This window comes from Scyliorhinus torazame, chromosome 16, assembly GCF_047496885.1.
Source record: "Scyliorhinus torazame isolate Kashiwa2021f chromosome 16, sScyTor2.1, whole genome shotgun sequence".
Classification (NCBI taxonomy): Eukaryota; Metazoa; Chordata; class Chondrichthyes; order Carcharhiniformes; family Scyliorhinidae; genus Scyliorhinus; species Scyliorhinus torazame.
Window position 1 is genome coordinate 79117364 of NC_092722.1, and position 144179 is coordinate 79261542.

The 144179-nt window shown below is 52.7% G+C and overlaps 1 protein-coding gene across 1 annotated transcript; it reads right to left on the minus strand.

Annotated features, from left to right (window-relative positions):
• Positions 1–36859: 36859 nt before the first annotated feature.
• On the minus strand, positions 36860–91711 carry LOC140392266 (uncharacterized). The gene is made up of 5 exons (XM_072477582.1): positions 91461–91711; positions 69783–73072; positions 49747–49801; positions 49590–49648; positions 36860–37137 (listed from the first exon to the last, which is right to left on the minus strand). Exons 1-5 carry the CDS (start codon positions 91490–91492, stop codon positions 36860–36862), a joined length of 3714 nt encoding a protein of 1237 aa, XP_072333683.1. The 5' UTR covers positions 91493–91711.
• Positions 91712–144179: the final 52468 nt, after the last annotated feature.

The window sequence follows — 144179 nt, forward strand, 5'->3', positions numbered from 1 at the left end:
ACTCACACTGTCACTCACTCACACTGTCACTCACTCACTCACACTGTCACTCACTCACACTGTCACTCACTCACTCACACTGTCACTCACTCACACTGTCTCTCACTCACTCACACTGTCACCCACTCACACTGTCACTCACTCACACTGTCACTCACTCACTCACACTGTCACTCACTCACACTGTCACTCACTCACTCACACTGCCTTCACTCACTCACACTGTCACTCACTCACACTGTCTCTCACTCACTCACACTGCCTCTCACTCACTCACACTGTCACCCACTCACACTGTCACTCACTCACACTGTCTCTCACTCACTCACACTGTCTCTCACTCACTCACACTGTCACTCACTCACTCACACTGTCACTCACTCACACTGTCACTCACTCACACTGTCTCTCACTCACTCACACTGTCACTCACTCACACTGTCACTCACTCACTCACACCGTCACTCACTCACACTGTCTCTCACTCACTCACACTGTCTCTCACTCACTCACACTGTCTCTCACTCACACCGTCACTCACTCACACACACTGTCACTCACTCACTCACACTGTCACTCACTCACACACACTGTCACTCACTCACTCACACCGTCACTCACTCACTCACACTGTCACTCACTCACACTGTCACTCACTCACACTGTCTCTCACTCACACTGTCTCTCACTCACTCACACTGTCTCTCACTCACTCACACTGTCTCTCACTCACACCGTCACTCACTCACACACACTGTCACTCACTCACTCACACCGTCACTCACTCACTCACACTGTCACTCACTCACACTGTCACTCACTCACACTGCCTCTCACTCACACTGCCTCTCACTCACTCACACTGTCTCTCACTCACTCACACTGTCTCTCACTCACTCACACTGTCACTCACTCACACTGTCACTCACTCACACTGCCTCTCACTCACACTGCCTCTCACTCACTCACACTGTCTCTCACTCACTCACACTGTCTCTCACTCACTCACACTGTCACTCACTCACACTGCCTCTCACTCACACTGTCTCTCACTCACTCACACTGTCACCCACTCACACTGTCACTCACACACACTGTCACTCACTCACTCACACTGCCTTCACTCACTCACACTGTCACTCACTCACACTGTCTCTCACTCACTCACACTGTCTCTCACTCACTCACACTGTCTCTCACTCACACCGTCACTCACTCACACACACTGTCACTCACTCACTCACACTGTCACTCACTCACACACACTGTCACTCACTCACTCACACTGTCACTCACTCACTCACACTGTCACTCACTCACACTGTCTCTCACTCACTCACACTGTCACTCACTCACACTGTCACTCACTCACACTGTCTCTCACTCACACTGCCTCGCACTCACTCACACCCTCCCTCACGCACTCACACTGTCACTCACTCACTCACACCGTCACTCACTCACTCACACTGTCTCTCACTCAATCACACTGTCACTCACTCACATTGTCACTCACTCACTCACACTGTCTCTCACTCACTCACACTGTCTCTCACTCGCTCACACTGTCACTCACTCACTCACACTGTCACTCACTCACTCACACTGTCACTCACTCACTCACACTGTCACTCACTCACTCACACTGTCACTCACTCACTCACACTGTCACTCACTCACACTGTCACTCACTCACTCACACTGTCACTCACTCACACTGTCACTCACACTGTCACTCACTCACGCTGTCACTCACTCACACTGTCACTCACTCACGCTGTCACTCACTCACTCACAGTCACTCACTCACTCACACTGTCACTCACTCACACTGTCACTCACTCACTCACACTGTCACTCACTCACTCACACTGTCACTCACTCACTCACACTGTCACTCACTCACACTGTCACTCACTCACTCACACTGTCACTCACTCACTCACACTGTCACTGCCTCTCACTCACACTGTCACTCACTCACTCACACTGTCACTCACTCACTCACATTGTCACTCACTCACTCACACTGTCACTCACTCACTCACACTGCCTCTCACTCACTCACACTGTCACTCACTCACTCACACTGTCTCTCACTCACACTGTCACTCACTCACACTGTCACTCACTCACTCACACTGCCTCTCACTCACTCACACTGTCACTCACTCACTCACACTGTCACTCACTCACACTGTCACTCACTCACACTGTCACTCACTCACTCACACTGTCACTCACTCACTCACACTGTCACTCACTCACTCACACTGTCTCTCACTCACTCACACTGTCACTCACTCACTCACACTGTCACTGCCTCTCACTCACACTGTCACTCACTCACTCACACTGTCACTCACTCACTCACACTGTCACTCACTCACTCACACTGTCTCTCACTCACTCACACTGTCACTCACTCACTCACACTGTCACTCACTCACACTGTCCCTCACTCACTCACACTGCCTCTCACTCACTCACACTGTCACTCACTCACACTGTCACTCACTGACTCACACTGTCACTCACTCACTCACACTGTCACTCACTCACTCACACTGTCACTCACTCACTCACACTGTCACTCACTCACACTGTCACTCACTCACTCACACTGTCTCTCACTCACTCACACTGTCACTCACTCACTCACACTGTCACTCACTCACTCACACTGTCTCTCACTCACTCACACTGTCCCTCACTCACTCACACTGTCACTCACTCACACTGTCACTCACTCACTCACACTGTCACTCACTCACTCACACTGTCACTCACTCACTCACACTGTCACTCACTCACTCACACTGTCACTCACTCACTCACACTGTCACTCACTCACACTGTCACTCACTCACTCACACTGTCTCTCACTCACTCACACTGTCACTCACTCACTCACACTGTCACTCACTCACTCACACTGTCACTCACTCACACTGTCACTCACTCACATTGTCACTCACTCACACTGTCACTCACTCACACTGTCACTCACTGACTCACACTGTCCCTCACTCACTCACACTGTCACTCACTCACTCACACTGTCACTCACTCACACTGTCACCCACTCACTCACACTGTCACTCACTCACTCACACTGTCACTCACTCACACTGTCACTCACTGACTCACACTGTCACTCACTCACTCACACTGTCACTCACTCACTCACACTGTCACTCACTCACACTGTCACTCACTCACTCACACTGTCACTCACTCACTCACACTGTCACACACTCACTCACACTGTCACTCACTCACACTGTCACTCACTCACTCACACTGTCACTCACTCACTCACACTGTCACACACTCACTCACACTGTCACTCACTCACACTGTCACTCACTGACTCACACTGTCACTCACTCACTCACACTGTCACTCACTCACTCACACTGTCACTCACTCACACTGTCACTCACTCACTCACACTGTCACACACTCACTCACACTGTCACTCACTCACTCACACTGTCACTCACTCACACTGTCACTCACTCACTCACACTGTCACTCACTCACTCACACTGTCACTCACTCACTCACACTGTCACTCACTCACACTGTCACTCACTCACTCACACTGTCACTCACTCACTCACACTGTCACTCAATCACACTGTCACTCACTCACTCACACTGTCACTCACTCACACTGTCACTCACTCACTCACACTGTCACTCACTCACTCACACTGTCACTCACTCACTCACACTGTCACTCACTCACACTGTCACTCACTCACTCACACTGTCACTCACTCACTCACACTGTCACTCACACTGTCACTCACTCACTCACACTGTCACTCACTCACTCACACTGTCACTCACTCACTCACACTGTCACTCACTCACTCTCACTGTCACTCACTCACACTGTCGCTCACTCACTCACACTGTCACTCACTCACTCACACTGTCACTCACTCACACTGTCACTCACTCACTCACACTGTCACTCACTCACTCACACTGTCACTCACTCACTCACACTGTCACTCACTCACTCACACTGTCACTCACTCACTCTCACTGTCACTCACTCACACTGTCGCTCACTCACTCACACTGTCACTCACTCACTCACACTGTCACTCACTCACACTGTCACTCACTCACTCACACTGTCTCTCACTCACTCACACTGTCACTCACTCACTCACACTGTCACTCACTCACTCACACTGACACTCACTCACTCACACTGTCACTCACTCACACTGTCGCTCACTCACTCACACTGTCACTCACTCACGCTGTCTCTCACTCACTCACACTGTCACTCACTCACTCACACTGTCACTCACTCACTCACACTGTCACTCACTCACACTGTCTCTCACTCACTCACACTGTCACTCACTCACTTACACTGTCACTCACTCACACTGTCACTCACTCACACTGTCACTCACTCACTCACACTGTCACTCACTCACGCACACTGTCACTCACTCACACAGTCACTCACTCACACTGTCACTCACTCACTCACACAGTCACTCACTCACTCACACTGTCACTCACTCACACTGTCTCTCACTCACTCACACTATCACTCACTCACACTGCCTCTCACTCACTCACACTGTCACTCACTCACACTGTCACTGACTCACACTGTCACTCACTGACTCACACCGTCACTCACTCACTCACACTGTCACTCACTCACACTGTCTCTCACTCACACTGTCACTCACTCACACTGTCACTCACTCACACTGTCACTCACTCACACTGCCTCTCACTCACTCACACTGTCACTCACTCACACTGTCACTGACTCACACTGTCACTCACTGACTCACACCGTCACTCACTCACTCACACTGTCACTCACTCACACCGTCACTCACTCACACTGTCACTGACTCACACTGTCACTCACTGACTCACACCGTCACTCACTCACTCACACTGTCACTGACTCACACTGCCTCTCACTCACTCACACAAACCCTCCCTCACTCACACTGTCACTCACTGACTCACACCGTCACTCACTCACTCACACTGTCACTCACTCACACTGTCCCTCACTCACACTGTCACTCACTCACGCACACTGTCACTCACACTGTCACTCACTCACTCACACTGTCACTCACTCACTCACACTGTCTCTAACTCACACTGCCTCTCACTCACTCACACTGTCACTCACTCACACTGTCACTCACTCACACTGTCTCTCACTCACACTGCCTCGCACTCACTCACACTGTCACTCACTCACACTGTCACTCACTGACTCACACCGTCACTCACTCACTCACACTGTCACTCACTCACACTGTCACTCACTCACACTGTCTCTCACTCACACTGTCTCTCACTCACTCACACTGTCACTCACTCACACTGTCACACACACACTGTCTCTCACTCACTCACACTGTCTCTCACTCACTCACACTGCCTCTCACTCACTCACAATGTCACTCACTGACTCACACTGTCACTCACTCACTCACACCCTCCCTCACTCACACTGTCACTCACTTACTCACACCGTCACTCACTCACTCACACTGTCACTCACTCACTCACACCGTCACTCACTCACTCACACTGTCACTCACTCACACTGTCACTCACTCACACTGTATCTCACTCACACTGTCTCTCACTCACTCACACTGCCTCTCACTCACTCACACTGTCACTCACTCACACTGTCTCTCACTCACTCACACTGTCACTCACTCACTCACACTGTCTCTCACTCACTCACACTGTCACTCACTCACTCAGACTGTCACTCACTCACTCACACTGTCACACACACACTGTCACTCACTCACTCACACTGTCACTCACTCACACTGTCTCTCACTCACTCAGACTGTCACTCACTCACTCACACTGTCACTCACTCACTCACACTGTCACTCACTCACACTGCCTCTCACTCACTCACACTGTCACTCACTCACACTGTCTCTCACTCACTCACACTGCCTCTCTCTTACTCACACTGTCACTCACTCACTCACACTGTCACTCACTCACACTGTCTCTCACTCACTCACACTGTCACTCACTCACTCACACTGTCACTCACTCACACTGCCTCTCTCTTACTCACACTGTCACTCACTCACTCACACTGTCTCTCACTCACACTGTCACTCACTCACACTGTCTCTCACTCACTCACACTGTCACTCACTCACTCACACTGCCTCTCACTCACTCACACAGTCACACACTCATTCACACTGTCACTCACTCACTCACACTGTCTCTCACTCACTCACACTGTCACTCACTCACTCACACTGTCTCTCACTCACTCACACTGTCACTCACTCACACTGTCTCTCACTCACTCACACTGTCACTCACTCACTCACACTGTCACTCACTCACACTGTCACTCACTCACTCACACTGTCACTCACTCACACTGTCACTCACTCACTCACACTGTCACTCACTCACTTACACTGTCACTCACTCACACTGTCACTCACTCACTCACACTGTCACTCACTCACACTGTCTCTCACTCACTCACACTGCCTCTCTCTTACTCACACTGTCACTCACTCACTCACACTGTCACTCACTCACACTGTCTCTCACTCACTCACACTGTCACTCACTCACTCACACTGTCACTCACTCACACTGCCTCTCTCTTACTCACACTGCCTCTCACTCACTCACACAGTCACACACTCATTCACACTGCCTCTCACTCACTCACACAGTCACACACTCATTCACACTGTCACTCACTCACTCACACTGTCTCTCACTCACTCACACCGTTACTCACTCACTCACACTGTCACTCACTCACACTGTCACTCACTCACTCACACTGTCACTCACTCACACTGTCACTCACTCACTCACACTGTCACTCACTCACTTACACTGTCACTCACTCACTCACACTGTCACTCACTCACACTGTCACTCACTCACACTTTCACTCACTCACACTGTCACTCACTCACTCACACTGTCACTCACTCACTCACACTGTCACTCACTCACACTGTCACTCACTCACTCACACTGTCACTCACTCACACTGTCACTCACTCACACTTTCACTCACTCACACTGTCACTCACTCACTCACACTGTCACTCACTCACACTGTCTCTCACTCACTCACACTGTCACTCACTCACTCTGTCACTCACTCACTCACACTGTCACTCACTCACACTTTCACTCACTCACACTGTCACTCACTCACTCACACTGTCACTCACTCACACTGTCACTCACTCACACTGTCTCTCACTCACTCACACTGTCACTCACTCACACTGTCTCTCACTCACACTGTCACTCACTCACTCTGTCACTCACTCACTCACACTGTCACTCACTCACTCACACTGTCACACACTCACACTGTCACTCACACTGTCACTCACTCACACTGTCACTCACTCACTCACTCTGTCACTCACTCACTCACACTGTCACTCACTCACTCACACTGTCACACACTCACACTGTCACTCACACTGTCACTCACTCACACTGTCACTCACTCACTCACACTGTCACTCACTCACTCACACTGTCACTCACTCACTCACACTGTCACTCACTCACACTGTCACTCACTCACTCACACTGTCACTCACTCACTCACACTGTCACCCACTCACACTGTCAGTCACTCACACAGTCACTCACTCACTCACACTGTCACTCACTCACACCCTCCCTCACTCACACTGTCACTCACTCACTCACACTGTCACTCACTCACTCACACTGTCACTCACTCACTCACACCGTCACTCACTCACTCACACCGTCACTCACTCACTCACAATGTCACTCACTCACTCACACTGTCACTCACTCACACTGTCACTCACTCACACTGTCACTCACTCACACTGTCACTCACTCACTCACACTGCCTCTCACTCACTCACACTGTCCCTCACTCACTCACACCGTCACTCACTCACTCACACTGTCACTCACTCACACTGTCACTCACTCACACTGTCACTCACTCACACTGTCACTCACTCACTCACACTGCCTCTCACTCACTCACACTGCCTCTCACTCACTCACACTGTCTCTCACTCACACTGTCACTCACTCACTCACACTGTCACTCACTCACACTGTCACTCACTCACTCACACTGTCACTCACTCACACTGTCACTCACTCACTCACACTGTCTCTCACTCACTCACACTGTCACTCACTCACTCACACTGTCACTCACTCACTCACACTGCCTCTCACTCACTCACACTGTCACTCACTCACTCACACCGTCACTCACTCACTCACACTGTCACACACTCACACTCACTCACACTGCCTCTCACTCACTCACACTGTCTCTCACTCACACCGTCACTCACTCACTCACACTGTCACTCACTCACTCACACTGTCACTCACTCACACTGTCACTCACTCACTCACACTGTCACTCACTCACTCACACTGTCACTCACTCACACTGTCACTCACTCACTCACACTGTCACACTCTCACTCACACTGTCACTCACTCACTCACACTGTCTCTCACTCACTCACACTGCCTCTCACTCACTCACACTGTCACTCACTCACTCACACTGTCACTCACTCACACTGTCACTCACTCACTCACACTGCCTCTCACTCACTCACACTGTCACTCACTCACTCACACTGTCTCTCACTCACTCACACTGTCACTCACTCACACTGTCACTCACTCACTCACACTGTCACTCACTCACTCACACTGTCCCTCACTCACTCACTCACACTGTCACTCACTCACACTGTCACTCACTCACTCACACTGTCACTCACTCACTCACACTGTCCCTCACTCACTCACTCACACTGTCACTCACTCACACTGTCACTCACTCACTCACACCCTCCCTCACTCACTCACACTGTCACTCACTCACTCACACTGTCACTCACTCACTCACACCCTCCCTCACTCACTCACACTGTCACTCACTCACACTGTCACTCACTCACACTGTCACTCACTCACTCACACTGTCACTCACTCACTCACACCCTCCCTCACTCACTCACACTGTCACTCACTCACACTGTCACTCACTCACACTGTCACTCACTCACTGTCACTCACTCACTCACACTGTCACTCACTCACTCACACCCTCCCTCACTCACTTACACTGTCACTCACTCACACTGTCACTCACTCTCACTGTCACTCACTCACGCTGTCACTCACTCACTCACACTGTCTCTCACTCACACTGTCACTCACTCACACTGTCACACTCTCACTCACACTGTCACTCACTCACTCACACCGTCACTCACTCACACTGTCACTCACTCACACTGTCACTCACTCACACTGTCACTCACTCACTCACTCACACTGTCACACACTCACACTCACTCACACTGCCTCTCACTCACTCACACTGTCTCTCACTCACTCACACTGTCACTCACTCACTCACACCGTCTCTCACTCACTCACAGTCACTCACTCACTCACACTGTCACTCACTCACACTGTCACTCACTCACTCACACTGTCACTCACTCACTCACACTGTCACTCACTCACACTGTCACTCACTCACTCACACCGTCACTCACTCACTCACACTGTCACTCACTCACTCACACCGTCTCTCACTCACTCACAGTCACTCACTCACTCACACTGTCACTCACTCACACTGTCACTCACTCACTCACACTGTCACTCACTCACTCACACTGTCACTCACTCACTCACACTGTCACACTCTCACTCACACTGTCACTCACTCACTCACACTGTCACTCACTCACACTGTCTCTCACTCACTCACACTGCCTCTCACTCACTCACACTGTCACTCACTCACTCACACTGTCACTCACTCACTCACACCGTCACTCACTCACTCACAGTCACTCACTCACTCACACTGTCACTCACTCTCACTGTCACTCACTCACTCACACTGTCACTCACTCACTCACACTGTCACTCACTCACACTGTCACTCACTCACTCACACTGTCACTCACTCACTCACACCCTCCCTCACTCACTCACACTGTCACTCACTCACTCACACTTTCACTCACTCACTCACACCCTCCCTCACTCACTCACACTGTCACTCACTCACACTGTCACTCACTCACACTGTCACTCACTCACTCACACTGTCACTCACTCACTCACACCCTCCCTCACTCACTCACACTGTCACTCACTCACACTGTCACTCACTCACTCACACAGTCACTCACTCACTCACACTGTCACTCACTCACACTGTCTCTCACTCACTCACACTATCACTCACTCACACTGCCTCTCACTCACTCACACTGTCACTCACTCACACTGTCACTGACTCACACTGTCACTCACTGACTCACACCGTCACTCACTCACTCACACTGTCACTCACTCACACTGTCTCTCACTCACACTGTCACTCACTCACTCACACTGTCACTCACTCACACTGTCACTCACTCACACTGCCTCTCACTCACTCACACTGTCACTCACTCACACTGTCACTGACTCACACTGTCACTCACTGACTCACACCGTCACTCACTCACTCACACTGTCACTCACTCACACCGTCACTCACTCACACTGTCACTGACTCACACTGTCACTCACTGACTCACACCGTCACTCACTCACTCACACTGTCACTGACTCACACTGCCTCTCACTCACTCACACAAACCCTCCCTCACTCACACTGTCACTCACTGACTCACACCGTCACTCACTCACTCACACTGTCACTCACTCACACTGTCCCTCACTCACACTGTCACTCACTCACGCACACTGTCACTCACACTGTCACTCACTCACTCACACTGTCACTCACTCACTCACACTGTCTCTCACTCACACTGCCTCTCACTCACTCACACTGTCACTCACTCACACTGTCACTCACTCACACTGTCTCTCACTCACACTGCCTCGCACTCACTCACACTGTCACTCACTCACACTGTCACTCACTGACTCACACCGTCACTCACTCACTCACACTGTCACTCACTCACACTGTCACTCACTCACACTGTCTCTCACTCACACTGCCTCGCACTCACTCACACTGTCACTCACTCACACTGTCACTCACTGACTCACACCGTCACTCACTCACTCACACTGTCACTCACTCACACTGTCACTCACTCACACTGTCTCTCACTCACACTGTCTCTCACTCACTCACACTGCCTCTCACTCACTCACAATGTCACTCACTGACTCACACTGTCACTCACTCACTCACACCCTCCCTCACTCACACTGTCACTCACTTACTCACACCGTCACTCACTCACTCACACTGTCACTCACTCACTCACACCGTCACTCACTCACTCACACTGTCACTCACTCACACTGTCACTCACTCACACTGTATCTCACTCACACTGTCTCTCACTCACTCACACTGCCTCTCACTCACTCACACTGTCACTCACTCACACTGTCTCTCACTCACTCACACTGTCACTCACTCACTCACACTGTCTCTCACTCACTCACACTGTCACTCACTCACTCAGACTGTCACTCACTCACTCACACTGTCACACACACACTGTCACTCACTCACTCACACTGTCACTCACTCACACTGTCTCTCACTCACTCAGACTGTCACTCACTCACTCACACTGTCACACACACACTGTCACTCACTCACTCACACTGTCACTCACTCACACTGTCTCTCACTCACTCACACTGTCACTCACTCACTCAGACTGTCACTCACTCACTCACACTGTCACACACACACTGTCACTCACTCACTCACACTGTCACTCACTCACACTGTCTCTCACTCACTCAGACTGTCACTCACTCACTCACACTGCCTCTCACTCACTCACACTGTCACTCACTCACACTGTCTCTCACTCACTCACACTGCCTCTCTCTTACTCACACTGTCACTCACTCACTCACACTGTCACTCACTCACACTGTCTCTCACTCACTCACACTGTCACTCACTCACTCACACTGTCACTCACTCACACTGCCTCTCTCTTACTCACACTGCCTCTCACTCACTCACACAGTCACACACTCATTCACACTGTCACTCACTCACTCACACTGTCTCTCACTCACTCACACTGTCACTCACTCACTCACACTGTCTCTCACTCACTCACACTGTCTCTCACTCACTCACACTGTCACTCACTCACACTGTCACTCACTCACACTGTATCTCACTCACACTGTCTCTCACTCACTCACACTGCCTCTCACTCACTCACACTGTCACTCACTCACACTGTCTCTCACTCACTCACACTGTCACTCACTCACTCACACTGTCTCTCACTCACTCACACTGTCACTCACTCACTCAGACTGTCACTCACTCACACTGTCACTCACTCACACTGTATCTCACTCACACTGTCTCTCACTCACTCACACTGCCTCTCACTCACTCACACTGTCACTCACTCACACTGTCTCTCACTCACTCACACTGTCACTCACTCACTCACACTGTCTCTCACTCACTCACACTGTCACTCACTCACTCAGACTGTCACTCACTCACTCACACTGTCACACACACACTGTCACTCACTCACTCACACTGTCACTCACTCACACTGTCTCTCACTCACTCAGACTGTCACTCACTCACTCACACTGTCACACACACACTGTCACTCACTCACTCACACTGTCACTCACTCACACTGTCTCTCACTCACTCACACTGTCACTCACTCACTCAGACTGTCACTCACTCACTCACACTGTCACACACACACTGTCACTCACTCACTCACACTGTCACTCACTCACACTGTCTCTCACTCACTCAGACTGTCACTCACTCACTCACACTGCCTCTCACTCACTCACACTGTCACTCACTCACACTGTCTCTCACTCACTCACACTGCCTCTCTCTTACTCACACTGTCACTCACTCACTCACACTGTCACTCACTCACACTGTCTCTCACTCACTCACACTGTCACTCACTCACTCACACTGTCACTCACTCACACTGCCTCTCTCTTACTCACACTGCCTCTCACTCACTCACACAGTCACACACTCATTCACACTGTCACTCACTCACTCACACTGTCTCTCACTCACTCACACTGTCACTCACTCACTCACACTGTCTCTCACTCACTCACACTGTCACTCACTCACACTGTCTCTCACTCACTCACACTGTCACTCACTCACTCACACTGTCACTCACTCACACTGTCACTCACTCACTCACACTGTCACTCACTCACACTGTCACTCACTCACTCACACTGTCACTCACTCACTTACACTGTCACTCACTCACACTGTCACTCACTCACTCACACTGTCACTCACTCACACTGTCTCTCACTCACTCACACTGCCTCTCTCTTACTCACACTGTCACTCACTCACTCACACTGTCACTCACTCACACTGTCTCTCACTCACTCACACTGTCACTCACTCACTCACACTGTCACTCACTCACACTGCCTCTCTCTTACTCACACTGCCTCTCACTCACTCACACAGTCACACACTCATTCACACTGCCTCTCACTCACTCACACAGTCACACACTCATTCACACTGTCACTCACTCACTCACACTGTCTCTCACTCACTCACACCGTTACTCACTCACTCACACTGTCACTCACTCACACTGTCACTCACTCACTCACACTGTCACTCACTCACACTGTCACTCACTCACTCACACTGTCACTCACTCACTTACACTGTCACTCACTCACTCACACTGTCACTCACTCACACTGTCACTCACTCACACTTTCACTCACTCACACTGTCACTCACTCACTCACACTGTCACTCACTCACTCACACTGTCACTCACTCACACTGTCACTCACTCACTCACACTGTCACTCACTCACACTGTCACTCACTCACACTTTCACTCACTCACACTGTCACTCACTCACTCACACTGTCACTCACTCACACTGTCTCTCACTCACTCACACTGTCACTCACTCACTCTGTCACTCACTCACTCACACTGTCACTCACTCACACTTTCACTCACTCACACTGTCACTCACTCACTCACACTGTCACTCACTCACACTGTCACTCACTCACACTGTCTCTCACTCACTCACACTGTCACTCACTCACACTGTCTCTCACTCACACTGTCACTCACTCACTCTGTCACTCACTCACTCACACTGTCACTCACTCACTCACACTGTCACACACTCACACTGTCACTCACACTGTCACTCACTCACACTGTCACTCACTCACTCACTCTGTCACTCACTCACTCACACTGTCACTCACTCACTCACACTGTCACACACTCACACTGTCACTCACACTGTCACTCACTCACACTGTCACTCACTCACTCACACTGTCACTCACTCACTCACACTGTCACTCACTCACTCACACTGTCACTCACTCACACTGTCACTCACTCACTCACACTGTCACTCACTCACTCACACTGTCACCCACTCACACTGTCAGTCACTCACACAGTCACTCACTCACTCACACTGTCACTCACTCACACCCTCCCTCACTCACACTGTCACTCACTCACTCACACTGTCACTCACTCACTCACACTGTCACTCACTCACTCACACCGTCACTCACTCACTCACACCGTCACTCACTCACTCACAATGTCACTCACTCACTCACACTGTCACTCACTCACACTGTCACTCACTCACACTGTCACTCACTCACACTGTCACTCACTCACTCACACTGCCTCTCACTCACTCACACTGTCCCTCACTCACTCACACCGTCACTCACTCACTCACACTGTCACTCACTCACACTGTCACTCACTCACACTGTCACTCACTCACACTGTCACTCACTCACTCACACTGCCTCTCACTCACTCACACTGCCTCTCACTCACTCACACTGTCTCTCACTCACACTGTCACTCACTCACTCACACTGTCACTCACTCACACTGTCACTCACTCACTCACACTGTCACTCACTCACACTGTCACTCACTCACTCACACTGTCTCTCACTCACTCACACTGTCACTCACTCACTCACACTGTCACTCACTCACTCACACTGCCTCTCACTCACTCACACTGTCACTCACTCACTCACACCGTCACTCACTCACTCACACTGTCACACACTCACACTCACTCACACTGCCTCTCACTCACTCACACTGTCACTCACTCACACTGTCACTCACTCACTCACACCGTCACTCACTCACTCACACTGTCACTCACTCACTCACACTGTCACTCACTCACACTGTCACTCACTCACTCACACTGTCACTCACTCACTCACACTGTCACTCACTCACACTGTCACTCACTCACTCACACTGTCACACTCTCACTCACACTGTCACTCACTCACTCACACTGTCACTCACTCACACTGTCTCTCACTCACTCACACTGCCTCTCACTCACTCACACTGTCACTCACTCACTCACACTGTCACTCACTCACTCACACCGTCACTCACTCACTCACAGTCACTCACTCACTCACACTGTCACTCACTCTCACTGTCACTCACTCACTCACACTGTCACTCACTCACTCACACTGTCACTCACTCACACTGTCACTCACTCACTCACACTGTCACTCACTCACTCACACTGTCCCTCACTCACTCACTCACACTGTCACTCACTCACACTGTCACTCACTCACTCACACTGTCCCTCACTCACTCACTCACACTGTCACTCACTCACACTGTCACTCACTCACTCACACCCTCCCTCACTCACTCACACTGTCACTCACTCACTCACACTGTCACTCACTCACTCACACCCTCCCTCACTCACTCACACTGTCACTCACTCACACTGTCACTCACTCACACTGTCACTCACTCACTCACACTGTCACTCACTCACTCACACCCTCCCTCACTCACTCACACTGTCACTCACTCACACTGTCACTCACTCACACTGTCACTCACTCACTGTCACTCACTCACTCACACTGTCACTCACTCACTCACACCCTCCCTCACTCACTTACACTGTCACTCACTCACACTGTCACTCACTCTCACTGTCACTCACTCACGCTGTCACTCACTCACTCACACTGTCTCTCACTCACACTGTCACTCACTCACACTGTCACACTCTCACTCACACTGTCACTCACTCACTCACACCGTCACTCACTCACACTGTCACTCACTCACACTGTCACTCACTCACACTGTCACTCACTCACTCACTCACACTGTCACACACTCACACTCACTCACACTGCCTCTCACTCACTCACACTGTCTCTCACTCACTCACACTGTCACTCACTCACTCACACCGTCTCTCACTCACTCACAGTCACTCACTCACTCACACTGTCACTCACTCACACTGTCACTCACTCACTCACACTGTCACTCACTCACTCACACTGTCACTCACTCACACTGTCACTCACTCACTCACACCGTCACTCACTCACTCACACTGTCACTCACTCACTCACACCGTCTCTCACTCACTCACAGTCACTCACTCACTCACACTGTCACTCACTCACACTGTCACTCACTCACTCACACTGTCACTCACTCACTCACACTGTCACTCACTCACTCACACTGTCACACTCTCACTCACACTGTCACTCACTCACTCACACTGTCACTCACTCACACTGTCTCTCACTCACTCACACTGCCTCTCACTCACTCACACTGTCACTCACTCACTCACACTGTCACTCACTCACTCACACCGTCACTCACTCACTCACAGTCACTCACTCACTCACACTGTCACTCACTCTCACTGTCACTCACTCACTCACACTGTCACTCACTCACTCACACTGTCACTCACTCACACTGTCACTCACTCACTCACACTGTCACTCACTCACTCACACCCTCCCTCACTCACTCACACTGTCACTCACTCACTCACACTTTCACTCACTCACTCACACCCTCCCTCACTCACTCACACTGTCACTCACTCACACTGTCACTCACTCACACTGTCACTCACTCACTCACACTGTCACTCACTCACTCACACCCTCCCTCACTCACTCACACTGTCACTCACTCACACTGTCACTCACTCACACTGTCACTCACTCACTGTCACTCACTCACTCACACTGTCACTCACTCACTCACACCCTCCCTCACTCACTTACACTGTCACTCACTCACACTGTCACTCACTCTCACTGTCACTCACTCACGCTGTCACTCACTCACTCACACTGTCTCTCACTCACACTGTCACTCACTCACACTGTCACACTCTCACTCACACTGTCACTCACTCACTCACACCGTCACTCACTCACACTGTCACTCACTCACACTGTCACTCACTCACACTGTCACTCACTCACTCACTCACACTGTCACTCACTCACTCACACTGTCACTCACTCACTGACACTGTCACACACTCACGTTGTCAGTGAATCAGTGAGTGAGTGAATCAGTGAGTGAGTGAATCAGTGAGTGAGTGAATCAGTGAGTCAGTGAATCAGTGAGCGAGTGAATCAGTGAGGGAGTGAATCAGTGAGTGAGTGAATTCACTGACTCACTGTTTCACTCACTCACTGATTCACTCTCTCACTGATTCACTCACTCACTCACTCACTGATTCACTCACTCACTGATTGACTCTCTCACTGATTCACTCACTCACTGATTCACTCACTCACTGATTCACTCACTCACTGATTCACTGACTCACTGTTTCACTCACTCACTGATTCACTGACTCACTGATTCACTCGCTCACTGATTCACTCGCTCACTGATTCACTCACTCACTGATTCACTGACTCACTGTTTCACTCACTCACTGATTCACTGACTCACTGATTCACTCGCTCACTGATTCACTCTCTCACTGATTCACTGACTCCATGATTCACTCGCTCATTGATTCACTCTCTCACTGATTCACTCGCTCACTGATTCACTCACTCACTGATTCACTCACTCTCTCACTGATTCACTCACTCACTGATTCACTCACTCATTGATTCCCTGACTCACTGATTCACTCACTCACTGATTCACTCGCTCACTGATTCACTGACTCACTGATTCATTCGCTCTCTGATTCACTCACTCACTGATTCACTCACTCACTGATTCACTCACACACTGATTCACTCTCTCACTGATTCACTCACTCACTGATTCACTCACACACTGATTCACTCTCTCACTGATTCACTCACTCACTGATTCACTCTCTCACTGATTCACTCACTCACTGATTCACTCTCTCACTGATTCAAACACTCACTGATTCACTCGCTCACTGATTCACACGCTCACTGATTCACTCGCTCACTGATTCACTCAGTCCCTGATTCACTCGCTCACTGATTCACTCGCTCACTGATTCACTCACTCACTGATTCACTGACTCACTGATTCACTCGCTCAGTGATTCACTCACACACTGATTCACTCGCTCACTGATTCACTCTCTCACTGATTCCCTCACTCACTGATTCACTCGCTCACTGATTCACTCACTCTCTGATTCACTCACCCACTGATTCACTCACTCACTGATTCTCTCACTCACTGATTCACTCACTCACTGATTCACTCGCTCATTGATTCACTCACTCACTGATTCACTCGCTCACAGATTCACTCGCTCACTGATTCACTCCCTCACTGATTCACTCACTCACTCACTGACTCAGTGATTCACTCACTCACTGATTCACTTACTCACTGATTCACTCACTCACTGATTCACTCCCTCACTGATTCACTCACTCACTGATTCACTCACTCACTCACTGACTCACTGATTCACTCACTCACTGATTCACTCACTTACTGATTCACTCACTCACTGATTCACTCACTCACTGATTCACTGACTCACTGTTTCACTCACTCACTGATTCACTCTCTCACTGATTCACTCACTCACTCACTCACTGATTCACTCACTCACTGATTGACTCTCTCACTGATTCACTCACTCACTGATTCACTCACTCACTGATTCACTGACTCACTGTTTCACTCACTCACTGATTCACTGACTCACTGATTCACTCGCTCACTGATTCACTCGCTCACTGATTCACTGACTCACTGTTTCACTCACTCACTGATCCACTGACTCACTGATTCACTCGCTCACTGATTCACTCTCTCACTGATTCACTGACTCCATGATTCACTCGCCCATTGATTCACTCTCTCACTGATTCACTCGCTCACTGATTCACTCACTCACTGATTCACTCACTCTCTCACTGATTCACTCACTCACTGATTAACTCACTCATTGATTCCCTGACTCACTGATTCACTCACTCACTGATTCACTCGCTCACTGATTCACTGACTCACTGATTCACTCGCTCTCTGATTCACTCACTCACTGATTCACTCACTCACTGATTCACTCACACACTGATTCACTCTCTCACTGATTCACTCACTCACTGATTCACTCACACACTGATTCACTCTCTCACTGATTCACTCACTCACTGATTCACTCACTCACTGATTCACTCTCTCACTGATTCACTCACTCACTGATTCACTCGCTCACTGGTTCACACGCTCACTGATTCACTCGCTCACTGATTCACTCAGTCCCTGATTCACTCGCTCACTGATTCACTCGCTCACTGATTCACTCACTCACTGATTCACTGACTCACTGATTCACTCGCTCAGTGATTCACTCACACACTGATTCACTCGCTCACTGATTCACTCTCTCACTGATTCCCTCACTCACTGATTCACTCGCTCACTGATTCACTCACTCTCTGATTCACTCACCCACTGATTCACTCACTCACTGATTCACTCACTCACTAATTCACTCACTCATTGATTCACTCACTCACTGATTCACTCGCTCACAGATTCACTCGCTCACTGATTCACTCCCTCACTGATTCACTCACTCACTCACTGACTCAGTGATTCACTCACTCACTGATTCAGTTGCTCACTGATTCACTCACTCACTGATTCACTCACTCACTGATTCACTCACCCACTGATTCACTCACTCACTGATTCACTCTTCATTGATTCACTCGCTCACTGATTCACTCACTCACTGATTCACTCAATCACTGATTCACTCACTCACTGATTCACTCGCTCACTGATTCACTCACTCACTGATTCACTTGCTCATTGATTCACTCGCTCACTGATTCTCTCACTTACTGATTCACTCCCTCACTGATTCACTCACTCACTGATTCACTCACTCACTGATTCACTCACTCACTGATTCACTGACTCACTGATTCACTCGCTCATTGTTTCACTAACTCACTGATTCACTCACTCACTGATTCACTCTATCACTGATTCACTCGCTCACTGATTCACTCGCTCACTGATTCACTCTATCACTGATTCACTCGCTCATTGTTTCACTCACTCACTGATTCACTCTCTCACTGATTCACTCTCTCACTGATTCACTCTCTCACTGATTCACTCTCTCACTGATTCACTCGCTCATTGTTTCACTCTCTCACTAATTCACTCGCTCACTGATTCACTGACTCACTGATTCACTCACTCACTGATTCACTCACTCACTGATTCCCTGACTCACTGATTCACTCACTCACTGATTCACTCGCTCACTGATTCAGTGACTCACTGATTCACTCACTCACTGATTCACTCACTCACTGATTCACTCGCTCTCTGACTCACTGATTCACTCACTCACTGATTCACTCACTCACTGATTCACTCACTCACTGATTCACTCGCTCACTGATTCACTGACTCACTGATTCACTCACTCACTGATTCACTCCCTCACTGATTCACTCGCTCACTGATTCACTCACTCACTGATTCACTCTCTCACTGATTCACTCACTCACTGATTCACTCTCACACTGATTCACTCGCTCACTGATTCACTCACTCACTGATTCACTCTCTCACTCACTCACTGATTCACTCACTCACTGATTCCCTCTCTCACTGATTCCCTCTCTCACTGATTCACTCACTCACTGATTCCCTCGCTCACTGATTCACTCGCTCACTGATTCACTCACTCACTGATTCACTCACTCACTGATTCACACGCTCACTGATTCACTCTCTCACTGATTCACTCCCTCACTGATTCACTCACTCACTGACTCACACTCTCTCTGATTCGCTCACTCACTGATTCACTCGCTCACTGATTCACTGACTCACTGATTCACTGACTCACTGATTATCACTGATTCACTCGCTCACTGATTCCCTCACTCACTGATTCACTAGCTCACTGATTCACTCGCTCACTGATTCACTGACTCACTAATTCACTCGCTCACTGATTCACTCACACACTGATTCACTCGCTCACTGATTCACCCTCTCACTGATTCACTAGCTCACTGATTCACTCACTCACTGATTCACCTCCTCACTGATTCACTCAATCACTGATTCACTCACTCACTGATTCACTCGCTCACAGATTCCCTCGCTCACTGATTCACTCACTCACTGATTCACTCTCTCACTGATTCACTCTCTCACTGATTCACTCACTCACTGATTCACTCGCTCACTGATTCCCTCGCTCACTGATTCACTCACTCACTGATTCACACTCTCACTGATTCGCTCACTCACTGATTCACTCGCTCACTGATTCACTGACTCACTGATTCACTGAATCACTGATTATCACTGATTCACTCGCTCACTGATTCCCTCACTCACTGATTCACTAGCTCACTGATTCACTCGCTCACTGATTCACTGACTCACTAATTCACTCGCTCACTGATTCACTCACACACTGATTCACTCGCTCACTGATTCACCCTCTCACTGATTCACTAGCTCACTGATTCACTCACTCACAGATTCACCTCCTCACTGATTCACTCAATCACTGATTCACTCACTCACTGATTCACTCGCTCACTGATTCCCTCGCTCACTGATTCACTCACTCACTGATTCACTCTCTCACTGATTCACTCTCTCACTGATTCACTCACTCACTGATTCCCTCGCTCACTGATTCACTCACTCACTGATTCACTCGCTCACTGATTCACACGCTGACTGATTCCCTCGATCACTGATTCACTCACTCACTGATTCGCTCACTCACTGATTCACTCACTCACTGATTCACTCGCTCATTGATTCGCTCGCTCACAGATTCACTCGCTCACTCACTGATTCACTCACTCACTGATTCACTCACTCACTGATTCACTCACTCACTGATTCACACGCTCACTGATTCACTCACTCACTGATTCACTCACTCACTGATTCACTCTCTCACTGATTCACTCTCACTGATTCACTCTATCACTGATTCACTCGCTCACTGATTCCCTCACTAACTGATTCACTCTCTCACTGATTCGCTGACTCACTGATTCACTCACTCACTGATTCACTCACTCACTGATTCCCTGACTCACTGATTCACTCACTCACTGATTCACTCGCTCACTGATTCAGTGACTCACTGATTCACTCACTCACTGATTCACTCACTCACTGATTCACTCGCTCTCTGACTCACTGACTCACTGATTCACAAACTCACTGATTCACTCACTCACTGATTCACTCACTCACTGATTCACTCGCTCACTGATTCACTGACTCACTGATTCACTCACTCACTGATTCACTCCCTCACTGATTCACTCACTCACTGATTCACTCGCTCACTGATTCACTCACTCACTGATTCACTCTCTCACTGATTCACTCACTCACTGATTCACTCTCACACTGATTCACTCGCTCACTGATTCACTCACTCACTGATTCACTCTCTCACTCACTCACTGATTCACTCACTCACTGATTCCCTCTCTCACTGATTCCCTCTCTCACTGATTCACTCACTCACTGATTCCCTCGCTCACTGATTCACTCGCTCACTGATTCACTCACTCACTGATTCACTCACTCACTGATTCACTCACTCACTGATTCATACGCTCACTGATTCACTCTCTCACTGATTCACTCCCTCACTGATTCACTCACTCACTGATTCACACTCTCACTGATTCGCTCACTCACTGATTCACTTGCTCACTGATTCACTGACTCACTGATTCACTGACTCACTGATTATCACTGATTCACTCGCTCACTGATTCCCTCACTCACTGATTCACTAGCTCACTGATTCACTCGCTCACTGATTCACTGACTCACTAATTCACTCGCTCACTGATTCACTCACACACTGATTCACTCGCTCACTGATTCACCCTCTCACTGATTCACTAGCTCACTGATTCACTCACTCACTGATTCACTCCCTCACTGATTCACTCAATCACTGATTCACTCACTCACTGATTCACTCGCTCACTGATTCCCTCGCTCACTGATTCACTCACTCACTGATTCACTCTCTCACTGATTCACTCTCTCACTGATTCACTCACTCACTGATTCCCTCGCTCACTGATTCACTCACTCACTGATTCACTCGCTCACTGATTCACACGCTCACTGATTCCCTCGCTCACTGATTCACTCACTCACTGATTCGCTCACTCACTGATTCACTCACTCACTGATTCACTCGCTCATTGATTCGCTCGCTCACAGATTCACTCGCTCACTCACTGATTCACTCACTCACTGATTCACTCACTCACTGATTCACTCACTCACTGATTCACACGCTCACTGATTCACTCACTCACTGATTCACTCACACACTGATTCACTCACTCACTGATTCACTCACTCACTGATTCCCTCGCTCACTGATTCACTCACTCACTGATTCACTCGCTCACTGATTCACACGCTCACTGATTCCCTCGCTCACTGATGCACTCACTCACTCACTCACTCACTGATTCACTCACTCACTGATTCACTCGCTCATTGATTCACTCGCTCACAGATTCACTCGCTCACTCACTGATTCACTCACTCACTGATTCACTCACTGACTGATTCACTCACTCACTGATTCACACGCTCACTGATTCACTCACTCACTGATTCACTCTCTCATTGATTCACTCGCTCACAGATTCACTCGCTCACTCACTGATTCACTCGCTCACTGATTCACTCACACACTGATTCGCTCACTCACTGATTCGCTCGCTCACTGATTCACTCGCTCACTGATTCACTCACTCACTGATTCACTCGCTCACTGATTCGCTGACTCACTGATTCACTGACTCACTGATTCACTCGCTCACTGATTCACTCACCCACTGATTCACTCACACACTGATTCACTCGCTCACTGATTCACTCTCTCACTGATTCACTCACTCACTGATTCCCTCGCTCACTGATTCACTCACTCACTGATTCACTCGCTCACTGATTCACACGCTCACTGATTCCCTCGCTCACTGATTCACTCACTCACTGATTCACTCACTCATTCACTGATTCACTCACTCACTGATTCACTCTCTCACTGATTCACTCGCTCACTGATTCCCTGACTCACTGATTCGCTCGCTCACTGATTCACTGACTCACTGATTCACTCGCTCACTGATTCACTCACTCACTGATTCACTCACTCTCTGATTCACTCACCCACTAATTCACTCACTCACTGATTCCCTCGCTCATTGATTCACTCACTCACTGATTCACTCGCTCACTGATTCACTCACTCACTGATTCACTCTCTCACTGATTCACTCACTCACTGATTCACTCACTCACTGAATCACTCTCTCACTCACTCACTGATTCACTCACTCAATGATTCACTCACTCATTGATTCACTCCCTCACTGATTCACTCGCTCACTGATTACCTCGCTCACTGATTCACTCCCTCACTGATTCACACACTCATTGATTCACTCACTCACTGTTTCACTCACTCATTGATTCACTCACTCACTGATTCACTCGCTCACTGATTCACTCACTCACTGATTCACTCGCTCATTGATTCACTGACTCACTGATTCACTGACTCACTGGCTCACTGATTCTCTCACTCACTGATTCACTCGCTCACAGATTCACTCACTCACTGATTCACTCTCTCACTGATTCACTCACTCACTCACTGATTCACTCACTCACTGATTCACTCACTCACTCACTGATTCACTCGCTCACTCACTCGCTCACTGATTCACTCTCACTGACTCAGTCACTCGCTGATTCACTCGCTCACAGATTCACTCGCTCACAGATTCACTCTCTCACTGATTCACTCGCTCACTGATTCACTGACTCACTGATTCACTCGCTCACTGATTCACTGACTCACTGATTCACTCACTCACTGATTCACTCACTCACTCACTGATTCACTCACTCACTGATTCACTCTCTCACTGATTCACTCACTCACTGATTCACTCTCACACTGATTCACTCGCTCACTGATTCACTCACTCACTGATTCACTCTCTCACTCACTCACTGATTCACTCACTCACTGATTCCCTCTCTCACTGATTCCCTCTCTCACTGATTCACTCACTCACTGATTCCCTCGCTCACTGATTCACTCGCTCACTGATTCACTCACTCACTGATTCACTCACTCACTGATTCACTCACTCACTGATTCATACGCTCACTGATTCACTCTCTCACTGATTCACTCCCTCACTGATTCAATCACTCACTGATTCACACTCTCACTGATTCGCTCACTCACTGATTCACTCGCTCACTGATTCACTGACTCACTGATTCACTGACTCACTGATTATCACTGATTCACTCGCTCACTGATTCCCTCACTCACTGATTCACTAGCTCACTGATTCACTCGCTCACTGATTCACTGACTCACTAATTCACTCGCTCACTGATTCACTCACACACTGATTCACTCGCTCACTGATTCACCCTCTCACTGATTCACTAGCTCACTGATTCACTCACTCACTGATTCACTCCCTCACTGATTCACTCAATCACTGATTCACTCACTCACTGATTCACTCGCTCACTGATTCCCTCGCTCACTGATTCACTCACTCACTGATTCACTCTCTCACTGATTCACTCTCTCACTGATTCACTCACTCACTGATTCCCTCGCTCACTGATTCACTCACTCACTGATTCACTCGCTCACTGATTCACACGCTCACTGATTCCCTCGCTCACTGATTCACTCACTCACTGATTCGCTCACTCACTGATTCACTCACTCACTGATTCACTCGCTCATTGATTCGCTCGCTCACAGATTCACTCGCTCACTCACTGATTCACTCACTCACTGATTCACTCACTCACTGATTCACTCACTCACTGATTCACACGCTCACTGATTCACTCACTCACTGATTCACTCACACACTGATTCACTCACTCACTGATTCACTCACTCACTGATTCCCTCGCTCACTGATTCACTCACTCACTGATTCACTCGCTCACTGATTCACACGCTCACTGATTCCCTCGCTCACTGATGCACTCACTCACTCACTCACTCACTGATTCACTCACTCACTGATTCACTCGCTCATTGATTCACTCGCTCACAGATTCACTCGCTCACTCACTGATTCACTCACTCACTGATTCACTCACTGACTGATTCACTCACTCACTGATTCACACGCTCACTGATTCACTCACTCACTGATTCACTCTCTCATTGATTCACTCGCTCACAGATTCACTCGCTCACTCACTGATTCACTCGCTCACTGATTCACTCACACACTGATTCGCTCACTCACTGATTCGCTCGCTCACTGATTCACTCGCTCACTGATTCACTCACTCACTGATTCACTCGCTCACTGATTCGCTGACTCACTGATTCACTGACTCACTGATTCACTCGCTCACTGATTCACTCACCCACTGATTCACTCACACACTGATTCACTCGCTCACTGATTCACTCTCTCACTGATTCACTCACTCACTGATTCCCTCGCTCACTGATTCACTCACTCACTGATTCACTCGCTCACTGATTCACACGCTCACTGATTCCCTCGCTCACTGATTCACTCACTCACTGATTCACTCACTCATTCACTGATTCACTCACTCACTGATTCACTCTCTCACTGATTCACTCGCTCACTGATTCCCTGACTCACTGATTCGCTCGCTCACTGATTCACTGACTCACTGATTCACTCGCTCACTGATTCACTCACTCACTGATTCACTCACTCTCTGATTCACTCACCCACTAATTCACTCACTCACTGATTCCCTCGCTCATTGATTCACTCACTCACTGATTCACTCGCTCACTGATTCACTCACTCACTGATTCACTCTCTCACTGATTCACTCACTCACTGATTCACTCACTCACTGAATCACTCTCTCACTCACTCACTGATTCACTCACTCAATGATTCACTCACTCATTGATTCACTCCCTCACTGATTCACTCGCTCACTGATTACCTCGCTCACTGATTCACTCCCTCACTGATTCACACACTCATTGATTCACTCACTCACTGTTTCACTCACTCATTGATTCACTCACTCACTGATTCACTCGCTCACTGATTCACTCACTCACTGATTCACTCGCTCATTGATTCACTGACTCACTGATTCACTGACTCACTGGCTCACTGATTCTCTCACTCACTGATTCACTCGCTCACAGATTCACTCACTCACTGATTCACTCTCTCACTGATTCACTCACTCACTCACTGATTCACTCACTCACTGATTCACTCACTCACTCACTGATTCACTCGCTCACTCACTCGCTCACTGATTCACTCTCACTGACTCAGTCACTCGCTGATTCACTCGCTCACAGATTCACTCGCTCACAGATTCACTCTCTCACTGATTCACTCGCTCACTGATTCACTGACTCACTGATTCACTCGCTCACTGATTCACTGACTCACTGATTCACTCACTCACTGATTCACTCACTCACTCACTGATTCACTCACTCACTGATTCACTCACTCACTCACTGATTCACTCACTCACTGATTCACTCACTCACTCACTGATTCACTCACTGACTGATTCACTCTCTCACTGATTCACTCACTCACTTACTCACTGATTCACTCTCTCACTGATTCCCTCACTCACTGATTCACTCTCTCACTGATTCACTCTCTCACTGATTCACTCACTCACTGATTCACTGGCTCACTGATTCACTCACTCACTCACTGATTCACTCACTCACTGATTCACTCACTCACTGATTCACTCGCTCACTGATTCACTCACTCACTGCTTCACTCACTCACTCACTGACTCACTGATTCACTCACTCACTGATTCTCTCACTCACTGATTCACTCACTCACTCACTGACTCACTGTTTCACTCACTCACTGATTCACTCGCTCATTGATTCACTCACTCACTGATTCACACACTCACTGATTCACTCGCACACTGATTCACTCACCCACTGATTCCCTCACTCACTGATTCACTCTCTCATTGATTCACTCGCTCACTGATTCACTCACTCACTGATTCACTCCCTCACTGAGTCACTCGCTCACTGATTCACTCACTCACTGATTCACTCGCTCATTGAGTCACTCGCTCACTGATTCACTCACTCACTGATTCACTCGCTCATTGATTCACTCGCTCACTGATTCTCTCACTGACTGATTCTCTCACTCACTGATTCGCTCACTCACTGATTCACTCACTCACTGATTCACTCACTCACTGATTCACTCTCTCATTGATTCACTCGCTCACTGATTCACTCAATCACTGATTCACTCGCTCACTGATTCACTCGCTCACTGATTCACTCACTCACTGATTCACTCCCTCACTGAGTCACTCGCTCACTGATTCACTCACTCACTGATTCACTCGCTCATTGATTCACTCGCTCACTGATTCTCTCACTGACTGATTCTCTCACTCACTGATTCGCTCACTCACTGATTCACTCACTCACTGATTCACTCACTCACTGATTCACTCACTCACTGATTCACTCGCTCACTGATTCACTGACTCACTGATTCACTCGCTCATTGATTCACTCTCTCACTGATTCACTCACTCACTGATTCACTCACTAACTGATTCACTCTCTCACTGATTCACTGACTCACTGATTCACTCTCTCACAGATTCACTCACTCACTGATTCACACACTCACTGATTCACACAGTCACTGATTCGCTGACTCACTGATTCACTCACTCACTGATTCACTCGCTCACTGATTCAGTGACTCACTGATTCACTCACTCACTGATTCACTGACTCACTGATTCACTCACTCACTGATTCACTCACTCACTGATTCAAACACTCACTGATTCACTCGCTCATTGATTCACTCACTCACTGATTAACTCGCTCACTGATTCACTCGCTCACTGATTCACTCACTCACTGATTCACACGCTCACTGATTCACTCGCTCATTGATTCACTGACTCACTGATTCACTCACTCACTGATTCACTCCCTCACTGATTCACTCACTCACTGATTCACTCGCTCACTGATTCACTCACTCACTGATTAACTCGCTCACTGATTCACTCGCTCACTGATTCACTCATTCACTGATTCACTCGCTCATTGATTCACTGACTCACTGATTCACTCACTCACTGATTCACTCCCTCACTGATTCACTCACTATCTGATTCACTCTCTCACTGATTCACTCACTCACTGATTCACTCACTCACTGAATCACTCTCTCACTCACTCACTGATTCACTCACTCAATGATTCACTCACTCACTGATTCACTCGCTCACTGATTTCCTCGCTCACTGATTCACTCACTCACTGATTCACTCACTCACTGATTCACTCACTCACTGATTCACACTCTCACTGATTCACTCACTCACTGATTCACTCGCTCACTGATTCACTGACTCACTGATTCACTGACTCACTGATTATCACTGATTCACTTGCTCACTGATTCCCTCACTCACTGATTCACTAGCTCACTGATTCACTGACTCACTGATTCACTCCCTCACTGATTCACTCCCTCACTGATTCACTCGCTCACTGATTCACTCGCTCACTGATTCACACGCTCACTGACTCACTCTCTCACTGATTCACTCACTCACTGATTCCCTGACTCACTGGTTCGCTCGCTCAATGATTCGCTGACTCACTGATTCACTCGCTCACAGATTCACTCACTCACTGATTCACTCACTCTCTGATTCACTCGTCCACTGATTCACTCACCCACTGATTCACTCACTCACTGATTCACTCGCTCATTGATTCACTCTCTCACTGATTCGCTCGCTCATTGATTCACTCACTCACAGATTCACTCGCTCACTGATTCACTCACTCACTGATTCACTCACTCACTCACTGATTCACTCGCTCACTGATTCACTCTCTCACTGATTCACTCGCTCACTGATTCCCTGACTCACTGATTCGCTCGCTCACTGATTCACTCGCTCACTGATTCACTCACTCACTGATTCACTCACTCACAGATTCACTCGCTCACTGATTCACTCACTCACTGATTCACTCGCTCACTGATTCACTCACTCACTGATTCACTCGCTCACTGATTCACTGACTCACTGATTCACTCGCTCACTGATTCACTCACTCACTGATTCACTCACTCACTGATTCACTCACTCACAGATTCACTCGCTCATTGATTCACTCGCTCACAGATTCACTCGCTCACTGATTCACTCACTCTCTGATTCACTCACCCACTGATTCACTCACTCACTGATTCACTCGCTCATTGATTCACTCACTCACAGATTCACTCGCTCACTGATTCACTCACTCACTGATTCACTCACTCACTCACTGACTCACTGATTCACTCACTCACTGATTCACTCACTCACTCACTGACTCACTGATTCACTCGCTCATTGATTCACTCAACCACTGATTCACTCACCCACTGATTCCCTCACTCATTGATTCACTCGCTCACCTATTCACTCGCTCATTGATTCACTCGCTCACTGATTCACTCGCTCACTGATTCCCTCACTCACTGATTCACTCGCTCATTGATTCACTCACTCACTGATTCACTCCCTCACTGATTCACTCGCTCACTGATTCACTCACTCACTGATTCACTCGCTCATTGATTCACTCACTCACTGATACACTCACTGATTCACTCACTCACTGATTCACTCACTCACTGAATCACTCACTCACTGATTCACTCGCTCATTGATTCACTCACTCACTGATTCACTCGCTCACTGATTCAGTCGCTCACTGATTCACTCGCTCATTGGTTCACTCACTCACTGATTCACTCACTCACAGATTCACTCGCTCACTGATTCACTCACTCACTCACTGTCTCACTGATCACTCACTCACTGATTCACTCACTCACTGATTCACTCACTCACTCACTGACTCACTGATTCACTCACTCACTGATTCACTCACTGATTCACTCGCTCATTGATTCACTCACTCATTGATTCACTCACTCACTGATTCACTCACTCACTGCCTGACTCACTGATTCACTGACTCACTGATTCACTCTCTCTCTGATTCACTCGCTCACTGATTCCCTCACCCACTGATTCCCTCGCTCACTGATTCACTCGCTCACTGATTCACTCGCACACTGGTTCACTCGCTCATTGATTCACTCTCTCACTGATTCACTCGCTCACAGATTCACTCGCTCATTGATTCACTCGCTCACTGATTCACTCTCTCACTGATTCACTCGCTCACTGATTCACTGACTCACTGATTCACTGGCTCACTGATTCACTCCCTCACTGATTCACTCACTCATTGATTCACTCCCTCACTGATTCACTCACTCACTGATTCAGTGACTCACTGATTCACTCACTCACTGATTCACTCACTCACTGATTCACTCGCTCACTGATTCACTCGCTCATTGATTCACTGACTCACTGATTCACTCACTCACTGATTCACTCCCTCACTGATTCACTCACTCAGTGATTCACTCACTCACTGATTCACTCACTCACTGATTCACTCTCTCACTGATTCACTCACTCACTGATTCACTCACTCACTGAATCACTCTCTCACTCACTCACTGATTCACTCACTCAATGATTCACTCACTCACTAATTCACTCGCTCACTGATTCCCTCGCTCACTGATTCACTCACTCACTGATTCACACTCTCACTGATTCACTCACTCACTGATTCACTCGCTCACTGATTATCACTGATTCACTCGCTCACTGATTCCCTCACTCACTGATTCACTAGCTCACTGATTCACTGACTCACTGATTCACTCCCTCACTGATTCACTCGCTCACTGATTCACTCTCTCACTGATTCCCTGACTCACTGATTCGCTCGCTCACTGATTCACTGACTCACTGATTCACTCGCTCACAGATTCACTCACTCACTGATTCACTCACTCTCTGATTCACTCGCCCACTGATTCACTCACCCACTGATTCACTCACTCACTGATTCACTCGCTCATTGATTCACTCTCTCACTGATTCGCTCGCTCATTGATTCACTCACTCACAGATTCACTCGCTCACTGATTCACTCACTCACTGATTCACTCACTCACTCACTGATTCACTCACTCACTGATTCACTCTCTCACTGATTCACTCGCTCACTGATTCCCTGACTCACTGATTCGCTCGCTCACTGATTCACTGACTCACTGATTCACTCGCTCACTGATTCACTCACTCACTGATTCACTCTCTCACTGATTCACTCACTCACTGATTCACTCACTCACTGAATCACTCTCTCACTCACTCACTGATTCACTCACTCAATGATTCACTCACTCATTGATTCACTCCCTCACTGATTCACTCGCTCACTGATTAACTCGCTCACTGATTCACTCCCTCACTGATTCACACACTCATTGATTCACTCACTCACTGTTTCACTCACTCATTGATTCACTCACTCACTGATTCACTCGCTCACTGATTCACTCACTCACTGATTCACTCGCTCATTGATTCACTGACTCACTGATTCACTGACTCACTGGCTCACTGATTCACTCACTCACTGATTCACTCGCTCACAGATTCACTCACTCACTGATTCACTCTCTCACTGATTCACTCACTCACTCACTGATTCACTCACTCACTGATTCACTCACTCACTCACTGATTCACTCGCTCACTCACTCGCTCACTGATTCACTCTCACTGATTCAGTCACTCACTGATTCACTCGCTCACAGATTCACTCGCTCACAGATTCACTCTCTCACTGATTCACTCGCTCACTGATTCACTGACTCACTGATTCACTCGCTAACTGATTCACTCACTCACTGATTAACTCGCTCACTGATTCACTCACTCACTCACTGATTCACTCACTCACTGATTCACTCACTCACTCACTGATTCACTCACTCACTGATTCACTCACTCACTCACTGATTCACTCACTGACTGATTCACTCTCTCACTGATTCACTCACTCACTTACTCACTGATTCACTCTCTCACTGATTCCCTCACTCACTGATTCACTCTCTCACTGATTCACTCTCTCACTGATTCACTCACTCACTGATTCACTGGCTCACTGATTCACTCACTCACTCACTGATTCACTCACTCACTGATTCACTCACTCACTCACTAACTGATTCACTCTCTCACTGATTCACTCTCTCTCACTGATTCACTCTCTCACTAATTCACTCGCTCACTGATTAACTCTCTCTCACTGATTCACTCTCTCACTAATTCACTCGCTCACTGATTCACTCTCTCACTGATTCACTCACTCACTCACTCACTGAATCACTCACTGATTCACTCACTCACTGATTCACTCTCTCACTGATTCACTCACTCACTGATTCACTCTCTCACTGATTCACTCACTCACTCACTCACTGATTCACTCTCTCACTGATTCACTCTCTCTCACTGATTCACTCTCTCACTAATTCACTCGCTCACTGATTCACTCTCTCACTGATTCACTCACTCACTCACTCACTGATTCACTCACTCACTCACTGATTCACTCACTCACTGATTCACTCTCTCACTGATTCACTCACTCACTCACTGATTCACTCTCTCACTGATTCACTCTCTCTCACTGATTCACTCTCTCACTAATTCACTCGCTCACTGATTCACTCTCTCACTGATTCACTCACTCACTCACTCACTGATTCACTCACTCACTGTTTCACTCACTCACTGATTCACTCTCTCACTGATTCACTCACTCACTCACTCACTGATTCACTCTCTCTCACTGATTCACTCTCTCACTAATTCACTCCCTCACTGATTCACTCACTCACTGATTCACTCCCTCACTGATTCACTCACTCACTGATTCGCTCTCTCACTGATTCACTCACTCACTCTCTGATTCACTCACTCACTCACTGATTCACTCTCTCACTGATTCACTCACTCTCTCGCTGATTCACTCTCTCACTGATTCACTCACTCTCTCACTGATTCACTCTCTCACTGATTCACTCACTCACTCACTGATTCACTCACTCACTCACTGATTCACTCTCTCGCTGATTCACTCGCTCACTGATTCACTCACTCACTCACTGATTCACTCTCTCACTGATTCACTCACTCTCTCGCTGATTCACTCTCTCACTGATTCACTCACTCTCTCGCTGATTCACTCTCTCACTGATTCACTCACTCTCTCACTGATTCACTCTCTCACTGATTCACTGATTCCCTCACTCACTGATTCACTCTCTCACTGATTCACTCACTCACTGATTCACTCACTCACTCACTGATTCACTCACTCACTCACTGATTCACTCTCTCACTCTCTCACTGATTCACTGATTCCCTCACTCACTGATTCACTCTCTCACTGATTCACTCTCTCACTGATTCACTCTCTCACTGATTCACTGATTCCCTCACTCACTGATTCACTCTCTCACTGATTCACTCTCTCACTGATTCACTCACTCTCTCACTGATTCACTCTCTCACTGATTCACTCACTCACTTACTCACTGATTCACTCTCTCACTGATTCACTCACTCACTGATTCACTCGCTCACTGATTCACTCGCTCACTGATTCACTCACTCACTGATTCACTCGCTCACTGATTCACACGCTCACTGATTCACTCACTGACTGATTCACTCACTCACTGATTCACTCACTCACTGATTCACTCACTCACTGATTCACTCACTCACTGATTCACTCACTCACTGACTCACTCGCTCACTGATTCACTCACTCACTGATTCACTCACTCACTGATTCACTCACTCACTGACTGACTCGCTCACTGATTCACTCACTCACTGATTCACTCACTCACTGATTCACTCACTCACTGATTCACTCACTGACTGATTCACTCACTCACTGATTCACTCACTCACTGATTCACTCGCTCACTGATTCTCTCGCTCACTGATTCACTCGCTCACTGATTCACTCACTCACTCACTGATTCACTCACTCACTGATTCACTCACTCACTCATTCACTCACTCACTGATTCACTCACTCACTGATTCACTCACTCACTGATTCACTCACTGACTGATTCACTCACTCACTGATTCACTCGCTCACTGATTCCCTCGCTCACTGATTCACTCACTCACTGATTCACTCTCTCACTGATTCACTCACTGACTGATTCACTCACTCACTGATTCACTCACTCAGATTCACTCACTCACTGATTCACTCACTCACTGATTCTCTCGCTCACTGATTCACTCACTCTCTGATTCACTCACCCACTGATTCACTCCCTCACTGATTCCCTGACTCACTGATTCACTCGCTCACTGATTCACTCACCCACTGATTCACTCCCTCACTGATTCACTCACTCACTGATTCACTCACCCACTGATTCACTCACTCACTGATTCTCTCGCTCACTGATTCACTCGCTCACTGATTCACTCACCCACTGATTCACTCCCTCACTGATTCACTCACTCACTGATTCACTCGCTCATTGATTCACTCACTCACTGATTCCCTCGCTCACTGATTCACTCACTCACTGATTCACTCTCTCACTGATTCACTCACTGACTGATTCACTCACTCACTGATTCACTCACTCACTGATTCACTCACTCACTGATTCACTCACTCACTGATTCTCTCGCTCACTGATTCACTCGCTCACTGATTCACTCACCCACTGATTCACTCCCTCACTGATTCACTCACTCACTGATTCACTCACCCACTGATTCACTCACTCACTGATTCTCTCGCTCACTGATTCACTCGCTCACTGATTCACTCACCCACTGATTCACTGACTCACTGATTCACTCTCACACTGATTCACTCACTCACTGATTCACTCTCTCACTGATTCACTCTCTCTCACTGATTCACTCTCTCACTAATTCACTCGCTCACTGATTCACTCTCTCACTGATTTACTCACTCACTCACTCACTGATTCACTCACTGATTCACTCACTCACTGATTCACTCGCTCACTGATTCACTCACTCACTGATTCACTCACTCACTGATTCACTCACTCACTGATTCACTCACTGACTGATTCACTCACTCACTGATTCACTCACTCACTGATTCACTCGCTCACTGATTCTCTCGCTCACTGATTCACTCACTCACTCACTGATTCACTCACTCACTGATTCACTCACTCACTGATTCACTCACTCACTGATTCACTCACCCACTGATTCACTCACTCACTGATTCACTCGCTCACTGATTCACTCGCTCACTGATTCACTCGCTCACTCACTGACTCACTCACTCACTGATTCACTCACTCACTCGCTCACTCACTCACCTCTTGCAGCCTCAGCTGCTCCTGGGTCAGACGGTCAAGCTCGCTGTGGCGGCTTCTGACCTCTGGGATGTCCCTCCAGAGGCTGAATGGGACGAAGAGGGAGGCGCGCACCATGCTGGGAGCCCGGGGACATGCCGGATCCCTCGCGCGCCTCTGCACTAGCTCCGGGGTCCCCGGCGCCTCACTGCTCGTGGGCACTTCGAGTTTCTGCCGCAAGATCTCCCGGTCCAGCGCCACGTGGCTGTACTCCTGGTACAGCAGGCGGGCTAGAAGGGAGGAGAGATAGAGACGGTGAGTGTTGGTACAGCAGGCGGGGGGTGGGGGGTGGGGGTTGTGGGGGGTGAGCTGGTACAGCAGGTGGGGGGGGGGTGAGCTGGTACAGCAGGCGGGGGGTGGGGGGAGGAGAGTTGGCACAGCATGCAGGGGGTGGGGGGGAGAGCTGGCACAGCATGCAAGGGCTGGGGGGGGGGGGGGAGAGCTGGTACAGCAGGCGGGGGGGGGGGTGAGAGCTGGTACAGCAGGCAGGGGGGTTGAGAGCTGGTACAGCAGGCAGGAGGGGGGTGGGAGCTGGTACAGCAGGCAGGGGGGAGGGGGTGGGAGCTGGTACAGCAGGCGGGAGGGGGGTGAGAGCTGGTACAGCAGGCGGGAGGGGGGTGGGAGCTGGTACAGCAGGCGGGGGGAGGGGGTGGGAGCTGGTACAGCAGGCGGGAGGGGGGTGGGAGCTGGTACAGCAGGCAGGAGGGGGGTGGGGTGAGAGCTGGTACAGCAGGCGGGGGAGGGGGGTGAGAGCTGGTACAGCAGGCGGGAAGGGGGTGGGGTGAGAGCTGGTACAGCAGGCGGGAGGGGGGTGGGGTGAGAGGTGGTACAGCAGGCGGGTGGGGGATGGGAGCTGGTACAGCAGGCGGGAGGGGGGTGGGGTGAGAGCTGGTACAGCAGCCGGGGGGTGGGGGTGGGGGGGGGGGTGAGAGCTGGTACAGCAGGCGGGAGGGGGATGGGAGCTGGTACAGCAGGCGGGAGGGGGTGGGGTGAGAGCTGGTACAGCAGGCGGGAGGGGGGTGGGGTGAGACCTGGTACAGCAGGCGGGAGGGGGATGGGAGCTGGTACAGCAGGCGGGAGGGGGGTGGGGTGAGAGCTGGTACAGCAGCCGGGGGGTGGGGGTGGGGGGGGGGGCGGGGGAGAGCAGGTACAGCAGGCGGGGGGTAGGGGGGGTGAGAGCTGGTACAGCAGGCGGGGGTGTGTGGGTGGGAGCTGGTATAGCAGCCGGGGGGGGGGGGGGCGGCGGGGGAGAGCTGGTAAAGCAGGCGGGGGGTATGGGGGGTGAGAGCTGGTACAGCAGGCGGGAGGGGGGTGGGAGCTGGTACAGCAGGCGGGGGAGGGGGGTGAGAGCTGGGACAGCAGGCGGGGGGGGAGGGGGTGAGAGCTGGTACAGCAGGCGGGAGGGGGGTGGGGTGAGAGCTGGTACAGCAGCCGGGGGGTGGGGGTGGGGGGGGGGTGGGGTGAGAGCTGGTACAGCAGGCGGGAGGGGGATGGGAGCTGGTACAGCAGGCGGGAGGGGGGTGGGGTGAGAGCTGGTACAGCAGCCGGGGGGTGGGGGTGGGGGGGGTGCGGGGGAGAGCTGGTACAGCAGGCGGGGGTGTGTGGGTGGGAGCTGGTATAGCAGCCGGGGTGGGGGGGGGGGGGTGGGGGGGCGGGGGAGAGCTGGTAAAGCAGGCGGGGGGTAGGGGGGGTGAGAGCTGGTACAGCAGGCGGGGGGGGAGGGGGTGGGAGCTGGTACAGCAGGCGGGGGGAGGGGTGAGAGCTGGTACAGCAGGCGGGGGGGATGCGGTGGGAGCTGGTACAGCAGGCGGGGGGTAGGCGGTGGGAGCTGGTACAGCAGGCGGGGGGAGAGGGGGTGGGAGCTGGTACAGCAGGCGGGGGGGAGGCGGTGGGAGGTGGTACAGCAGGCGGGGGGGAGGGGGTGGGAGCTGGTACAGCAGGCGGGCGGGAGGGGGTGGGAGGTGGTACAGCAGGCGGGGGGGAGGGGGTGGGAGCTGGTACAGCAGGCGGGCGGGAGGGGGTGGGAGGTGGTACAGCAGGCGGGGGGGAGGGGGTGGGAGCTGGTACAGCAGGCGGGGGGGAGGCGGTGGGAGGTGGTACAGCAGGCGGGGGGGAGGGGGTGGGAGCTGGTACAGCAGGCGGGCGGGAGGGGGTGGGAGGTGGTACAGCAGGCGGGGGGGAGGGGGTGGGAGCTGGTACAGCAGGCGGGGGGGAGGCGGTGGGAGCTGGTACAGCAGGCGGGGGGAGGGGGTGGGAGGTGGTACAGCAGGCGGGGGGGGAGGGGGTGGGAGCTGGTACAGCAGGTGGGGAGGGGGGGTGAGAGCTGGTACAGCAGGCGGGGGAGGGGGGGTGAGAGCTGGTACAGCAGGCGGGGGGGAGGCGGTGGGAGCTGGTACAGCAGGCGGGGGGGGAGGGGGTGGGAGATGGTACAGCAGGCGGGGGTGGAGGGGGTGGGAGCTGGTACAGCAGGCCGCGGGGCGGGGCGTGAGCTGGTACAGCAGGCGGGGGGGTGATGGGAGCTGGTACAGCAGGCGGGGTGAGGGGGGGTGAGAGCTGATACAGCAGGCGGGGGGGGTGGGAGCTGGTACAGCAGGCGGGGGGGAGGGGCTGGGAGCTGGTACAGCAGGCTGGGGGGAGGGGGTGGGAGCTGGTACAGCAGGCGGGGGGGTGGGAGCTGGTACAGCAGGCGGGGGGGAGGGGGTGGGAGCTGGTGCAGCAGGCGGGGGGAGAGGGGGTGGGAGCTGGTACAGCAGGCGGGGGAGGGGGGGCTGGGAGCTGGTACAGCAGGCGGGGGGAGAGGGGGAGCGAGCTGGTACAGCAGGCGGGGAGGGGGGGCTGGGAGCTGGTACCGCAGGCGGGGGGAGGGGGTGGGAGCTGGTACAGCAGGCGGGGGGGGGGGGGGGGGAGCTGGTACAGCAGGCGGGGGGGGGAGGGGGTGGGAGCTGGTACAGCAGGCGGGGGTGGAGGGGGTGGGAGCTGGTACAGCAGGCGGGGGGGGCGTGAGATGGTACAGCAGGCGGGGGGGTGATGGGAGCTGGTACAGCAGGCGGTGGGGATGGGGTGGGAGCTGGTACAGCAGGCGGGGGAGGGGGTGGGAGCAGGTACAGCAGGCGGGGTGAGGGGGGTGAGAGCTGATACAGCAGGCGGGGGGGGTGGGAGCTGGTACAGCAGGCGGGGGGGAGGGGGTGGGAGCTGGTACAGCAGGCGGGGGGTGGGAGCTGGTACAGCAGGCGGGGTGAAGGGGGGTGAGAGCTGGTACTGCAGGCAGGGGGGGGTGGGAGCTGGTACAGCAGGCGGGGGGAGAGGGGGTGGGAGCTGGTACAGCAGGCGGGGGAAGGGGTGTGGGAGCTGGTACAGCAGGCGGGGGGGGGAGCTGGAACAGCAGGCGTGGGGGGGGGGAGGGGGTGGGAGCTGGTACAGCAGGCAGGGGGGATGATGGAAGCTGGTACAGCAGGCGGGGGGGGGAGGGGGTGGGAGCTGGTACAGCAGGCGGGGGGTGGTGGGAGCTGGTACAGCAGGCGGGGGGGAGGGGCTGGGAGCTGGTACAGCAGGCTGGGGGGAGGGGGTGGGAGCTGGTACAGCAGGCGGGGGGGTGGGAGCTGGTACAGCAGGCGGGGGGGAGGGGGTGGGAGCTGGTGCAGCAGGCGGGGGGAGAGGGGGTGGGAGCTGGTACAGCAGGCGGGGGAGGGGGGGCTGGGAGCTGGTACAGCAGGCGGGGGGAGAGGGGGAGCGAGCTGGTACAGCAGGCGGGGGAGGGGGGGCTGGGAGCTGGTACCGCAGGCGGGGGAGGGGGTAGGAGCTGGTACAGCAGGCGGGGGGGGGGGGGGGGGGGGGGAGCTGGTACAGCAGGCGGGGGGGGGAGGGGGTGGGAGCTGGTACAGCAGGCGGGGGTGGAGGGGGTGGGAGCTGGTACAGCAGGCGGGGGGGCGTGAGATGGTACAGCAGGCGGGGGGGTGATGGGAGCTGGTACAGCAGGCGGTGGGGATGGGGTGGGAGCTGGTACAGCAGGCGGGGGAGGGGGTGGGAGCAGGTACAGCAGGCGGGGTGAGGGGGGGTGAGAGCTGATACAGCAGGCGGGGGGGGTGGGAGCTGGTACAGCAGGCGGGGGGGAGGGGGTGGGAGCTGGTACAGCAGGCGGGGGGTGGGAGCTGGTACAGCAGGCGGGGTGAAGGGGGGTGAGAGCTGGTACTGCAGGCAGGGGGGGGTGGGAGCTTGTACAGCAGGCGGGGGGAGAGGGGGTGGGAGCTGGTACAGCAGGCGGGGGAAGGGGTGTGGGAGCTGGTACAGCAGGCGGGGGGGGGAGCTGGAACAGCAGGCGTGGGGGGGGGGGAGGGGGTGGGAGCTGGTACAGCAGGCAGGGGGGATGATGGAAGCTGGTACAGCAGGCGGGGGGGGGAGGGGGTGGGAGCTGGTACAGCAGGCGGGGGGTGGTGGGAGCTGGTACAGCAGGCGGGGGAGAGGGGGTGGGAGCTGGTACAGCAGGCGGGGGGAGAGGGGGTGGGAGCTGGTACAGCAGGCGGGGAGAGAGGGGGAGGCAGCTGGTACAGCAGGCGGGGGAGAGGGGGTGGGAGCTGGTACAGCAGGCGGGGAGGGGGGCTGGGAGCTGGTACCGCAGGCGGGGGAGGGGGTGGGAGCTGGTACAGCAGGCGGGGGGGAGGGGGTGGGAGCTGGTACAGCAGGCGTGGGGGAGGGGGTGGGAGCTGGTACAGCAGGCGGGGGGGGGAGGGGGTGGGAACTGGTACAGCAGGCGGGGGAGGGGGTGGGAGCTGGTACAGCAGGCGGGGGGGGAGGGGGTGGGAGCTGGTACAGCAGGCGGGGGAGGGGGTGGGAGGGGGGTGAGAGCTGGTACAGCAGGCTGGGGGAGGGGGGGTGAGAGCTGGTACAGCAGGCGGGGGGAGGGGGACCTGGTACAGCAGGCGGGGTGGGAGGGGGGTGAGAGCTGGTACAGCAGGCGGGGGGAGGGGGTGGGAGGGGGGTGAGAGCTGATACAGCAGGCGGGGGGGAGGGGGTGGGAGGGGGGTGAGAGCTGGTACAGCAGGCGGGGGAGGGGGTTGAGAGCTGGTACAGCAGGCGGGGTGAGGGGGGTGAGAGCTGGTATAGCAGGTGCGGGGGAGGGGGTGAGAGCTGGTACAGCAGGCGGGGTGAGGGGGGTGAGAGCTGGTACAGCAGGCGGGAGGGGAGGGGGTGGGAGCTGGTACAGCAGGCGATGGGGAGGGGGTGGGACCTGGTACAGCAGGCTGGGGGAGGGGGTGAGAGCTGGTACAGCAGGCGGGGGGGAGGGGGTGGGACCTGGTAAAGCAGGCGGGGGAGGGGGAGCCGGTACAGCAGGCGGGGGGAGGGGGTGGGAGGTGGTACAACAGGCGGGGGGAGGGGGTGGGAGGTGGTACAGCAGGCGGGGAGGGGGGCTGGGAGCTGGTACAGCAGGCGGGGGGAGAGGGGGTGGGAGCTGGTACAGCAGACGGGGGGGGAGGGGGTGGGAGCTGGTACAGCCGGCGGGGGGGGTGGGGGTGAGAGCTGGTACAGCAGGCGGGGGGGTGAGAGCTGGCACAACAGGCGGGGGAGGGGTGGGTGAGAGCTGGTACAGCAGGCGGGGGGGAGGGGGTGAGAGCTGGTACAGCAGGCGGGGGGGTGAGAGCTGGCACAACAGGCGGGGGGAGGGGTGGGCGAGAGCTGGTACAGCAGGCGGGGTGGGGAGTGGGTGGGAGGTGGTACAGCAGGCGGGGGGGAGGGGGTGGGAGCTTGTACAGCAGGCGGGGGAGGGGGTGAGAGCTGGTACAGCAGGCGGGGGGGTGAGAGCTGGTACAACAGGCGGGGGGGAGGGGGTGGGAGCTGGTACAGCAGGTGGTGGGGAGGGGGGCTGGGAGCTGGTACAGCAGGCGGGGGAGGGGGGTGAGAGCTGGTACAGCAGGCGGGGGAGGGTGGTGAGAGCTGGTACAGCAGGCGGGGGGAGGGGGTGGGAGCTGGTACAGCAGGCGGGGGGAGGGGTGGGAGCTGGTACAGCAGGCGGGGGGAGGGGGTGGGAGTTGGTACAGCAGGCGGGGGAGGGGGGTGAGAGCTGGTACAGCAGGCGGGGGGAGGGGGTGGGAGCTGGTCCAGCAGGCGGGGGGTGGGGGTGGGAGCTGGTACAGCAGGCAGGGGGGAGGGGGTGGGAGCTGGTACAGCAGGCAGGGGAGGGGGGTGGGAGCTTGTACAGCAGGCGGGGGAGGGGGGTGAGAGCTGGTACAGCAGGCAGGGGCGGGGGTGGGAGCTGGTACAGTAGGCGGGGGCAGGGGGGGTGGGAGCTGGTACAGCAGGCGGGGGGAGGGGGTGGGAGCTGGTACAGTAGGCGGGGGCAGGGGGGGTGGGAGCTGGTACAGCAGGTGGGGGAGGGGGGGTGAGAGCTGGTACAGCAGGCGGGGGGGAGGGGGTGGGAGCTGGTACAGCAGGCGGGGGCAGGGGGGTGGGAGCTGGTACAGCAGGCGGGGAAGGGGGGTGAGAGCTGGTACAGCAGGTGGGGGAGGGGGGGTGAGAGCTGGTACAGCAGGCGGGGTGGAGGAGGTGGGAGCTGGTACAGCAGGCGGGGGGAGAGGGGGTGGGAGCTGGTACAGCAGTCGGGGGCAGGGGTGGTGGGAGCTGGTACAGCAGGCGGGGGGAGTGGGGTGAGAGCTGGTACAGCAGGCAGGGGGGGAGGGAGTGGGAGCTGGTACAGCAGGCGGGGGCAAGGGGTGGGAGCTGGTACAGCAGGCGGGGGGGAGGGGGTGGGAGCTGGTACAGCAGGCGGGGGGGAGGGGGTGGGAGCTGGTACAGCAGGCGGGGGGAGAGGGGGTGGGAGCTGGTACAGCAGGCAGGGGGGGAGGGAGTGGGAGCTGGTACAGCAGGCGGGGGTGGGGGGGTGGGAGCTGGTACAGCAGGCAGGGGGGGAGGGAGTGGGAGCTGGTACAGCAGGCGGGGGCAGGGGGGGTGGGAGCTTGTACAGCAGGTGGTGGGAGGGGGGGTGAGAGCTGGTACAGCAGGCGGGGGGAGGGGTGGGAGCTGGTACAGCAGGCAGGGGGGGAGGGAGTGGGAGCTGGTACAGCAGGCGGGGGAGGGGGGTGGGAGCTGGTACAGCAGGCAGGGGGGGAGGGAGTGGGAGCTGGTACAGCAGGCGGGGGGAGAGGGGGTGGGAGCTGGTACAGCAGGCAGGGGGGGAGGGAGTGGGAGCTGGTACAGCAGGCGGGGGGAGAGGGGGTGGGAGCTGGTACAGCAGGCGGGGGGGAGGGGGTGGGAGCTGGTACAGCAGGAGGGGGAGGGGGGGTGAGAGCTGGTACAGCAGGCGGGGGGGGAGTGGGTGGGAGCTGGTACAGCAGGCGGGGGGGAGGGGGTGGGAGCTGGTACAGCAGGCGGGGGGAGGGGGGGTGGGAGCTGGTACAGCAGGCGGGAGGGAGGGGGTGGGAGCTGGTACAGCAGGCAGGGGGGGAGGGAGTGGGAGCTGGTACAGCAGGCAGGGGGGGAGGGAGTGGGAGCTGGTACAGCAGGCGGGGAGGGGGGTGGGAGCTGGTACAGCAGGCGGGGGCAGGGGGGGTGGGAGCTGGTACAGCAGGCGGGGGGGGAGGGAGTGGGAGCTGGTACAGCAGGCGGGGGAGGGGGGTGGGAGCTGGTACAGCAGGCGGGGGAGGGGGGTGGGAGCTGGTACAGCAGGCGGGGGGGGAGGGGGTGGGAACTGGTACAGCAGGCAGGGGGGGTGGGAGCTGGTACAGCAGGCGGGGGGGAGGGAGTGGGAGCTGGTACAGCAGGCGGGGGGGAGGGAGTGGGAGCTGGTACAGCAGGCAGGGGGGAGGGGGGGGAGAGCTGGTACAGCAGGCGGGGGGGAGGGAGTGGGAGCTGGTACAGCAGGCAGGGGGGGTGGGAGCTGGTACTGCAGGCGGGGGGGAGGGAGTGGGAGCTGGTACAGCAGGCGGGGGGGAGGGAGTGGGAGCTGGTACAGCAGGCGGGGGGAGGGGGTGGGAGCTGGTACAGCAGGCAGGGGGGGAGGGAGTGGGAGCTGGTACAGCAGGCGGTGGGTGGGGGTGGGAGCTGGTACAGCAGGCGGGGGGGAGGGGGTGGGAGCTGGTACAGCAGGCGGGGGGGAGGGAGTGGGAGCTGGTACAGCAGGCGGGGGGGACGGGGTGGGAGCTGGTACAGCAGGCGGGGGGGAGGGAGTGGGAGCTGGTACAGCAGGCGGGGGGGAGGGAGTGGGAGCTGGTACAGCAGGCAGGGGGGAGGGGGGGGAGAGCTGGTACAGCAGGCGGGGGGGAGGGAGTGGGAGCTGGTACAGCAGGCGGGGGCAGGGGGGGTGGGAGCTTGTACAGCAGGTGGTGGGAGGGGGGGTGAGAGCTGGTACAGCAGGCGGGGGAGGGGTGGGAGCTGGTACAGCAGGCAGGGGGGGAGGGAGTGGGAGCTGGTACAGCAGGCGGGGGAGGGGGGTGGGAGCTGGTACAGCAGGCAGGGGGGGAGGGAGTGGGAGCTGGTACAGCAGGCGGGGGGAGAGGGGGTGGGAGCTGGTACAGCAGGCAGGGGGGGGAGGGAGTGGGAGCTGGTACAGCAGGCGGGGGGAGAGGGGGTGGGAGCTGGTACAGCAGGCGGGGGGGGAGGGGGTGGGAGCTGGTACAGCAGGAGGGGGAGGGGGGGTGAGAGCTGGTACAGCAGGCGGGGGGGGAGTGGGTGGGAGCTGGTACAGCAGGCGGGGGGGAGGGGGTGGGAGCTGGTACAGCAGGCGGGGGGAGGGGGGGTGGGAGCTGGTACAGCAGGCGGGGGGGAGGGGGTGGGAGCTGGTACAGCAGGCAGGGGGGGAGGGAGTGGGAGCTGGTACAGCAGGCAGGGGGGGAGGGAGTGGGAGCTGGTACAGCAGGCGGGGAGGGGGGTGGGAGCTGGTACAGCAGGCGGGGGCAGGGGGGGTGGGAGCTGGTACAGCAGGCGGGGGGGGAGGGAGTGGGAGCTGGTACAGCAGGCGGGGGAGGGGGGTGGGAGCTGGTACAGCAGGCGGGGGAGGGGGGTGGGAGCTGGTACAGCAGGCGGGGGGGGAGGGGGTGGGAACTGGTACAGCAGGAAGGGGGGGTGGGAGCTGGTACAGCAGGCGGGGGGGAGGGAGTGGGAGCTGGTACAGCAGGCGGGGGGGAGGGAGTGGGAGCTGGTACAGCAGGCAGGGGGGAGGGGGGGGAGAGCTGGTACAGCAGGCGGGGGGGAGGGAGTGGGAGCTGGTACAGCAGGCAGGGGGGGTGGGAGCTGGTACTGCAGGCGGGGGGGAGGGAGTGGGAGCTGGTACAGCAGGCGGGGGGGAGGGAGTGGGAGCTGGTACAGCAGGCGCGGGGAGGGGGTGGGAGCTGGTACAGCAGGCAGGGGGGGAGGGAGTGGGAGCTGGTACAGCAGGCGGTGGGTGGGGGTGGGAGCTGGTACAGCAGGCGGGGGGGAGGGGGTGGGAGCTGGTACAGCAGGCGGGGGGGAGGGAGTGGGAGCTGGTACAGCAGGCGGGGGGGACGGGGTGGGAGCTGGTACAGCAGGCGGGGGGGAGGGAGTGGGAGCTGGTACAGCAGGCGGGGGGGAGGGGGTGGGAGCTGGTACAGCAGGCAGGGGGGGGAGGGAGTGGGAGCTGGTACAGCAGGCGGGGGGGGAGGGAGTGGGAGCTGTTACAGCAGGCGGGGGAGGGGGGTGGGAGCTGGTACAGCAGGCAGGGGAGGGGGGTGAGAGCTGGTACTGCAGGCGGGGGGGCGGGAGTGGGAGCTGGTACAGCAGGCGGGGGGGAGGGGGTGGGAGCTGGTACAGCAGGGGGGGGGGAGGGAGTGGGAGCTGGTACAGCAGGCGGGGGGGAGGGGGTGGGAGCTGGTACAGCAGGCAGGGGGGAGGGAGTGGGAGCTGGTACAGCAGGCGGGGGGGGAGGGAGTGGGAGCTGGTACAGCAGGCGGGGGAGGGGGGGGAGCTGGTACAGCAGGCGGGGGAGGGGGGTGAGAGCTGGTACAGCAGGCGGGGGAGGGGGGTGAGAGCTGGTACAGCAGGCAGGGGGGTAGGGGGTGGGAGCTGGTACAGCAGGCGGGGGGGAGGGGGTGGGAGCTGGTACAGCAGGCAGGGGGGGAGGGAGTGGGAGCTGGTACAGCAGGCAGGGGGGGAGGGGGTGGGAGCTGGTACAGCAGGCAGGGGGGAGGGGGTGAGAGCTGGTACAGCAGGCAGGGGGGGAGGGAGTGGGAGCTGGTACAGTAGGCGGGGGCAGGGGGGGTGGGAACTGGTACAGCAGGTGGGGGAGGGGGTGTGAGAGCTGGTACAGCAGGCGGGGGGGAGGGGGTGGGAGCTGGTACAGCAGGCGGGGGCAGGGGGGTGGGAGCTGGTACAGCAGGCGGGGAAGGGGGGTGAGAGCTGGTACAGCAGGTGGGGGAGGGGGGATGAGAGCTGGTACAGCAGGTGGGGGAAGGGGGGTGAGAGCTGGTACAGCAGGCGGGGTGGAGGAGGTGGGAGCTGGTACAGCAGGCGGGGGGAGAGGGGGTGGGAGCTGGTACAGCAGGCGGGGGCAGGGAGGGTGGGAGCTGGTACAGCAGGCGGGGGGGGTGGGAGCTGGTACAGCAGGCGGGGGGGAGGGAGTGGGAGCTGGTACCGCAGGCGGGGGGAGAGGGGGTGGGAGCTGGTACAGCAGGCGGGGGGAGAGGGGGTGGGAGCTGGTACAGCAGGCCGGGGGGGGGGGTGGGAGCTGGTACAGCAGGCGGGGGAGGGGGGGTGGGAGCTGGTACAGCAGGCGGGGGAGGGGGGGTGGGAGCTGGTACAGCAGGCGGGGGCAGGGGGGGTGGGAGCTGGTACAGCAGGCGGGGAGGGGGGGTGAGAGCTGGTACAGCAGGCGGGGGAGGGGGGGTGGGAGCTGGTACAGCAGGCGGGGGCTGGGGGGGTGGGAGCTGGTACAGCAGGCGGGGGGGGAGGGGGTGAGAGCTGGTACAGCAGGCAGGGGGGGAGGGAGTGGGAGCTGGTACAGCAGGCGGGGGAGGGGGGGTGGGAGCTGGTACAGCACGTGGGGAGGGGGGGGAGTGCTAGAGAGAGGGTTAAAGGGGAGTGGGAGAGAGGAGAGAAGAACGGAGAGAGAGGGGAAAGCCGAGAGAGGAGAGAGAGAAGAAAGGTGATGGGGAGAGGGAGACATAGAGAGGAGAGAAATTGGAGGCAGTGAGAGTCTGGGAGAGAGTCAGAGAGAGAGAGGGGAGAGATAAAGAGACAGAGTGAGACAGAAGATGTGGGGGAGAGACAGAAAGGGAGGAAATTCAGAGAGAGATTTGGAATGAGCGGGAGAGAAACATACAGAGACAGGGTGAGAGAATGTGAGAGAGATAGAGTAGAGGTGGAGAGATTGAGAGTGACAAAGAGGGTGCAGAACAGTGGGACGAAGAGAGAAAGTGAGACATGGAGAGAGGCAGGAAAGGAGCTTGTCAGATATGGAGATGGTGAAAGAGAGACAGATAGACGAAAGAGAGTGAGAGACAATGAAAGAGATGGCAGGAGCGGTGCAAGATGAGGGATGAAGTGCGAGAGAGAAAGGGAGATGGGATGTATGGAGAGGCGAGAGAGTGAGAGAGGAAGACAGGGATGGTTGGAGGTAAAGATGGAGACAGGGATGGTTAGAGAGGGAAAGAGAGAGATAGGGAGACAGGGATAGATGGAGAGGGAGAGGGAGACAGGGATGGTTGGAGGGGGAGACAGGGATGGATGGAGAGAGAAACAGGGAGAAAGGGATGGATGGAGACGGAGAGAGGGAGACAGGGGTGGATAGAGAGAGAAGGAGACGAGGATGGATGGGAGAGAAAGGGAGACGAGGGTGGATGGAGAAAGAGAGAGGGAGACAGGGATGAATGGAGAGGGAGAGAGCGAGAGACGGGGTGGATAGAGAGGGAGGCGAGGATGGATGGAGAGAGAGAGGAAGACAAGGATGGATGGAGAGAGAGGGAGACAGGGATGAATGGAGAGGGAGAGAGGGAGACAGGGGTGGATAGAGAGGGAGACGAGGGATGGGTGGAGTGGGAGAGAGAGAGGGAGACAGGGATGGATCGATGGAGAGAGAGTGAGGGAGACAGGGATGGATGGAGAGAGAGAGAGGGAAACAGGGATGCATGGAGAGAGAGAGAGAGGCAGGGATAGGAGAGAGAGAGGGAGGCAGGGATAGGAGAGAGAGAGAGAGGGAGACAGGGATGGATGGAGAGAGAGAAGGAGACAGGGATGGATGGAGAGAGAGAGGGAGACAGGGATGGATGGAGAGAGGGAGGGAGACAGGGATGGATGGAGAGAGAGAGGGAGACAGGGATGGATGGAGAGAGAGAAGGAGACAGAGATGGATGGAGAGAGAGAGGGAGACAGGGATGGATGGAGAGAGGGAGGGAGACAGGGATGGATGGATAGAGAGAGGGAGACAGGGACGGATGGAGAGAGAGGGAGACAAGGATGGATGGAGAGAGAGGGAGACAGGGATGGATGGAGAGAGGGAGACATGGATGGATGAAGAGAGAGAAATGGAGGTAGGAATGGATGGAGACAGAGGGAGGAAAGGGATGGATGGAGATAGAGAGAGGGTGACAAGGATGGATGGAGAGAGAGAGAGGGAAACAGGAATGGATGGAGAGAGAGGGAGACAGGGATGGATGAAGAGAGAGAGGGACAGATATGGATGGAGAAAGCGAGGGAGACAGGAATGATTGGAGAGGGAGAGACAGATCGTAGAGGCGCTCACAGGATTGTAGAATCTTCGACCTTCTCCGACTTAACCTCGCCTCCAGATGATTGACATTCCTGAAATAGACACAGTGAGGGAATCAGTGAGTGGCTGAGAGAGAGAGAGCATTTAGTGAGGAAACTGCTCAGAGCCAGGAGAATGATTAAATACTAACTCTAGGCTCAGTAAATCTTCACTCTGTAAATCCTCAGGCTGATCCATGCTCCCACCTAGAGATGCAAACATAATATATGTCATGATATTCAGATAAACATCATGGTGCAAACAGACATACACACTGATGGACAGATCAATGGACCAATCAATACACACATAACACCACAGCCAATCACAGGCAAGAGCACACGCACTATAAAACGGGGAACACGACACTTCCCGCTCATTCCAGCAGGAGACAGCTCAGGGCACAGAGCTCACAGCGAGCCACTCAGACATCCACCATGTGCTGAGTGCCTCTCCAAGATAGTGTTAGGGCTGGGTCCACAGGCTAGAGGGTAATGAACGAACCACAGTAACACGTTTACCATTGTAAATATTGTCAGCAATAAAACTGAGTTGTACCATCCGCAACCGTGTTGGTTCGTCTGTGTAGCAGAGCACCTAACACGACAATATAGACATCAGTTATAATCCTGAGAGGGGACTGAGAGACACCAGTCAGTGGACAGATATCTCCCTGAGAGAGAGAGGGGACTGAGAGACACCAGTCAGTGTACAGATATCTCCCTGAGAGAGAGAGGACTGAGAGACACCAGTCAGTGTACAGATATCTCCCTGAGAGAGAGAGGGGACTGAGAGACACCAGTCAGTGTGCAGATATCTCCCTGAGAGAGAGAGGACTGAGAGACACCTGTCAGTGTACAGATATCTCCCTCAGCGATAGGGGACTGAAACACACCAGTCAGTGGACAGATATCTCCCTGAGAGACAGGGGACTGAGAGACACCAGTCAGTGTACAGATATCTCCCTGAGAGACACCAGTCAGTGTACAGATATCTCCGAGAGAGTGGGGGACTGAGAGACACCAGTCAGTGTACAGATATCTTCCTGAGAGAGATGTGGGACTCAGAGACGCCAGTCAGTGTACAGATATCTCCCTGAGAGAGAGGGGACTGAGAGACACCAGTCAGTGTACAGATATCTCCCTGAGAGAGAGAGAGGTTTGAGAGACACCAGTCAGTGTACAGATATCTCCCTAAGAGAGAGAGGGAACTGAGAGACACAAGTCAGTGTACAGATATCTCCCTGAGAGAGAGAGGGGACTGAGAGACACCTGTCAGCGTACAGATGTCTCCCTGAGAGAGAGAGGACAGAGACACCAGTCAGTGTACAGATAACTCCCTGAGAGAGAGGGGGGACTGAGAGACACCAGTCAGTGTACAGATATCTCCCTGAGAGAGAGGAGGGACTGAGAGACACCAGTCAGTGTACAGATATCTCCCTGAGAGAGAGAGGGGACTGAGAGACACCAGTCAGTGTACAGATATCTCCCTGAGAGAGAGAGGGGACTGAGAGACACCATTCAGTGTACAGATATCTCGCTGAGAGACAGGGGACTGAGAGACACCAGTCAGTAGTCAGTGTCCAGATATCTCCTTGAGAGACAGGGGACTGAGAGACACCAGTCAGTGTACAGATATCTCCCTGAGAGAGAGAGGGGACTGAGAGACACCAGTCAGTGTACAGATATCTCCCTGAGAGAGAGGACTGAGAGACACCAGTCAGTGTACAGATATCTCCCTGGAGAGAGAGGACTGAGAGACACCAGTCAGTGTACAGATATCTCCCTGAGAGAGAGAGGGGACTGAGAGACACCTGTCAGTGGACAGATATCTCCCTGAGAGAGAAGGGACTGAGAGACACCACTCAGTGTACAGATATCTCCCTGAGAGAGAGAGGGGGGGGGGGATTGAGAGACACCAGTCAGTGTTCAGATATCTCCCTGAGAGAGAGGACTGAGAGACATCAGTCAGTGTACAGATATCTCCCTGAGAGAGAAGGGACTGAGAGACACCAGTCAGTGTACAGATATCTCCTTGACAGAGAAGGGACTGAGAGACACCACTCAGTGTACAGATATCTCCCTGAGAGAGAGGGGACTGAAAGACACCAGTCAGGGTACAGATATCTCCCTGAGAGAGAGAGGACTGAGAGACACCAGTCAGTGTACAGATATCTCCCTGAGAGAGGGTCGACTGAGAGACACCAGTCAGTGTACAGATATCTCCCTGAGAGAGAGAGGACTGAGAGACACCAGTCAGTGTACAGATGTCTCTCTGAGAGAGAGAGGACTGAGAGACACCCGTCAGTGTACAGATATCTCCCTGAGAGAGAGAGGGGACTGAGAGACACCTGTCAGTGTACAGATATCTCCCTGAGAGAGAAGGGACTGAGAGACACCACTCAGTGTACAGATATCTCCCTGAGAGAGAGAGGGGGGGGACTGAGAGACACCAGTCAGTGCACAGATATCTCCCTGAGAGAGAGGACTGAGAGACATCAGTCAGTGTACAGATATCTCCCTGAGAGAGAAGGGACTGAGAGACACCAGTCAGTGTACAGATATCTCCCTGAGAGAGAGAGGGGACTGAGAGACACCAGTCAGTGTACAGATATCTCCCTGCGAGAGAAGGGACTGAGAGACTCCAGTCAGTGTTCAGATATCTCCCTGAGAGAGAGGACTGAGAGACATCAGTCAGTGTACAGATATCTCCCTGAGAGAGAAGGGACTGAGAGACACCAGTCAGTGTACAGATATCTCCTTGACAGAGAAGGGACTGAGAGACACCACTCAGTGTACAGATATCTCCCTGAGAGAGAGGGGACTGAGAGACACCAGTCAGGGTACAGATATCTCCCTGAGAGAGAGGACTGAGAGACACCAGTTAGGGTACAGATATCTCCCTGAGAGAGAGAGGACTGAGAGACACCAGTCAGTGTACAGATATCTCCCTGACAGAGAAGGAACTGAGAGACACCAGTCAGGGTACAGATATCTCCCTGAGAGAGAGAGGACTGAGAGACACCAGTCAGTGTACAGATATCTCTCTGAGAGAGAGAGGACTGAGAGACACCAGTCAGTGTACAGATATCTCCTTGACAGAGAAGGGACTGAGAGACACCACTCAGTGTACAGATATCTCCCTGAGAGAGAGGGGACTGAGAGACACCAGTCAGGGTACAGATATCTCCCTGAGAGAGAGGACTGAGAGACACCAGTCAGGGTACAGATATCTCCCTGAGAGAGAGAGGACTGAGAGACACCAGTCAGTGTACAGATATCTCCCTGAGAGAGAGAGGACTGAGAGACACCAGTCAGTGTACAGATATCTCCCTGAGAGAGAGGACTGAGAGACACCAGTCAGTGTACAGATATCTCCCTGAGAGAGAGAGGACTGAGAGACACCAGTCAGTGTACAGATATCTCCCTGAGAGACACCAGTCAGTAGTCAGTGTCCAGATATCTCCTTGAGAGACAGGGGACTGAGAGACACCAGTCAGTGTACAGATATCTCCCTGAGAGAGAGAGGACTGAGATACACCATTCAGTGTACAGATATCTCCCTGAGAGAGAGAGAGAGAGAAGGGACTGAGAGACACCAGTCAGTGTACAGATACACACCTGAGAGAGAGAGGGGACGGAGAGACACCAGTCAGTGTACAGATATCTCCCTGAGAGAGAGGGGACTGAGAGACACCAGTCAGTGTACAGATATCTCCCTGAGAGAGGGGACCGAGAGACACCAGTCAGTGTACACATATCTCCCTGAGAGAGAGAGAGGACTCAGAGACACCAGTCAGTGTACAGATGTCTCCCTGAGAGAGGACTCAGAGACACCAGTCAGTGTACAGGTATCTCCCTGAGAGAGAGAGGGGACTGTGAGACACCAGTCAGTGTACTGATATCACCCTGAGAGAGAGAGGACTGTGAGACACCAGTCAGTGTACAGATATCTCCCTGAGAGAGAGGGGACTGAGAGTCACCAGTCAGTGTACTGATATCACCCTGAGAGAGAGAGGACTGTGAGACACCAATCAGTGTACAGATATCTCCCTGAGAGAGAGGGGACTGAGAGACACCAGTCAGTGTACAGATATCTCCCTGAGATAGAGAAACGACTGAGAGACACCAGTCAGTGTACAGATATCTCCCTGAGAGAGAGAGGACTCAGAGACACCAGTCAGTGTACAGATTGTTGCTCTGTTTCTAAATTTAGTGGTCAATATGGTCGCCTTCCTTAATCCTAATTATGTTTGCTTCAGAGTTGCCAGGTATCTCTCGATACCGCCACAAGGTTTGAACCCAAATACTGATCAAAGAGCCAATACACCAGTTAGTTAGTTCAAAGTCAATACTATTTATTTACACACACAGTATGATTTACTAATGCACAATAATACTACAAACTAAACTATATCTATCACTAACACCTATACTTAGCTTCGGTTGCCCACTCAGTCAGAGGAACAATGGCCGTTGTTCGGATCTGAGGCTGTTGGGTTTGAAGAGGAACAGGAATACAGCTAAGGTCGTCCGTCTGGTAGCAAGCGTTGACCTTGAACTTACTTGCCTCTGGTTCAGCTGGTGGACGGGTCTCTCCTCGGTGAGAGCCGAGTCCAAGAGAGCGAGTCTGTCGTGGGGGTTCCTTCTTATACATGGGAGGGGCTTTGCGTGCTTTTAGGCGGGTCTTAAAGTTGGTCCCAATTAATTGGGACGTATCTTGATCACTGGTATTGATCTTGACCAATAAAGGGGTGGGTGCCCTGATGGCTGGGTGTGTCCTAGGTGGTCGTTGGCCTGGCTTTGTTTACGCTTTTGGTTTGGGGAACTGGCGCCGCGATGTCTGGAGCTAGATCGGTTGCTTGAGTGTCTTTCCTTTGTTCCCGGAGATGGGCCATTAATATGTTAATTTACCTACAGTTTCAGTGTTGTCTGGGAGCTGCCTTCTCAATACGCATACAGATTCTGTGCCTGCTGGCTTTCTTAACATTGTCCATAGTTCCCTACATTCATTGCTAACATCCATTTTGTATTCTGGAAGTGGCCATCCCAGATGGCTACAAGATATCTCCCTGAGAGAGAGAGGGGACAGAGAGACACCAGTCAGTGTCCAGATATCACCCTGAGAGACAGGGGACTGAGAGACACCAGTCAGTGTACAGATATCACCCTGAGAGAGAGAGGACTGAGAGACACCAGTCAGTGTACAGATATCTCCCTGAGAGAGAGGGAACTGAGAGACACCAGTCTGTGTACAGATATCTCCTTGACAGAGAAGGGACTGAGAGACACCACTCAGTGTACAGATATCTCCCTGAGAGAGAGGAGACTGAAAGACACCAGTCAGGGTACAGATATCTCCCTGAGAGAGAGAGGACTGAGAGACACCAGTCAGTGTACAGATATCTCCCTGAGAGAGAGAGGACTGAGAGACACCAGTCAGTGTACAGATATCTCTCTGAGAGAGGGGGGACTGAGAGACACCAGTCAGTGTACAGATATCTCCCTGAGAGAGGGGGGACTGAGAGACACCAGTCAGTGTACAGATATCTCCCTGAGAGAGAGAGGACTGAGAGACACCAGTCAGTGTACAGATATCTCTCTGAGAGACAGGGGACTGAGAGACACCAGTCAGTAGGCAGTGTCCAGATATCTCCTTGAGAGACAGGGGACTGAGAGACACCAGTCAGTGTACAGATATCTCCCTGAGAGAGAGAGGGGACTGAGAGACACCAGTCAGTGTACAGATATCTCCCTGAGAGAGAGGACTGAGAGTCACCAGTCAGTGTACAGATATCTCCCTGAGAGAGAGAGGGGACTGAGAGACACCTGTCAGTGGACAGATATCTCCCTGAGAGAGAAGGGACTGAGAGACACCACTCAGTGTACAGATATCTCCCTGAGAGAGAGAGGGGGGGGATTGAGAGACACCAGTCAGTGTTCAGATATCTCCCTGAGAGAGAGGACTGAGAGACATCAGTCAGTGTACAGATATCTCCCTGAGAGAGATGGGACTGAGAGACACCAGTCAGTGTACAGATATCTCCTTGACAGAGAAGGGACTGAGAGACACCACTCAGTGTACAGATATCTCCCTGAGAGAGAGGGGACTGAGAGACACCAGTCAGGGTACAGATATCTCCCTGAGAGAGAGAGGACTGAGAGACACCAGTCAGTGTACAGATATCTCCCTGAGAGAGGGGGGACTGAGAGACACCAGTCAGTGTACAGATATCTCCCTGAGAGAGAGAGGACTGAGAGACACCAGTCAGTGTACAGATATCTCTCTGAGAGAGAGAGGACTGAGAGACACCAGTCAGTGTACAGATATCTCCCTGAGAGAGAGGGGGGACTGAGAGACACCAGTCAGTGTACAGATATCTCCCTGAGAGAGAAGGGACTGAGAGACACCACTCAGTGTACAGATATCTCCCTGAGAGAGAGAGGGGGGGGATTGAGAGACACCAGTCAGTGTTCAGATATCTCCCTGAGAGAGAGCGAGGACTGAGAGACTCCAGTCAGTGTTCAGATATCTCCCTGAGAGAGAGGACTGAGAGACATCAGTCAGTGTACAGATATCTCCCTGAGAGAGAAGGGACTGAGAGACACCAGTCAGTGTACAGATATCTCCTTGACAGAGAAGGGACTGAGAGACACCACTCAGTGTACAGATATCTCCCTGAGAGAGAGGGGACTGAGAGACACCAGTCAGGGTACAGATATCTCCCTGAGAGAGAGGACTGAGAGACACCAGTCAGTGTACAGATATCTCCCTGAGAGAGAGAGGACTGAGAGACACCAGTCAGTGTACAGATATCTCCCTGAGAGAGAGGACTGAGAGACACCAGTCAGTGTACAGATATCTCCCTGAGAGAGAGAGGACTGAGAGACACCAGTCAGTGTACAGATATCTCCCTGAGAGACAGGGGACTGAGAGACACCAGTCAGTAGTCAGTGTCCAGATATCTCCTTGAGAGACAGGGGACTGAGAGACACCAGTCAGTGTACAGATATCTCCCTGAGAGAGAGAGGACTGAGATACACCAGTCAGTGTACACATATCTCCCTGAGAGAGAGAGAGAGAGAAGGGACTGAGAGACACCAGTCAGTGTACAGATACACACCTGAGAGAGAGAGGGGACTGAGAAACACCAGTCAGTGTACAGATATCTCCCTGAGAGAGAGGGGACTGAGAGACACCAGTCAGTGTACACATATCTCCCTGAGAGAGAGAGGGGGACTGAGAGACACCAGTCAGTGTACAGATGTCTCCCTTAGAGAGAGAGGACTCAGAGACACCAGTCAGTGCACAGATATCTCCCTGAGATAGAGAAACGACTGAGAGACACCAGTCAGTGTACAGATATCTCCCTGAGAGAGAGAGGACTCAGAGACACCAGTCAGTGTACAGATATCTCATGAGAGAGAGGACTGAGAGACACCAGTCAGTGTACAGATATCTCCCTGAGAGAGAGGACTGAGAGACACCAGTCAGTGTACAGATATCTCCCTGAGAGAGAGGACTGAGAGACACCAGTCAGTGTACAGATATCTCCCTGACAGAGAAGGAACTAAGAGACACCAGTCAGTGTACAGATATCTCCCTGAGAGAGAGAGGACTGAGAGACACCAGTCAGTGTACAGATATCTCCCTGAGAGAGAGAGGACTGAGAGACACCAGTCAGTGTACAGATATCTCCCTGAGAGACAGGGGACTGAGAGACACCAGTCAGTAATCAGTGTCCAGATATCTCCTTGAGAGACAGGGGACTGAGAGACACCAGTCAGTGTACAGATATCTCCCTGAGAGAGAGAGGACTGAGATACACCAGTCAGTGTACACATATCTCCCTGAGAGAGAGAGAGAGAAGGGACTGAGAGACACCAGTCAGTGTACAGATACACGCCTGAGAGAGAGAGGGATCTGAGAGACACCAGTCAGTGTACAGATATCTCCCTGAGAGAGAGAGTGAGGAGACTGAGAGACACCAGTCAGCGTACAGATATCTCCCTGAGAGAGAGAGGGGACTGAGAGACACCAGTCAGTGTACAGATATCTCCCTGAGAGAGAGAGTGAGGAGACTGAGAGACACCAGTCAGCGTACAGATATCTCCCTGAGAGAGAGGGGACTGAGAGACACCAGTCAGTGTACAGATATCTCCCTGAGAGAGAGAGGACTCAGAGACACCAGTCAGTGTACAGATATCTCCCTGAGAGAGAGGGGACTGAGAGACACCAGTCAGTGTACACATATCTCCCTGAGAGAGAGAGGGGGACTGAGAGACACCAGTCAGTGTACAGATGTCTCCCTGAGAGAGAGAGGATTCAGAGACACCAGTCAGTGCACAGATATCTCCCTGAGATAGAGAAACGACTGAGAGACACCAGTCAGTGTACAGATATCTCCCTGAGAGAGAGAGGACTGAGAGACACCAGTCAGTGTACAGATATCTCTCTGAGAGAGAGAGGACTGAGAGACACCAGTCAGTGTACAGATATCTCCCTGAGAGAGAGAGGGGACTGAGAGACACCTGTCAGTGTACAGATATCTCCCTGAGAGAGAAGGGACTGAGAGACACCACTCAGTGTACAGATATCTCCCTGTGAGAGAGAGGGGGGGGATTGAGAGACACCAGTCAGTGTTCAGATATCTCCCTGAGAGAGAGCGAGGACTGAGAGACTCCAGTCAGTGTTCAGATATCTCCCTGAGAGAGAGGACTGAGAGACATCAGTCAGTGTACAGATATCTCCCTGAGAGAGAAGGGACTGAGAGACACCAGTCAGTGTACAGATATCTCCTTGACAGAGAAGGGACTGAGAGACACCACTCAGTGTACAGATATGTCCCTGGGAGAGAGGGGACTGAGAGACACCAGTCAGGGTACAGATATCTCCCTGACAGAGAGGACTGAGAGACACCAGTCAGGGTACAGATATCTCCCTGAGAGAGAGAGGACTGAGAGACACCAGTCAGTGTACAGATATCTCCCTGACAGAGAAGGAACTGAGAGACACCAGTCAGTGTACAGATATATCCCTGAGAGAGAGAGGACTGAGAGACACCAGTCAGTGTACAGATATCTCCCTGAGAGAGAGGACTGAGAGACACCAGTCAGTGTACAGATATCTCCCTGAGAGAGAGAGGACTGAGAGACACCAGTCAGTGTACAGATATCTCCCTGAGAGACAGGGGACTGAGAGACACCAGTCAGTAGTCAGTGTCCAGATATCTCCTTGAGAGACAGGGGACTGAGAGACACCAGTCAGTGTACAGATATCTCCCTGAGAGAGAGAGGACTGAGATACACCAGTCAGTGTACAGATATCTCCCTGAGAGAGAGAGAGAGAGAAGGGACTGAGAGACACCAGTCAGTGTACAGATACACACCTGAGAGAGAGAGGGGACTGAGAGACACCAGTCAGTGTACAGATATCTCCCTGAGAGAGAGGGGACTGAGAGACACCAGTCAGTGTACAGATATCTCCCTGAGAGAGGGGACCGAGAGACACCAGTCAGTGTACAGATGTCTCCCTGAGAGAGAGAGGACTCAGAGACACCAGTCAGTGCACAGATATCTCCCTGAGATAGAGAAACGACTGAGAGACACCAGTCAGTGTACAGATATCTCCCTGAGAGAGAGAGGACTGAGAGACACCAGTCAGTGTACAGATATCTCTCTGAGAGAGAGAGGACTGAGAGACACCAGTCAGTGTACAGATATCTCCCTGAGAGAGAGAGGGGACTGAGAGACACCTGTCAGTGTACAGATATCTCCCTGAGAGAGAAGGGACTGAGAGACACCACTCAGTGTACAGATATCTCCCTGTGAGAGAGAGGGGGGGATTGAGAGACACCAGTCAGTGTTCAGATATCTCCCTGAGAGAGAGCGAGGACTGAGAGACTCCAGTCAGTGTTCAGATATCTCCCTGAGAGAGAGGACTGAGAGACATCAGTCAGTGTACAGATATCTCCCTGAGAGAGAAGGGACTGAGAGACACCAGTCAGTGTACAGATATCTCCTTGACAGAGAAGGGACTGAGAGACACCACTCAGTGTACAGATATGTCCCTGGGAGAGAGGGGACTGAGAGACACCAGTCAGGGTACAGATATCTCCCTGACAGAGAGGACTGAGAGACACCAGTCAGGGTACAGATATCTCCCTGAGAGAGAGAGGACTGAGAGACACCAGTCAGTGTACAGATATCTCCCTGACAGAGAAGGAACTGAGAGACACCAGTCAGTGTACAGATATCTCCCTGAGAGAGAGAGGACTGAGAGACACCAGTCAGTGTACAGATATCTCCCTGAGAGAGAGGACTGAGAGACACCAGTCAGTGTACAGATATCTCCCTGAGAGAGAGAGGACTGAGAGACACCAGTCAGTGTACAGATATCTCCCTGAGAGACAGGGGACTGAGAGACACCAGTCAGTAGTCAGTGTCCAGATATCTCCTTGAGAGACAGGGGACTGAGAGACACCAGTCAGTGTACAGATATCTCCCTGAGAGAGAGAGGACTGAGATACACCAGTCAGTGTACAGATATCTCCCTGAGAGAGAGAGAGAGAGAAGGGACTGAGAGACACCAGTCAGTGTACAGATACACACCTGAGAGAGAGAGGGGACTGAGAGACACCAGTCAGTGTACAGATATCTCCCTGAGAGAGAGGGGACTGAGAGACACCAGTCAGTGTACAGATATCTCCCTGAGAGAGGGGACCGAGAGACACCAGTCAGTGTACAGATATCTCCCAGAGAGAGAGAGGACTCAGAGACACCAGTCAGTGTACAGATGTCTCCCTGAGAGAGAGAGGGAACTGAGAGACACCAGTCAGTGTACACATATCTCCCTGAGAGAGAGAGGACTCAGAGAAACCGGTCAGTGCATAGATATCTCCCTGAGATAGAGAAACGACTGAGAGACACCAGTCAGTGTACAGATATCTCCCTGAGAGAGAGAGGGGACTGAGAGACAGCAGTCAGTGTACAGATATCTCCCTGAGAGAGAGGGGGGACTGAGAGACACCAGTCAGTGTACAGATATCTCCCTGAGAGAGAGAGAGAGGACTGAGAGACACCAGTCAGTGCACAGATATCTCCCTGAGAGAGAGAGGGGACTGAGAGACACCAGTCAGTGTACAGATATCTCCCTGACAGAGAGGACTGAGAGACACCAGTCAGTGTACAGATAACTCCCTGAGAGAGAGGGTACTGAGAGACAGCAGTCAGTGTACAGATATCTCCCTGAGAGAGAGGGGGGACTGAGAGACACCAGTCAGTGTACAGATATCTCCCTGAGAGAGAGAGAGGGACTGAGAGGCACTAGTCAGTGTACAGATATCACACTGAGAGAGAGGGGACTGAGAGACACCAGTCAGTGTCCAGCTATCTCCCTGAGAGAGACGGGACTGAGAGACACCAGTGTGGTGATACACCACTGTACCTCCCTACCATTGTACATAGTATATAATAGTTGTGCGTAACGTGGCCCTGTAATACTGTGTATTGTACTGTAACTGTGCAGAGGTTCGGTCACTGGTAGGTAACCCGACCTGGCCACGGAGAGCTCCGCCTTAGCCACTCCCCCGGGAGTCAGTATAATAACCTCTTCTGGGTCAGGCCCCATTCTGTCTGGGGTCGTCTGTGTCGGGTAAGCCTCCCATGTAGTATATTAAAGCCTGAGTTAAAGTCTCACATGTCTTTGTGGTTCTTGACGCTTAGCGCATCAACCAGTCAGTGTACAGGTATCTCCCTGAGAGACAGAGGACTGAGGGACACCAGTCAGTGTACAGATATCTCCCTGAGAGAGAGAGGACTGAGAGACACCAGTCAGTGTACAGATATCTCCCTGAGAGAGAGGGACTGAGAGACACCAGTCAGTGTACAGATATCTCCCTGAGAGAGGGGGGACTGAGAGACACCAGTCAGTGTACAGAGATCTCCCTGAGAGAGAGAGGGAACTGAGAGACACCAGTCAGTGTACAGATGTCTCCCTGAGAGAGAGAGGACAGAGACACCAGTCAGTGTACAGATAACTCCCTGAGAGAGAGGGGGGACTGAGAGACACCAGTCAGTGTACAGATATCTCCCTGAGAGAGAGGAGGGACTGAGAGACACCAGTCAGTGTACACATATCTCCCTGAGAGAGAGAGAGAGGACTGAGAGACACCAGTCAGTGTACAGATATCTCCCTGAGAGAGAGGGGACTGAGAGGCACTAGTCAGTGTCCAGATATCTCCCTGAGAGAGAGAGGACTGAGATACACCAGTCAGTGTACACATATCTCCCTGAGAGAGAGAGAGAGAAGGGACTGAGAGACACCAGTCAGTGTACAGATACACGCCTGAGAGAGAGAGGGATCTGAGAGACACCAGTCAGTGTACAGATATCTCCCTGAGAGAGAGAGTGAGGAGACTGAGAGACACCAGTCAGTGTACAGATATCTCCCTGAGAGAGAGGGGACTGAGAGACACCAGTCAGTGTACAGATATCTCCCTGAGAGAGAGAGTGAGGAGACTGAGAGACACCAGTCCGCGTACAGATATCTCCCTGAGAGAGAGGGGACTGAGAGACACCAGTCAGTGTACAGATATCTCCCTGAGAGAGAGAGGACTCAGAGACACCAGTCAGTGTACAGATATCTCCCTGAGAGAGAGGGACTGAGAGACACCAGTCAGTGTACAGATATCTCCCTGAGAGAGAGAGGGGGACTGAGAGACACCTGTCAGTGTACAGATATCTCCCTGAGAGAGAGGGGACTGAGAGACACCAGTCAGTGTACACATATCTCCCTGACAGAGAGAGGGGGACTGAGAGACACCAGTCAGTGTACAGATGTCTCCCTGAGAGAGAGAGGACTCAGAGACACCAGTCAGTGTACAGATATCTCCCTGAGAGAGAGAGGACTCAGAGACACCAGTCAGTGCACAGATATATCCCTGAGATAGAGAAACGACTGAGAGACACCAGTCAGTGTACAGATATCACCCTGAGAGAGAGGACTCAGAGACACCAGTCAGTGTACAGATATCTCCCTGAGATAGAGAAACGACTGAGAGACACCAGTCAGTGTACAGATATCTCCCTGAGAGAGAGAGGACTGAGAGACACCAGTCAGTGTACAGATATCTCTCTGAGAGAGAGAGGACTGAGAGACACCAGTCAGTGTACAGATATCTCCCTGAGAGAGAGAGGGGACTGAGAGACACCTGTCAGTGTACAGATATCTCCCTGAGAGAGAAGGGACTGAGAGACACCACTCAGTGTACAGATATCTCCCTGTGAGAGAGAGGGGGGGGATTGAGAGACACCAGTCAGTGTACACTTATCTCCCTGAGAGAGAGGACTGAGAGACACCAGTCAGTGTACAGATATCTCCCTGAGAGAGAGGGGACTGAGAGACACCAGTCAGTGTTCAGATATCTCCCTGAGAGAGAGCGAGGACTGAGAGACTCCAGTCAGTGTTCAGATATCTCCCTGAGAGAGAGGACTGAGAGACATCAGTCAGTGTACAGATATCTCCCTGAGAGAGAAGGGACTGAGAGACACCAGTCAGTGTACAGATATCTCCTTGACAGAGAAGGGACTGAGAGACACCACTCAGTGTACAGATATGTCCCTGGGAGAGAGGGGACTGAGAGACACCAGTCAGGGTACAGATATCTCCCTGACAGAGAGGACTGAGAGACACCAGTCAGGGTACAGATATCTCCCTGAAAGAGAGAGGACTGAGAGACACCAGTCAGTGTACAGATATCTCCCTGACAGAGAAGGAACTGAGAGACACCAGTCAGTGTACAGATATCTCCCTGAGAGAGAGAGGACTGAGAGACACCAGTCAGTGTACAGATATCTCCCTGAGAGAGAGGACTGAGAGACACCAGTCAGTGTACAGATATCTCCCTGAGAGAGAGAGGACTGAGAGACACCAGTCAGTGTACAGATATCTCCCTGAGAGACAGGGGACTGAGAGACACCAGTCAGTAGTCAGTGTCCAGATATCTCCTTGAGAGACAGGGGACTGAGAGACACCAGTCAGTGTACAGATATCTCCCTGAGAGAGAGAGGACTGAGATACACCAGTCAGTGTACAGATATCTCCCTGAGAGAGAGAGAGAGAGAAGGGACTGAGAGACACCAGTCAGTGTACAGATACACACCTGAGAGAGAGAGGGGACTGAGAGACACCAGTCAGTGTACAGATATCTCCCTGAGAGAGAGGGGACTGAGAGACACCAGTCAGTGTACAGATATCTCCCTGAGAGAGGGGACCGAGAGACACCAGTCAGTGTACAGATGTCTCCCTGAGAGAGAGAGGACTCAGAGACACCAGTCAGTGCACAGATATCTCCCTGAGATAGAGAAACGACTGAGAGACACCAGTCAGTGTACAGATATCTCCCTGAGAGAGAGAGGACTCAGAGACACCAGTCAGTGCACAGATATCTCCCTGAGATAGAGAAACGACTGAGAGACACCAGTCAGTGTACAGATATCTCCCTGAGAGAGAGAGGGGACTGAGAGACACCTGTCAGTGTACAGATATCTCCCTGAGAGAGAAGGGACTGAGAGACACCACTCAGTGTACAGATATCTCCCTGTGAGAGAGAGGGGGGGGATTGAGAGACACCAGTCAGTGTTCAGATATCTCCCTGAGAGAGAGCGAGGACTGAGAGACTCCAGTCAGTGTTCAGATATCTCCCTGAGAGAGAGGACTGAGAGACATCAGTCAGTGTACAGATATCTCCCTGAGAGAGAAGGGACTGAGAGACACCAGTCAGTGTACAGATATCTCCTTGACAGAGAAGGGACTGAGAGACACCACTCAGTGTACAGATATGTCCCTGGGAGAGAGGGGACTGAGAGACACCAGTCAGGGTACAGATATCTCCCTGACAGAGAGGACTGAGAGACACCAGTCAGGGTACAGATATCTGCCTGAGAGAGAGAGGACTGAGAGACACCAGTCAGTGTACAGATATCTCCCTGACAGAGAAGGAACTGAGAGACACCAGTCAGTGTACAGATATCTCCCTGAGAGAGAGAGGACTGAGAGACACCAGTCAGTGTACAGATATCTCCCTGAGAGAGAGGACTGAGAGACACCAGTCAGTGTACAGATATCTCCCTGAGAGAGAGAGGACTGAGAGACAGCAGTCAGTGTACAGATATCTCCCTGAGAGACAGGGGACTGAGAGACACCAGTCAGTAGTCAGTGTCCAGATTTCTCCTTGAGAGACAGGGGACTGAGAGACACCAGTCAGTGTACAGATATCTCCCTGAGAGAGAGAGGACTGAGATACACCAGTCAGTGTACAGATATCTCCCTGAGAGAGAGAGAGAGAAGGGACTGAGAGACACCAGTCAGTGTACAGATACACACCTGAGAGAGAGAGGGGACTGAGAGACACCAGTCAGTGTACAGATATCTCCCTGAGAGAGAGGGGACTGAGAGACACCAGTCAGTGTACAGATATCTCCCTGAGAGAGGGGACCGAGAGACACCAGTCAGTGTACAGATATCTCCCAGAGAGAGAGAGGACTCAGAGACACCAGTCAGTGTACAGATGTCTCCCTGAGAGAGAGAGGGAACTGAGAGACACCAGTCAGTGTACACATATCTCCCTGAGAGAGAGAGGACTCAGAGATGCGGTCAGTGCATAGATATCTCCCTGAGATAGAGAAACGACTGAGAGACACCAGTCAGTGCATAGATATCTCCCTGAGATAGAGAAACGACTGAGAGACACCAGTCAGTGTACAGATATCTCCCTGAGAGAGAGAGGGGACTGAGAGACAGCAGTCAGTGTACAGATATCTCCCTGAGAGAGAGGGGGGACTGAGAGACACCAGTCAGTGTACAGATATCTCCCTGAGAGAGAGAGAGAGGACTGAGAGACACCAGTCAGTGCACAGATATCTCCCTGAGAGAGAGAGGGGACTGAGAGACACCAGTCAGTGTACAGATATCTCCCTGACAGAGAGGACTGAGAGACACCAGTCAGTGTACAGATATCACACTGAGAGAGAGGGGACTGAGAGACACCAGTCAGTGTCCAGCTATCTCCCTGAGAGAGACGGGACTGAGAGACACCAGTGTGGTGATACACCACTGTACCTCCCTACCATTGTACATAGTATATAATAGTTGTGCGTAACGTGGCCCTGTAATACTGTGTATTGTACTGTAACTCTGCAGAGGTTCGGTCACTGGTAGGTAACCCGACCTGGCCACGGAGAGCTCCGCCTTAGCCACTCCCCCGGGAGTCAGTATAAGAACCTCTTCTGGGTCAGGCCCCATTCTGTCTGGGGTCGTCTGTGTCGGGTAAGCCTCCCATGTAGTATATTAAAGCCTGAGTTAAAGTCTCACATGTCTTTGTGGTTCTTGACGCTTAGCGCATCAACCAGTCAGTGTACAGATATCTCCCTGAGAGACAGAGGACTGAGGGACACCAGTCAGTGGACAGATATCTCCCTGAGAGAGAGAGGACTGAGAGACACCAGTCAGTGTACAGATATCTCCCTGAGAGAGGGGGGACTGAGAGACACCAGTCAGTGTACAGAGATCTCCCTGAGAGAGAGAGGGAACTGAGAGACACCAGTCAGTGTACAGATGTCTCCCTGAGAGAGAGAGGACAGAGACACCAGTCAGTGTACAGATAACTCCCTGAGAGAGAGGGGGGACTGAGAGACACCAGTCAGTGTACAGATATCTCCCTGAGAGAGAGGAGGGACTGAGAGACACCAGTCAGTGTACACATATCTCCCTGAGAGAGAGAGAGGACTGAGAGACACCAGTCAGTGTACAGATATCTCCCTGAGAGAGAGGGGACTGAGAGGCACTAGTCAGTGTCCAGATATCTCCCTGAGAGAGAGGGGACTGAGAGATACCAGTCAGTGTACAGATATCTCCCTGAGAGAGAGAGGACTGAGAGACACCAGTCAGTGTACAGATATCTCCCTGAGAGAGAGGGGACTGAGAGACACCAGTCAGTGTACAGATATCTCCCTGAGAGAGAGAGGGGACTGAGAGACACCAATCAGTGTACAGAAATCTCCCTGAGAGACAGGGGACTGAGAGACACCAGTCAGTGTACAGATATCTCCCTGAGAGACAGGGGACTGAGAGACACCAGTCAGTAGTCAGTGTCCAGATATCTCCTTGAGAGACAGGGGACTGAGAGACACCAGTCAGTGTACAGATATCTCCCTGAGAGAGAGAGGGGACTGAGAGACACCAGTCAGTGTACAGATATCTCCCTGAGAGAGAGGACTGAGAGACACCAGTCAGTGTACAGATATCTCCCTGAGAGAGAGGGGACTGAGAGACACCAGTCAGTGTACAGATATCTCCCTGAGAGAGAGGAGGGACTGAGAGACACCAGTCAGTGTACACATATCTCCCTGAGAGAGAGGACTGAGAGACACCAGTCAGTGTACAGATATCTCCCTGAGAGAGAGGGGACTGAGAGGCACTAGTCATTGTCCAGATATCTCCCTGAGTGAGAGGGGACTGAGAGACACCATTCAGTGTACAGATATCTCCCTGAGAGAGAGAGGACTGAGAGACACCAGTCAGTGTACAGATATCTCCCTGAGAGAGAGAGGGGACTGAGAGACACCAGTCAGTGTACAGAAATCTCCCTGAGAGACAGGGGACTGAGAGACACCAGTCAGTGTACAGATAGCTCCCTGAGCGAGAGAGGACTGAGAGACACCAGTCAGTGTACAGATATCTCCCTGAGAGACAGGGGACTGAGAGACACCAGTCAGTAGTCAGTGTCCAGATACCTCCTTGAGAGACAGGGGACTGAGAGACACCAGTCAGTGTACAGATATCTCCCTGAGAGAGAGAGGGGCTGGGAGACACCAGTCAGTGTACAGATATCTCCCTGAGAGAGAGAGGGGACTGAGAGACACCAGTCAGTGTACAGATATCTCCCTGAGAGAGAGAGGGGACTGAGAGACACCAGTCAGTGTACAGATATATCCCTGAGAGAGAGAGGACTGAGAGACACTAGTCAGTGTACAGATATCTCCCTGAGAGAGAGAGGACTGAGAGACACCAGTCAGTGTACAGATATCTCCCTGAGAGAGAGGGGACTGGGAGACACCAGTCAGTATACAGATATCTCCCTGAGAGAGAGGGGACTGAGAGACACCAGTCAGTGCACAGATATCTCCCTGAGAGAGAGAGGGACTGAGAGACACCAGTCAGTGTACAGATATCTCCCTGAGAGAGAGGGACTGAGAGACACCAGTCAGTGTACAGATATCTCCCTGAGAGAGAGGGGACTGAGAGACACCAGTCACTGTACAGATATCTCCCTGAGAGAGGGGACTGAGAGACACCAGTCAGTGTACAGATATCTCCCTGAGAGAGAGGGGACTGAGAGACACCAGTCAGTGTACAGATATCTCCCTGAGAGAGAGGGACTGAGAGACACCAGTCAGTGTACAGATATCACCCTGAGAGAGAGAGGGGACTGAGAGACACCAGTCAGTGTACAGATATCTCCCTGAGAGAGAGGAGACTGAGAGACACCAGTCAGTGTACAGATATCTCCCTGAGAGAGAGGGACTGAGAGACACCAGTCAGTGTACAGATATCACCCTGAGAGAGAGAGGGGCTGAGAGACACCAGTCAGTGTACAGATATCTCCCTGAGAGAGAGAGGGGACTGAGAGACACCAGTCAGTGTACAGATATCTCCCTGAGAGAGAGGGGGGACTGAGAGACACCAGTCAGTGTACAGATATCACCCAAAGAGGGAGAGAGTCTAACAACACAAATAAATTAGTCAGATATGGGGCTGGATTCTCCTGTCGCCGACGCCGAAATGGCGGTCGGCGAGCGGCCGGAGAATCCTAGTTTCCTGCCAAATTGGGGTCGACGCCGCTTTTGTGATGCCCCGTGCAGACGTCCTGAGAACATTGCCTGAGGCCGGCCCCCAGAGGTACCGACGGCATGGTCTCACCCATCGGGACCTCGGCGTGGTGACTGCGGACTCAGCGCCACCACCATCGGGGGAGGGCCAATCCGCGGCGGGGGGGGGGGCATTTTCGGGGCTGGGGGCACTGTGGGAGGAGGTGGTCCGGGACACGCGAGCCGGCCAAAGGGGTGGCTACTTCACGGGCCGGTTCCGCGAATGGCCGCAGCCACGTAACACAGCGCATCCGCTGCAGGCCGCCGCAGTCCACATGCGCGGCCACGGACAGGGCAATTCTCCGGGGCATATCGGCAGCTATAGCCAGGTGCTCTACGCTGCCCGCATGCTGACCCTATACAGGGAATGGGCGGCTGTTTAGCTCCAGAATCTGAGAATTCAACCCACGATTTCCCCTTTGACTTTGCATGCTTGCATTGCTCTTTCCTAAACCCGATGGAACCTCCTTATAAATGATTCCCTATGACAGGTGTTATGCTCACTGGTCTGTAGTTCCCTGCTTTCTGTCTCGCTCCTTCCCTAAATAGAGGAGTCACATTCACTATTTTCACATCCGATGGGACCTTTCCACAAACCGGGGAGGTTTTGGAACATTAAAACCAATACATCAACTCCTGGCGAACAAGTTATTCCTGCAATGTTACTTGTATCCACTACAGTAAAGACCGTTGCAAAATATATGTTCAATTCATTCACCAATTCCTTATTTCCCATTGTTCATTCCCCACTCACACTCACTGGAGGACCAATGCTGACTTTGCTCACTCGTTTCCATTTTAAATATCTGTGGAAACACATATTTTTAAATATTTCTTGCTAGCTTTCTCTCCGACTCAAATTTCACCCCCACCCTTATCTTTTTCTATCTAATCTTCTGACCTGTCACACATCCTTGTGGAATTGTATGCTTTATTTTTCAATTTGATAGAATCTTTCGCTTCTTTAGTGAATTACGGCTGGTGTACAATTGGTGTAGAATTAAGTCTCTCTCACTGGTATCGGTTCTGAGTATGCTGAAATATCTCATTCAATGTTTGCCACTGCCCACCTGTGCCTTGAAACTAATTTCCCTTCGCTTTCACCAGCCCTATCTTCATGCCCTCCTGATTGCCTTTATTTTGGTTTTAAGTGTAAAACACTAGTCTTAGGCCCACTCTTCCCTCCCTCCTAGTGATACGCAGAGCTCTGCCGTATTTTAATCACAGCTGCCTATTTTGGGCGAGCTGATTGGGGTCCTACCTTGTGATGATGGGGTAGCCACGGAGGGTCTCCGGATCCCCCTACGATGCCACTCTCTGGAGGACTGCTTCTCGACCCTGGAGGCAGCCGCCGCCTGCCATGACCCTGGATCCGGTTCGCTCCCGGGTGAGGGGCAACTGCTCGTTTTGCTCAGGGGCTTCCGTCCACCGTCTCCCCTAGTCATGGACCCATCGTCCTCTCCAGCCTGCTCCTCCTCCTCGCCCTCCTCCCGGCCTCCCACCTCTGCCTCGGTCGATATGGCGTCTTGCCGTTGGAGTTGACAGCGGGAGGTCCCCCCATTCGAGCGCCTGGAGTGGCTGCTCGCCAGGCCTTCCGCTGAGGGTTCTGGACTGCCGGTTGGGGGCGCGCTCCTCGAGCGCCACCTGAAACTCTCCTCCTTCCACAGCCTGCCTGAGTGGGGCTTTTCTTCCTTGACCTCCTGTGCACAGTCCTCCACCTTCCTCTCCGAGGGAGGCTGCACCTCCTGGGGGACCCCATGTTCTGGGAGGACAGTTGAGGGGGTCAAATCGGGCTCCTGGAACCTCCCTGGGGGAAATAGGCCCAGCACAAAGTAGACCTGAACCTTATCTGCCAATGGATCTCTGACCTCTTGGCCAATGGGGACAGTGGTCCTCATGTTCTGCTCATCCACGAGTGGATCTCTGACCTCTTGGCCAATGGGGACAGTGGTCCTCATGTTCTGCTCATCCACGAGTGGATCTCTGAACTCTTGGCCAATGGGGTTGGTGTGTCTCAGGTTCCACTGATCTGCCAATGGATCTCCAACCACTTGGCCAATGGGGACGGTGTGCTCCACGTTCTGCTCATCCGTGAGTGCATCCCTGAGCTCTCTGCCAATAAGGTCAGTTTGCCTCATGTTCCACTCATCCACAAGTGACTCTCCAAAATCTCGGCCAATGGGGGAAGCTTGTCCAGCATCCTGCTCATCCGCGAATGGATCTCTGACCTCTTGACCAATGGGAGAAGCTTGTCCAGAATCCTGCTCATCCGCGAATGGATCTCTGACCTCTTGGCCAATGGGGGAAGCTTGTCCGGTGTCCTGCTCATCCACGAGTGGATCTTTGACTTCGCAGCCAATGGGGTAAGCTTGTTCAGCATCCTGCTCATCAGCGAATGGATCTCTGACCTCTTGGCCAATGGGGGAAGCTTGTCCGGTGACCTGCTCATCAGTGAATGGATCTCTGACCTCTTGGCCAATGAGGGAAGCTTGTCCGATGTCCTGCTCATCCACGAGTGGATCTTCGACTTCGCAGCCAATGGGGGAAGCTTGTCCAGCATCCTGCTCATCAGCGAATGGATCTCTGACCTCTTGGCCAATGGGGGAAGCTTGTCTGGTGACCTGCTCATCAGTGATTGGATCTCTGACCTCTTGGCCAATGAGGGAAGCTTGTTCAATGTCCTGCTCATCCACGAGTGGATCTTCAACTTCGCAGCCAATGGGTAAAGCTTGTCCAGCATCCTGCTCATCAGCGAATGGATTTCTGACCTCTTGGCCAATGGGGGAAGCTTGTCCGGTGTCCTGCTCATCAGTGAATGGATCTCTGACCTCTTGGCCAATGGGGGAAGCTTGTCTGGTGACCTGCTCATCAGTGATTGGATCTCTGACCTCTTGGCCAATGAGGGAAGCTTGTTCAATGTCCTGCTCATCCACGAGTGGATCTTCGACTTCGCAGCCAATGGGTAAAGCTTGTCCAGCATCCTGCTCATCAGCGAATGGATCTCTGACCTCTTGGCCAATGGGGGAAGCTTGTCCGGTGTCCTGCTCATCAGTGAATGGATCTCTGACCTCTTGGCCAATGGGGGAAGCTTGTCCGGTGTCCTGCTCATCCATGAGCGGATCTTCAACCTTGCAGCCAATGGGAGATGCTTGTCCAACATCCTTATCGTCCGCGAATGGATCTCCGACCTCTTGGCCAAAGGGGCCTGTGTGTCTCAGGTTCCATTCATCCTCGAATGGATCTCCAACCTCTCGGCCAATAGGGTTGGTTTGCCTCACGCTCGACTCATCCACCAATGGATCTCCAACCACTTGGCTAATGGGGGAAGCTTGACCGGCATCCTGTTCGTCCGCCAATGGATCTCCCACCTCTTGGCCAATGGTGCCGGTGTGTCTCAGGTTCCACTGATCTGCCAATGGATCTCCCACCTCTTGGCCAATGGGATCAGTGTGTCTCACCTTCCGTTCGTCTGCGAGTGGATCGCCAACATCTTGGCCAATGGGGGAAGCTTGTCCAGCGTCTTGCTCATCCGCCAATGGATCTCTGACATTTCGGCCAATGGGGGAAGCTTGTCTACTGTCCTGCTCATCCACCAATGGATCTCTAACATCTCGGCTAATGGGGACAGTGTTTCCAACGTTCTGCTCATCCATAAGTGGATCTCCAATTTCTCTGCCAATGGGGTCGGTGTTTCCAATGTTCTGTTCATCCACAAATGGATCTCCAACCTTTTGGCCAATGGGGTAGGTGTATCTCATGTTGCACTGATCTGCGATTGGATCTCCGACATCTTGGCCAATGGAGGAAGCTTGTCCAGTGTCCAGTTTGTCCACCAATTGATCACTGACATCTTGGCCAATGGGGTCGGTGTGTCTCTGGTTCCACTGATCCGCCATTGGATCTCCGACGTCTCGGCCAATGTGGGTGGTGTTTCCAATGTCCTGCTCATCCATGAGTGGATCTGCAACCTCTCGGCCAATGAGGGAAGCTTGCCCAGTGTCCTGCTCATCCGCCAAGAGATCTCCAACATCTCGACCAATGCGGGTGGTGTTTCCAACATTCTGCTCATCCACAAGTGGATCTCCGATGTCTCGGCCAATAGGGTCAGTGTGTCTCACGTTCCACTGATTTGCGAGTGGATCTCCGACATCTCGGCCAATGGGGGAAATTTGTCCGGTGTCCTGTTCGTACACCAATCGATCTCCAACCTCTTGGCCAATGGGGTCGATGTGTCTCACGTTCCACTGATCTGTGAGTAGATCTCTGACCTCTCGGACAATGGGGGAAGAATGTCCGGAGCCCTGCTCGTCCGTGAACAGATCTCTGACCTCTCGGCCAATGGGGTCGGTTTGCGTCACGTTCTGCTCATCCACAAATGGATCTCTGACCTCTTGGTCAATGGGGTGAGAAGGTTCGGACTTTGGACCCTCAAAGATTGGGGGAGGAGGAGGAAGATCGGTCCACATCGGCCCCCCAGCTTTCTTGGACACTTTGACCTCCTCCAGCGAGACCCTCACCTCCATCTCGACATCAGCAAAAAGGCGGGGAGATCTGTGAAGGAAGAGGAGGCAAAGTAAAACTCGAGAAAGTAGCGAGTGAGAACATGGAGGCGTCAGGAGAGAGCTCCTTCCACACTTTCCCCAACAAACACTCCCAGCACAGGTACAGAATCATAGAATACCACAGTGCAGACGAGTCCCTTCGGCCCATCAAGTCTGAACTGTCGCATGAAAAGCTCTGACCTGCCCACCTAATCCTATTTGCCAGCACTTGGCCCATAGCCTTGAATGTTATGGCGTGCCAAGTACTCATCCAGGTACTTTGTAAAGGATGTGAGGCATCCTGCACCCTCCCAGGCAGTGCATTCCAGACCCTCACCACCCTCTGGGTAAAAAAGGTTTTCCTCAAATCCCCCCTAAACCTTCCACCCCTCATTTTGAACTTGTGTCCCCTCGTAACTGACCCTTCAACTAAGGGGAATAGCTGCTCCCTATCCACCCTGTCCATGCCCCCCATAATCTTGTGCACCTCGGTCAGGTCGCCCCTCAGGCTTCTCTGCCCCAGAGAAAACAACCCAAGCCTATCCAGCCTCTCTTCATAACTTAAATGTTCCATCCCAGGCAACATCCTGATGAATCGTCTCTGCACGCCCTCCAGTGTAATCACATCCTTCCTGGAATGTGGCGACCAGAATTGCACACAGTACTCCAGCTGTGGCCTCACCCAAGTTCTATACAACTTCAACATGACCTCCCTGTTTTTGTAATCTATGCCCTAATTGATAAAAGCGAATGTCCTATGTGCCTTTTTCACCATCCTATTAACCTGACCTTCTGCCTTCAGAGATCTATGGACAAACACGCCAAGGTCTCTTTGTTCCTCGGAACTTCCCAGTGTCAGGCCCTTCATTGAATACTTCCTTGTTAAATTATTCCTCCCAAAGTGTATCACCTCACACTTTTCAGGGTTAAATTCCATCAGCCACTTATCCGCCCATTTGACCACCCCGACTGTATCTTCCTGTAACCTAAGACACTCAACCTCACTGGCCAATCTTTGTGTCATTCACAAACTTACTGATCCTACGCCCCACACATTTATATAAATTACAAGCAACAGGGGGCCCAGCACAGATCCTTGCGGTATGCCACTGGTCACGGGCTTCCAGACACTAAAGCAGCCATCTATCATCACCCTCTGTCTCCTACCGCTAAGCCAATTATGAATCCATCTTATCAAATCACCCTGTATCCCATGTGCATTTGCCTTCTTAATAAGTTTCTCCTGTGGGACCTTGTCAAAGGCTTTGCTGAAATCCATGTAAACTACATCAACTGCATTACCCTCATCTACACACGACCACATTAGCTGTTCTCCAGTCCTTTGGCACCTCCCCTGTGGCCAGAGAGGAATTAAAAATTTGAGCCAGAGCCCAGGCATTCTCTACCCTCGCCTCCCACAGCAGCCCGGGACACAATTCATCCGGACCTGGAGATTTATCCACCTTTAAGCCCGCCAATATCTCCAATACCGTGTCACTCCCTGTGACAATTTACTCAAGAACCTCGCAATCTCTGTCCCCAAGTTCCAGAACTACCTCTTGGGTGAAGAAAATTGAGAAATATTCTTTCAACATCTTACCAATGTCCTCTGGCTTCATCAACAGTTTCCCCCCTTGGTCCTTAATGGGCCCGACTCTTTCCCTGCTTATCCTCTTCTCATTGAGATACTTATAGATTATCTTGGGATTTTCGCTACTGATACCAGCTTTCTCAGATCCCCTCTTTGCTCTCCTAATTGATTTCTTAAGCTCCAACCTGCACTTTCTGTACTCCACTAATGCCTGTGCAAACTTGCTCCCCTTATACTTGCTAGAAGGCTCTCTTTTCCTTCTCATCATATCCTGAATATCTCTGGTCATCCATGATTCTCTGGTTTGTTACACCTTCCTATTACCCTAGAGGGAACATATTGGGCCTGTACCAACCCTATTTCATCTTTGAACACCCCCCACTGCTCTTTTGTAGATTTCCCCACAATTAACTCTTTCCAGTCTACCTTGACCAGATCTTACCTTATTTTGTTCAAATCTACTCTCCCCCAATCCAAAACCTCTTTTTGAAACTTGTCTATTTCTTCGTCCGTGACAAATTTAAATTGAACCATGTTGTGGTCGCTATCACTAAAATGCTCCCCCACCATCACATCAAGCACCCGTCCTGCTTCATTCCCCAGAATTCAGTCCAGCACTGCACCATCCCTTGTTGGATCCTCTACAAATTGAGCTAAAACATTCTCCTGTGTACATTTTAAGAACTCTACTCCATCTAAGCCCTTAACATGATGGCTATCCCAATTAATTTTGGAAAAGTTGAAATCACCCAATATAATTATTATAACCTCTTATTATTTTTACACCCCTCCGTGAATTGCGCACAGATTTGCTGTTCAATTTCCCGCTGATTGTCTGGGAGTCTATAATAAACACCTAGCAATGTAGCTGTGCCTTTTTCATTCCTAAGCTCTACCCACAAAGCTTCATTTGATGCCCCCTCCAGGATATCATCTTCCTTACTGCAGTAACTGCCTCTTTAACTAATACTGCATGCCTCCTCCTCTTATACCCTGTCCTCTGACTTGCCTGAAGATTCAATATCATGGGATGTTGAGCTGCCAAACCTACCCCTCACTCAACCATTTCTCTGTGATGGCTATTATATCGTAATTGCATAGGGTAAGATACAGAGGAAAGCTCCCTCTACACTGTCCCCATCAAACACTCCCAGGACAGGTACAGCATGGGGTTAGATACAGAGTAAAGCTGCCTCTACACTGTCCCCATTAGACACTCGCAGGACAGGTACAGAACGGTGTTAGATGCAAAGTAAAGCTCCCTCTACACTGTCCCCATCAAACACTCCCAGGACAGGTACAGCACGGGGTTAGATACAGAGTAAAGCTCCCTCTACACTGTCCCCATCAAACACTCCCAGGACAGGTGCAGCACGGCGTTAGATACAGAGTAAAGCTCCCTCTACACTGTCCCCATCAAACACTCCCAGGACAGGTACAGCACAGGGTTAGATACAGAGTAAACCTTCCTCTACATTGTCCCCATCAAACACTCCCAGGACAGGTACACCACAGGGTGAGATACAGAGGAACACTCCCTCTACACTGTCCCATCAAACACTCCCAGGACAGGTACAACACACGGTTAGATACAGAGTAAAGCTCCCTCTACACTGTCCCCATCAAACACTCCCAGGACAGGTACAGCATGGGTTAGATGCAGAGTAAACTTCCCTCTACATTGTCCCCATCAAACACTCCCAGGACAGGTACACCACAGGGTGAGATACAGAGGAAAGCTCCCTCTACACTGTCCCATCAAACACTCCCAGGACAGGTACAACACACGGTTAGATACAGAGTAAAGTTCCCTCTACACTGTCCCCATCAAACACTCCCAGGACAGGTACAGCATGGGTTAGATGCAGAGTAAAGCTCCCTCTACACAGTCCCCATCAAACACTCCCAGGACAGGTACAGCACGGGGTTAGTTACAGAGTAAAGCTCCCTCTACACAGTCCCCATCAAACACTCCCAGGACAGGTACAGCTCCCGGTTAGATACAGAGTAAAGCTCCCTCTACACTGTCCCCATCAAACACTCCCAGGACAGGTACAGCATGGGTTAGATGCAGAGTAAACTTCCCTCTACATTGTCCCCATCAAACACTCCCAGGACAGGTACACCACAGGGTGAGATACAGAGGAAAGCTCCCTCTACACTGTCCCATCAAACACTCCCAGGACAGGTACAGCACGGGGTTAGATACAGAGGAAAGCTTCCTCTAATCTGTTCCCATCAAACACTCCCAGGACAGGTACAGCACAGGGATAGATACAGAGTAAAGCTCCCACTACACTGTCCCCATCAAACACTCCCAGGACAGGTACAGCACGGGGTTAGATACAGAGTAAAGCTCCCTCTACACTGTCCCCATCAAACACTCGCAGGACAGGTACAGAACGGTGTTAGATGCAAAGTAAAGCTCCCTCTACACTGTCCCATCAAACACTCCCAGGACAGGTACAGCGTGGGGTTAGATACAGATTAAACCTCCCTCTACACTGTCCCCATCAAACACTCCCAGGACAGGTACAGCACGGGGTTAGATATAGAGTAAAGCTCCCTCTACACTGTCCCCATCAAACACTCCCAGGACAGGTACAGCACAGGGTTAGATACAGAGTAAACCTTCCTCTACATTGTCCCCATCAAACACTCCCAGGACAGGTACACCACAGGGTGAGATACAGAGGAACACTCCCTCTACACTGTCCCATCAAACACTCCCAGGACAGGTACAACACACGGTTAGATACAGAGTAAAGCTCCCTCTACACTGTCCCCATCAAACACTCCCAGGACAGGTACAGCATGGGTTAGATGCAGAGTAAAGCTCCCTCTACACAGTCCCCATCAAACACTCCCAGGACAGGTACAGCACGGGGTTAGTTACAGAGTAAAGCTCCCTCTACACAGTCCCCATCAAACACTCCCAGGACAGGTACAGCTCCCGGTTAGATACAGAGTAAAGCTCCCTCTACACTGTCCCCATCAAACACTCCCAGGACAGGTACAGCATGGGTTAGATGCAGAGTAAACTTCCCTCTACATTGTCCGCATCAAACACTCCCAGGACAGGTACACCACAGGGTGAGATACAGAGGAAAGCTCCCTCTACACTGTCCCATCAAACACTCCCAGGACAGGTACAGCACGGGGTTAGATACAGAGGAAAGCTTCCTCTAATCTGTTCCCATCAAACACTCCCAGGACAGGTACAGCACAGGGATAGATACAGAGTAAAGCTCCCACTACACTGTCCCCATCAAACACTCCCAGGACAGGTACAGCACGGGGTTAGATACAGAGTAAGGCTCCCTCTACACTGTTCCCATCAAACACTCCCAGGACAGGTACAGAATGGGACCAGATACAGAGGAAACCTCCCTCTACACTGTGCTATCAAACAGTCCCAGGACAGGTACAGCATGGGGTTAGATACAGAGTAAAGCTCCCTCTACACTGTCCCATCAAACATTCCCAGGACAGGTACAGCACAGGGTTAGATCCAGAGTAAAGCTCCCTCTACACTCTCCCCATCAAACACTCCCAGGACAGGTACAGCGTGGGGTTAGATACAGAGTAAAGCTCCCTCTACACTGCCCCCATCAAACACTCCCAGGACAGGTACAGCACAGGATTAGATACAGAGTAAAGCTCCCTCTACACTGTCCCCATCAAACACTCCCAGGCCAGGTACAGCACAGGATTAGAGACAGAGTAAAGCTCCCTCTGCACTGTCCCCATCAAACACTCCCAGGACAGGTACAGCACAGGGTTAGATACAGAGTAAAGCTCCCTCTACACTGCTCCCATCAAACACTCCCAGGACAGGTACAGGACGGGGTCTGTTACAGAGTAAAGCTCCCTCTACACGGTCCCCATCAAACACTCCCAGGACAGGTACAGCACAGGGCTAGATATAGAGTAAAGCTCCATCTACACTGTCCCCATCAAACACTCCCAGGACAGGTACAGCACACGGCTAGATACAGAGTAATGCTCCCTCTACACAGTCCCCATCAAACACTCCCAGGACAGGTACAGCATGGGGTTAGATACAGAGTAAAGCTCCCTCTACACTGTCGCCATCAAACACTCCCAGGACAGGTACAGCACAGGGCTAGATACAGAGTAAAGCTCCCTCTACACAGTCCCCATCAAACACTCCCAGGACAGGTACAGCACGGGGTTAGGTACAGAGTGAAGCTCCCTCTACATGGCCCTCATGAAACACTCCCAGGACAGGTACAGCACAGGGCTAGATACAGAGTAAAGCTCCCTCTACACAGTCCCCATCAAACACTCCCTGGACAGGTACAGCACAGGGTTAGATACAGAGTAAAGCTCCCTCTGCACTGTCCCCATCAATCACTCCCAGGACAGGTACAGCACGGGGTTAGATACAGAGTAAAGCTCCCTCTACACTGTCCCCATCAAACACTCCCAGGACAGGTACAGCACGGGGTTAGATACAGAGTAAAGCTCCCTCTACACTGTCCCCATCAAACACTCCCAGGACAGATACAGCACAGGGTTAGATACAGGGTAAAGCTCCCTCTATACTGTCCCCATCAAACACTCCCAGGACAGGTACAGCACGGGGTTAGATACAGAGTAAAGCTCCCTCTACACTGTCCCCATCAAACACTCCCAGGACAGATACAGCACAGGGTTAGATACAGAGTAATGTTCCCTCTACACTATCCCCCATCAAATACTGGAGCAGGAGCATGCAGTGTCCACGGGCACACTCGATGCCTTCCGTGCTCGGTGGGCAGTGCAGGAGTTGCACTGCCTTATTGACCCTGATTTGCGCACTTTGATTTGACGGGTTTGGAGTTTTAAAAAAAAAAATTTTTTTATTCTCCTCTTTTTTCACATTTTCTCCCACATTTACACCCACCAACAATAAACAATAATCAGAAACAAACATGTCAATCCCCAATATCAATAACAACGATCCCACCCTCCCACCAAACCCCAAACATTAGTCCGCATGTTCACATAAACAAATGACAAAAAGGAATAAGGGATTACCCATAGTCACCATTAACACACACAGACCCCCTCCCCCCCCCCCCCCCCACCAACCCCCCCTCACTCCCACCCACCCCTCCTCCTCCAACCCTCCCACCCACCCGCTCCACGAATGTTCGATGTTCTCAAGTTCTTGAAAGTGCATAATGAATAAAGCCCATGAATTGTAGAACCCCTCCATCCTTCCCCTCAGTTCAAACTTAACCTTCTCAAGAGTCAAGAATTCCAATAGGTCCCCCCACCACGCCAGGGCACAGGATGGAGAGGTTGCTCTCCAACCTATCAGGATCCGCCTTCTCTTCCAACTCTTCCTCCCACTTTGCTTTGATCCCTTTCATTGGTGCCTTCCCCTCTTCCAAAATAGCTCCGTAAACTGCCGACACTTCCCCCTTCTCCAGTCCCCCTGTCGTCAGCACCTCCTCCAGCAATGTGGAGGCCGGCTCCACCGGGAAGCTCTGTATCTCCTTTCTGGCAAAATCTCGAACCTGCATGTATCTAAACATTTCCCCCTGCTCCAGCCCATACTTCGCTTCCAGCTCCTTCAATCCTGCAAACCGACCCCTAAGAAACAAATCTTTTAGTGTCTTAATCCCCTTCTCCTCCCATTTCCAAAAACTTCCATCCCACCTCCCTGGCTCAAATCTGTGGTTCCACCGAATTGGCATTTCCCTTGACCCTGCCCCCAACCCGAAGTGTTGGCGAAACTGCCTCCAAATTCTCAATGAAGCTATTATTCCTGACTCCCTGAGTATTTCCCCGGGACCATCGGGAACGGCGCTGTTGCTAGTGCTTTCAATCCAAAACCCCTGCACAAACTCTCCTCCATTCTGACCCACTGGGAATCAACCCCTGTGACCCAGCTCCGCACATTCTCCGCATTCGTTGCCCAGTAGTAATACATCAGGTTCGGAAGACCCAACCCCCCTGCCTGCCTTCCCCTCTGTAGTGTTAGTTGCTGTGATATGAAGAGTCTAAAGTTCTGTTCCTTTTTCACCAACACACATTTATTTCATTCCAACAGACTTTGCACAAAACTCTAACTATACATCACCTGCCAGAGGCCACCTGAAGCCCCTATACATATCAATGTCAATTAATGGATACTTAACATAAATGAGACAACTAATTGCAATGTCTCGTAACCCATTACTTAACAGTCTCCCCTTCCTTAGGTGAAAACAGAATTTCAAGAAACTCAAAAACACACACATGATTCACCCCTCCACACCCCTTTTTTTCCCAGTTTTTTTTTGTTTGTTTGGACGAGAAAGAAAAAAAAAACAGTCACAGAAACAAGCACCCTTCATTAACAATATCCAAAAGTTTCTGTGAACTCGCCCCTCTTTTCGTAAAACAGTCTGACAGTTGATAGCTACTGTCGACCCATTTAATTTTTGTTATTTCCCTTCTGTCCAACATCTGCTTCAAACTAGCGATGTCTGACCGTAACCTCTTTTCATTGAGACTTTTTGTAGAGTGCACATTTTCCCACAGAGATTTGTTGTCAATGTGACAGTCAATAGGTATATTACCCAGATCCCCTAATCCCAAAATTTCTGTCAATATCTGACTTATATAAAAGGCCATATCCACCGCCTCTACAAGGCTTCATGTCTCAGCAGCCAAAGTGCTTTTTACCACTCTCCTTATTTTCTTTGTTTCCCACACAAGCGGGCAACATTTACCATTGTTCCCCAAAAGGAAAATTATAAAACCTCCTGCGCTTGAAACCCCATCACATAAATTTGCGTAGGACGCATCACTATAAACCATGAGTTTCAAGTGCCTAAGGTCACCTAAAACCAGGAACTTCAAAACACACTCCTGCATTTTTAGTTTGGCCAACGCTTTATTTGCTCTTATTATGTCTTCCACTTTGGGATCATTCATTTTTGTACTCAACTCTAAGACATCAAAACAACTAATAGTCTGTCCACCTAACCAGTTCAGTTGCCCAATTAAACTCCGCAGTTGCTCTTTTTCTATCTTTGAAACCATTGTCTTTTTGTGAAACTCGGCACGACTAATTGCTATTGGGCTGATGCTTTCCAAATAAGATTGCTGACATAAAGTTGCCCCTAACTTAGTCTGTCCAATTTCCAGTCCAATATATTTAAATGCATCGGAAGCCTGACTTCCAACCCTAAATTCTTTTCTCAAACCAGAGATTACAATAGCTTCAAAATCACTGGTCCCACCCCACAAAAAATCATCGACATGCATCATAAAGAGGCCAGAAAGATTTCCTTTATAGTGCCAGTAAAACATTGCAGGATCTGCTTTCAACTGGCAACAGCCGAACTTTAACAAAACTGACCTTACCGAAAAATACCAGACTCTAGATGCATCATTTAATCCATATACACATTTGTTCAACTTCCAGAGTACCCCTTCTGTGTTAGCTGCTTCTTTAGGAGGACGGAGAAAAATGTCTCTCTGGAGCTGATGCCCCTGCAAAAAGGCAGCTTTTATATCTATAGATTTGCATTCCCATGCCTTTCTGGCTAATAGAGCCAAGAAGATCTTTAAAATAACCTTTCCTGCTGTCGGTGAATCTACCCTTAAATCCTGATTTTCTAAGTTTTCTTCAAATCCCCTTGCCACAAGCCTGGCCTTTGCCTTATAAGTTCCATCCGGAAGAACCTTTTCCAATCAAATCCATCTGTGGGACAGAGCTCTATGTCCCCTAACCGGTACTTCCGTGTATACCCCAAATTCACTCCAACTATGCAATTCTTGCTGTTTAGCATCTTTGATAACTTTTTCATCTAATTTATTTGAAGCCACCAAAATCTCACGTGCATGTGGGCTTCTACTCCTATTAGTATTCGTAGTCTTACTCATGTTCCGAGATCTTGATAAACTACGTCCCCTCTCCCGCCTGGTATCTCGTTCTGTACTGCTTGATCTTTCCCTTCTGCTGTGGGATGTCCTTTCAATAGTTCTTGACCTTTTCCTGCGGACCTGTTCACTATCCGATGTACTATCTGAACTGGCACTGCGTTTCTGTGCCCCCCATTTTTGAACTTTGTTTTCCCAATCCATTGTCTTGACTCCTTCCCCTGAATGCTGTACATTCAACCAATGTTTATATTTTCCAGTGGCCTTCCCTGCTCTACTAATAACAGTTGCATCCTTCCATTAACTAGACCCTTCAGGCAAGTATGTCACTTTTGTACCAACTTTTGGCAGTTGCCCTTTCGAAAAAATGGCCTGTTCTAATTCATCAGAAGTGTTCTGTTCCTCGACAGAAATCCTGTCTATATCAGTTAACTGGTCTTCATAGTTCTGTAACACATGCGTACCAGATGATTCTGGTTTCTCGTCATGTCTGTCTGCTCTGTCTAAATTTGAAAATTTATAATCTGTACCCATTATCCTTGATGAATGTAACCTAACAGTTTGATTACCATGTTGCAAAATAATTGTTTTGCCATCTATGCCTATGATCTTCCCTGGGCCTTTCCATTCATTAGAATTGTCTCTCTTATAGTATACCATGTCTCCTTGCTGAAAAACGGCATCTGATGGCCGTACGTTATGTCTTAAAGCTCTGCGAATTCTTTCAGAGACTTCTGCTTCCAAAAAAGCTTTGCTACTGCTATGTAATGCATTTAAATGTTCATCAAAACCAGAGCTAATTGTAGTCCCCTCCCAAGCTGGAGGCTGGTCATCCAAAATAGATGGAACTTTAGGATTTCTACCAAACACTAATTGATAAGGACTATAGCCCCCAACCATCTGCAATTAATTCTTTGCATGTACCGACCATGCTAAAGCTGAATTTAGCCTGCAATTTGGTTGATCTGCCAAAATTCTCCGAAGCATGTCATCGATGACAGCATGATTTCTTTCACAGACACCATTACTAAATGGGCTTTCTGCAGCCGTATTCATAACTCTGATATTCATGTTTTCACACATATCCCTAAACTCATCATTAGCAAATTCTCCCCCATTGTTCGTAAGGAATTTTGCCGGTGGACCCATTCCTGTCCCTATCCATTTTTCCACAATTTGATCCAGAATTACTCTTTTCTTTACTTCGTACGATAGTTGATGGACTAAATCTGGTTGCTAAATCTACAAAATAAATATATTATTTGCTTTATCCCAGATCTTAAGGTCCATGGCCACACTGTTGTTAAAATCCCTGGCCAAAGGTAGGGTTACTATCGGTCGTGCTGGTGTCCTTCTGTCCAGATAACATTTTAACCAGTCAATTCACACACAGATGTGCAGCCACTGTCCAATACCGCACAGTTGAAGGATTCTGCAACCAACACCCTCATTACCGGCGTACAACTGCTTGTCAATAGGACAATGCCTTCTTTCTGGTCACTATCTTTTTCCTCTTCTGACTCTTTCGTGTCATGTGTCACTTCAAACACTCTATCATAACACGTAGGACAGCTGAAAGCATAATGGTATTGAGAGTCACATCGAAAACATCGATTTATCATGCCCCGTGCATTTCTGGGGTTCATCTTCCTATTGTAAGCTCTGTCTTCATAATTTCCTTGTCTCGGTCTCCTTCTATAGTCTTGAGCCCTGTTCGTAGCCATACGATTTTGCCATCCTGTTAGTAGTGTATCTTCCATATTCTGCCTTATTGCAGGATGACCTATTTGGGTCATCAGAGCCATCGGAATCGAATGTTTCCCCAGAAACTTTTGTAAAGCTTTTGTCATCTGTTCGAATAAGGTATCCTTATCAGTAAACTGAACTCCTGTCAAAACCAGGAGCCTATCCATGTTGCTCACTCTAGCACAGTCAAGTAATTTAAAGACCAACACAGACTGTGGAAATTCCAGGTTGTGTTTCTCCAGCCTTTTATATAGTCTGCCAAATTACATTATATAGTCTTCCATGGAGATATCCTGCATTTTACGGAACTTATCAAAATCCGACCATGCTTCATACACACTTAACAAGTCATCTTTCTTATAAATCTTATCCATATAATGTAATAAAGTCTCCAGACCTTCTTCTGAGTCTAACTCTTCCAATTCCAGCTCAGAAAGCACTTTGTTTCGGATTTTACTGCCATATGGTAGAGAAAGAGCCAATGCCATACCTTGTTTTCTCTTTCCCAAAGCAGTTACTTTAGTCCACATAACTACTGCACTTCTCCATTGGTCGTACAATTCCCTTTCAGAAAATAAGGGAGGATAGTCATATCCAGCCATCTTTATCCTCGGTTTAGCCATATATCCCTTTTTTATCTTTTCTCACTCACTCCTTGGTTTGATCTGGAAAAGTTGTATCTTTCAACCCTTCACATTTACACAGCAACCATCTTCTGCTACCAATTGTTAGACGTTTTAGTTGCTGTGATGTGAAGAGTCTAAAGTTCTGTTCCTTTTTCACAAACACACATTTATTTCATTCCAACAGCCTTTGCACAAAACTCTCATTAAACATCACCTGACAGAGGCCACCTGAAGCCCCTTTATATATCAGTGTCAATTAATGGATACTTAACATAAATGAGACAACTAATTGCAATGTCTCTTAACCCATTACTGAACATGTAGCAGCACCTTTCTCACTCTGGCCACCTTCCCTCCCCATATGAACGAAGTAATCCTTCCCTCAATCTCTCTGAAAAAGCCTTTGGCAGGGAAATCGGCAGGCATTGAAAAATAAACAGAAATCGCGGCAACACATTCATTTTAACCGCCTGTACCTGACCCGCCAGTGACAGAGGGAGACCATCCCACCTTGCCAGATCAGCTTTCACTCTCCCCACCAAACTTGAAATGTTGTACCTGCGGAGCCCCCCCACTCCCGGGCAACCTGCACCCCCAGGTACCTAAAGTGGGTCCCTGCCCTATGGAATGGCAGCCCCCCACACCCCCTGGACGAGACACCACAAAATACTCACTCTTGTCCAGATTTAGCTTGTACCCCGAGAAAGACCCAAACACTCGAAGCAGCTCCAATATTCACCCTATCGACACACTCGGTTCCAACACATGTAACAGCAAGTCGTCGGCATATAAGGACACCCTATGCTCTATCCCCCCCCCCCCCTCCACCCCCCCGCACTATTACTTTCCATACCCCCGGACTTCTTAATGCGATGGCCAACGGCTCAATCATGAGTGCAAACAGCAGGGGGAACATAGGACATCCCTGTCTCGTCCCACGGTGGAGAGAAAGGTATCTCGAGCTGATGTTGTTTGTGCGGACACTCGCCCTCGGCTACTTATATAGTCGCTTTATCCAGTTCACAAATCTTGGTCCAATCCCAAACCGCTCCAGAACTGCCATCTCGTACCCCATTCTACCCGGTCAAACGCCTCCTCAGCGTCCAGTTCCACAACCACCTGTTTCCTTCCCCTCTGCTGGTGCCACAACGACGTTCAAAACCCTCCTAACGTTTGAAAAGAGCTGCCTCCCTCTCACGAACCCTGTCTGATCTTCACCTATCACCTTCGGGAGGCACTCCTCCAGCCTACCCGCCAGTACCTTCACCAATACTTTTGCGTCCACATTCAGAAGCGATATGGGCCGATACGACCCACTCCCCGTTGGATCCTTATCTTTTTTTAGCAACAGTGAAATCGATGCCTGCCCCAAAGTTTGTGGCAACACCCCCTTCCCTATCGCCTCCTCAAACATCCCCACCATCAGGGGTGCCAACCTGTCCTTGAATTTTTTATAATATTCCACCGGAAACCCATCCGGCCCCGCCACCTTCCCCGACTGCATCCACCCAATCGCATCCTTTATCTCCTGCTCCACTATCGCTCCTTCTAATGTAGCCCTGTCCCCCTCCCCTAGCCTAGGGTACTCCAACCCATCTAGAAATTCCTGCATCTCACGGTCTCCGCCGGGTGGCTCTGACCTGAACAACCTTTCTTAAACTCCTCAAAAACCTTGTTAATCAGATCCGGAGCCACCACCAACTTCCCTGCCCTATCCCTTACCTGAACAATTTCCCTTACTGCTGAATCCCTCCAGAGCTGACCTGCTAACATACCTCAACATGCCCCGCCTTATCTCCATGTTCATAAACTGCAGACGGGTTTGGTAAAGCTTTAATTTCCCTTCTCACTCTTTTTCAGCTGTGCTCCACTCGTTATTTTGGAGCAACCCCCTTTGTTTTGTCCCTCAGTTACTTTGTGTTCTTTTGCTTAGTTGACACACCATGCATCACGCGAGATTAAGAGGAGGATTCCGGATACACTCCTGCTGCGTGTAGATAAACGTAGCAGTTCATCATTCACAAAAACAAAAAAAGAATTATTTTTGCCTTTCGGGCCTTATTACATTACAGCAGTTGGACTCTATAAAAGGTCCCCATCAAACACCCACAGGACAGGTACAGCATGGGGTTAGATACAGAGTAAATCTCCCTCGACACTGTCCCCATCAAACACTCCCAGGACAGGTACAGCACGGGGTTAGATACAGAGTAAAGCTCCCTCTACACTGTCCCCATCAAACACTCCCAGGACAGGGACAGCATGGGGTTAGATACAGAGTAAAGCTCCCTCTACACTGTCCCCATCAAACACTCCCAGGACAGGTACAGCACGGGGTTAGATACAGAGTAAATCTCCCTCTACACTGTCCCCATCAAACACTCCCAGGGCAGGTACAGCACGGGGTTAGATACAGAGTAAAGCTCCCTCTACATTGTCCCCATCAAACACTCCCAGGACAGGTACAGCACGGGATTAGATACAGAGTAAAACTCCCTCTACACTGTCCCCATTAAACACTCCCAGGACAGGTACAGCACGGGGTTAGATACAGAGTAAAGCTCCCTCTACATTGTCCCCATCAAACACTCCCAGGACAGGTACAGCACGGGGTTAGATACAGAGTAAAGCTCCCTCGACACTGTCCCCATCAAACACTCCCAGGACAGGGACAGCACGGGGTTAGATACAGAGTAAAGCTCCCTCTACACTGTCCCCATCAAACACTCCCAGGACAGGTACAGCACGGGATTAGATACAGAGTAAAGCTCCCTCTACACTGTCCCCATCAAACACTCCCAGGACTGGTACAGCACGGGGTGAGATACAGAGTAAAACTCCCTCTACACTGTCCCCATCAAACACTCCCAGGACAGGTACAGCACGGGGTTAGATACAGAGTAAAGCTCCCTCTACATTGTCCCCATCAAACACTCCCAGGACAGGTACAGCACGGGGTTAGATACAGAGTAAAGCTCCCTCAACACTGTCCCCATCAAACACTCCCAGGACAGGTACAGCACGGGGTTAGATACAGAGTAAAGCTCCCCCTACACTGTCCCCATCAAACACTCCCAGGACAGGTACAGCACGGGGTTAGATACAGAGTAAAGCTCCCTCAACACTGTCCCCATCAAACACTCCCAGGACAGGTACAGCACAGGGTTAGATACAGAGTAAAGCTCCCTCAACACTGTCCCCATCAAACACTCCCAGGACAGGTACAACTCTGGTGCGACTGCATTTGGAGTATTGCGTGCAATTCTGGTCGCCGCATTATAGGATGTGGAAGCATTGGAAAGGGTGCAGAGGAAATTTATCAGAATGTTGCCTGGTATGGAGGGAAGATCTTTTGAGGAAAAGCTGAGGGACTGGAGGCATTTTTCGTTAGAGAGAAGGTTAAGAGGTGACTTAATTGAGGCATACAAGATGATCAGAGGATTGGATAGGGTGGACAGTGAGAGCTTTTTTCCTCGGATGGTGATGTCTAGCACGAGGGGACATAGCTTTAAATTGAGGGGAGATAGATATAGGACAGATGTCAGAGGTAGGTTCTTTACTCAGAGAGTAGTAAGGGCGTGGAATGCCCTGCCTGCAACAGTAGTGGACTCGCCAACACTAAGGGCATTCAAATGGTCATTGGATAGACATATGGACGATAAGGGAATAGTGTAGATGGGCTTTAGATTGGTTTCACAGGTCGGCGCAACATCGAGGGCCAAAGGGCCTGTACTGCGCTGTAATGTTCTATGTTCTACACTGTCCCCATCAAACGCTCCCAGGACAGGTACAGCACAGGGTTAGATACAGAGTAAAGCTCCCACTACACCGTCCCCATCAAACACTCCTAGGACAGGGACAGCACGGGGTTAGATACAGAGTAAAGCTCCCTCTACACTGTCCCCATCAAACACTCCCAGGACAGGTACAGCACGGGATTAGATACAGAGTAAAGCTCCCTCTACACTGTCCCCATCAAACACTCCCAGGACTGGTACAGCACGGGGTGAGATACAGAGTAAAGCTCCCTCTACACTGTCCCCATCAAACACTCCCAGGACAGGTACAGCACGGGATTAGATACAGAGTAAAGCTCCCTCTACACTGTCCCCATCAAACACTCCCAGGACTGGTACAGCACGGGGTGAGATACAGAGTAAAACTCCCTCTACACTGTCCCCATCAAACACTCCCAGGACAGGTACAGCACGGGGTTAGATACAGAGTAAAGCTCCCTCTACATTGTCCCCATCAAACACTCCCAGGACAGGTACAGCACGGGATTAGATACAGAGTAAAGCTCCCTCTACACTGTCCCCATCAAACACTCCCAGGACTGGTACAGCACGGGGTGAGATACAGAGTAAAACTCCCTCTACACTGTCCCCATCAAACACTCCCAGGACAGGTACAGCACGGGGTTAGATACAGAGTAAAGCTCCCTCTACATTGTCCCCATCAAACACTCCCAGGACAGGTACAGCACGGGGTTAGATACAGAGTAAAGCTCCCTCAACACTGTCCCCATCAAACACTCCCAGGACAGGTACAGCACGGGGTTAGATACAGAGTAAAGCTCCCCCTACACTGTCCCCATCAAACACTCCCAGGACAGGTACAGCACGGGGTTAGATACAGAGTAAAGCTCCCTCAACACTGTCCCCATCAAACACTCCCAGGACAGGTACAGCACAGGGTTAGATACAGAGTAAAGCTCCCTCAACACTGTCCCCATCAAACACTCCCAGGACAGGTACAACTCTGGTGTGACTGCATTTGGAGTATTGCGTGCAATTCTGGTCGCCGCATTATAGGATGTGGAAGCATTGGAAAGGGTGCAGAGGAAATTTATCAGAATGTTGCCTGGTATGGAGGGAAGATCTTTTGAGGAAAAGCTGAGGGACTGGAGACATTTTTCGTTAGAGAGAAGGTTAAGAGGTGACTTAATTGAGGCATACAAGATGATCAGAGGATTGGATAGGGTGGACAGTGAGAGCTTTTTTCCTCGGATGGTGATGTCTAGCACGAGGGGACATAGCTTTAAATTGAGGGGAGATAGATATAGGACAGATGTCAGAGGTAGGTTCTTTACTCAGAGAGTAGTAAGGGCGTGGAATGCCCTGCCTGCAACAGTAGTGGACTCGCCAACACTAAGGGCATTCAAATGGTCATTGGATAGACATATGGACGATAAGGGAATAGTGTAGATGGGCTTTAGATTGGTTTCACAGGTCGGCGCAACATCGAGGGCCAAAGGGCCTGTACTGCGCTGTAATGTTCTATGTTCTACACTGTCCTCATCAAACGCTCCCAGGACAGGTACAGCACAGGGTTAGATACAGAGTAAAGCTCCCACTACACCGTCCCCATCAAACACTCCTAGGACAGGTACAGCACAGGGTTAGATACAGAGTAAAGCTCCCTCTATACTGTCCACATCAAACACTCCCAAGACAGGTACAGCACGGGGTTAGATACAGAGTAAAGCTCCCTCTACACTGTCCCCATTAAACACTCTCAGGACAGGTACAGCATGGGGTTAGATACAAAGTAAAGCTCCCTCTAAACTGTCCCCAGCAAACACTCCCAGGACAGGTACAGAACGGGGTTAGATACAGAGTAAAGCTCCCTCTACATTGTCCCCATCAAACACTCCCAGGACAGGTACAGCACAGGGTTGGATACAGAGTGAAGCTCCCTCCACACTGTCCCCATCAAACACTCCCAGGACAGGTACAGCACAGGGTTAGATACAGAGTAAAGCCCCCTCTACACTGTCCCCATCAAACACTCTCAGGACAGGTAGAGCACGGGGTTAGATACAGAGTTAAGCTCCCTCTGCACTGTCCCCATCAAACACTCCCAGGACTGGTACAGCATGGGGCTGGATACAGGGTAAAGCTCCCTCGACACTGTCCCCATCAAACATTCCCAGGACAGGTACAGCACGGAGTTAGATACAGAGTAAAGCTCCCTCTACACTGTCCCCATCAAACACTCCTAGGACAGGTACAGCACGGGGTTAGATACAGAGTAAAGCTTTCTGTACACAGGGCTGATTCCCTAACTCCTCCCTCAATAACCAAATCTCACAGAAACACTGAGAGAAGTTGGAAAGTTAGTTGAAGTTGTTCAAAGTTCACAGGCCTTTCCCGAGCTCACTGCCTCTTCCCTCACTGCCTCTTCCCAGAGAAGGCTCTGCCCCAGGGAGTGCACAGGGGAGCATTTTGTTGGGGGGGGGGGAGAGGGGGAGAACTCCCTGCCCCCCAGGGAGTGCACAGGGGAGCATTTTGTTTGGGGGAGGGGGGGGGGTGGAGGGGGAGAACTCCCTGCCCCCCAGGGAGTGCACAAGGGAGGGTTTTGTTGGGGGGGGGGGAGGGGGGGAGAACTCCCTGCCCCCCAGGGAGTGCACAGGGGAGGGTTTTGTTGGCTGGGTGGGGGTGACACTAGTATACACCGATTCCCCTTTGTATCTGGCTTTGCCCCATTCCCAGATTCCTCCCCTCCTCACCCGAACCTCCCATCTCCAGATTCAAGCCACAGCAACTCACCTTTCAAGAAAGGCCTCTTCAGTCGCTCTCATTCCCCACCCCCCAGGCTCACTTCCTGGGGAAGGTGTGGCTGTCTGAGCATACCTGTGGAATGTCTGAAAGAACGTGAAGGTGGGAGGGATTCAGAGAGAGAGAGACAGGGGAAGAGAGAGAGAAAGATGGAAGGGGGGAAAGTGAGAGAGAGAGGGAGTTAGAAGGCGAGAGAGACCAGAGGGCAAGAGAGAGGAACAGAGAGATGGAGAGAGACTGAGGGAGAGAGTCAAGAGAGAGAGAGACAGAGGGTGCAAGGAACCAGAGTGCCAGAGAGACAGAGAAAGAGAGAGACTGAGGGAGAGAAAGTGACAGATAGAGGGAGTGAGAGAGACAGAGAGAGAGATACTGATGGAGAGAGTCCGAGAGAGGGAGAGAGACAGACAGTGAGGGAGAAGGAGGGAGAGTGAGCGAGGGTCAGCTGCGGGGGGGAGAAGATGGGGGGGGGGGGGGAGAAGATGGGGTGAGCGGAGAGAAGATAGGGAGGGGAGAGAAGATTGGGAGAGGGGGAGAAGTTGGGGAGGGGGGAGAAGATGGGGTGTGGGGGAGAAGATGGGGAGGGGGAAGAAGATGGGGTGGGGGAGAAGATGGGGAGGGGGAGAAGATGGGGAGGGGGTGGGTGAAGATGGGGAGGGGGGAGAAGATGAGGGGGGAGAAGATGGGGAGGGGGGCAAAGATGGAGAGGGGTGAGAAGATGGGGAGGGGGAGAAGATGGGGAGGGGGGAGAAGATGGGGAGGGGGGTAGGAGAAGATGAGGAGGGGAAGAAGATGGGTGATGTGACCATCAATTCACTCGAAGACACGTGGAGAAGCAAACCGTGGTTTTAATCAGCTTAGAACTGAGCCTGCCTGTGACCGGTACAATACTGAAGGCGGCCCCGCAGGTCAGCAGCTCTTATACTTCCTGTAAAGGGGGTGGAGCCATGGGCGGAGCCCGTACATGCCCCAACATATCCCCTGTGGGTGAAGCCACACAATGGCCCATAGGTAGAGCCCACAGGGTTAATAACATAACACAGTGCACTGGTGAATTATCAGTAATTATACATTCAACACATTCACCCCCTGATTAAAAAATGGAGTCCGGCGGGGGCGACGGGCTCATAGATTCAGTCGGTCCGGTGCCCGGATCGTACGTTGTGACCACCGAAGCACTGGTGTTGCAGCCGCTTCGGGTCGCTGTGGAAGTGGGTCCGGAGCAGGCACAGGTGTGGACTCCGGGAGCAGGTCTTCCGGAGCTTCATTCCTGTGGACCGGTGCGGCGGGTGGGGGGGAGCGCGGGAACCATATAGGGGTGGGGCGCTGAACATGGGAGTTTGGACGGGACATAGTGTGGGGGATGCAGTAGTGGGAGTGGTGTTGGAGCCTGCGGGCGCCAGGTCCCGGAGGGAGATGGTATCTTGCCAGCAATCGGGGTGTTCGACGTACGCATGGTGTGGGTTGGAGTGCAGGAGCTGGACCCTCTCTACCAGGGGGTCGGTCTTATGGCTCCGAACGGTGTCGCTGCAGTCAGTAACACAGTGAAGCAGCCTGGGAACGGTGTCCATGCAGTCAGTATCACAGAGAGCCAGCCTGGGAACGGTGTCCATGCAGTCAGAATCACAGCGAAGCAGCCTTGGAACGGTGTCCATGCAGTCAGAATCACAGAGAAGCAGCATGGGAACGGTGTCCATGCAGTCAGTATCACAGAGAAGCAGCCTGGGAACGGTGTCCATGCAGTCAGTATCACAGAGAAGCAGCCTGGGAACGGTGCCAATGCAGTAAGTATCACAGTGAAGCAGCCTGGCAACGGTGTCCATGCAGTCAGAATCACAGTGAGCCAGCCTGGGAACGTGTCTCTGCAATCAGTATCACAGAGAAGCAGCCTGGGAACGGTGCCAATGCAGTAAGTATCACAGTGAAGCAGCCTGGGAACGGTGTCCATGCAGTCAGAATCACAGAGAAGCAGCCTGGGAACGGTGTCCATGCAGTCAGAATCACAGCGAAGCAGCCTTGGAACGGTGTCCATGCAGTCAGTATCACAGAGAAGCAGCCTGGGAACGGTGTCCATGCAGTCAGTATCACAGAGAAGCAGCCTGGGAACGGTGCCAATGCAGTAAGTATCACAGTGAAGCAGCCTGGGAACGGTGTCAATGCAGTAAGTATCACAGTGAAGCAGCCTGGGAATGGTGTCCATGCAGTCAGAATCACAGTGAAGCAGCCTGGGAACGGTGTCCATGCAGTCAGTATCACAGTGAGCCAGCATGGGAACGTGTCTCTGCAATCAGTATCACAGTGATCCAGCCTGGGCATGTTGTCCATGCAGTCAGTATCACAGAGAAGCAGCCTGGGAACAGTGTCCATGCAGTCAGTATCACAGTGAAGCAGCCGGTGAACGGTGTCTCTGCAGTCAGAATCACAGCGAAGCAGCCTTGGAACGGTGTCCATGCAGTCAGAATCACAGTGAACCAGCCTGGGAACGTGTCTCTGCAATCAGTATCACAGTGATCCAGCCTGGGCATGTTGTCCATGCAGTCAGTATCACAGAGAAGCAGCCTGGGAACAGTGTCCATGCAGTCAGTATCACAGTGAAGCAGCCGGTGAACGGTGTCTCTGCAGTCAGAATCACAGCGAAGCAGCCTTGGAACGGTGTCCATGCAGTCAGTATCACAGAGAAGCAGCCTGGGAACGGTGCCAATGCAGTAAGTATCACAGTGAAGCAGCCTGGGAACGGTGTCCATGCAGTCAGAATCACAGTGAAGCAGCCTGGGAACGGTGTCCATGCAGTCAGAATCACAGCGAAGCAGCCTTGGAACGGTGTCCATGCAGTCAGTATCACAGAGAAGCAGCCTGGCAACGGTGTCCATGCAGTCAGAATCACAGTGAACCAGCCTGGGAACGTGTCTCTGCAATCAGTATCACAGTGATCCAGCCTGGGCATGTTGTCCATGCAGTCAGTATCACAGAGAAGCAGCCTGGGAACAGTGTCCATGCAGTCAGTATCACAGTGAAGCAGCCGGTGAACGGTGTCTCTGCAGTCAGAATCACAGCGAAGCAGCCTTGGAACGGTGTCCATGCAGTCAGTATCACAGTGAAGCAGCCTGGGAACGGTGCCAATGCAGTCAGAATCACAGTGAAGCAGCCTGGGAACGGTGTCCATGCAGTCAGTATCACAGTGAAGCAGTCTGGGAACGGTGTCCAAGCAGTCAGTATCACAGAGAAGCAGCCTGGGAACGGTGTCCATGCAGTAAGTATCACAGTGAAGCAGCCTGGCAACGGTGTCCATGCAGTCAGTATCACAGTGAAGCAGCCTGGGAACGGTGTCCATGCAGTCAGTATCACAGTGAAGCAGTCTGGGAACGGTGTCCATGCAGTCAGTATCACAGAGAAGCAGCCTGGGAACGGTGCCAATGCAGTAAGTATCACAGTGAAGCAGCCTGGCAACGATGTCCATGCAGTCAGTATCACAGTGAAGCAGCCTGGGAACGGTGTCCATGCAGTCAGTATCACAGTGAAGCAGCCGGTGAACGGTGTATCTGCAGTCAGAATCACAGCGAAGCAGCCTTGGAACGGTGTCCATGCAGTCAGTATCACAGTGAAGCAGCCTGGGAACGGTGCCAATGCTGTCAGAATCACAGTGAAGCAGCCTGGGAACGGTGTCCATGCAGTCAGTATCACAGTGAAGCAGTCTGGGAACGGTGTCCAAGCAGTCAGTATCACAGAGAAGCAGCCTGGGAACGGTGTCCATGCAGTAAGTATCACAGTGAAGCAGCCTGGCAACGGTGTCCATGCAGTCAGTATCACAGTCAAGCAGCCTGGGAACGGTGACCATGCAGTCAGTATCACAGTGAAGCAGCCTGGGAACGGTGTCCATGCAGTCAGTATCACAGTGGAGCAGCCTGGGAACGGTGTCTCTGCAGTCAGAATCTTAGTGAAGCAGCCTGGGAACGGTGTCTCTGCAGTCAGTATCACAGAGAAGCAGCCTGGGAATGGTGTCCATGCAGTCAGTATCACAGTGAAGCAGCCTGGGAAAGGTGCACATGCAGTCAGTATCACAGTGAGCCAGCCTGGGAACAGTGTCCATGCAGTCAGTATCACAGAGAAGCAGCCTGGGAACGGTGTCCATGCAGTCAGTATCACAGAGAAGAAGCCTGGGAACCGTGCCCATGAAGTCAGTATCACAGTGAGCCAGCCTGGGCATGGTGACCATGCAGTCAGACTCACAGAGAAGCAGTCTGGGAACGGTGTTCATGCATACAGGATCACAGTGATCCAGCCTGGGAACGGTGTCCATGCAGTCAGTATCACAGTGAAGCAGCCTGGGAACGGTGTCCATGCAGTCAGTATCACAGAGAAGCAGCCTGGGAACCGTGTCTCTGCAGTCAGTATCACAGTGAGCCAGCCTGGGCATTGTGCCCATGCAGTCAGTATCACAGAGAAGCAGTCTGTGAACGGTGTCCATGCAGTCAGTATCACAGTGAGCCAGTCTGGGAACGGAGTCCATGCAGGCAGAATCACAGTGAAGCAGCCTGGGAACGGTGTCCATGCAGTCAGAATCACAGTGAGCCAGCCTGGGCATGTTGTCCATGCAGTCAGTATCACAGAGAAGCAGCCTGGGAACAGTGTCCATGCAGTCAGTATCACAGTGAAGCAGCCGGTGAACGGTGTCTCTGCAGTCAGAATCACAGCGAAGCAGCCTTGGAACGGTGTCCATGCAGTCAGAATCACAGTGAACCAGCCTGGGAACGTGTCTCTGCAATCAGTATCACAGTGATCCAGCCTGGGCATGTTGTCCATGCAGTCAGTATCACAGAGAAGCAGCCTGGGAACAGTGTCCATGCAGTCAGTATCACAGTGAAGCAGCCGGTGAACGGTGTCTCTGCAGTCAGAATCACAGCGAAGCAGCCTTGGAACGGTGTCCATGCAGTCAGTATCACAGAGAAGCAGCCTGGGAACGGTGCCAATGCAGTAAGTATCACAGTGAAGCAGCCTGGGAACGGTGTCCATGCAGTCAGAATCACAGTGAAGCAGCCTGGGAACGGTGTCCATGCAGTCAGAATCACAGCGAAGCAGCCTTGGAACGGTGTCCATGCAGTCAGTATCACAGTGAAGCAGCCTGGGAACGTGTCTCTGCAATCAGTATCACAGTGATCCAGCCTGGGCATGTTGTCCATGCAGTCAGTATCACAGAGAAGCAGCCTGGGAACAGTGTCCATGCAGTCAGTATCACAGTGAAGCAGCCGGTGAACGGTGTCTCTGCAGTCAGAATCACAGCGAAGCAGCCTTGGAACGGTGTCCATGCAGTCAGTATCACAGTGAAGCAGCCTGGGAACGGTGCCAATGCAGTCAGAATCACAGTGAAGCAGCCTGGGAACGGTGTCCATGCAGTCAGTATCACAGTGAAGCAGTCTGGGAACGGTGTCCAAGCAGTCAGTATCACAGAGAAGCAGCCTGGGAACGGTGTCCATGCAGTAAGTATCACAGTGAAGCAGCCTGGCAACGGTGTCCATGCAGTCAGTATCACAGTGAAGCAGCCTGGGAACGGTGTCCATGCAGTCAGTATCACAGTGAAGCAGTCTGGGAACGGTGTCCATGCAGTCAGTATCACAGAGAAGCAGCCTGGGAACGGTGCCAATGCAGTAAGTATCACAGTGAAGCAGCCTGGCAACGATGTCCATGCAGTCAGTATCACAGTGAAGCAGCCTGGGAACGGTGTCCATGCAGTCAGTATCACAGTGAAGCAGCCGGTGAACGGTGTCTCTGCAGTCAGAATCACAGCGAAGCAGCCTTGGAACGGTGTCCATGCAGTCAGTATCACAGTGAAGCAGCCTGGGAACGGTGCCAATGCTGTCAGAATCACAGTGAAGCAGCCTGGGAACGGTGTCCATGCAGTCAGTATCACAGTGAAGCAGTCTGGGAACGGTGTCCAAGCAGTCAGTATCACAGAGAAGCAGCCTGGGAACGGTGTCCATGCAGTAAGTATCACAGTGAAGCAGCCTGGCAACGGTGTCCATGCAGTCAGTATCACAGTCAAGCAGCCTGGGAACGGTGACCATGCAGTCAGTATCACAGTGAAGCAGCCTGGGAACGGTGTCCATGCAGTCAGTATCACAGTGGAGCAGCCTGGGAACGGTGTCTCTGCAGTCAGAATCTTAGTGAAGCAGCCTGGGAACGGTGTCTCTGCAGTCAGTATCACAGAGAAGCAGCCTGGGAATGGTGTCCATGCAGTCAGTATCACAGTGAAGCAGCCTGGGAAAGGTGCACATGCAGTCAGTATCACAGTGAGCCAGCCTGGGAACAGTGTCCATGCAGTCAGTATCACAGAGAAGCAGCCTGGGAACGGTGTCCATGCAGTCAGTATCACAGAGAAGAAGCCTGGGAACCGTGCCCATGAAGTCAGTATCACAGTGAGCCAGCCTGGGCATGGTGACCATGCAGTCAGACTCACAGAGAAGCAGTCTGGGAACGGTGTTCATGCATACAGGATCACAGTGATCCAGCCTGGGAACGGTGTCCATGCAGTCAGTATCACAGTGAAGCAGCCTGGGAACGGTGTCCATGCAGTCAGTATCACAGAGAAGCAGCCTGGGAACCGTGTCTCTGCAGTCAGTATCACAGTGAGCCAGCCTGGGCATTGTGCCCATGCAGTCAGTATCACAGAGAAGCAGTCTGTGAACGGTGTCCATGCAGTCAGTATCACAGTGAGCCAGTCTGGGAACGGAGTCCATGCAGGCAGAATCACAGTGAAGCAGCCTGGGAACGGTGTCCATGCAGTCAGAATCACAGTGAGCCAGCCTGGGAACGGTGTCCATGCAGTCAGTATCACAGAGAAGCAGCCAGGGAACGGTGCCCATGCAGTCAGTATCACAGAGAAGCAGCCTGGGAACGGTGTCCATGCAGTCAGTATCACAGAGAAGCAGCCTGGGAACGGTGTTTCTACAGTCAGTATCACAGAGAAGCAGCCTGGGAACGGTGTCCATGCAGTCAGTATCACAGAGAAGCAGCCTGGGAACGGTGTTTCTACAGTCAGTATCACAGAGAAGCAGCCTGGGAACGGTGTCCATGCAGTTAGTATCTCAGTGAAGCAGCCTGGGAATGGTGCCCATGCAGTCCGTATCACAGTGAAGCAGCCTGGGAACGGTGTCCATGCAGTCAGTATCACAGTGAGCCAGTCTGGGAACGGTGTCTCTGCAATCAGAATCACAGTGAACCAGCCTGAGAACGGTGTCCATGCAGTCAGTATCACAGTGAAGCAGCCTGGGAAAGGTGTCCATGCAGTCAGTATCACAGTGAGCCAGCCTGCGAACGGTGTCTCTGCAATCAGAATCACAGTGAACCAGCCTGAGAACGGTGTCCATGCAGTCAGTATCACAGTCAGCCAGCCTGGGAACGGTGTCTCTACAGTCAGTATCACAGTGAGCCAGCCTGCGAACGGTGTCTCTGCAATCAGAATCACAGTGAAGCAGCCTGGGAACGGTGTCCATGCAGTCAGAATCACAGTGAAGCAGCTTGATAACGGTGTCCATGCAGTCAGTATCACAGTGAGCCAGCCTGGGAACGGTGTCCATGCAGTCAGTATCACAGGGAAGCAACCTGGGAACGGTGTCCCTGCAGTCAGTATCACAGTGAAGCAACCCGGGAACGGTGTCCATGCAGTCAGTATTACAGTGTGCCAGCATGGGAACGGTGTCCATGCAGTCAGAATTACAGTCAAGCAGCCTGGGAACGGTGGCCATGCAGTCAGAATTACAGTCAAGCAGCCTGGGAACGGTGTCCATGCAGTCAGAATTACAGTCAAGCAGCCTGGGAACGGTGTCCATGCAGTCAGAATCACAGTGAGCCAGCCTGGGAACGGTGTCAATGCAGTCAGAATCACAGTGAAGCAGCCTGGGAATGGTGTCCACGCAGCCAGTATCACAGAGAAGCAGCCTGGGAACCGTGTCCATGCATTCAGTATCACAGTGAAGCAGCCTGGGAACAGTGTCCATGCAGTCAGTATCACAGTGAAGCAGCCTGGGAACGGTGTCCATGCAGTCAGTATCACAGAGAAGCAGCCTGGGAACGGTGTTCATGCAGTCAGAATCACAGTGAAGCAGCCTGGGAACGGTGTCCATGCAGCCAGTATCACAGAGAAGCAGCCTGGGAACGGTGTCCATGCAGTCCGTATCGCAGTGAAGCAGCCTGGGAACGGTGTCCATGCAGTCAGTATCACAGTGAAGCAGCCTGGGAAAGGTGTCCATGCAGTCAGTATCACAGTGAGCCAGCGTGCGAACGGTGTCTCTGCAATCAGAATCACAGTGAACCAGCCTGAGAATGGTGTCCATGCAGTCAGTATCACAGTGAGCCAGCCTGGGAACGGTGTCCATGCAGTCAGTGTCACAGTGAAGCAACCTGGGAATGGTGTCCCTGCAGTCAGTATCACAGTGAAACAACCCGGGAACGGTGTCCATGCAGTCAGTATCACAGTGAGCCAGCCTGGGAACGGTGTCCATGCAGTCAGTATCTCAGTGAAGCAACCTGGGAACGGTGTCCCTGCAGTCAGTATCACAGTGAAGCAACCTGGGAACGGTGTCCCTGCAGTCAGTATCACAGTGAAGCAACCCGGGAACGGTGTCCATGCAGTCAGTATCACAGTGAGCCAGCCTGGGAACGGTGTCCATGCAGTCAGTATCACAGTGAAGCAACCTGGGAACGGTGTACCTGCAGTCAGTATCACAGTGAAGCAACCCGGGAACGGTGTCCATGCAGTCAGTATCACAGTGAGCCAGCCTGGGAACGGTGTCCATGCAGTCAGTATCACAGTGAAGCAACCTGGGAACGGTGTCCCTGCAGTCAGTATCACAGTGAGCCAGCCTGGGAACGGTGTCCCTGCAGTCAGTATCACAGTGTGCCAGCATGGGAACGGTGTCCATGCAGTCAGAATTACAGTCAAGCAGCCTGGGAAAGGTGTCCATGCAGTCAGAATTACAGTGAGCCAGCCTGCGAACGGTGTCTCTGCAATCAGAATCACAGTGAAGCAGCCTGGGAACGGTGTCCATGCAGTCAGAATTACAGTCAAGCAGCCTGGGAACGGTGTCCATGCAGTCAGTATCACAGAGAAGCAGCCGCGGAACGGTGTCCATGCAGTCAGTATCACAGTGAAGCAGCCTGGGAACGGTGTCCATGCAGTCAGTATCACAGAGAAGCAGCCTGGGAACCGTGTCCATGCATTCAGTATCACAGTGAAGCACCCTGGGAACAGTGTCCATGCAGTCAGTATCACAGAGAAGCAGCCGCGGAACGGTGTCCATGCAGTCAGTATCACAGTGAAGCAGCCTGGGAACGGTGTCCATGCAGTCAGTATCACAGAGAAGTAGCTTGGGAACGGTGTCCATGCAACCAGTATCACAGAGAAGCAGCCTGGGAACGGTGTCCATGCAGCCAGTATCACAGAGAAGCAGCCTGGGAACGGTGCCCATGCAGTCAGTATCACAGTGAGCCAGCCTGGGAACGGGGTCCATGCAGTCAGTATCACAGTGAAGCAGCCTGGGAATGGTGCCCATGCAGTCAGAATCACAGTGAAGCAGCCTGGGAACGGTGTCAATGCAGTCAGTATCACAGAGAAGCAGCCTGGGAACGGTGTCCATGCAATCAGTATCACAGTGAGCCAAACTGGAAACGGTGTCCATGCAGTCAGAATTACAGTGAGCCAACCTGGGAACGGCGTCCATGCAGTCAGTATCACAGAGAAGCAGTCTGGGAACGGTGTCCATGCAGTCAGTATCACAGAGAAGCAGCCTGGGAACGGTGTCCATGCAGTCAGAATTACAGTGAGCCAGCCTAGGCATGGAGTCCATGCAGTCAGAATCACAGAGAAGCAGCCTGGGAACGGTGTCCATGCAGTCAGAATCACAGTGAAGCAGGCTGGGAATGGTGTCCATGCAGTCAGTATCACAGAGAAGCAGCCTGGGAACGGTGTCCATGCAGTCAGAATTACAGTGAGCCAGCCTGGGAACGGTGTCCATGCAGTCAGTATCACAGTGAGCCTATCTGGGAACGGTGTCCATGCACTCAGTATCACAGTGAAGCAGCATGGGAACGGTGTCTATGCAGTCAGAATCACAGTAAAGCAGCATGGGAACGGTGTCCATGCAGTCAGTATCACAGTGAAGCAGCCTGGGAACGGTGTCAATGCGGTAAGTATCACAGTGAAGCAGCCTGGGAACGGTGTCCATGCAGTCAGTATCACAGTGAAGCAGCCTGGGAACGGTGTCAATGCGGTAAGTATCACAGTGAAGCAGCCTGGGAACGGTGTCCATGCAGTCAGTATCACAGTTAGCCAGCCTGGGAACGGTGCCCATGTAGTCAGTATCACAGAGAGCCAGCCTGGGAACGGTGTCCATGCAGTCAGTATCATAGAGAAGCAGCCTGGGAACGGTGTCAATGCGGTAAGTATCACAGTGAAGCAGCCTGGGAATGGTGTCCATGCAGTCAGTATCACAGTGAGCAAGTCTGGGAACGGTGTCCATGCGGTCAGAATCACAGTGAAGCAGCCTGGGAACGGTGTCCATGCAGTCAGAATCACAGAGAAGCAGCCTAGGAACGGTGACTCTACAGTCAGTATCACAGAGAAGCATCCTGGGAATGTTGTCCATGCAGTCAGTATCACAGTGAAGCAGCCTGGGAACGGTGTCCATGCAGTCAGAATCACAGAGAAGCAGCCTGGGAACGGTGACTCTACAGTCAGTATCACAGTGAAGCAGCATGCGAACGGTGTCCATGCAGTCAGAATCACAGTGAAGCAGCATGGGAACGGTGTCCATGCAGTCAGAATCACAGTAAAGCAGCATGGGAACGGTGTCCATGCAGTCAGAATCACAGAGAAGCAGCCTGGGAACGGTGACTCTACAGTCAGTATCACAGAGAAGCATCCTGGGAATGGTGTCCATGCAGTCAGAATCACAGTGAGCCAGTCTGGGAACGGAGTCCATGCAGGCAGAATCACAGTGAAGGAGCCTGGGAACGGTGTCCATGCAGTCAGAATCACAGAGAAGCAGTCTGTGAACGGTGTCCATGCAGTCATTATCACAGTGAGCAAGTCTGGGAACGGAGTCCATGCAGGCAGAATCACAGTGAAGCAGCCTGGGAACGGTGTCCATGCAGTCAGAATCACAGTGAGCCAGCCTGGGAACGGTGTCCATGCAGTCAGTACCACAGAGAAGCAGCCAGGGAACGGTGTCCATGCAGTCAGTATCACAGAGAAGCAGCCTGGGAACGGTGTCTCTACAGTCAGTATCACAGAGAAGTAGCCTGGGAACGGTGTCCATGCAGTCAGTATCACAGAGAAGCAGCCTGGGAACGGTGTCTCTACAGTCAGTATCACAGAGAAGCAGCCTGGGAACGGTGTCCATGCAGTTAGTATCTCAGTGAAGCAGCCTGGGAAAGGTGCCCATGCAGTCAGTATCACAGAGAAGCAGCCTGGGAACGGTGTCAATGCAGTCAGTATCACAGAGAAGCAGCCTGGGAACGGTGTCCATGCAGTTAGTATCTCAGTGAAGCAGCCTGGGAACGGTGTCCATGCAGTCAGTATCACATTGAAGCAGCCTGGGAACGGTGTCCATGCAGTCAGTATCACAGTGAGCCAGCCTGCGAACGGTGTCCATGCAGTCAGTATCACAGTGAGCCAGCCTGGGAACGGTGTCCATGCAGTCAGTATCACAGTGAACCAGCCTGAGAACGGTGTCCATGCAGTCAGTATCACAGAGAGGCAGCCTGGGAACGGTGTCCATGCAGTCAGAATCACAGAGAGGCAGCCTGGGAACGGTGTCCATGCAGTCAGTATCACAGTGAAGCAACCTGGGAACGGTGTCCGTGCAGTCAGAATCACAGTGAAGCCGCCTGGGAACGGTGTCCATGCAGTCAGTATCACAGTGTGCCAGCATGGGAACGGTGTCCATGCAGTCAGTATCACAGCGAAGCAGCCTGGGAACGGTGTCCATGCAGTCAGAATCACAGTGAAGCAGCCTGGGAATGGTGTCCACGCAGCCAGTATCACAGAGAAGCAGCCTGGGAACCGTGTCCATGCAGTCAATATCACAGAGAAGTAGCCTGGGAACGGTGTCCATGCAGTCAGAATCACAGTGAAGCAGCCTGGGAACGGTGTCCATGCAGTCAGTATCACAGAGAAGCAGCCTGGGAACCGTCTCTCTGCAGTCAGTATCACAGTGAGCCACCCTGGGCATTGTGCCCATGCAGTCAGTATCACAGAGAAGCAGTCTGGGAACGGTGTCCATGCAGTCAGTATCACAGTGAGCCAGCCTGGGAACGGTGTCCATGCAGTCAGTATCACAGAGAAGCAGCCTGGGAATGGTGTCCATGCAGTCAGTATCACAGAGAAGCAGCCTGGGAACCGTGTCCATGCAGTCAGAATTACAGTGAGCCAGACTGGGAACGGTGCCCATGCAGTCAGTATCATAGAGAAGCAGCCTGGGAACGGTGTCAATGCGGTAAGTATCACAGTGAAGCAGCCTGGGAACGGTGTCCATGCAGTCAGTATCACAGTGAGCCAGCCTGGGAACGGTGTCCATGCAGTCAGTATCACAGAGAAGCAGCCTGGGAATGGTGTCCATGCAGTCAGTATCACAGTGAGCCAGCCTGGGAACGGTGTCCATGCAGTCAGTATCATAGAGAAGCAGCCTGGAAACGGTGTCAATGCGGTAAGTATCACAGTGAAGCAGCCTGGGAACGGTGTCCATGCAGTCAGTATCACAGTTAGCCAGCCTGGGAACGGTGTCCATCCAGTCAGTATCACAGAGAAGCAGCCTGGGAATGGTGTCCATGCAGTCAGAATTACAGTGAGCCAGCATGGGAACGGTGTCCATGCAGTCAGTATCACAGTGAGCCAGCCTGGGAACGGTGTCCATGCAGTCAGTAGCACAGAGAAGCAGCCTGGGAATGGTGTCCATGCAGTCAGTATCACAGTGAGCCAGCCTGGGAACGGTGTCCATGCAGTCAGTATCATAGAGAAGCAGCCTGGGAACGGTGTCAATGCGGTAAGTATCACAGTGAAGCAGCCTGGGAACGGTGTCCATGCAGTCAGAATTACAGTGAGCCAGCCTGGGAACGGTATCCATGCAGTCAGTATCACAGAGAAGCAGCCTGGGAACGGTGTCCGTGCAGTCAGAATCACAGTGAAGCCGCCTGGGAACGGTGTCTCTACAGTCAGTATCACAGTGTGCCAGCATGGGAACGGTGTCCATGCAGTCAGTATCACAGAGAAGCAGCCTGGGAACGGTGTCCATGCAGTCAGTATCACAGCGAAGCAGCCTGGGAACGGTGTCCATGCAGTCAGAATCACAGTGAAGCAGCCTGGGAATGGTGTCCACGCAGCCAGTATCACAGAGAAGCAGCCTGGAACCGTGTCCATGCAGTCAGTATCACAGTGAAGCAGCCGCGGAACGGTGTCCATGCAGTCAGTATCACAGTGAAGCAGCCTGGGAATCGTGTCCATGCAGTCAATATCACAGAGAAGTAGCCTGGGAACGGTGTCCATGCAGTCAGAATCACAGTGAAGCAGCCTGGGAACGGTGTCCATGCAGTCAGTATCACAGAGAAGCAGCCTGGGAACCGCGTCTCTGCAGTCAGTATCACAGTGAGCCACCCTGGGCATTGTGCCCATGCAGTCAGTATCACAGAGAAGCAGTCTGGGAACGGTGTCCATGCAGTCAGTATCACAGTGAGCCAGCCTGGGAACGGTGTCCATGCAGTCAGTATCACAGAGAAGCAGCCTGGGAATGGTGTCCATGCAGTCAGAATTACAGTGAGCCAGACTGGGAACGGTGCCCATGCAGTCAGTATCATAGAGAAGCAGCCTGGGAACGGTGTCAATGCGGTAAGTATCACAGTGAAGCAGCCTGGGAACGGTGTCCATGCAGTCAGTATCACAGTGAGCCAGCCTGGGAACGGTGTCCATGCAGTCAGTATCACAGAGAAGCAGCCTGGGAATGGTGTCCATGCAGTCAGTATCACAGTGAGCCAGCCTGGGAACGGTGTCCATGCAGTCAGTATCATAGAGAAGCAGCCTGGGAACGGTGTCAATGCGGTAAGTATCACAGTGAAGCAGCCTGGGAACGGTGTCCATGCAGTCAGTATCACAGTTAGCCAGCCTGGGAACGGTGTCCATGCAGTCAGTATCACAGTGAGCCAAACTGGAAACGGTGTCCATGCAGTCAGAATTACAGTGAGCCAGCCTGGGAACGGTGTCCATGCAGTCAGTATCACAGAGAAGCAGCCTGGGAACCGTGTCCATGCAGCCAGTATCACAGTGAGCAAGCATGGGAACGGTGTCCATGCAGTCAGTATCACAGAGAAGCAGCCTGGGAACGGTGTCAATGCAGTCAGTATCACAGAGAAGCAGCCTGGGAACGGTGTCCATGCAGTCAGAATTACAGTGAGCCAGCCTGGGAACGGCGTCCATGCAGTCAGTGTCACAGAGAAGCAGCCTGGGAATCGTGTCCATGCAGTCAGAATCATAGGGAAGCAGCATGGGAACGGTGTCCATGCAGTCAGTATCACAGAGAAGCAGTCTGGGAACGGTGTCCATGCAGTCAGAATCACAGTGAGCCAGCCTAGGCATGGAGTCCATGCATCAGAATCACAGAGAAGCAGCCTGGGAACGGTGTCCATGCAGTCGGAATCACAGTGAAGCAGCCTGGGAATGGTGTCCATGCAGTCAGTATCACAGAGAAGCAGCCTGGGAACGGTGTCCATGCAGTCAGTATCACAGTGAGCCAGCCTGGGAACGGTGCCATGCAGTCAGAATTACAGTGAGCCAGCATGGGAACGGTGTCCATGCAGTCAGAATCACAGTGAAGCAGCCTGGGAATGGTGTCCATGCAGTCAGTATCACAGAGAAACAGCCTGGGAACGGTGTGCATGCAGTCAGTATCACAGTGAAGCAGCCTGGGAACGGTGTCAATGCGGTAAGTATCACAGTGAAGCAGCCTGGGAACGGTGTCCATGCAGTCAGTATCACAGTTAGCCAGCCTGGGAACGGTGCCCATGTAGTCAGTATCACAGAGAGCCAGCCTGGGAACGGTGTCCATGTAGTCAGTATCATAGAGAAGCAGCCTGGGAACGGTGCCATTGCGGTAAGTATCACAGTGAAGCAGCCTGGGAACGGTGTCCATGCAGTCAGTATCACAGTGAGCCAGTCTGGGAACTGTGTCCATGCAGTCAGAATCACAGTTAGCCAGCCTGGGAACGGTGCCCATGTAGTCAGTATCACAGAGAGCCAGCCTGGGAACTGTGTCCATGCAGTCAGTATCATAGAGAAGCAGCCTGGGAACGGTGTCAATGCGGTAAGTATCACAGTGAAGCAGCCTGGGAACGGTGTCCATGCAGTCAGTATCACAGTGAGCCATTCTGGGAACGGTGTCCATGCAGTCAGAATCACAGTGAAGCAGCCTGGGAACCGTGTCCATGCAGTCAGAATCACAGTGAAACAGCATGGGAACGGAGTCCATGCAGTCAGTATCACAGCGAAGCAGCCTGGTACCGGTGTCTCTACAGTCAGTATCACAGAGATGCATCCTGGGAATGGTGTCCATGCCGTCAGTATCACAGTGAAGCAGCCTGGGAACGGTGTCTCTATAGTCAGTGTCACAGAGAAGCAGCCTGGGAACGGTGTCCATGCAGTCAGTATCACAGAGAAGCAGCCTGGGAACGGTGTCCATGCAGTCAGTATCACAGCGAAGCAGCCTGGGAACGGTGTCCATGCAGTCAGAATCACAGTGAAGCAGCCTGGGAATGGTGTCCACGCAGCCAGTATCACAGAGAAGCAGCCTGGAACCGTGTCCATGCAGTCAGTATCACAGTGAAGCAGCCGCGGAACGGTGTCCATGCAGTCAGTATCACAGTGAAGCAGCCTGGGAATCGTGTCCATGCAGTCAATATCACAGAGAAGTAGCCTGGGAACGGTGTCCATGCAGTCAGAATCACAGTGAAGCAGCCTGGGAACGGTGTCCATGCAGTCAGTATCACAGAGAAGCAGCCTGGGAACCGCGTCTCTGCAGTCAGTATCACAGTGAGCCACCCTGGGCATTGTGCCCATGCAGTCAGTATCACAGAGAAGCAGTCTGGGAACGGTGTCCATGCAGTCAGTATCACAGTGAGCCAGCCTGGGAACGGTGTCCATGCAGTCAGTATCACAGAGAAGCAGCCTGGGAATGGTGTCCATGCAGTCAGAATTACAGTGAGCCAGACTGGGAACGGTGCCCATGCAGTCAGTATCATAGAGAAGCAGCCTGGGAACGGTGTCAATGCGGTAAGTATCACAGTGAAGCAGCCTGGGAACGGTGTCCATGCAGTCAGTATCACAGTGAGCCAGCCTGGGAACGGTGTCCATGCAGTCAGTATCACAGAGAAGCAGCCTGGGAATGGTGTCCATGCAGTCAGTATCACAGTGAGCCAGCCTGGGAACGGTGTCCATGCAGTCAGTATCATAGAGAAGCAGCCTGGGAACGGTGTCAATGCGGTAAGTATCACAGTGAAGCAGCCTGGGAACGGTGTCCATGCAGTCAGTATCACAGTTAGCCAGCCTGGGAACGGTGTCCATGCAGTCAGTATCACAGTGAGCCAAACTGGAAACGGTGTCCATGCAGTCAGAATTACAGTGAGCCAGCCTGGGAACGGTGTCCATGCAGTCAGTATCACAGAGAAGCAGCCTGGGAACCGTGTCCATGCAGCCAGTATCACAGTGAGCAAGCATGGGAACGGTGTCCATGCAGTCAGTATCACAGAGAAGCAGCCTGGGAACGGTGTCAATGCAGTCAGTATCACAGAGAAGCAGCCTGGGAACGGTGTCCATGCAGTCAGAATTACAGTGAGCCAGCCTGGGAACGGCGTCCATGCAGTCAGTGTCACAGAGAAGCAGCCTGGGAATCGTGTCCATGCAGTCAGAATCATAGGGAAGCAGCATGGGAACGGTGTCCATGCAGTCAGTATCACAGAGAAGCAGTCTGGGAACGGTGTCCATGCAGTCAGAATCACAGTGAGCCAGCCTAGGCATGGAGTCCATGCATCAGAATCACAGAGAAGCAGCCTGGGAACGGTGTCCATGCAGTCGGAATCACAGTGAAGCAGCCTGGGAATGGTGTCCATGCAGTCAGTATCACAGAGAAGCAGCCTGGGAACGGTGTCCATGCAGTCAGTATCACAGTGAGCCAGCCTGGGAACGGTGCCATGCAGTCAGAATTACAGTGAGCCAGCATGGGAACGGTGTCCATGCAGTCAGAATCACAGTGAAGCAGCCTGGGAATGGTGTCCATGCAGTCAGTATCACAGAGAAACAGCCTGGGAACGGTGTGCATGCAGTCAGTATCACAGTGAAGCAGCCTGGGAACGGTGTCAATGCGGTAAGTATCACAGTGAAGCAGCCTGGGAACGGTGTCCATGCAGTCAGTATCACAGTTAGCCAGCCTGGGAACGGTGCCCATGTAGTCAGTATCACAGAGAGCCAGCCTGGGAACGGTGTCCATGTAGTCAGTATCATAGAGAAGCAGCCTGGGAACGGTGCCATTGCGGTAAGTATCACAGTGAAGCAGCCTGGGAACGGTGTCCATGCAGTCAGTATCACAGTGAGCCAGTCTGGGAACTGTGTCCATGCAGTCAGAATCACAGTTAGCCAGCCTGGGAACGGTGCCCATGTAGTCAGTATCACAGAGAGCCAGCCTGGGAACTGTGTCCATGCAGTCAGTATCATAGAGAAGCAGCCTGGGAACGGTGTCAATGCGGTAAGTATCACAGTGAAGCAGCCTGGGAACGGTGTCCATGCAGTCAGTATCACAGTGAGCCATTCTGGGAACGGTGTCCATGCAGTCAGAATCACAGTGAAGCAGCCTGGGAACCGTGTCCATGCAGTCAGAATCACAGTGAAACAGCATGGGAACGGAGTCCATGCAGTCAGTATCACAGCGAAGCAGCCTGGTACCGGTGTCTCTACAGTCAGTATCACAGAGATGCATCCTGGGAATGGTGTCCATGCCGTCAGTATCACAGTGAAGCAGCCTGGGAACGGTGTCTCTATAGTCAGTGTCACAGAGAAGCAGCCTGGGAACGGTGTCCATGCAGTCAGTATCTCAGTGAAGCAGCCTGGGAATGGTGCCCATGCAGTCAGTATTACAGAGAAGCAGCCTGCGAACTGTGTCCATGCAGTCCGTATCCCAGTGAAGCAGCCTGGGAACGGTGTCCATGCAGTCAGTATCACAGAGAAGCAGCCTGGGAACCGTGTCTCTGCAGTCAGTATCAAAGTGAGCCAGCCTGGGCATTGTGCCCATTCAGTCAGTATCACAGAGTAGCAGTCTGGGAACGGTGTCCATGCAGTCAGTATCACAGTGAGCCAGTCTGGGAACGGTGTCCATGCAGTCAGAATCACAGTGAAGCAGCCTGGGAACGGTGTCCATGCAGTCAGTATCACAGAGAAGCAGCCTGGGAACGGTGTCTCTACAGTCAGTATCACAGAGAAGCAGCCTGGGAATGGTGCCCATGCAGTCAGTATCACAGAGAAGCAGCCTTGGAACGGTGTCCATGCATTCAGAATCACAGTGAGCCAGCCTCGGAATGGTGTCCATGCAGTCAGAATCACAGAGAAGCAGCCTGGGAATGGTGTACATGCAGTCAGAATCACAGTGAAGCAGCCTGGGAACGGTGTCCATGCAGTCAGTATCACAGTGAGCCAGCCTGGGAACGGTGTCTCTGCAGTCAGTATCACAGAGAAGCAGCCTGGGAATGGTGTACATGCAGTCAGTATCACAGTGAGCCAGCCTCGGAACGGTGTCCATGCAGTCAGTATCACAGAGAAGCAGCCTGGGAATGGTGTACATGCAGTCAGAATCACAGTGAAGCAGCCTGGGAACGGTGTCCATGCAGTCAGTATCACAGAGAAGCAGCCAGGGAACCGTGTCCATGCAGCCAGTTTCACAGTGAGCCAGCCTCGGAACGGTGTCCATGCAGTCAGTATCACAGAGAAGCAGCCTGGGAATGGTGTACATGCAGTCAGAATCACAGTGAAGCAGCCTGGAAACGGTGTCCATGCAGTCAGTATCACAGAGAAGCAGTCTGGGAACGGTGTCCATGCAGTCATTATCACAGAGAAGCAGTCTGGGAAATGTGTCCATGCACTCAGAATCACAGTGAAGCAGCCTGTGAATGGTGTCCATGCACTCAGAATCACAGAGAAGCAGCCTGGGAACGGTGGCCATGCAGTCAGTATCACAGTGAGCCAGCCTGGGTACGGTGCCCGTGTCGTCAGTATCACAGAGAGCCAGCCTGGGAACTGTGTCCATGCAGTCAGTATCATAGAGAAGCAGCCTGGGAACGGTGTCAATGCGGTAAGTATCACAGTGAAGCAGCCTGGGAACGGTGTCCATGCAGTCAGTATCACAGTGAGCCATTCTGGGAACGGTGTCCATGCAGTCAGAATCACAGTGAAGCAGCCTGGGAACGGTGTCTCTACAGTCAGTGTCACAGAGAAGCAGCCTGGGAACGGTGTCTTTACAGTCAGTATCACAGAGAAGCAGCCTGGTACCGGTGTCTCTGCAGTCAGTATCACAGAGATGCATCCTGGGAATGGTGTCCATGCCGTCAGTATCACAGTGAAGCAGCCTGGGAATGGTGTCCATGCGGTCAGTATCACAGAGAAGCAGCCTGGGAACGGTGTCCATGCAGTCAGAATCACAGTGAAGCAGCCTGGGAACGGTGTCCATGCAGTCAGTATCACAGAGAAGCAGCCTGGGAACGGTGCCTCTACAGTCAGTGTCACAGAGAAGCAGCCTGGGAACGGTGTCTTTACAGTCAGTATCACAGTTAGCCAGCCTGGGAACGGTGTCCATGCAGTCAGTATCACAGTGAGCCAAACTGGAAACGGTGTCCATGCAGTCAGAATTACAGTGAGCCAGCCTGGGAACGGTGTCCATGCAGTCAGTATCACAGAGAAGCAGCCTGGGAACCGTGTCCATGCAGCCAGTATCACAGTGAGCAAGCATGGGAACGGTGTCCATGCAGTCAGTATCACAGAGAAGCAGCCTGGGAACGGTGTCAATGCAGTCAGTATCACAGAGAAGCAGCCTGGGAACGGTGTCCATGCAGTCAGAATTACAGTGAGCCAGCCTGCGAACGGCGTCCATGCAGTCAGTATCACAGAGAAGCAGCCTGGGAATCGTGTCCATGCAGTCAGAATCATAGGGAAGCAGCATGGGAACGGTGTCCATGCAGTCAGTATCACAGAGAAGCAGTCTGGAAACGGTGTCCATGCAGTCAGAATCACAGTGAGCCAGCCTAGGCATGGAGTCCATGCATCAGAATCACAGAGAAGCAGCCTGGGAACGGTGTCCATGCAGTCAGAATCACAGTGAAGCAGCCTGGGAATGGTGTCCATGCAGTCAGTATCACAGAGAAGCAGCCTGGGAACGGTGTCCATGCAGTCAGTATCACAGTGAGCCAGCCTGGGAACGGTGCCATGCAGTCAGAATTACAGTGAGCCAGCCTGGGAACGGTGTCCATGCAGTCAGAATCACAGTGAAGCAGCCTGGGAATGGTGTCCATGCAGTCAGTATCACAGAGAAGCAGCCTGGGAACGGTGTGCATGCAGTCAGTATCACAGTGAAGCAGCCTGGGAACGGTGTCAATGCGGTAAGTATCACAGTGAAGCAGCCTGGGAACGGTGTCCATGCAGTCAGTATCACAGTGAGCCAGTCTGGGAACGGTGTCCATGCAGTCAGAATCACAGTTAGCCAGCCTGGGAACGGTGCCCATGTAGTCAGTATCACAGAGAGCCAGCCTGGGAACTGTGTCCATGCAGTCAGTATCATAGAGAAGCAGCCTGGGAACGGTGTCAATGCGGTAAGTATCACAGTGAAGCAGCCTGGGAACGGTGTCCATGCAGTCAGTATCACAGTGAGCCATTCTGGGAACGGTGTCCATGCAGTCAGAATCACAGTGAAGCAGCCTGGGAACCGTGTCCATGCAGTCAGAATCACAGTGAGCCATTCTGGGAACGGTGTCCATGCAGTCAGAATCACAGTGAAGCAGCATGGGAACGGAGTCCATGCAGTCAGTATCACAGCGAAGCAGCCTGGTACCGGTGTCTCTACAGTCAGTATCACAGAGATGCATCCTGGGAATGGTGTCCATGCCGTCAGTATCACAGTGAAGCAGCCTGGGAATGGTGTCCATGCAGTCAGTATCACAGAGAAGCAGCCTGGGAACGGTGTCCATGCAGTCAGAATCACAGCGAAGCAGCCTGGGAACGGTGTCCATGCAGTCAGTATCACAGAGAAGCAGCCTGGGAACGGTGTCTCTACAGTCAGTGTCACAGAGAAGCAGCCTGGGAACGGTGTCCATGCAGTCAGTATCTCAGTGAAGCAGCCTGGGAATGGTGCCCATGCAGTCAGTATTACAGAGAAGCAGCCTGGGAACTGTGTCCATGCAGTCCGTATCACAGTGAAGCAGCCTGGGAACGGTGTCCATGCAGTCAGTATCACAGAGAAGCAGCCTGGGAACCTTGTCTCTGCAGTCAGTATCACAGTGAGCCAGCCTGGGCATTGTGCCCATTCAGTCAGTATCACAGAGTAGCAGTCTGGGAACGGTGTCCATGCAGTCAGTATCACAGTGAGCCAGTCTGGGAACCGTGTCCATGCAGTCAGAATCACAGTGAAGCAGCCGGGGAACGGTGTCCATGCAGTCAGTATCACAGAGAAGCAGCCTGGGAACGGTGTCTCTACAGTCAGTATCACAGAGAAGCAGCCTGGGAATGGTGCCCATGCAGTCAGTATCACAGAGAAGCAGCCTTGGAACGGTGTCCATGCAGTCCGTATCACTGTGAAGCAGCCTGGGAACGCTGTCCATGCAGCGAGTATCACAGAGAAGCAGCCTGGGAACCGTGTCTCTGCAGTCAGAATCACAGTGAGCCAGCCTCGGAATGGTGTCCATGCAGTCAGAATCACAGAGAAGCAGCCTGGGAATGGTGTACATGCAGTCAGAATCACAGTGAAGCAGCCTGGGAACGGTGTCCATGCAGTCAGTATCACAGTGAGCCTGCCTGGGAACGGTGTCTCTGCAGTCAGTATCACAGAGAAGCAGCCTGGGAATGGTGTACATGCAGTCAGAATCACAGTGAAGCAGCCTGGGAACGGTGTCCATGCAGTCCGTATCACAGTGAAGCAGCCTGGGAACGGTGTCCATGCAGTCAGTATCACAGTGAGCCAGTCTGGGAACGGTGTCTCTGTAATCAGTATCACAGTGAAGCAGACTGGGAAAGGTGTCCATGCAGTCAGTATCACAGTGAGCCTGCCTGCGAACGGTGTCTCTGCAATCAGAATCACAGTGAACCAGCCTGAGAACGGTGTCCATGCAGTCAGTATCACAGTCAGCCAGCCTGGGAACGGTGTCCATGCAGTCAGTATCACAGTGAGCCAGCCTGCGAACGGTGTCTCTGCAATCAGAATCACAGTGAAGCAGCCTGGGAACGGTGTCCATGCAGTAAGAATCACAGTGAAGCAGCTTGATAACGGTGTCCATGCAGTCAGTATCACAGTGAGCCAGCCTGGGAACGGTGTCCATGCAGTCAGTATCACAGGGAAGCAACCTGGGAACGGTGTCCCTGCAGTCAGTATCACAGTGAAGCAACCCGGGAACGGTGTCCATGCAGTCAGAAGCACAGCGAAGCAACCTGGGAACGGTGTCTCTGCAATCAGTATCACAGTGTGCCAGCATGGGAACGGTGTCCATGCAGTCAGAATTACAGTCAAGCAGCCTGGGAACGGTGGCCATGCAGTCAGTATCACAGTGAGCCAGCCTGCGAACGGTGTCTCTGCAATCAGAATCACAGTGAAGCAGCCTGGGAACGGTGTCCATGCAGTCAGAATTACAGTCAAGCAGCCTGGGAACGGTGTCCATGCAGTCAGAATCACAGTGAGCCAGCCTGGGAACGGTGTCAATGCAGTCAGAATCACAGTGAAGCAGCCTGGGAATGGTGTCCACGCAGCCAGTATCACAGAGAAGCAGCCTGGGAACCGTGTCCATGCATTCAGTATCACAGTGAAGCAGCCTGGGAACAGTGTCCATGCAGTCAGTATCACAGAGAAGCAGCCGCGGAACGGTGTCCATGCAGTCAGTATCACAGTGAAGCAGCCTGGGAACGGTGTCCATGCAGCCAGTATCACAGAGAAGCAGCCTGGGAACGGTGTCCATGCAGTCCGTATCACAGTGAAGCAGCCTGGGAACGGTGTCCATGCAGTCAGTATCACAGTGAAGCAGCCTGGGAAAGGTGTCCATGCAGTCAGTATCACAGTGAGCCAGCGTGCGAACGGTGTCTCTGCAATCAGAATCACAGTGAACCAGCCTGAGAATGGTGTCCATGCAGTCAGTATCACAGTGAGCCAGCCTGGGAACGGTGTCCATGCAGTCAGTGTCACAGTGAAGCAACCTGGGAATGGTGTCCCTGCAGTCAGTATCACAGTGAAGCAACCCGGGAACGGTGTCCATGCAGTCAGTATCACAGTGAGCCAGCCTGGGAACGGTGTCCATGCAGTCAGTATCACAGTGAAGCAACCTGGGAACGATGTCCCTGCAGTCAGTATCACAGTGAAGCAACCTGGGAACGGTGTCCCTGCAGTCAGTATCACAGTGAAGCAACCCGGGAACGGTGTCCATGCAGTCAGTATCACAGTGAGCCAGCCTGGGAACGGTGTCCATGCAGTCAGTATCACAGTGAAGCAACCTGGGAACGGTGTCCCTGCAGTCAGTATCACAGTGAGCCAGCCTGGGAACGGTGTCCCTGCAGTCAGTATCACAGTGTGCCAGCATGGGAACGGTGTCCATGCAGTCAGAATTACAGTCAAGCAGCCTGGGAAAGATGTCCATGCAGTCAGTATCACAGTGAGCCAGCCTGTGAACGGTGTCTCTGCAATCAGAATCACAGTGAAGCAGCCTGGGAACGGTGTCCATGCAGTCAGAATTACAGTCAAGCAGCCTGGGAACGGTGTCCATGCAGTCAGTATCACAGAGAAGCAGCCGCGGAACGGTGTCCATGCAGTCAGTATCACAGTGAAGCAGTCTGGGAACGGTGTCCATGCAGTCAGTATCACAGAGAAGCAGCCTGGGAACCGTGTCCATGCATTCAGTATCACAGTGAAGCACCCTGGGAACAGTGTCCATGCAGTCAATATCACAGAGAAGCAGCCGCGGAACGGTGTCCATGCAGTCAGTAACACAGTGAAGCAGCCTGGGAATCGTGTCCATGCAGTCAATATCACAGAGAAGTAGCCTGGGAACGGTGTCCATGCAGTCAGTATCACAGAGAAGCAGCCTGGGAACGGTGTCCATGCAACCAGTATCACAGAGAAGCAGCCTGGGAACGGTGCCCATGCAGTCAGTATCACAGTGAGCCAGCCTGGGAACGGTGTCCATGCAGTCAGTATCACAGTGAAGCAGCCTGGGAATGGTGCCCATGCAGTCAGAATCACAGTGAAGCTGCCTGGGAACGGTGTCCATGCAGTCAGTATCACAGTGAAGCTGCCTGGTAACGGTGTCCATGCAGTCAGTATCATAGTGTGCCAGCATGGGAACGGTGTCCATGCAGTCAGTATCACAGAGAAGCAGCCTGGGAACGGTGTCAATGCAGTCAGTATCACAGAGAAGCAGCCTGGGAACGGTGTCCATGCAATCAGTATCACAGTGAGCCAAACTGGAAACGGTGTCCATGCAGTCAGAATTACAGTGAGCCAACCTGGGAACGGCGTCCATGCAGTCAGTATCACAGAGAAGCAGTCTGGGAACGGTGTCCATGCAGTCAGTATCACAGAGAAGCAGCCTGGGAACGGTGTCCATGCAGTCAGAATTACAGTGAGCCAGCCTAGGCATGGAGTCCATGCAGTCAGAATCACAGAGAAGCAGCCTGGGAACGGTGTCCATGCAGTCAGAATCACAGTGAAGCAGGCTGGGAATGGTGTCCATGCAGTCAGTATCACAGAGAAGCAGCCTGGGAACGGTGTCCATGCAGTCAGAATTACAGTGAGCCAGCCTGGGAACGGTGTCCATGCAGTCAGTATCACAGTGAGCCAGCCTGGGAACGGTGCCATGCAGTCAGAATTACAGTGTGCCAGCCTGGAAACGGTGTCCATGCAGCGAGTATCACAGAGAAGCAGCCTGGGAACGGTGTGCATGCAGTCAGTATCACAGTGAAGCAGCCTGGGAACGGTGTCAATGCGGTAAGTATCACAGTGAAGCAGCCTGGGAACGGTGTCCATGCAGTCAGTATCACAGTTAGCCAGCCTGGGAACGGTGCCCATGTAGTCAGTATCACAGAGAGCCAGCCTGGGAACGGTGTCCATGCAGTCAGTATCATAGAGAAGCAGCCTGGGAACGGTGTCAATGCGGTAAGTATCACAGTGAAGCAGCCTGGGAACGGTGTCCATGCAGTCAGTATCACAGTGAGCCAGTCTGGGAACGGTGTCCATGCAGTCAGAATCACAGTGAAGCAGCCTGGGAACGGTGTCCATGCACTCAGTCTCACAGTGAAGCAGCATGGGAACGGTGTCTATGCAGTCTGAATCACAGTAAAGCAGCCTGGGAACGGTGCCAATGCGGTAAGTATCACAGTGAAGCAGCCTGGGAACGGTGTCCATGCAGTCAGTATCATAGAGAAGCAGCCTGGGAACGGTGTCAATGCGGTAAGTATCACAGTGAAGCAGCCTGGGAACGGTGTCCATGCAGTCAGTATCACAGTGAGCCAGTCTGGGAACGGTGTCCATGCAGTCAGTATCACAGTGAGCCAGTCTGGGAACGGTGTCCATGCAGTCAGAATCACAGTGAAGCAGCCTGGGAACGGTGTCCATGCACTCAGTATCACAGTGAAGCAGCCTGGGAACGGTGTCCATGCACTCAGTATCACAGTGAAGCAGCATGGGAACGGTGTCCATGCAGTCAGTATCACAGTGAAGCAGCCTGGGAACGGTGTCAATGCGGTAAGTATCACAGTGAAGCAGCCTGGGAACGGTGTCCATGCAGTCAGTATCACAGTGAGACAGTCTGGGAACGGTGTCCATGCAGTCAGTATCACAGTGAGCCAGTCTGGGAACGGTGTCCATGCAGTCAGAATCACAGTGAAGCAGCCTGGGAACGGTGTCCATGCACTCAGTATCACAGTGAAGCAGCCTGGGAACGGTGTCCATGCACTCAGTATCACAGTGAAGCAGCATGGGAACGGTGTCCATGCAGTCAGTATCACAGTGAAGCAGCCTGGGAACGGTGTCAATGCGGTAAGTGTCACAGTGAAGCAGCCTGGGAACGGTGTCCATGCAGTCAGTATCACAGTTAGCCAGCCTGGGAACGGTGCCCATGTAGTCAGTATCACAGAGAGCCAGCCTGGGAACGGTGTCCATGCAGTCAGTATCATAGAGAAGCAGCCTGGGAACGGTGTCAATGCGGTAAGTATCACAGTGAAGCAGCCTGGGAACGGTGTCCATGCAGTCAGTATCACAGTGAGCAAGTCTGGGAACGGTGTCCATGCGGTCAGAATCACAGTGAAGCAGCCTGGGAACGGTGTCAATGCAGTCAGTATCATAGAGAAGCAGCCTGGGAACGGTGTCAATGCGGTAAGTATCACAGTGAAGCAGCCTGGGAACGGTGTCCATGCAGTCAGTATCACAGTGAGCAAGTCTGGGAACGGTGTCCATGCGGTCAGAATCACAGTGAAGCAGCATGCGAACGGTGTCCATGCAGTCAGAATCACAGTGAAGCAGCATGGGAACGGTGTCCATGCAGTCAGAATCACAGTAAAGCAGCATGGGAACGGTGTCCATGCAGTCAGAATCACAGAGAAGCAGCCTGGGAACGGTGACTCTACAGTCAGTATCACAGAGAAGCATCCTGGGAATGGTGTCCATGCCGTCAGTATAACAGTGTAGCAGCCTGGGAATTGTGTCCATGCAGTCAGTATCACAGAGAAGCAGCCTGGGAACGGTGTCCATGCAGTCAGTATCACAGTGAGCCAGCCTGGGCATTGTGCCCATGCAGTCAGTATCACAGAGTAGCAGTCTGGGAACGGTGTCCATGCAGTCAGTATCACAGTGAGCCAGTCTGGGAACGGAGTCCATGCAGGCAGAATCACAGTGAAGGAGCCTGGGAACGGTGTCCATGCAGTCAGAATCACAGAGAAGCAGTCTGTGGACGGTGTCCATGCAGTCATTATCACAGTGAGCAAGTCTGGGAACGGAGTCCATGCAGGCAGAATCACAGTGAAGCAGCCTGGGAACGGTGTCCATGCAGTCAGAATCACAGTGAGCCAGCCTGGGAACGGTGTCCATGCAGTCAGTATCACAGAGAAGCAGCCAGGGAACGGTGTCCATGCAGTCAGTATCACAGAGAAGCAGTCTGGGAACGGTGTCTCTACAGTCAGTATCACAGAGAAGCAGCCTGGGAACGGTGTCCATGCAGTCAGTATCACAGAGAAGCAGCCTGGGAACGGTGTCTCTACAGTCAGTATCACAGAGAAGCAGCCTGGGAACGGTGTCCATGCAGTTAGTATCTCAGTGAAGCAGCCTGGGAAAGGTGCCCATGCAGTCAGTATCACAGAGAAGCAGCCTGGGAACGGTGTCCATGCAGTCAGTATCACAGAGAAGCAGCCTGGGAACGGTGTCCATGCAGTTAGTATCTCAGTGAAGCAGCCTGGGAACGGTGTCCATGCAGTCAGTATCACATTGAAGCAGCCTGGGAACGGTGTCCATGCAGTCAGTATCACAGTGAGCCAGCCTGCGAACGGTGTCCATGCAGTCAGTATCACAGTGAGCCAGCCTGGGAACGGTGTCCATGCAGTCAGTATCACAGTGAACCAGCCTGAGAACGGTGTCCATGCAGTCAGTATCACAGTGAGCCAGCCTGGGAACGGTGTCCATGCAGTCAGAATCACAGAGAGGCAGCCTGGGAACGGTGTCCATGCAGTCAGTATCACAGTGAAGCAACCTGGGAACGGTGTCCGTGCAGTCAGAATCACAGTGAAGCCGCCTGGGAACGGTGTCCATGCAGTCTGTATCACAGTGTGCCAGCATGGGAACGGTGTCCATGAAGTCAGTATCACAGAGAAGCAGCCTGGGAACGGTGCCAATGCAGTCAGTATCACAGCGAAGCAGCCTGGGAACGGTGTCCATGCAGTCAGAATCACAGTGAAGCAGCCTGGGAATGGTGTCCACGCAGCCAGTATCACAGAGAAGCAGCCTGGGAACCGTGTCCATGCAGTCAATATCACAGAGAAGTAGCCTGGGAACGGTGTCCATGCAGTCAGAATCACAGTGAAGCAGCCTGGGAACGGTGTCCATGCAGTCAGTATCACAGAGAAGCAGCCTGGGAACCGTGTCTCTGCAGTCAGTATCACAGTGAGCCACCCTGGGCATTGTGCCCATGCAGTCAGTATCACAGAGAAGCAGTCTGGGAACGGTGTCCATGCAGTCAGTATCACAGTGAGCCAGCCTGGGAACGGTGTCCATGCAGTCAGTATCACAGAGAAGCAGCCTGGGAATGGTGTCCATGCAGTCAGTATCACAGAGAAGCAGCCTGGGAACCGTGTCCATGCAGTCAGAATTACAGTGAGCCAGACTGGGAACGGTGCCCATGCAGTCAGTATCATAGAGAAGCAGCCTGGGAACGGTGTCAATGCGGTAAGTATCACAGTGAAGCAGCCTGGGAACGGTGTCCATGCAGTCAGTATCACAGTGAGCCAGCCTGGGAACGGTGTCCATGCAGTCAGTATCACAGAGAAGCAGCCTGGGAATGGTGTCCATGCAGTCAGTATCACAGTGAGCCAGCCTGGGAACGGTGTCCATGCAGTCAGTATCATAGAGAAGCAGCCTGGGAACGGTGTCAATGCGGTAAGTATCACAGTGAAGCAGCCTGGGAACGGTGTCCATGCAGTCAGTATCACAGTTAACCAGCCTGGGAACGGTGTCCATCCAGTCAGTATCACAGAGAAGCAGCCTGGGAATGGTGTCCATGCAGTCAGAATTACAGTGAGCCAGCATGGGAACGGTGTCCATGCAGTCAGCATCACAGTGAGCCAGCCTGGGAACGGTGTCCATGCAGTCAGTAGCACAGAGAAGCAGCCTGGGAATGGTGTCCATGCAGTCAGTATCACAGTGAGCCAGCCTGGGAACGGTGTCCATGCAGTCAGTATCATAGAGAAGCAGCCTGGGAACGTTGTCAATGCGGTAAGTATCACAGTGAAGCAGCCTGGGAACGGTGTCCATGCAGTCAGAATTACAGTGAGCCAGCCTGGGAACGGTATCCATGCAGTCAGTATCACAGAGAAGCAGCCTGGGAACGGTGTCCGTGCAGTCAGAATCACAGTGAAGCCGCCTGGGAACGGTGTCTCTACAGTCAGTATCACAGTGTGCCAGCATGGGAACGGTGTCCATGCAGTCAGTATCACAGAGAAGCAGCCTGGGAACGGTGTCCATGCAGTCAGTATCACAGCGAAGCAGCCTGGGAACGGTGTCCATGCAGTCAGAATCACAGTGAAGCAGCCTGGGAATGGTGTCCACGCAGCCAGTATCACAGAGAAGCAGCCTGGAACCGTGTCCATGCAGTCAGTATCACAGTGAAGCAGCCGCGGAACGGTGTCCATGCAGTCAGTATCACAGTGAAGCAGCCTGGGAATCGTGTCCATGCAGTCAATATCACAGAGAAGTAGCCTGGGAACGGTGTCCATGCAGTCAGAATCACAGTGAAGCAGCCTGGGAACGGTGTCCATGCAGTCAGTATCACAGAGAAGCAGCCTGGGAACCGTGTCTCTGCAGTCAGTATCACAGTGAGCCACCCTGGGCATTGTGCCCATGCAGTCAGTATCATAGAGAAGCAGCCTGGGAACGGTGTCAATGCGGTAAGTATCACCGTGAAGCAGCCTGGGAACGGTGTCCATGCAGTCAGTATCACAGTGAGCCATTCTGGGAACGGTGTCCATGCAGTCAGAATCACAGTGAAGCAGCCTGGGAACCGTGTCCATGCAGTCAGAATCACAGTGAAACAGCATGGGAACGGAGTCCATGCAGTCAGTATCACAGCGAAGCAGCCTGGTACCGGTGTCTCTACAGTCAGTATCACAGAGATGCATCCTGGGAATGGTGTCCATGCCGTCAGTATCACAGTGAAGCAGCCTGGGAATGGTGTCCATGCAGTCAGTATCACAGAGAAGCAGCCTGGGAACGGTGTCCATGCAGTCAGAATCACAGCGAAGCAGCCTGGGAACGGTGTCCATGCAGTCAGTATCACAGAGAAGCAGCCTGGGAACGGTGTCTCTACAGTCAGTGTCACAGAGAAGCAGCCTGGGAACGGTGTCCATGCAGTCAGTATCTCAGTGAAGCAGCCTGGGAATGGTGCCCATGCAGTCAGTATTACAGAGAAGCAGCCTGGGAACTGTGTCCATGCAGTCCGTATCACAGTGAAGCAGCCTGGGAACGGTGTCCATGCAGTCAGTATCACAGAGAAGCAGCCTGGGAACCGTGTCTCTGCAGTCAGTATCACAGTGAGCCAGCCTGGGCATTGTGCCCATTCAGTCAGTATCACAGAGTAGCAGTCTGGGAACGGTGTCCATGCAGTCAGAATCACAGTGAAGCAGCCTGGGAATGGTGTCCATGCAGTCAGTATCACAGAGAAGCAGCCTGGGAACGGTGTCCATGCAGTCAGTATCACAGTGAGCCAGCCTGGGAACGGTGCCATGCAGTCAGAATTACAGTGAGCCAGCCTGGGAACGGTGTCCATGCAGTCAGAATCACAGTGAAGCAGCCTGGGAATGGTGTCCATGCAGTCAGTATCACAGAGAAGCAGCCTGGGAACGGTGTGCATGCAGTCAGTATCACAGTGAAGCAGCCTGGGAACGGTGTCAATGCAGTCAGTATCACAGTGAGCCAGTCTTGGAACGGTGTCCATGCAGTCAGTATCACAGAGAAGCAGCCTGGGAACGGTGTGCATGCAGTCAGAATCACAGTAAAGCAGCCTGGGAACGGTGTCAATGCAGTCAGTATCACAGGGAAGCAGCCTGGGAACGGTGTCCATGCAGTCAGAATCACAGTGAGCCAGTCTGGGAACGGTGTCCATGCAGTCAGAATCACAGTTAGCCAGCCTGGGAACGGTGTCCATGCAGTCAGTATCACAGTGAGCCAGTCTGGGAACGGTGTCCATGCAGTCAGAATCACAGTTAGCCAGCCTGGGAACGGTGCCCATGTAGTCAGTATCACAGAGAAGCAGCCTGGGAATGGTGTCCATGCAGTCAGTATCACAGTGAGCCAGTCTGGGAACGGTGTCCATGCAGTCAGAATCACAGTTAGCCAGCCTGGGAACGGTGCCCATGTAGTCAGTATCACAGAGAGCCAGCCTGGGAACTGTGTCCATGCAGTCAGTATCATAGAGAAGCAGCCTGGGAACGGTGTCAATGCGGTAAGTATCACAGTGAAGCAGCCTGGGAACGGTGTCCATGCAGTCAGTATCACAGTGAGCCATTCTGGGAACGGTGTCCATGCAGTCAGAATCACAGTGAAGCAGCCTGGGAACCGTGTCCATGCAGTCAGAATCACAGTGAGCCATTCTGGGAACGGTGTCCATGCAGTCAGAATCACAGTGAAGCAGCATGGGAACGGAGTCCATGCAGTCAGTATCACAGCGAAGCAGCCTGGTACCGGTGTCTCTACAGTCAGTATCACAGAGATGCATCCTGGGAATGGTGTCCATGCCGTCAGTATCACAGTGAAGCAGCCTGGGAATGGTGTCCATGCAGTCAGTATCACAGAGAAGCAGCCTGGGAACGGTGTCTCTACAGTCAGTGTCACAGAGAAGCAGCCTGGGAACGGTGTCCATGCAGTCAGTATCTCAGTGAAGCAGCCTGGGAATGGTGCCCATGCAGTCAGTATCACAGAGAAGCAGCCTGGGAACCGTGTCTCTGCAGTCAGTATCACAGTGAGCCAGGCTGGGCATTGTGCCCATTCAGTCAGTATCACAGAGTAGCAGTCTGGGAACGGTGTCCATGCAGTCAGTATCACAGTGAGCCAGTCTGGGAACGGTGTCCATGCAGTCAGAATCACAGTGAAGCAGCCGGGGAACGGTGTCCATGCAGTCAGTATCACAGAGAAGCAGCCTGGGAACGGTGTCTCTACAGTCAGTATCACAGAGAAGCAGCCTGGGAATGGTGCCCATGCAGTCAGTATCACAGAGAAGCAGCCTTGGAACGGTGTCCATGCAGTCCGTATCACTGTGAAGCAGCCTGGGAACGGTGTCCATGCAGCGAGTATCACAGAGAAGCAGCCTGGGAATGGTGTACATGCAGTCAGAATCACAGTGAAGCAGCCTGGGAACGGTGTCCATGCAGTCAGTATCACAGTGAGCCAGCCTGGGAACGGTGTCTCTGCAGTCAGTATCACAGAGAAGCAGCCTGGGAATGGTGTACATGCAGTCAGAATCACAGTGAAGCAGCCTGGGAACGGTGTCTCTGCAGTCAGTATCACAGCGAAGCAGCCTGGGAATGGTGTCCATGCAGTCAGTATCACAGAGAAGCAGCCAGGGAACCGTGTCCATGCAGCCAGTTTCACAATGAGCCAGCCTCGGAACGGTGTCCATGCAGTCAATATCACAGAGAAGCAGCCTGGGAATGGTGTACATGCAGTCAGAATCACAGTGAAGCAGCCTGGAAACGGTGTCCATGCAGTCAGTATCACAGAGAAGCAGCCTGGGAACGGTGTCCATGCAGTCAGTATCACAGAGAAGCAGCCTGGGAATGGTGTCCATGCAGTCAGTATCACAGAGAAGCAGCCAGGGAACCGTGTCCATGCAGCCAGTTTCACAATGAGCCAGCCTCGGAACGGTGTCCATGCAGTCAATATCACAGAGAAGCAGCCTGGGAATGGTGTACATGCAGTCAGAATCACAGTGAAGCAGCCTGGAAACGGTGTCCATGCAGTCAGTATCACAGAGAAGCAGCCTGGGAACGGTGTCCACGCAGTCATTATCACAGAGAAGCAGTCTGGGAAATGTGTCCATGCACTCAGAATCACAGTGAAGCAGCCTGTGAATGGTGTCCATGCACTCAGAATCACAGTGAAGCAGCCTGTGAATGGTGTCCATGCACTCAGAATCACAGAGAAGCAGCCTGGGAACGGTGGCCATGCAGTCAGTATCACAGTGAGCCAGCCTGGGAACGGTGCCCGTGTCGTCAGTATCACAGAGAGCCAGCCTGGGAACTGTGTCCATGCAGTCAGTATCATAGAGAAGCAGCCTGGGAACGGTGTCAATGCGGTAAGTATCACAGTGAAGCAGCCTGGGAACGGTGTCCATGCAGTCAGTATCACAGTGAGCCATTCTGGGAACGGTGTCCATGCAGTCAGAATCACAGTGAAGCAGCCTGGGAACCGTGTCCGTGCAGTCAGAATCACAGTCAAACAGCATGGGAACGGTGTCCATGCAGTCAGTATCACAGAGAAGCAGCCTGGTACCGGTGTCTCTGCAGTCAGTATCACAGAGATGCATCCTGGGAATGGTGTCCATGCCGTCAGTATCACAGTGAAGCAGCCTGGGAATGGTGTCCATGCGGTCAGTATCACAGAGAAGCAGCCTGGGAACGGTGTCCATGCAGTCAGAATCACAGTGAAGCAGCCTGGGAACGGTGTCCATGCAGTCAGTATTACAGAGAAGCAGCCTGGGAACGGTGTCTCTACAGTCAGTGTCACAGAGAAGCAGCCTGGGAACGGTGTCCATGCAGTCAGTATCTCAGTGACGCAGCCTGGGAATGGTGCCCATGCAGTCAGTATCACAGAGAAGCAGCCTGGGAACTGTGTCCATGCAGTCCGTATCACAGTGAAGCAGCCTGGGAACGGTGTCCATGCAGTCAGTATCACAGAGAAGCAGCCTGGGCATTGTGCCCATGCAGTCAGTATCACAGAGTAGCAGTCTGGGAACGGTGTCCATACAGTCAGTATCACAGTGAGCCAGTCTGGGAACGATGTCCATGCCGTCAGTATCACAGTGAAGCAGCCTGGGAACAGTGTCCATGCAGTCAGAATCACAGTGAAGCAGCCTGGGAACGGTGTCTCTACAGTCAGTATCACAGAGAAGCAGCCTGGGAACGGTGTCCATGCAGTCAGTATCTCAGTGAAGCTGGGAATGGTGCCCACGCAGTCAGTATCACAGAGAAGCAGCCTTGGAACGGTGTCCATGCATTCCGTATCACTGTGAAGCAGCCTGGGAACGGTGTCCATGCAGCGAGTATCACAGAGAAGCAGCCTGGGAACGGTGTCCATGCAGTCAGTATCACAGAGAAGCAGCCTGGGAACCGTGTCCATGCAGCCAGTATCACAGTGAGCCAGCCTCGGAACGGTGTCCATGCAGTCAGTATCACAGAGAAGCAGCCTGGGAACGGTGTCCATGCAGTCAGTATCACAGAGAAGCAGCCTGGGAATGGTGTACATGCAGTCAGAATCACAGTGAAGCAGCCTGGGAACGGTGTCCATGCAATCAGTATCACAGAATGCAGCCTGGGAACGGTGTCAATGCGGTAAGTATCACAGTGAAGCAGCCTTGGAACGGTGTCCATGCAGTCAGTATCACAGTTAGCCAGCCTCGGAACGGTGCCGATGTAGTCAGTATCACAGAGAGCCAGCCTGGGAACGGTGTCCATGCAGTCAGTATCACAGTGAGCCATCCTCGGAACGGTGTCCATGCAGTCAGTGTCACAGAGAAGCAGCCTGGGAACGGTGTCCATGCAGTCAGTATCTCAGTCAAGCAGCCTGGGAAAGGTGTCCATGCAGTCCGTATCACTGTGAAGCAGCCTGGGAACGGTGTCCATGCAGTCAGAATCACAGTGAAGCAGCCTGGGAACGGTGTCCATGCAGTCAGTATCACAGAGAAGCAGCCTGGGAACGGTGTCTCTACAGTCAGTATCACAGAGAAGCAGCCTGGGAACGGTGTCCATGCAGTCAGTATCTCAGTGAAGCTGGGAATGGTGCCCATGCAGTCAGTATCACAGAGAAGCAGCCTGGGAACGGTGTCTCTACAGTCAGTATCACAGTGAAGCAGCCTGGGAACGGTGTCCATGCAGTCAGAATCACAGAGAAGCAGCCTGGGAACGGTGTCCATGCAGTCAGTATCACAGAGAAGCAGCCTGGGAAAGGTGTCCATGCAGTCCGTATCACTGTGAAGCAGCCTGGGAATGGTGTACATGCAGTCAGAATCACAGTGAGCCAGCCTGGGAACGGTGTCCATGCAGTCAGTATCACAGACAAGCAGCCTGGGAACGGTGTCTCTACAGTCAGTATCACAGAGAAGCAGCCTGGGAACGGTGTCCATGCAGTCAGTATCTCAGTGAAGCTGGGAATGGTGCCCATGCAGTCAGTATCACAGAGAAGCAGCCTGGGAACGGTGTCTCTACAGTCAGTATCACAGTGAAGCAGCCTGGGAACGGTGTCCATGCAGTCAGAATCACAGTGAGCCAGCCTCGGAACGGTGTCCATGCAGTCAGTATCACAGAGAAGCAGCCTGGGAACGGTGTCCATGCAGTCAGTATCACAGTGAAGCAGCCTGAGAACGCTGTCAATGCGGTAAGTATCACAGTGAAGCAGCCTGGGAACGGTGTCCATGCAGTCAGTATCACAGTTAGCCAGCCTGGGAACGGTGCCCATGTAGTCAGTATCACAGAGAGCCAGCCTGGCAACGGTGTCCATGCAGTCAGTATCATAGAGAAGCAGCCTGGGAAAGGTGTCAATGCGGTAAGTATCACAGTGAAGCAGCCTGGGAACGGTGTCCATGCAGTCAGTATCACAGTGAGCCAGTCTGGGAACGGTGTCCATGCAGTCAGAATCACAGTGAAGTAGCCTGGGAACGGTGTCCATGCAGTCAGAATCACAGTGAAGCAGCCTGGGAACGGTGTCCATGCAGTCAGAATCACAGAGAAGCAGCCTGGGAAAGGTGTCTCTACAGTCAGTATCACAGAGAAGCATCCTGGGAATGGTGTCCATGCCATCAGTATAACAGTGTAGCAGCCTGGGCATTGTGCCCATGCAGTCAGTATCACAGTGAAGCAGTCTGGGAACGTTGTCCATGCAGTCAGTATCACAGTGAGCCAGTCTGGGAACGGTGTCCATGCATTCAGAATCACAGTGAAGCAGCCTGGGAACGGTGTCCATGCAGTCAGTATCACAGAGAAGCAGCCTGGGAACGATGTCTCTACAGTCAGTATCACAGAGAAGCAGCCTGGGAACGGTGTCCATGCAGTCAGTATCACAGAGAGCCAGCCTGGGAACGGTGTCCATGCACTCCGTATCACTGTGAAGCAGCCTGGGAACGGTGTCCCTGCAGTCAGTATCGCAGTCAGCCAGCCTGGGAACGGTGCCCATGCAGTCGGAATCACAGTGAAGCAGCCTGGGAATGGTGTCCATGCAGTAAGTATCACAGAGAAGCAGCCTGGGAACAGTGTCCATTCAGTCAGTATCACAGTGAAGCAGCCTTGGAACGGTGTCCATGCAGTCAGTATCACAGTGAAGCAGCCTGGGAATCGTGTCCATGCAGTCAGTATCACAGAGAAGTAGCCTGGGAACGGTGTCCATGCAGTCAGAATTACAGTGGATCAGCCTGGGAACGGTATCCATGCAGTCAGTATCACAGTGGAGCAGCCTGGGAACGGTGTCCATGCAGTCAGTATCACAGAGAAGCATCCTGGGAACCGTGTCTCTGCAGTCAGTCTCACAGTGAGCCACCCTGGGCATTGTGCCCATGCAGTCAGTATCACAGAGAAGCAGTCTGGGAACGGTGTCCATGCAGTCAGAATTACAGTGAGCCAGCCTGGGAACGGTGTCCATGCAGTCAGTATCACAGAGAAGCAGCTTGGGAACCGTTTCCATGCAGCCATTATCACAGTGAGCCAGCCTCGGAACGGTGTCCATGCAGTCAGTATCACAGAGAAGAAGCCTGGGAATGGTATCCATGCAGTCAGTATCACAGAGAAGCATTCTGGGAACGGTGTCCGTGCAGTCAGTATCACAGAGAAGCAGCCTGGGAATGGTGTCCATGCAGTCAGAATCACAGTGAGCCAGCCTGGGAACGGTGGCCATGCAGTCAGTATCACAGGGAAGCAGCCTGGAAACGGTGTCCATGCAGTCAGTATCACAGTGAAGCAGCCTGGGAACGGTGTGCATGCAGTCAGAATCACAGTGAGCCAGTCTGGGAACGGTGTCCATGCAGTCAGAATCACAGTGAAGCAGCCTGGGAACGGTGTCCATGCAGTCAGTATCACAGTGAAGCAGCCTGGGAACGGTGTGCATGCAGTCAGAATCACAGTGAGCCAGTCTGGGAACGGTGTCCATGCAGTCAGAATCACAGTGAAGCAGCCTGGGAACGGTGTCCATGCAGTCAGTATCACAGTGAGCCAGCATGGGAACGGTGTCCATGCAGTCAGTATCACAGAGAAGCAGCCTGGGAACGGTGTCCATGCAGTCAGTTTCACAGAGAAGCAGGCTGGGAACGGTGTCCATGCAGTCAGTATCACAGTGAGCCAAACTGGAAACGGTGTCCATGCAGTCAGAATTACAGTGAGCCAGCCTGGGAACGCTGTCCATGCAGTCAGTATCACAGAGAAGCAGCCTGGGAACGGTGTCTCTGCAGTCAGTATCACAGAGAAGCAGCCTGGGAACCGTGTCCATGCAGTCAGTATCTCAGTGACGCAGCCTGGGAATGGTGTACATGCAGTCAGAATCACAGTGAAGCAGCCTGGTAAAGGTGTCCATGCAGTCAGAATCACAGTGAAGCAGCCTGGGAACGGTGTCCATGCAGTCAGTATCACAGTGAGCCAGCATGGGAACGGTGTCCATGCAGTCAGTATCACAGAGAAGCAGCCTGGGAACGGTGTCCATGCAGTCAGTTTCACAGAGAAGCAGGCTGGGAACGGTGTCCATGCAGTCAGTATCACAGTGAGCCAAACTGGAAACGGTGTCCATGCAGTCAGAATTACAGTGAGCCAGCCTGGGAACGCTGTCCATGCAGTCAGTATCACAGAGAAGCAGCCTGGGAACGGTTTCTCTGCAGTCAGTATCACAGAGAAGCAGCCTGGGAACCGTGTCCATGCAGTCAGTATCTCAGTGACGCAGCCTGGGAATGGTGTACATGCAGTCAGAATCACAGTGAAGCAGCCTGGTAAAGGTGTCCATGCAGTCAGAATCACAGTGAAGCAGCCTGGAAACGGTGTCCATGCAGTCAGTATCACAGAGAAGCAGTCTGGGAACGGTGTCCACGCAGTCATTATCACAGAGAAGCAGCCTGGGAACTGTGTCCATGCAGTCAGTATCACAGTGAGCCAGTCTGGGAAATGTGTCCATGCAATCAGAATCACAGTGAAGCAGCCTGGGAACAGTGTCCATGCAGTCAGAATCACAGTGAAGCAGCCTGGGAAAGGTGGCCATGCAGTCAGTATCGCAGTGAGCCAGCCTGGGAACGGTGTCCATGCAGTCAGTATCACAGTGAGCCAGCCTGGGAACGGTGCCCATGTCGTCAGTATCACAGAGAGCCAGCCTGGGAACGGTGTCCATGCAGTCAGTATCACAGTGAACCAGCCTGGGCATGGTGTCCATGCAGTCAGAATCACAGTGAACCTGCCTGGGCATGGTGTCCATGCAGTCAGAATCACAGAGAACCAGCCTGGGAACGGTGTCCATGCAGTCAGAATCACAGTGAAGCAGCCTGGGAATGATGTCCATGCAGTCAGTATCACAGAGAAGCAGCCAGGGAATGGCGTGCATGCAGTCAGTTTCACAGAGAAGCAGCCTGGCAACGGTGTCCATGCAGTCAGTTTCACAGAGAAGCAGTCTGGGAACAGTGTCCATGCAGTCAGTATCACAGTGAAGCAGCCTGGGAATGGGGTGCATGCAGTCAGTTTCACAGAGAAGCAGCCTGGGAACGATGTCCATGCAGTCAGAATCACAGAGAAGCAACCTGGGAATGGTGTACATGCAGTCAGAATCACAGAGAACCAGTCTGGGAACGGTGTCCATGCAGTCAGTATCACAGAGAAGCAGCCTGGGAATGGTGTACATGCAGTCAGAATCACAGTGAAGCAGCCTGGAAACGGTGTCCATGCACTCAGAATCACAGTGAAGCAGCCTGTGAATGGTGTCCATGCACTCAGAATCACAGTGAAGCAGCCTGGGAACGGTGGCCATGCAGTCAGTATCACAGTGAAGCAGCCTGTGAATGGTGTCCATGCACTCAGAATCACAGAGAAGCAGCCTGGGAACGGTGTCCATGCACTCAGAATCACAGAGAAGCAGCCTGGGAACGGTGGCCATGCACTCAGAATCACAGAGAAGCAGCCTGGGAACGGTGGCCATGCAGTCAGTATCACAGTGAGCCAGCCTGGGAACGGTGCCCGTGTCGTCAGTATCACAGAGAGCCAGCCTGGGAACTGTGTCCATGCAGTCAGTATCATAGAGAAGCAGCCTGGGAACGGTGTCAATGCGGTAAGTATCACAGTGAAGCAGCCTGGGAACGGTGTCCATGCAGTCAGTATCACAGTGAGCCATTCTGGGAACGGTGTCCATGCAGTCAGAATCACAGTGAAGCAGCCTGGGAACCGTGTCCGTGCAGTCAGAATCACAGTCAAACAGCATGGGAACGGTGTCCATGCAGTCAGTATCACAGAGAAGCAGCCTGGTACCGGTGTCTCTGCAGTCAGTATCACAGAGATGCATCCTGGGAATGGTGTCCATGCCAGCAGTATCACAGTGAAGCAGCCTGGGAATGGTGTCCATGCGGTCAGTATCACAGAGAAGCAGCCTGGGAACGGTGTCCATGCAGTCAGAATCACAGTGAAGAAGTCTGGGAACGGTGTCCATGCAGTCAGTATCACAGAGAAGCAGCCTGGGAACGGTGTCTCTACAGTCAGTGTCACAGAGAAGCAGCCTGGGAACGGTGTCCATGCAGTCAGTATCTCAGTGACGCAGCCTGGGAATGGTGCCCATGCAGTCAGTATCACAGAGAAGCAGCCTGGGAACTGTGTCCATGCAGTCAGAATCACAGTGAAGCAGCCTGGGAACGGTGTCCATGCAGTCAGTATCACAGAGAAGCAGCCTGGGCATTGTGCCCATGCAGTCAGTATCACAGAGTAGCAGTCTGGGAACGGTGTCCATACAGTCAGTATCACAGTGAGCCAGTCTGGGAACGATGTCCATGCCGTCAGTATCACAGTGAAGCAGCCTGGGAACAGTGTCCATGCAGTCAGTATCTCAGTGAAGCTGGGAATGGTGCCCACGCAGTCAGTATCACAGAGAAGCAGCCTGGGAACGGTGTCCATGCAGCGAGTATCACAGAGAAGCAGCCTGGGAACCGTGTCCATGCAGTCAGTATCACAGAGAAGCAGCCTGGGAACCGTGTCCATGCAGCCAGTATCACAGTGAGCCAGCCTCGGAACGGTGTCCATGCAGTCAGTATCACAGAGAAGCAGCCTGGGAACGGTGTCCATGCAGTCAGTATCACAGAGAAGCAGCCTGGGAATGGTGTACATGCAGTCAGAATCACAGTGAAGCAGCCTGGGAACGGTGTCCATGCAGTCAGTATCACAGAGAAGCAGCCTGGGAACGGTGTCCATGCAGTCAGAATCACAGAGAAGCAGCCTTGGGAACGGTGTCCATGCAGTCAGTATCACAGTGAAGCAGCCTGGGAACGGTGTCAATGCGGTAAGTATCACAGTGAAGCAGCCTTGGAACGGTGTCCATGCAGTCAGTATCACAGTTAGCCAGCCTGGGAACGGTGCCCATGTAGTCAATATCACAGAGAGCCAGCCTGGGAACGGTGTCCATGCAGTCAGTATCACAGTGAGCCATCCTCGGAACGGTGTCCATGCAGTCAGTGTCACAGAGAAGCAGCCTGGGAACGGTGTCCATGCAGTCAGTATCTCAGTGAAGCTGGGAATGGTGCCCATGCAGTCAGTATCACAGAGAAGCAGCCTGGGAAAGGTGGCCATGCAGTCCGTATCACTGTGAAGCAGCCTGGGAACAGTGTCCATGCAGTCAGAATCACAGTGAAGCAGCCTGGGAACGGTGTCCATGCAGTCAGTATCACAGAGAAGCAGCCTGGGAACGGTGTCTCTACAGTCAGTATCACAGAGAAGCAGCCTGGGAACGGTGTCCATGCAGTCAGTATCTCAGTGAAGCTGGGAATGGTGCCCATGCAGTCAGTATCACAGAGAAGCAGCCTGGGAACGGTGTCTCTACAGTCAGTATCACAGTGAAGCAGCCTGGGAACGGTGTCCATGCAGTCAGTATCTCAGTGAAGCAGCCTGGGAATGGTGTCCATGCAGTCCGTATCACTGTGAAGCAGCCTGGGAATGGTGTACATGCAGTCAGAATCACAGAGAAGCAGCCTGGGAACGGTGTCCATGCAGTCAGTATCACAGAGAAGCAGCCTGGGAAAGGTGTCCATGCAGTCCGTATCACTGTGAAGCAGCCTGGGAATGGTGTACATGCAGTCAGAATCACAGTGAGCCAGCCTGGGAACGGTGTCCATGCAGTCAGTATCACAGAGAAGCAGCCTGGGAACGGTGTACATGCAGTCAGAATCACAGTGAGCCAGCCTCGGAACGGTGTCCATGCAGTCAGTATCACAGAGAAGCAGCCTGGGAACGGTGTCCATGCAGTCAGTATCACAGTGAAGCAGCCTGGGAACGCTGTCAATGCGGTAAGTATCACAGTGAAGCAGCCTGGGAACGGTGTCCATGCAGTCAGTATCACAGTTAGCCAGCCTGGGAACGGTGCCCATGTAGTCAGTATCACAGAGAGCCAGCCTGGGAACGGTGTCCATGCAGTCAGTATCATAGAGAAGCAGCCTGGGAAAGGTGTCAATGCGGTAAGTATCACAGTGAGCCAGTCTGGGAACGGTGTCCATGCAGTCAGTATCACAGTGAGCCAGTCTGGGAACGGTGTCCATGCAGTCAGAATCACAGTGAAGTAGCCTGGGAACGGTGTCCATGCAGTCAGAATCACAGTGAAGCAGCCTGGGAACGGTGTCCATGCAGTCAGAATCACAGAGAAGCAGCCTGGGAAAGGTGTCTCTACAGTCAGTATCACAGAGAAGCATCCTGGGAATGGTGTCCATGCCGTCAGTATAACAGCCTGGGCATTGTGCCCATGCAGTCAGTATCACAGTGAAGCAGTCTGGGAACGTTGTCCATGCAGTCAGTATCACAGTGAGCCAGCCTGGGAACGGTGTCCATGCAGTCAGTATCACAGTGAGCCAGTCTGGGAACGGTGTCCATGCATTCAGAATCACAGTGAAGCAGCCTGGGAACGGTGTCCATGCAGTCAGTATCACAGAGAAGCAGCCTGGGAACGATGTCTCTACAGTCAGTATCACAGAGAAGCAGCCTGGGAACGGTGTCCATGCACTCCGTATCACTGTGAAGCAGCCTGGGAACGGTGTCCCTGCAGTCAGTATCGCAGTCAGCCAGCCTGGGAACGGTGCCCATGCAGTCGGAATCACAGTGAAGCAGCCTGGGAATGGTGTCCATGCAGTCAGTATCACAGAGAAGCAGCCTGGGAACAGTGTCCATTCAGTCAGTATCACAGTGAAGCAGCCTTGGAACGGTGTCCATGCAGTCAGTATCACAGTGAAGCAGCCTGGGAATCGTGTCCATGCAGTCAGTATCACAGAGAAGTAGCCTGGGAACGGTGTCCATGCAGTCAGAATTACAGTGGAGCAGCCTGGGAACGGTATCCATGCAGTCAGTATCACAGAGAAGCATCCTGGGAACCGTGTCTCTGCAGTCAGTCTCACAGTGAGCCACCCTGGGCATTGTGCCCATGCAGTCAGTATCACAGAGAAGCAGTCTAGGAACGGTGTCCATGCAGTCAGAATTACAGTGAGCCAGCCTGGGAACGGTGTCCATGCAGTCAGTATCACAGAGAAGCAGCTTGGGAACCGTTTCCATGCAGCCATTATCACAGTGAGCCAGCCTCGGAACGGTGTCCATGCAGTCAGTATCACAGAGAAGAAGCCTGGGAATGGTATCCATGCAGTCAGTATCACAGAGAAGCATTCTGGGAACGGTGTCCGTGCAGTCAGTATCACAGAGAAGCAGCCTGGGAATGGTGTCCATGCAGTCAGAATCACAGTGAGCCAGCCTGGGAACGGTGGCCATGCAGTCAGTATCACAGGGAAGCAGCCTGGGAACGGTGTCCATGCAGTCAGTATCACAGTGAAGCAGCCTGGGAACGGTGTGCATGCAGTCAGAATCACAGTGAGCCAGTCTGGGAACGGTGTCCATGCAGTCAGAATCACAGTGAAGCAGCCTGGGAACGGTGTCCATGCAGTCAGTATCACAGTGAGCCAGCATGGGAACGGTGTCCATGCAGTCAGTATCACAGAGAAGCAGCCTGGGAACGGTGTCCATGCAGTCAGTTTCACAGAGAAGCAGGCTGGGAACGGTGTCCATGCAGTCAGTATCACAGTGAGCCAAACTGGAAACGGTGGCCATGCAGTCAGAATTACAGTGAGCCAGCCTGGGAACGCTGTCCATGCAGTCAGTATCACAGAGAAGCAGCCTGGGAACGGTGTCTCTGCAGTCAGTATCACAGAGAAGCAGCCTGGGAACCGTGTCCATGCAGTCAGTATCTCAGTGACGCAGCCTGGGAATGGTGTACATGCAGTCAGAATCACAGTGAAGCAGCCTGGGAAAGGTGTCCATGCAGTCAGAATCACAGTGAAGCAGCCTGGAAACGGTGTCCATGCAGTCAGTATCACAGAGAAGCAGTCTGGGAACGGTGTCCACGCAGTCATTATCACAGAGAAGCAGCCTGGGAACTGTGTCCATGCAGTCCGTATCACAGTGAAGCAGCCTGGGAACGGTGTCCATGCAGTCAGTATGACAGTGAGCCAGTCTGGGAAATGTGTCCATGCAATCAGTATCACAGAGAAGCAGCCTGGGAACGGTGTACATGCAGTCAGAATCACAGTGAGCCAGCCTCGGAACGGTGTCCATGCAGTCAGTATCATAGAGAAGCAGCCTGGGAACGGTGTCCATGCAGTCAGTATCACACTGAAGCAGCCTGGGAACGCTGTCAATGCGGTAAGTATCACAGTGAAGCAGCCTGGGAACGGTGTCCATGCAGTCAGTATCACAGTTAGCCAGCCTGGGAACGGTGCCCATGTAGTCAGTATCACAGAGAGCCAGCCTGGGAACGGTGTCCATGCAGTTAGTATCATAGAGAAGCAGCCTGGGAAAGGTGTCAATGCGGTAAGTATCACAGTGAAGCAGCCTGGGAACGGTGTCCATGCAGTCAGTATCACAGTGAGCCAGTCTGGGAACGGTGTCCATGCAGTCAGAATCACAGTGAAGTAGCCTGGCAACGGTGTCCATGCAGTCAGAATCACAGTGAAGCAGCCTGGGAACGGTGTCCATGCAGTCAGAATCACAGAGAAGCAGCCTGGGAAAGGTGTCTCTACAGTCAGTATCACAGAGAAGCATCCTGGGAATGGTGTCCATGCCATCAGTATAACAGTGTAGCAGCCTGGGCATTGTGCCCATGCAGTCAGTATCACAGTGAAGCAGTCTGGGAACGTTGTCCATGCAGTCAGTATCACAGTGAGCCTGTCTGGGAACGGTGTCCATGCATTCAGAATCACAGGGAAGCAGCCTGGGAACGGTGTCCATGCAGTCAGTATCACAGAGAAGCAGCCTGGGAACGATGTCTCTACAGTCAGTATCACAGAGAAGCAGCCTGGGAACGGTGTCCATGCACTCCGTATCACTGTGAAGCAGCCTGGGAACGGTGTCCCTGCAGTCAGTATCGCAGTCAGCCAGCCTGGGAACGGTGCCCATGCAGTCGGAATCACAGTGAAGCAGCCTGGGAATGGTGTCCATGCAGTCAGTATCACAGAGAAGCAGCCTGGGAACGGTGTCCATGCAGTCAGAATTACAGTGGAGCAGCCTGGGAACGGTATCCATGCAGTCAGTATCACAGTGGAGCAGCCTGGGAACGGTGTCCATGCAGTCAGTATCACAGAGAAGCAGCCTGGGAACAGTGTCCATTCAGTCAGTATCACAGTGAAGCAGCCTTGGAACGGTGTCCATGCAGTCAGTATCACAGTGAAGCAGCCTGGGAATCGTGTCCATGCAGTCAGTATCACAGAGAAGTAGCCTGGGAACGGTGTCCATGCAGTCAGAATTACAGTGGAGCAGCCTGGGAACGGTATCCATGCAGTCAGTATCACAGAGAAGCATCCTGGGAACCGTGTCTCTGCAGTCAGTCTCACAGTGAGCCACCCTGGGCATTGTGCCCATGCAGTCAGTATCACAGAGAAGCAGTCTAGGAACGGTGTCCATGCAGTCAGAATTACAGTGAGCCAGCCTGGGAACGGTGTCCATGCAGTCAGTATCACAGAGAAGCAGCTTGGGAACCGTTTCCATGCAGCCATTATCACAGTGAGCCAGCCTCGGAACGGTGTCCATGCAGTCAGTATCACAGAGAAGAAGCCTGGGAATGGTATCCATGCAGTCAGTATCACAGAGAAGCATTCTGGGAACGGTGTCCGTGCAGTCAGTATCACAGAGAAGCAGCCTGGGAATGGTGTCCATGCAGTCAGAATCACAGTGAGCCAGCCTGGGAACGGTGGCCATGCAGTCAGTATCACAGGGAAGCAGCCTGGGAACGGTGTCCATGCAGTCAGTATCACAGTGAAGCAGCCTGGGAACGGTGTGCATGCAGTCAGAATCACAGTGAGCCAGTCTGGGAACGGTGTCCATGCAGTCAGAATCACAGTGAAGCAGCCTGGGAACGGTGTCCATGCAGTCAGTATCACAGTGAGCCAGCATGGGAACGGTGTCCATGCAGTCAGTATCACAGAGAAGCAGCCTGGGAACGGTGTCCATGCAGTCAGTTTCACAGAGAAGCAGGCTGGGAACGGTGTCCATGCAGTCAGTATCACAGTGAGCCAAACTGGAAACGGTGGCCATGCAGTCAGAATTACAGTGAGCCAGCCTGGGAACGCTGTCCATGCAGTCAGTATCACAGAGAAGCAGCCTGGGAACGGTGTCTCTGCAGTCAGTATCACAGAGAAGCAGCCTGGGAACCGTGTCCATGCAGTCAGTATCTCAGTGACGCAGCCTGGGAATGGTGTACATGCAGTCAGAATCACAGTGAAGCAGCCTGGGAAAGGTGTCCATGCAGTCAGAATCACAGTGAAGCAGCCTGGAAACGGTGTCCATGCAGTCAGTATCACAGAGAAGCAGTCTGGGAACGGTGTCCACGCAGTCATTATCACAGAGAAGCAGCCTGGGAACTGTGTCCATGCAGTCCGTATCACAGTGAAGCAGCCTGGGAACGGTGTCCATGCAGTCAGTATGACAGTGAGCCAGTCTGGGAAATGTGTCCATGCAATCAGTATCACAGAGAAGCAGCCTGGGAACGGTGTACATGCAGTCAGAATCACAGTGAGCCAGCCTCGGAACGGTGTCCATGCAGTCAGTATCATAGAGAAGCAGCCTGGGAACGGTGTCCATGCAGTCAGTATCACAGTGAAGCAGCCTGGGAACGCTGTCAATGCGGTAAGTATCACAGTGAAGCAGCCTGGGAACGGTGTCCATGCAGTCAGTATCACAGTTAGCCAGCCTGGGAACGGTGCCCATGTAGTCAGTATCACAGAGAGCCAGCCTGGGAACGGTGTCCATGCAGTCAGTATCATAGAGAAGCAGCCTGGGAAAGGTGTCAATGCGGTAAGTATCACAGTGAAGCAGCCTGGGAAGGGTGTCCATGCAGTCAGTATCACAGTGAGCCAGTCTGGGAACGGTGTCCATGCAGTCAGAATCACAGTGAAGTAGCCTGGGAACGGTGTCCATGCAGTCAGAATCACAGTGAAGCAGCCTGGGAACGGTGTCCATGCAGTCAGAATCACAGAGAAGCAGCCTGGGAAAGGTGTCTCTACAGTCAGTATCACAGAGAAGCATCCTGGGAATGGTGTCCATGCCATCAGTATAACAGTGTAGCAGCCTGGGCATTGTGCCCATGCAGTCAGTATCACAGTGAAGCAGTCTGGGAACGTTGTCCATGCAGTCAGTATCACAGTGAGCCAGTCTGGGAACGGTGTCCATGCATTCAGAATCACAGTGAAGCAGCCTGGGAACGGTGTCCATGCAGTCAGTATCACAGAGAAGCAGCCTGGGAACGATGTCTCTACAGTCAGTATCACAGAGAAGCAGCCTGGGAACGGTGTCCATGCACTCCGTATCACTGTGAAGCAGACTGGGAACGGTGTCCCTGCAGTCAGTATCGCAGTCAGCCAGCCTGGGAACGGTGCCCATGCAGTCGGAATCACAGTGAAGCAGCCTGGGAATGGTGTCCATGCAGTCAGTATCACAGAGAAGCAGCCTGGGAACGGTGTCCATGCAGTCAGAATTACAGTGGAGCAGCCTGGGAACGGTATCCATGCAGTCAGTATCACAGTGGAGCAGCCTGGGAACGGTGTCCATGCAGTCAGTATCACAGAGAAGCATCCTGGGAACCGTGTCTCTGCAGTCAGTCTCACAGTGAGCCACCCTGGGCATTGTGCCCATGCAGTCAGTATCACAGAGAAGCAGTCTGGGAACGGTGTCCATGCAGTCAGAATTACAGTGAGCCAGCCTGGGAACGGTGTCCATGCAGTCAGTATCACAGAGAAGCAGCTTGGGAACCGTTTCCATGCAGCCATTATCACAGTGAGCCAGCCTCGGAACGGTGTCCATGCAGTCAGTATCACAGAGAAGAAGCCTGGGAATGGTATCCATGCAGTCAGTATCACAGAGAAGCCTTCTGGGAACGGTGTCCGTGCAGTCAGTATCACAGAGAAGCAGCCTGGGAATGGTGTCCATGCAGTCAGAATCACAGTGAGCCAGCCTGGGAACGGTGGCCATGCAGTCAGTATCACAGGGAAGCAGCCTGGGAACGGTGTCCATGCAGTCAGTATCACAGTGAAGCAGCCTGGGAACGGTGTGCATGCAGTCAGAATCACAGTGAGCCAGTCTGGGAACGGTGTCCATGCAGTCAGAATCACAGTGAAGCAGCCTGGGAACGGTGTCCATGCAGTCAGTATCACAGTGAAGCAGCCTGGGAACGGTGTGCATGCAGTCAGAATCACAGTGAGCCAGTCTGGGAACGGTGTCCATGCAGTCAGAATCACAGTGAAGCAGCCTGGGAACGGTGTCCATGCAGTCAGTATCACAGTGAGCCAGCATGGGAACGGTGTCCATGCAGTCAGTATCACAGAGAAGCAGCCTGGGAACGGTGTCCATGCAGTCAGTTTCACAGAGAAGCAGGCTGGGAACGGTGTCCATGCAGTCAGTATCACAGTGAGCCAAACTGGAAACGGTGTCCATGCAGTCAGAATTACAGTGAGCCCGCCTGGGAACGCTGTCCATGCAGTCAGTATCACAGAGAAGCAGCCTGGGAACGGTGTCTCTGCAGTCAGTATCACAGAGAAGCAGCCTGGGAACCGTGTCCATGCAGTCAGTATCTCAGTGACGCAGCCTGGGAATGGTGTACATGCAGTCAGAATCACAGTGAAGCAGCCTGGGAAAGGTGTCCATGCAGTCAGAATCACAGTGAAGCAGCCTGGAAACGGTGTCCATGCAGTCAGTATCACAGAGAAGCAGTCTGGGAACGGTGTCCACGCAGTCATTATCACAGAGAAGCAGCCTGGGAACTGTGTCCATGCAGTCCGTATCACAGTGAAGCAGCCTGGGAACGGTGTCCATGCAGTCAGTATCACAGTGAGCCAGTCTGGGAAATGTGTCCATGCAATCAGAATCACAGTGAAGCAGCCTGGGAACAGTGTCCATGCAGTCAGAATCACAGTGAAGCAGCCTGGGAAAGGTGGCCATGCAGTCAGTATCGCAGTGAGCCAGCCTGGGAACGGTGTCCATGCAGTCAGTATCACAGTGAGCCAGCCTGGGAACGGTGCCCAAGTCGTCAGTATCACAGAGAGCCAGCCTGGGAACGGTGTCCATGCAGTCAGAATCACAGTGAACCAGCCTGGGCATGGTGTCCATGCAGTCAGAATCACAGAGAACCAGCCTGGGAACGGTGTCCATGCAGTCAGAATCACAGAGAACCAGCCTGGGAACGGTGGCCATGCAGTCAGTATCGCAGTGAGCCAGCCTGGGAACGGTGTCCATGCAGTCAGTATCACAGTGGGCCAGCCTGGGAACGGTGCCCATGTCGTCAGTATCACAGAGAGCCAGCCTGGGAACGGTGTCCATGCAGTCAGAATCACAGTGAACCAGCCTGGGCATGGTGTCCATGCAGTCAGAATCACAGTGAAGCAGCCTGGGAATGATGTCCATGCAGTCAGTATCACAGAGAAGCAGCCAGGGAATGGCGTGCATGCAGTCAGTTTCACAGAGAAGCAGCCTGGCAACGGTGTCCATGCAGTCAGTTTCACATTGAAGCAGTCTGGGAACAGTGTCCATGCAGTCAGTTTCACAGAGAAGCAGCCTGGGAAAGGTGTCCATGCAGTCAGTTTCACAGAGAAGCAGCCTGGGAACGGTGTCCATGCAGTCAGAATCACAGAGAAGCAGCCTGGGAATGGTGTACATGCAGTCAGAATCACAGAGAACCAGTCTGGGAACGGTGTCCATGCAGTCAGTATCACAGAGAAGCAGCCTGGGAATGGTGTACATGCAGTCAGAATCACAGTGAAGCAGCCTGGAAACGGTGTCCATGCAGTCAGTATCACAGAGAAGCAGTCTGGGAACGGTGTCCATGCACTCAGAATCACAGTGAAGCAGCCTGGGAACGGTGGCCATGCAGTCAGTATCACAGTGAAGCAGCCTGTGAATGGTGTCCATGCAGTCAGAATCACAGAGAAGCAGCCTGGGAACGGTGGCCATGCACTCAGAATCACAGAGAAGCAGCCTGGGAACGGTGGCCATGCAGTCAGTATCACAGTGAGCCAGCCTGGGAACGGTGCCCGTGTCGTCAGTATCACAGAGAGCCAGTCTGGGAACTGTGTCCATGCAGTCAGTATCATAGAGAAGCAGCCTGGGAACGGTGTCAATGCGGTAAGTATCACAGTGAAGCAGCCTGGGAACGGTGTCCATGCAGTCAGTATCACAGTGAGCCATTCTGGGAACGGTGTCCATGCAGTCAGTATCACAGAGAAGCAGCCTGGTACCGGTGTCTCTGCAGTCAGTATCACAGAGATGCATCCTGGGAATGGTGTCCATGCCGTCAGTATCACAGTGAAGCAGCCTGGGAATGGTGTCCATGCGGTCAGTATCACAGAGAAGCAGCCTGGGAACGGTGTCCATGCAGTCAGAATCACAGTGAAGCAGTCTGGGAACGGTGTCCATGCAGTCAGTATCACAGAGAAGCAGCCTGGGAACGGTGTCTCTACAGTCAGTGTCACAGAGAAGCAGCCTGGGAACGGTGTCCATGCAGTCAGTATCTCAGTGACGCAGCCTGGGAATGGTGCCCATGCAGTCAGTATCACAGAGAAGCAGCCTGGGAACTGTGTCCATGCAGTCCGTATCACAGTGAAGCAGCCTGGGAACGGTGTCCATGCAGTCAGTATCACAGAGAAGCAGCCTGGGCATTGTGCCCATGCAGTCAGTATCACAGAGTAGCAGTCTGGGAACGGTGTCCATACAGTCAGTATCACAGTGAGCCAGTCTGGGAACGATGTCCATGCCGTCAGTATCACAGTGAAGCAGCCTGGGAACAGTGTCCATGCAGTCAGAATCACAGTGAAGCAGCCTGGGAACGGTGTCTCTACAGTCAGTATCACAGAGAAGCAGCCTGGGAACGGTGTCCATGCAGTCAATATCTCAGTGAAGCTGGGAATGGTGCCCACGCAGTCAGTATCACAGAGAAGCAGCCTGGGAACGGTGTCCATGCAGCGAGTATCACAGAGAAGCAGCCTGGGAACCGTGTCCATGCAGTCAGTATCACAGAGAAGCAGCCTGGGAACCATGTCCATGCAGCCAGTATCACAGTGAGCCAGCCTCGGAACGGTGTCCTTGCAGTCAGTATCACAGAGAAGCAGCCTGGGAACGGTGTCCATGCAGTCAGTATCACAGAGAAGCAGCCTGGGAATGGTGTACATGCAGTCAGAATCACAGTGAAGCAGCCTGGGAACGGTGTCCATGCAGTCAGTATCACAGAGAAGCAGCCTGGGAACGGTGTCCATGCAGTCAGAATCACAGAGAAGCAGCCTTGGGAACGGTGTCCATGCAGTCAGTATCACAGTGAAGCAGCCTGGGAACGGTGTCAATGCGGTAAGTATCACAGTGAAGCAGCCTTGGAACGGTGTCCATGCAGTCAGTATCACAGTTAGCCAGCCTGGGAACGGTGCCCATGTAGTCAGTATCACAGAGAGCCAGCCTGGGAACGGTGTCCATGCAGTCAGTATCACAGTGAGCCATCCTCGGAACGGTGTCCATGCAGTCAGTGTCACAGAGAAGCAGCCTGGGAACGGTGTCCATGCAGTCAGTATCTCAGTGAAGCTGGGAATGGTGCCCATGCAGTCAGTATCACAGAGAAGCAGCCTGGGAAAGGTGGCCATGCAGTCCGTATCACTGTGAAGCAGCCTGGGAACGGTGTCCATGCAGTCAGAATCACAGTGAAGCAGCCTGGGAACGGTGTCCATGCAGTCAGTATCACAGAGAAGCAGCCTGGGAACGGTGTCTCTCCAGTCAGTATCACAGAGAAGCAGCCTGGGAACGGTGTCCATGCAGTCAGTATCTCAGTGAAGCTGGGAATGGTGCCCATGCAGTCAGTATCACAGAGAAGCAGCCTGGGAACGGTGTCTCTACAGTCAGTATCACAGTGAAGCAGCCTGGGAACGGTGTCCATGCAGTCAGAATCACAGAGAAGCAGCCTGGGAACGGTGTCCATGCAGTCAGTATCACAGAGAAGCAGCCTGGGAAAGGTGTCCATGCAGTCCGTATCACTGTGAAGTAGCCTGGGAATGGTGTACATGCAGTCAGAATCACAGTGAGCCAGCCTGGGAACGGTGTCCATGCAGTCAGTATCACAGAGAAGCAGCCTGGGAACGGTGTACATGCAGTCAGAATCACAGTGAGCCAGCCTCGGAACGGTGTCCATGCAGTCAGTATCACAGAGAAGCAGCCTGGGAACGGTGTCCATGCAGTCAGTATCACAGTGAAGCAGCCTGGGAACGCTGTCAATGCGGTAAGTATCACAGTGAAGCAGCCTGGGAACGGTGTCCATGCAGTCAGTATCACAGAGAAGCAGCCTGGGAACGGTGTCCATGCAGTCAGTATCACAGAGAAGCAGCCTGGGAACGGTGTCCATGCAGTCAGTATCACAGTTAGCCAGCCTGGGAACGGTGCCCATGTAGTCAGTATCACAGAGAGCCAGCCTGGGAACGGTGTCCATGCAGTCAGTATCATAGAGAAGCAGCCTGGGAAAGGTGTCAATGCAGTCAGTATCACAGTGAGCCAGTCTGGGAACGGTGTCCATGCAGTCAGTATCATAGAGAAGCAGCCTGGGAAAGGTGTCAATGCAGTCAGTATCACAGTGAGCCAGTCTGGGAACGGTGTCCCTGCAGTCAGTATCACAGTGAGCCAGTCTGGGAACGGTGTCCATGCAGTCAGTATCACAGTGAGCCAGTCTGGGAACGGTGTCCCTGCAGCCAGTATCACAGTGAGCCAGTCTGGGAACGGTGTCCATGCAG

Bases quoted from the DNA above. Each gene is read 5' to 3' on its own strand.
- LOC140392266 (XM_072477582.1), bottom strand. From the start codon at position 91,492: ATGAGAGCGACTGAAGAGGCCTTTCTTGAAAG. The intron at 49,649-49,746 runs GTTAGTATTTAA...TGTCTATTTCAG, and splicing joins GAAGATTTACTGAGCCTAGA to GAATGTCAATCATCTGGAGG. The intron at 37,138-49,589 runs GTGAGCGCCTCT...CCTCCCTTCTAG, and splicing joins GTCGAAGATTCTACAATCCT to CCCGCCTGCTGTACCAGGAG.